The 144,179-nt window shown below is 41.4% G+C and overlaps 3 long non-coding RNA genes across 8 annotated transcripts; all 3 read right to left on the reverse strand.

The window, feature by feature from the left end:
- Positions 1-8,653: 8,653 nt before the first annotated feature.
- Positions 8,654-14,299, reverse strand: LOC106005143. 2 transcript variants are annotated; one of them, XR_001178314.2, is made up of 3 exons: positions 14,146-14,299; positions 12,934-13,068; positions 8,654-10,956 (listed from the first exon to the last, which is right to left on the reverse strand). It is a non-coding gene; the product is annotated as an uncharacterized LOC106005143 (long non-coding RNA). The 2 variants fall into 2 exon arrangements; XR_006602185.1 differs by having other exon boundaries at positions 12,934-13,724.
- Positions 14,300-35,300: 21,001 nt separating this feature from the next.
- LOC106005144 lies at positions 35,301-56,938 on the reverse strand. Of its 4 annotated transcripts, none has more exons than XR_006602139.1 (7): positions 56,834-56,938; positions 55,420-55,557; positions 53,621-54,688; positions 52,318-52,480; positions 45,867-45,947; positions 44,844-44,936; positions 42,603-43,091 (listed from the first exon to the last, which is right to left on the reverse strand). It is a non-coding gene; the product is annotated as an uncharacterized LOC106005144 (long non-coding RNA). The 4 variants fall into 4 exon arrangements; XR_006602140.1 differs by having other exon boundaries at positions 53,621-53,988; positions 54,633-54,688; positions 55,420-56,938; XR_001178315.2 differs by lacking the exon at positions 42,603-43,091 and adding an exon at positions 35,301-36,463 and having other exon boundaries at positions 55,420-56,938.
- Positions 56,939-57,178: 240 nt separating this feature from the next.
- Positions 57,179-93,537, reverse strand: LOC106005145. 2 transcript variants are annotated; one of them, XR_006602142.1, is made up of 7 exons: positions 90,291-93,537; positions 81,396-81,538; positions 66,393-66,489; positions 65,681-65,806; positions 59,133-59,287; positions 57,803-57,896; positions 57,179-57,227 (listed from the first exon to the last, which is right to left on the reverse strand). It is a non-coding gene; the product is annotated as an uncharacterized LOC106005145 (long non-coding RNA). The 2 variants fall into 2 exon arrangements; XR_006602141.1 differs by having other exon boundaries at positions 57,766-57,896.
- Between the last annotated feature and the right edge of the window lie 50,642 nt (positions 93,538-144,179).

The raw sequence follows: 144,179 nt of genomic DNA on the forward strand, positions 1-144,179 counted from the left end.
ACTAGACACAAGCTTAGCCAATCAATCTTCCTGGGAATTTGAATCTAGAACGCAATGAACCAGGTATGAAAAATGGTTGAAGCTGGTTTACCAACATATTTCGTGGTGAAAGTCTTTTCTGAGACCATGAATTGTTGGGGAGATTTTTGTAAACCTGGTACTGCCCAGTTTTCACTTTTTCTTAGAGTCAGTAAGTTCTCCACAATCTTCTAACAAATTATTTTTAATTTTCCTTGCTTGTGTCCACACAAGTCAGTGTCGGTTACTTGCAATTAAAACAAACAAATAAACTTAACTGATAAAATCTTGCCTCTTGACTAACTAGCTTAATTTACTTCAGCTTTAATATTTTGTGCTTCAAAGGCTCTTAGCTCTGTTACTAAATATGACTACCTTCCATTAATTAAGATGTAGATTTTGCTCCTTAACATGGAATACATTTTTCTCTACATGTGTGGGATTTTTTTAAAAGATTTTTTTGTTTATTTGTTTGACAGATAGAGATCACAGGTAGGCAGACAGAGAGAGAGGAGGAAGCAGGCTCCCCACCGAGCAGAAAGCCCGATGTGGGGCTCGATCCCAGGACCCTGGGACCATGACCTGAGCCAAAGGCAGAAGCTTTAACCCACTGAGCCACCCAGGCATCCCGGGACTTTTTTATTTTTAAGTTATAAACTCCAAGGTTGGAATAAAGCAATTTATCCTGCAATTTATCTGATAACTGATCTCTTTCCTTTATTTACCTCCCTCCTCCTTTTAGGAGTAAGTGAGTAGAGATAGGGTCCAAAATTTCAAGCCATGGTCCCTTTCTTATTTGCTTTATACTTTACAGAAAACTTTCTCTAAATTCATCTACATACTTGTATGGTGTCTACATAAAAGTAACATTCTAGAGTGAAGGTAGTCTCTTGAAAATATGAAATTGTACTTAGAATAATTTATTGTATGTTAATACCCTTTAGTATAAACACTTTCATTTGGGTTATTTTGTCACAAATAGTGCTGTAACATAGCCACAAATTTGAAGTTCTGGCCAATGACATATAAGCAGATTTGCTACATACTAGTTCCATTTTCTCCTTCCTGCAGAATGGATTATAGATACGATGGCTGGAGTTCAAGTAACCATTTTGTGCCATAAGATGGAAATCACAGACTGAGAAGATTAAAGCATCCAGAGAGAAGTTGCCTGAGTCCATGATGACTTCATGAGTCTACTCTGCCAACCTTGGACATCCAAGCTTTTTTGTGTAGATAAAAAATAAATAAATAAATTCTTTTGTTTAAACCCATGTTACTTGGATTTTCTGTCCATTGCAAATACCATAGGAACTTAAACCCTAACTGATAGAACTAGCTATATTGCTAAGGAGAATCTACCACCCACCCCAATTCCTTGCCATGTATGCATACTTCCCTTAGCCTCCATGGATGACCTCAAATATGGAACAGGATAAATTGAACTTAAATGCCAAAAAAAAAAAATCATGCAATACACATGTTGAATATCAAACATGCTTGTTGTATCTATATCAATAAATATTCCTAGATAGGCTGGGACTTAACCATCTCCTCACCCACATCCACTGAAGTATATTCTGTTCCTGACCTATAGGGAAAGGTCTCAGGCTGCACTGGCCTTTCTCTTCCTGCCATGCAACTTTATGGATTTCCCAGAACTCTCAGGAAGACTCCAACTTTGGTCTTCTTCAAGGTCATATGGTTTTCACCCTGTCTTCCCCATGTATCTGCTTTTTGGCTTTGGGGAATATATTGAACTCTTTGGTGTCTCTATTTCCTCACTTGCAAAAATGAAAATCATCTTGTAGAGTTATTGTAAGGATTGAACAAAATAATACACATAAAACTCTTAGAGCCTGATATACAGTAACTCCTCAAACAATATCAATTCAAATTATGACTATTATTTCTTCCAAAAGAGAAAATACGGAAGTCATAAAGACCTTGACAAGGGAGAACTCTACCATCTGAGGAGACTAGTAGACAGGAGCCTAGATGGGGTATTGTCTTCTTAACCATCATCGAAAAACCAAGGTCTTATTTCATGATAGGAAGATAGCTTTGGGTGCAAAGATATAGATCATCTCCATTTCTCACCCTTTTAACTTAAAAAAAGCTTTGTATCAAATAGGTCTTTGTCTCTCCTTAGAATCCCAGAGTATAGCAGTGATGTCTTTCTAAAAGGAGAATTTCTGGGGCACCTGGGTGGCTCAGTGGGTTAAGTCGCTGCCTTCGGCTCAGGTCATGATCTCAGAGTCCTGGGATCGAGCCCCACATCAGGCTCTCTGCTCAGCAGGGAGCCTGCTTCCTCCTCTCTCTCTGCCTGCCTCTCTGCCTGCTTGTGATCTCTGTCTGTCAAATAAATAAATAAAATCTTTAAAAAATAAATAAATAAAAATAAAAGGAGAATTTCTCAGAGTTGAAGATGGCTTACTCATTTCAGTTGTCACCACTACATCTTGTCTTACTCTACTTCCCTGACTCACAGGTCTGTCCCAGTGGCTCCCGCAAAGTCAAACATACCATGAGGAGGCCAAAACACCCTCCCTCAACCAACCATGAGAACTGCTCTCTCCTTTTCCTTTAAGGACACCCTTAGACTTTCTGAAATGAGACATTTGCCTACCGTGTTTTGCAAATAGATAATATCTTTTTAATTTTTTTCTTAAATCCTTTTCCCTACCTTATAAAGTCATTTACAGGAATTTATCTTATTCTAGATTTTTTAGGTGTCATTTTTAACAAACAGTCATCCTTGAAACTACATAAAACATTGCAAACAATTCCCAGTGGAACTATTTTCTTTCCAATTAGTATATAAAATTATGATGGCAGAGAATTGAGGATTAAACAGATTTGAGCTTCATGACTTTTTTTTTTCCTTAAGGAAAAAAACAATGTAGCCCTCATTTAACACTGTCTCTTGGTGGCTTTGGACCAGTTCCTTCTCAGTGTTATCTGATTCTGGCAAATTTACCGGGAAGACAAGATTACAGTGCCCACACTCTTCTTTTCAATCTTTCCAGAACCTTATTTGTATCTCTATGTCAACAGAGTAAAGAAAAGATAGTGTTTCATTTGGAGCAACCCACAGCTACTGGCATGCTCCTTAATTAGTGTCTGTGACCAGTTAGCATTGTTTAGATTTCATTCAACACACTTACCCAGAAACGCACTCCTTCTCGGCTGCTGTGGTATGCACCAGCTGTCTTTAATCTCTTAGGACCCAATTCACAGACCAAAAATTCTGTTATGAGCACAAATGTCTGAGAGTGGGCTTTTGTTTATTTTCTGCTTAGGAGACAACTTTCATATATTTCTTCCATTAAAAATAAATGAGTAAACAAATACCCAAACAAACACAACAGGCAAAAAGCAGAATATCTCACTTCCAACTGAACTAAAGTTTGGTCCACATGGAAGTCGCACCTCTTTTTGGTCAAGTAATTACTGCTCTTCTCTTAGCAATAATAAACTCATTCCTAAATGCCATTTTGAAGACTAAACAAATCCATGACAAAGAAGAGGGACAAAGAAGCTTGTGGTTTCAGGCAAAAAGGTCATTATTTCCCTTGGCCAACCCATGCACATTCCAGTTCTTATAAAAGCATGCCACTGAATGCTACCTTAGTTCACATACCTCCTTTCCTAAATATGTGAGCAGGAGTGTCTGCAGACATGCCCATGCACCTGGGTGCATTCTCCTCGTTCCAAACTTGGGGCAATGGGACACACAGATCTCCTTGTCAAGGTTACATGGAATTGGACCCTGGTGGTAAACAGATCTCAGTCCCCATGGAACCATGGTTTTCCCTTCTTCTAGAAATAAAAGTCTTCCATAAAAAATACAAGTATCAGAAGAAACTAGAAAATTGAACATGGTCCCCATTTTTCCAGTATCATTTTAATAGAAAATTAGTTGATAGGTATAAGGATTCTTAGAATTCTGTTCAATGGCTGAACATCACCAAAAATGAACTAATACAGTTTGCCAGGGACTTATGACAGTACAAAGGGCCCTTAATAATATGTGAGAGACCAGAAGGCACAGGCTCAGTCCTGAGCCAGCCACCCAAAAAGGTGTTAGGGAACCATCGAGGGAGAGGAAGAAGTGGAAGCTATAAACATGTGTGCATGTTTTCTTCAAGAAATTAGGCTATGAGGGAAAGGAGAGAGGGTCACTGGCAACAAGAGAAATGGAGATGAAGAGAAATTTGTTGGAAGATTAATAAATATATCTGTAAGTTGCTGAGTAGTAAACTGTTGATAGTAAGAGGTGGAAAATACCAGGGAAGGATAATGTATAAAATGTGAGTCTCGTCCTCCTCAGATAAGAGGGTGTGGAATGGAGAAAAATAATCTTGAAGGAAAGGAAGGGTACCTTTTTCCTTCTACAAAGAAGAAGAACTCATTCCATGTGGTCTCAACTAATCACTTCTAATCTGGAATCTTGAGGTAATGGGCATAAAAAACTGAAAACCATCTTTGAGAGGCCTTACTGACCCCAAAAACAGCTCTTCCAGGAGAAGGAAAGGAAAATCTCATTGCAAAATGTTAGCGACTACTGTTCGGTATATTAAATGAGGTGGCCCATTTTAGAGCTATAAACAGGTATGGAAGTCTGGGGAATGGGACCCCAAACAGCTGATGTTGCTCTCCATCAACCATCTGGGTCCGTAAAGAAAATATGTGTGGAGAAAAGAAAGCAAGGCTTAGTGACACATTCCATGAATGTATATTAAACACTCCCTACGGGTAGGGCACAGGTGCTAGGGATACAGCAGTGGGCAAGATAAAGTACTGTTCTCATGGGATTTACATTCCATCTCCAAATTTATCAAGAAAAGCGTGACCTCAGATTGTCAGCCAAGCTGTCTATTCTGCCTGTTGCCATCCCAGAGACCACCCTGAGATGTGAGAATGGCTGCACCTGCCATTCTTAATAGCAAACAAGAGAAAGTGAAAGAGGCAGAACGTTTGCCCTCACAATGAAAGCAGAACTGGAGAAGGCCACCTGTCTCAACAAAGGAAGAGGGAAGGAAGCTGCCCACATCCTGGCAATGACCTGGAGAGGCAAAGGGGCTGCTGATGGGACTTACCCCTAGACAGTAGCCCAAGATCTGGGGTCCTCTATGGCCTCAGGAACCCAAGAGAGGTTCAATAAGAGTCCACACCCATGCATGGTAGGACACTAATGCCATACAACAAGGGCCCTGAAACCTCTAGGCCGTGACCATTTCAATGTCCTAAAACTGGGCCAATTCATAAAAACTCATCTTTGAGTAATGGAAAGAAGTTCCCCAAATCTTAAATTCACCCTCATTTTCCTGTTCTTTCTCCTGTTAACCCCTGTGCCATACTAATGGCCCAGTTTCTTGCCTAGGGTCTCTTGGGGCAGGAGGGAACCACATCACCCATGACCACTCAGGAAGCCATTTCTCCAATTCTTACTGCCGTTCTTATATTTTCTCCTGCAAACACCAAGATGGGCAGTCTCAACCCACAATGCCTTTTAAATACCCATTTAGAGTCTCCCAATTCTGTTACTCAGCCTTCAAGGTCAGCACTCATCCAAGTATCACAGTCAGTAACATAAAATACTGCAAGTTGGGATAGAAAAGAGAAGATTCCCCATTATTTTCCTTTAGATCCCCAAATCATTATGTGGAAGAAATGAAGTTTGTCTTCAGTACCATTCATGATCTTGACTCAATCTATCTTTTTGATCTTGAGCTACAATTTGTTCAATGCACATTTTGTACTTGCTGTATTCTCTTTCACTCCAGACCCTGGCTCACTCTGTTTCCCTTTGCCTTTGCCTCAAAAGCATAATCTCCCATCTGACCTGTCTTCTCTCTTCCTCACCTAGTTACATAGTTCCTTCTCCCATCCCACCTCTTCCATGAAGATTTCTCCTGCCAACCTCAACCCATGGCATTCTCCCTTCTCTGAACTCATAGAATGTCCATTATTTGTAGCTAAAAAAGGTCTGGATCCAATGCCATTGTGTGGGTATGTAGGTTTCCCCCCACACATCCAACAAGCCAGTCTCCAGCACCAGCTGGGGACCCTACAATTTGACTTAATTCTGACACTACCTACCTGGAGATTTCAGATCCCACAGGTGAAGGTCTCAGGCCCACAAGACTGCCCCATGCCCCACTTCACATGCCCATTGCCAGTCCAGATTGTCACCTGTGCTTCTGACCGACTAGCTACAGCCTGAAGTTTCCCACCACCACCTCTTCAGGTACAGTTCATTTGCTAGAATGGCTCACAGATCTCAGAGAAATATTTTTGTTACTCTATCACCAGTTTATTATAAATGGACATAACTCAGGAATAGCCAGATTGAAGAGATGCTCAAGGCCAAGTATGGGAAAGGGGTGCAGGGCTTGAGAGCCTCTTGGGGGGGCCATTCTCCAGGCATCTCCATGTGTTCCCCAACCCAGAAGCTCTCTGAACCCCATCCTTGTGGGTTTTATGGAGGCTTCATTGTACAGGCATGACTGATTAAGTCATGGGCCATTGGGATTGATTCAACCTTCAGCCACCCCTCCTCTAAGGTTAGGCGAGGGCAGGGTGGGTGATGAACTCATAGTTCCAACCCTCTAATGACTTGATTGGGCCCCCTGGCAACCAGCCCCCATCCTTAAGAAACCTGAGTGCTTTTGAGAAATTACCTCATTAACACAACAAAAGACAGCTTGGTAACTCTCTCACTTAGGAAATTCCAGGGGTTTTAGGAGCTCTGTGCCAGAAATGGGGAGGAAGTCCAAATATATTATTTCTTACTATAACTCACAGTATCACAGTAGCTCTCCCTGAGATTTAGCATTTACAGTCATGTGTATATGACCTGCTTCTCCTGATAAATTACAACTCTGTAAAGAAGTCCTCAGTAATCTGAAAACTCCTAAACGGTATCTTGCATATATTTAGTATGCAATAACCATTTTTATTTTAAAAACTGCATATACCTTGTTTATCTTATAAGAGAATTTAAACAGGTGGCTTCTGTATATTGATTGATTGGATGATTCATTAAAGGATTGCATATATATATGTATATACATATATATATAAAAATTTGGGGTTCATACCAGCATGAAAGGCCCTCAGTAAATGAGGCAGATCACCAGTGCCAACCTGCTCAATCATGGGTTGCAAGTTTGGAGGTAAATTACAGCATAGCATATACCCTTTTGCTGCACAGGTGTAGAATCTGAGGTTAAATTTCCTCCTCCACCTATAACACACATAATGAAACAAATATAGAAACAAATAATAGGGAAGTAAGTTATAGATGGTCCTTTAGAAGTCAATTTCATCTGCGCATCTAACCATAAAAGCAGCATCTGCTCTGCTAAATACAGGTGTTTTATATCCTTGTCATTAATTGGAGGGGACATTATGTCATCATACATCAACAGTTAAGGTTGGTTAAAGTGCCACTTATCTCAGGTGCTGTCATTAATCAGGTTCTTTTCAGCCTGGTGACTTCAGAGGCTTGGCTCAAAGCTGTTCTATGTGAACGGGCTTTTCCTGTGGGTTTAAGGTGCCTTTTTATTATCATTTTGAATGAAAACCCTGGAACCCGGACATAAGTGGCCATTAAGATAACTGTTCTGATTTTTCAGGAAGAGAAACATTTCCCCCATCATCTTCATCTCCCCCATGCCTCCACCGAAGAAACACCCAGGATAGACAGGCACATCAACACAAGCTGTTGTCTCATCACGGTTTAACCCTTCATGCATTGCAACGAACCAACTATCGTCCATCCGGCCCTAAAACAGGCACCTTCTCTTTCTGCCTGACACCAACATCACCCAAATGCCTTCCTGGATACCCCAAGCCCACGGCGTGATGTCCATCCTAGATAGATTTCCAGCGTGCATTCTTCCTTAGTCTCTGCTTTCATTAATAAGACCTGCCCTTTATCGTGTTCCGTCAAGGCCACTGGAAGTGGCATAAGTCGTTCCAGGTTAAGTTGTCAGGGACGATGATGGTGGCATTTAAAAATATTGGCCTTTATACTTTCATCATCTAAACTCTGAAAATTAACATAAAATGTTCAGGTATAGGGTTGATAATTCAAGCCGGGGACCATTGGGTCTATATCCAGTTCTCACTCAGAAAACCCCTATAATGCCCTGAAAATAAAATTCCCTCCATATCCAAAATTGGGGTCACTGATTGTCTCAACCTGTGCAAGAGATTGGAAGAATAAGGGGGGTATTTGTATCATTTATTCATTCATTCAATGGATATTGTATCGTCTATGCGGGGCCGTGTTAGCATCATACAATGATGACCAGAAATAGATACAGCCCTTGCTCTCAAGACTTTACAAGGTGAATAGGAGAGAAATGAACCAAATAGCAACTTAAAAACAAAAAGGAGGGCGCCTGGGTGGCTCAGTGGTTTAAGCCTCTGCCTTCGGCTCAGGTTGTGCTCTCAGTGTCCTGGGATCAAGACCCACATCGGGCTCTCTGCTCAGCAGCGAACCTGCTTTCCCCCTCCCCCCTGCCTGCTGCTTTGCCCTGCTTGTAATCTCTCTCTCTCTCTGTCAAATAAATAAATAAAATCTTTTAAAAAAATAAAAGGATAACTGTGAGTAGTTCTTCGGAAGAAAATGTTATGTATCCACACAAACAAGCAAACATAGTGTGATCTGAATTATGAATTCAAGGTCAGTCACGGGAGGATGGCGTGCAAGCAAGAGTATTCCTAGAGCAGGAACAGCAGGCACAAGGTGCTGTGGGAGAAAGAAGAAAAGAAGGGGGCAAATTCCAGAAATTGGGCCCCAGTTGGCAGAATCCTAAAAGGCGCCAAGGTCGTCATCCCTGCGTTGTATACACACCCTGCATCATGCCTCAGACTGTGAATATGGTGGATTTTGTTCCCATGATTAGGTTATATTATATAATACAGTTAGCTTTTAGAAAGAAAGACTATCTAAGCAGATCTGATCTAATCAATGAGCCTAGAGGTCAGAGACAGAGGCAGTCAGAGATTCAAATAGTGAGCAGGATTCCATGCACCATTTCTGTCTTGAAGTTGGAGGGGGATTATGTAACAAGGGATATGGATGACCTCATGGAGATGAGATCAGACCTGGCTGGCAGCCAGCCAGGAAATGGGGGCTCAGTCCTACACATGTAAGAAACCCACAACTGCCCACAGTAGCAATGAGCGTGCATGTTAATTTCCTAGGGACGCCATAACATAGACATTGAACATTGCCCATTTCAGAAGACAGGAAATACAAGATTATGGCATGGGCAGGCACTGCCCTTCTGGATTGGCTCCTTCTGGAGGCTGTGAAGGACAGTTCTGCTCTAGTTCTCTATTCTTGGCTCATCAATGGCCTTCGTCTCCTCCCTGTGTCTCCACATCTTCCTCCCTCTAACATGTCTCTCTCTGTGAGAACATTTCTTCCTTTTACAAAGGACACCAGCCATATAAGATTAAGATTCACCTTATGACCTTTTTTTTTTTTTTAAACGCAATCACATCTGTAAGGACCCTATGTTCAAATAAGGTCACATTCTGAGTAAATGGGTTTGGGCTTGAGTCTAATTTGCGGTATTGGGTCACATTCTATGATTCTGAATTTGGGGGAGGGGAAGAAGAAACACACAACACAACCCACTGAACTTTGAGAGTGGATTTTCCCTCCGAGCCTCCAGGCAAGGTCTCAGTCTAGCCAACAAGATGACTCTGCCTTGTGCGACCCTGAACAGAGAAGCCAGGCACGCCATACCTGAAGGTGGATCTCCCGAACTGTGAGATCAGAAATGAGTGTGGACTTAAAGCGGCAGAGCTGGTGAAAATTTGTCGTGCAGCCACAGACATAAACAGTGGCAGAGCTTGGTGACAAAAAAAAAAAAAAGGCTGGCATTGTGGGAGGGACGAGACCACACGGGGCCCTGAAGGCAGTGGCTAAAAACTTCATGCTCTTTATCCTGAGAGCGAAAAATGAGAAGCCACGGAAGAGACGAGGATGATAAGGACACAAGCAGAATTTGTTTCTCTTTGGGGCTTTTCTTTATCATCTTTGCTCTTTTCCTCTCCCTCCGGAGGAACTTTCCAAAGGACTACGTGGCTGCAGAGAAAGGCGGGCAGATCTTGGTCCCACGTTGATCATTAGTCAGAGTCTTATTGAAAAAGAGGAAGGGGAAAGATGAGGAGGACAGAGAAAGGATCAACATCGTTTCTCTCGGGCTCCCTCTGAGTCCGGGTACAATTCTAAAGCATTTTCTGACCTCATGTTCACAACAAGCTTATGAGCCTTATTTTATCCACGAGGAACCAAGGGATCCAGAGGTTTCGGAACATTCTCAGGCTGTCGGCTCAGGGGGAACGTCACTGAGATTTGAATCCAGGCTGGACTGGCTCCAAAGTTCATTCTTCAATCTCTTCAAACTCGATGCACTAAAACTGTGCGCCCATCCAGCCTCCGCCGCTGGCGTTCCCGAGTGTGTGGTGTATTTGGTCCGAGGCTTGGGAGCGTCCTAGTGGTCAGCAGGACAGGTGTGAGCACAGAGGGGTCGGGAAGATCGGCTCAATCGGAGAACCGCCACAGACCTTACACAGGAGGCCAGTCACCTACGCGGTGGGTCCCCTTCCTTCTCCTTTTCTCTTGCCCGAATAAATCATCAGTGGCGGAGCACAAGGGCAGTAGAGGTTGGTAACAAATCCTCCCCGGAGATGTAAGGTGAGGTAAAGGGTTTTCCAAGCCCCTCTCAAGACCATCCAAGCTCCAAACTGTCCCCAGCACCACCTGGGAGCACATTCCTCGGGTCTGTGCTGAGGAATGCAGGACTCAGGGCCAGGAATGAATTCAGCCTCTCCGTCCCAGGGCCCTTCTGACGATTTGCAGAAAACATTCAAGTCACCCATCAACATTCCAGCAATCACTGACGATCTCTGGCAGAAGTGTAAATTAAACTGATCAAGTGGCCTTAAGACAATGGTAAATATTCTATGTATTTCCTGCAGTGATTTACAAGAACTCACATCTCCCTATGTTCCCCTAGAGAATTATTACATTCTATATTCTTTACCTTCTTATAAAAAGACGGGTGCACTGCTTCTCTAGCATTCCTTTACACGCCTTTGATAAATTACTGTAACCAGATTAGGGAGATAAAATAACCAGTCTATTAATTACAGTGATTATTATTTAATGGAAAATGGGATTCTAGGCAAAATGTGTAGGAAGAAGAAAGCTTAGCAATGCATTATATAGATGTGGTATTTTATCTTAAAGAGTAAGATAAGTGTCTCGTGTGTTCCACAATCTACCAAATATGTTCATTAACTCTGCAAGATTTATATGTATAATTGACCAGAATATTTTAACACAATTTGCTTGATTTGGCCGTACATGAGGAACAAGGAAAAGCTGTAATTTCAATTAAATTGAGTAAATCCCTCAACGAACACGCAAAAGGCCAAGTCTGCCCCACAATGTGGGAAGGAAGGAGCTGAGCATTAAAAAAAAAAAAGTTTTTTAATTGAAACGAGGTATTACTTTAGTTTTAAATTTATTGGCAATTTATTTTGTAAATGATAGGGCTTGGAAGGAGAGCTTTCCTCACATCACTTATCCTCAGAACTAATCTCAAATGCAACCAAAAATGTAATTTGCAGATAAATGTTGATACTTTCAAGAGAAGGTTAACTTCATGGCCAAACCCTGGCCCGACCACTAGCAGACATCAGATCTCGCCTCACTTTCCTCAACTGTAAAAATTAGAGTAAGAGTTATATCTGCCGCTTTGGAATTATAGAGGTGAAAGCAGGAGCCTGGGGCGCCTGGGTGGCTCAGTCATTTGGCTCAGGTCGTGATCCCAGGGTCCTGGGCTGGAGCCCTGTGTCCCGCTCCCTGCTCAGCCGGGCCCCTGCCCCTCCCCCAAGTTCTGTCTGCAAATAAATATATACAATCTTATTTGATTGCAAATAAATATTTACAATCATAAAAGAAGATAAAGAAGAAAGAAAGGAGTCTGTGAACTATGGCCAAATCCTGCCAGTTGCCTTTTTTTCTGTATGGCCCGAAACCTGTGTTTTCAAATGGTTGAGGGGGGGAAAAACATATTATCTTGTGACATGTGAAAATTTTATGGCATTCAGATTTCAGGGTCCCTAAATAAAATTTTATTGGAGCTCAGCTACCCTTATTCACTTACATATTATCTATGGCTGTGTTAATGCTACAACAGCAAGATTGAGTAACTGCGACAGAGACCATATGGCCATTCAGCCAATTAAAATACTTACTATTGGCCTTTTACAAAGTTTGTCAACCCTGGACAAAAGGAGTAATATGCAGGTTCTCAAAGTTAGCTACACATTAGACTCACCTGAGGAACTTTGAAAACCCTTTTGTCCGTGTCACACTCCAGACCAATTAAATAAGAATCCCTGGGGCTGCATGCCAGGTGTCAATAATGTTAAATTTTCTCGGGGTTCCAATGTGCAGCCACATTTGAGAACCAGTGGACTAATGTGCTATAAGGTGTATAAACTTAACACACAGTAAGATCTTGATCAGTGTCAGCTGAACGGATAAAATACATCCTCCTTTTTAACTCCTCAATATGCATCAGTAAAAAATTATTAATAACCACTGGGTGCAAAATAATTTTATTTCTCTTTCCTCTGTCTTTCTCCCCTGCCTCTGTTCTCACCAGCATGCAAGAATTAAGGCAGAAAGAAAAGCAAAGTTTCCTTCTGTGTTTCAAGTTTCTAAACACTCAGCCATTCAGCATTTTATGTGTTCATTTATTCATTCCACAATTTTTCAGTGTACAATTTCAAGTTCTCAGCAACCCTCACAGCAAGCGAGGGTTACAATAACATGCTTTCAAAGTCCTAGAGAGTGCGCTAGCGTTCTCGTACCTGGTCCCCTGCGTTTGAGCAGAAGCCCCTGAATCTGAATCTTCCGGCGGTTCCTGGCAACAGTCTTGTGCATATAAGCTGACCGGCTCAGCAGCAGCCTTCAAACGAACAAAGGCACGGCAACCCCAACAGCCACTGACGAAAAAGAACACCTCAGTGCATGTGTAGTCACGTGACCAAACAATTGATTAGGTGAAGGCATGTATTCCATGTTAAAATATACAGGAAAAAATGAAGCAGAAGAAAATATATTGGAGTATGGGAGAGGGGGACAATACTTTCAAGAGGTCTGCGATCCAGTCAGTAAAACACAACACACATTAAATACGCTGGAGATTCCAGCCCCGTCTGGAAGAGTTCACTCCTGTCACAAGCAATGAACACCCACTAAATCTCTGGGAGGTGGGTATGGGCACAGGGAGAGAGAACATCGGGACAGACATCGGGACACAGAGATCAAGTACGTCAATTTGATTTCACACAATCAGGCCTCTGATTCCCGCTCCATCCGTCACTAGCTGAATGATCTTGGGCAAAGGACTTCCTTCTCAATGCCTTGATTTCCTCAGCTGTAAAATGGGGTAATAATTCCTATCTCTGGGAGATGAAGTGATTGTTTTCAAAATACATATAAAACCTGGATTTTTTCCCCCCTAGTTCTTAACACTGTGGGCTGGAAGATGGTCTTTATAGCTGAAAACACAGTGAGGACCCCCTCCATGCCAAGAACTGAGTTTTTTAGTACAGAAGTCCTTCCTTGAGCCTCATTCTTCATGGCCAGGTATGAAGTCCTTGAAGGAAAATTTATGAAACTACATCAATGTCCTTTTCCAGAAAGCCTTGCAATGTGTGAATTCAGTATACGTTGAAAATGCATGTGCCTAACTAACTCCTTTACATTACCAGGGGACCTTCTGAGTGAGAAACAGACAACAGGTTCTGTTTGCAATTTCCCACTGCATTAGCCCCAAGCCCAAGTGTATCTTTTGCAGCCTTCACTCCTGGAGTTGGCTTTAACTCTGGAAAATGTATACTCTTGGTGACATGTTTCCTCTAAAGTCAATCTGATTTCGTTCATGGAAAGGCTTCCTGTGCTGTGTAATATCCTTCTCTATTTCTTCTGAATAGCCCTGCATATACTTTTGTTGCTTTGGTGTCTATTCTAACCACGCTTCCGCCATTTTTTGTCATTTAAGTTCGTATGTGACCTACCTGTGAGCAGCTCCATTCTGCAAAAGATCATTGCACTCTCTTTTTTCTTCTTCCAACTTCAAGACTTTGCTTGAATGGTCAGTAGGCTAAGAGACATACTTTTTTTTCATTGTGTTATGTTAGTCACCATACAGCACGTCATTAGTTTTTGATGTAGTGGTCCAGGATTTACTGTGTATAACACCCAGAGCTCCATGCAATATGTGCTCTCCTTAATACCCATCACCGGACAAACCCAAGGAAACTGTAGAAAGAGAAATTAGAGAATTGATTCCATTTACAATAGCACCCAAAACCATAAGATACCTTGGAATAAACCTAACAAAAGAGGTAAAGGATCTATATTCTAGGAACTATAGAACACTCATGAAAGAAATTGAAGAAGACACAAAAGAATGGAAAAGCATTCCATGCTCATGGATCAGAAGAATAAACATTGTTAAAATGTCCTTGCTGCCCAGAGCAATCCAAGCTTTCAATGCCATCCTGATCAAAATACCATAGGCATTTTTCAAAGTGCTGGAACAAATAATCCAAATTTCTGTGGAACCAGGAAAGACCCCAAATCTCCAAGGAAATGTTGAAAAAGAAAAACCAAGCTGGGGGCATCACGTGGCCTGATTTCAAGCTATATTACAAAGTTGTGATCACAAGGCAGCATGGTACTGGCACAAAAACAGACACATAGACCAGTGGAACAGAATAGAGAGCCCAGATATGGACCCTCAACTGCATGATGAACTAGTCTTTGACAAAACAGGAAAAAATATCCAATGGAAAAAGGTAGTCTCTTTGATAAAAGGTTCTGGGAAAATTGGACTGCTATATACAGAAATGACATGCATTTTTAAAGCTCTGGTTCACCATGTGATTGTGAGTAAACCCTCCACCTCCTTGGGTAACTCTTCCTCCCGACTCCTGCTTTGTTAGCCCTGCAGGGTTTTAAAGGTGGGAATCATTTTCATGATTTTTATGCATTCAAACTACTTTTCTCTATAAATAGACCAAATAAGATTCATGGACAATGAAGACTGTAAGTGCCTTTGTGTTTTCATTTTTGATTATATACTCATCTTCTTACACTTTCAAAGTAGTCCTCGATTTTTGCCATAACTTTGTCAATTTTTAGTCCCAAATAAAATAAAGCAAAAGGGAGAATGAATCCAATAAACTGAAATAATGCAAGAAAATGCAATGAAAATCCACATGGTAACAGAAACCCCATGGGACTGAGCAGAAGGGCCTTCCCTCCTGTAAGTGTTTGCCGCCTCCTCTTCTCTGTCTCTGATACTCATCTCTGCCATGAGGTACTTACGTTTCCATGGATCACACTAATATTTTTGCATCTCTATAATTATATTCTGTTCATTTGGAATGACTTATAAAAGGGTGACACTATGCAAATCAAGAGGTGTGTGTGTGTGTGTGTATCTCACCAAGAAGCTCTAACCTCCACTTTGCCCATTTTGTTTACTTAACCAGTTTTCATTGATCGATTTCTCTATAACAACAGAAGTCAGGTGTCTGTCCTACTGCCTGTCCCCACAAACCAAATAGAAAGGGCTAACAAATGTTCAAGAAATATCACCACCTATTACATGACTTATCTATTGCTGCATAACAAAGGACTCCAAAATGTAGCAGCTTACAACAGAAAGCACTTAGGGTCTCCCAGTCTCTGTGGGTTAGGGATTCAGGCATTGCTGAGCAGGGCATCTCTGGTTCAGAGTGGTACAAGGCTGAAATCAAGGTGTGGCTGGCTGGCTGCGTGGTCCCACCTGAAGGCTTGTCTGGGGGAGAATCTGCTTCCAAGCTCACTCAAGCAGTTGCTGGTGGGATGGAGTTCCTCAAACCCTGTGACATGGGGCCCTCTCCACGGCAGCTTCTGTGATGGGGTCGGCTTTCCAAGAGAACAAAAGAGGGCGTACAAGATGGAAGCTACAGTTTCTTTATAATCAAATCCCGTCATTTTTGCCATATTCTATTAAAAACCATCACTTGATTCAGCCTCCACTCTGGGGAAGGAGTTTACACAAGGTGTGAACAAGGACATGGGGGGTCATTGGCATTCATATGTCCAAGGCTGCCTCCCACTTCTGCCTGAAACCTGTTGGCACAAACCTTCTCATCTCAGATTCACCAGCAAAATTTGTGTAACGTGCCACTTTATTTATGCCTATCCTGAAAGTACAGCCATTTGGGGAGAGTCTCAGCAACCATCACATCTACCCATCCAGTAATGCAAATTAATATAACATATTTTTCAGAAAAGTGATGGTCTTTCATAAGAGGTAAATCACTTAAAATAGAGAGTAAAGGCATTAAAAATAAAAACCTTCTCCATGCCATTTGAAGAAAAGACAACTCACAAAAGTTAAAAATAAAAGATTAGATAAAGATAGATCAGTAATACAAGGAAAATACAATTCAGAGGTTGTAATATCAATATCACAGAGGTAGAATTCAAAGTAAGACATTAAGTGGGACAAAGAGGATCATTTTATTTTACACAGTGTAAAATAAAGATATCCTAGTACTGAATTATGGGCCCCAAATGAAAAAGTATCAAAATACATTAAGCAAAACTAATTGAATTAAAGGTAGGAATTGACAGACATAATACAATGCTCCCTTCCCTTCCTGACAGGTGAAGCTAAATAGCACTTACAGATGTAGAAGATTTGAAGAGCAAGCCTAGAAGTGAATGATTTAATAGATATACATTCAACTTAGAGCCCCATAGTTAGAATGGACAGAGAACACAGCATCTATGTCTGTGCTCATGAATTATTTACCAAAAACGTGATCATATATTGGTCGATGACAAAAATAAATTTCCTGAAGCAAAAATCAAATAGAACATGTTCTCTGAATGCAATGCAATAAAAGTATTAAAAAATACATTTAAAAATCAACACTTTTGTTTTTTCTATCATGACCACCTTGAAATAAAATAAAGAAGATGAAAACATCTCCTCCCCAGCTGGAGTACAGCAGTACGATGATCTTGTTAGTCCCCAGGGCCATCGGGCTGGGCATGGGACCGGCTGAGTCCTCCAAGTTCAGTTTGGCCTTGAACAGCCTCTCCCTGTTTTCCCAAAGTTCTATACAAAACTTCTTTTCTTTTTTTTTTAAGATTTTATTTATTTATTTATTTGACAGAGAGATCACAAGTAGGCAGAGAGGCAGGCAGAGAGAGAGAGAGAGAGAGGAGGAAGCAGGCTCCCTGCTGAGCAGAGAGCCCGATGCGGGACTCGATCCCAGGACCCTGAGATCATGACCTGAGCTGAAGGCAGCGGCTTAATCCACTTAGCCACCCAGGCGCCCCAAAACTTATTTTCTATACGTATCATGAAATCCAAGACTCAAATTGAACTTATGGTCTATGTGTAGATTACTGATAACAAGACTACCATCCCCAATGTTAAGCACAGTAGGGAGAGAAAAGTCATAAAGATAAAAATAGAAGTTGAGAAATTGGTTTTCTTAAATAAAATTGATAAATGAAAGGCTAAAAAGGATGCTCTTTCGAGTCAGATAGTTTGGGTTCAGTGTCTGCCCAAAGGATACTAACTATGGTGCCTAAGGTCAGGGGCTACTTAAACTCTCAGAGTCTCAGTGTTCTTAACTGTGCTGTGATGAAAACCAGAAGGTTGTTAGGGGATTAGGTGAGATAATATACAGAAAGTGTGTGTGTGTGTGTGTGTGTGTGTGTGTTAAGAATTTATTTATTTATTTAACAAAGACAGAGTACGTGCACAAGCAGGGAGACAGGCAGGCAGAGGGAGAGGGAGAAGCGGGCTCCCCACTGAGCAGGGAGCCCAATGTGGGACTCGATCCCAGGACCCTGGGATCATGACCTGAGCTGAAGGCAGATGCTCAACCAATGGAGCTACCCAGGCGCCCCATGTAATTGTAAAGTTCTTTTCACGAAATCTCTAACACCCAGTGAATATTAAAAATACGTCTGCTATTACTAACCACATGTGGGCTCTTTGGAAAGATCAATAAAATAAATCAACCTCTGATTTGTTTGAGGATAAAAGAGGGAAAAATGAGAAACATTAATGACAAGAAAGCATATATAACAACAGATATGATTGTTTTTAAAATTATAAAAGAACTATATGTTACTCTATTCTACCATACTGAAAATCTCAATGAAATGGATTACTTTCTAAGAAAATACGAATTCCAAAATCTTATTCAAGAACAGTTAGAAAACGTCAATAGACCAAAACTCTAAAAAAAACTGAAAACAATTTTAAAACATGCTCTCCACAAAAAGCCCATAATGTTTAGGGTTTGTTTTTTTTTTTTATATTTTTCCAAGCATGAAAAGATGGCAACATATCAATTCATGTACAAAATGAAGGCAATCTTTTACCCAAATCTGTCAAAGCACGAGAAAAAAAAATACTGTAACTAATCATGTTTATGGTTATTAGATACAAAAGTACTAAATAAAACATGAATAAATAAAATTCAGATGTATAACACAAGAGTATGCACCATGACTACGGAGGCTCAATTCCAGGAATGCCATGATGGTTCAACTTGGAAATGGATTCATAGAATTCACATTAATAAGACAAAGGAGACAATCCATATAAACATCTTGCTAAAGGGTGGAGGTAGAGGGTGTGATAAATTTCCCTATCAATTTCTAATTTAAAAAAACTATTAATAAAATATAACAGAATAGATTTCTCTTTCATATTATTTACAGAAATATCTATCCCTGACCAACTGTCCTAATAAAATCGGGAATAAGACAAGGATTTCCATCATCACCACTTCTATGTAAGATTCTCCTGCAATTCTAGTTAATACAATTAAATATAAAAATCAAATATTGTAAAGGTGGAAGAAAAACAGCCAGGAATTATAGATGCTATGGTTGCTTACCTATGAAAGGTGTTGGAAAAAGAAGATTTATATGAAAAAGTATTAGAACTGACATCCACGTTGGTATTCAGCTGCGATGCCATGCAAAGCGTGTGCAAGACATTCACACACAGTATCTGTGTTGATTGGTTGTTTCTCATGCTGTACCACTGATCTAGTATTTTGAGTTGTAGCTGGCAATAAAATATATCATTTAGAAGGCTGCCAATCAATCAATAGGTAACTCAGGCTTCCTACTAACCAATTATGATCAGTTAATAAATCTGATGGCAAAATGATCCTATTTACAGTAGTAACAAAAGATATAAAATAAATAAAAAAAAAACTGGACCCCAAACAATATGCAATACATTTTAAGTGAAAACAATTAAGTTTTGCTAAGGGTCACATAGAAGCTTACTGCATAATGAATATGGAAAGGCTTGGTGCTTATTCCCAAAGTTTGTGAATAAGACAAGAATGTCCAGGGGCACATGGGTGGATCAGTGTGTTAAAGCCTCTGCCTTCGGCTCAGGTCATGATCCCGGGATCCTGGGATCGAGTCCCGCATCAAGTTCTCTGCTCAGCAGGGAACCTGCTTCCTCCTCTCTCTGACTGCCACCTACTTGTGATCTCTGTCTGTCAAATAAATAAATAAAATTAAAAAAAAAAAAAAGACAAGAATGTCCATATTTACCACTCTGTTCAACATTGTGCTGGAGATGCTAACTAGATAAACTACACAAGAAAAACAAATGACATCCGCCATGTTGGAAAAGAAGAAACAACAACAACTGAAACAAAACAAAACAAAACAAAACAAAAACCCTGAATTACTGAATACAGAGAGGCTGTATTCTTGTATTGTACAGGTTCTCTGCAAATTAATCTATAAATATAACTTGATCCTTCGGAAAATCCAATGCAATTTCTTTTTGGAGTTTTATAAAATTCTGGTAGAATAGACAGGGAAGAATGCTTTGAAAAACAGGGATGAATTGAGATTTTCCTTAGCAGATAGCCAAATGTGTTATAAAACGACAATAGTTAGGATAATTTGACATTGGTGCCAAAAATAGACATATCAGGTGAAATCAAGTAGGAAGTCCCAAAGCAGTCCTATGTCTATTTAAGACTTTAGTGTATGATAAAGATGGCATTTTAAATCTGTGGAGAAAAGATAAATTGTTCAATTAATAGCTGCAGAAAATATGTTGACTAGCTTTTATAATCTTGAAGTTAGGAAGAGCTTTCTAAACATGGCAAACATGGCACTGCAAGATGAAACCATATAAGAAAATAAGGATATTTTGACTTCCAAAAAAAATTCTTCTGGCAAAAATTGAAGAAACAGAATACATTAGGAAAAAATTTATATATATATATTTTTTTTAAGATTTTATTTATTTATTTGACAGACAGAGATCACAAGTAGGCAGAGAGGCAGGCAGAGAGATGGGGGGAAGCAGGCTTCCTGCTGAGCAGAGAGCCCGATGCGGGGCTCAATCCCAGGACCCTGGGATCATGACCCAAGCCAAAGGCAGAGGCTTAACCCACTGAGCCACACAGGCGCCCCAGGAAAAATTTTTAAAGCCAATATTTTCTTGTTCATCAGTCTATCCCTAGATCCTGCAATGGTGCCTGACACATAGTAGGCCCTTGAATAAATGGCGACATAAAGATGTCTTGCAAGGCACTAAGGGAAAAAAAATGAATGCTTTGGTTTTAAAAATTAGCAAAAGATATGAGCCATAAAAAAGAAATATAAAAAGTCAGTAAAAAGAAATCTGAAAACTATAAATCTCACTAATAATAAGATAAATGCAAATTAAAATAACAGTTTGGGACGTCTGTGTGGCTCAGTCAGTTAAACATCCAACTCTTGATTCGGCCTAGGTCACAGTCCAGGGTTGTGGGATCAACCCCTGTGTCAGGCTCTAGGCTTGGCAAGGAATCTGCTCGAGACTCTCTCCCTCTCTCTTTGCCCCTTCTCCCTGTGTGTACTCTTTTCCTAAAATAAAATGAATCTTTAAAAACAAAATAGCACTTTGCCATTTTACACTATTATGTTTTCTACTGCTCTTCCTACTGGCCAATATGTGGGGAAAAGAGCACTTATCAATTGCTGGTATAGACTGATAAATTTTCTCTCATAAAAATGTGTGCAAGATAATTCAAAGTCTATAAAACTGCAGACTTTCTGACGTAGCAATTCCATTCTCAGAATATTTTCTCTACAGAAATTATTAAAGGAACATGCAATGATGTAGATATAAAATTATTCATCAAGCATTGCTTATAAGAGTGAAAACTAGAAACAAATATTCAAAACAGGGACTGGTCTCATACATTTGGTACACTTTTCAATGGAATATCACCCAACAAGGTACATAAAAATTATGCATAATGTAATTATGCAATTATATCAAAAGATGTTCATGATATGCTGCAAGTTCAGAAATAACAGTTTCAAGGCAACATATGTAAAAGTCCTATCATCATATGCATAGAAAAAAACTGGAAGAAAAATATCAAATTTTAGGAATGGTTTTTATCATAAGTTATCTTTTCTTCTTCATCTTCTGGATGGCCTAATTATTTTCAATTAAATGTGCTACTTCTATAATAAGAGTGATAATCTAAAAAAGAATAGAAAAGTAGTAGTTAGTATTTTCTTTAATGGTTCCATCTCCTGAGTTTACTATTTTATTTGTATGGCTTCTTTTCATGAGGTCTTTATAATCTAAAGACATTTGCCAGAAGTTAACATTCAGTTATTGTTAAATGGAAATCCCTAAATTATTATCTGCTCTCTACCACTATGTTCGTCTATTACTTCCTACCCACCTCATCCATTACTCTTTTATTTTTAAACTTTCTTTATAACCTTCCTTTTGAAATCATTTCATTGACATATTGCCTACTTGTTTGTTATTTTTGTTTCTCTGCCAGAATGTTATCCCCACAAGGACAGGGACTTACACTGCTTATGTTCAAAGCTATTTCCAGTACCCAGGGTGGTAACTGCCATATGGTAGATGCTCAGTAAATACACAGTGAGTAAATGAACAAATGAACAAATGAACGAATGAATGATGAATTAGTCTGTTTTGGAAGGCATGGTTTACTTTGTTTGACTCAGCAAAAGATTCATGGCCTCTTGGGAAAGTTTTAGAATTAGATCAGCTGATTTTCTCTGTGAAACAGTGAGGCTGACCTCCCAGGCAGTGGGACATATAGACATCACTGAAGTCTAGAAGTCAGTAGAGCTGGTCTAAAGTCCTGGTCTCACCATAATCAAGCTTCCTAAACAAGTCTGTTTTGCTATCCTTGCAAGACTGGCCCTAATCAAAAGCTGGAAATGGGCAAGAGAGTAAGCTGCTACTCTTGGTCGCCACCCTTGTGCTGTCTTTCCTCTTTGAAGGGATCACACTCTCTCCTCGGTGCCTGATCACGCTCTCCTGCTCTGATCTCCCAGTTCATGGATGGTAGGGCTGCTGAAGCCTCCGTAGGCTCACTCGGCCCATATCCTTGCCCTCGTGACCTGCCTCACTGGTCTCTCATGGAAACTCACTTTCAGGGAAATACCCAAAAAGCTCATACAAATTGCCCTACTCTACATGTTTACCCATTAAAATCAGAACAATCCTGTCTACAAAGCAGAAACCCTTGGCCAGAATCATTGTCACTTTCTGACTTCTAAACCTTAGATGACAGAAAAGATGCCAAATAATTATGAGGCACATTTACCAGTCATATAGGTGTGATCCAAGAATAAAGTTATTTTAAAAATCACAATGCTCTCTAATACAGAATAATTTAATTAATAATAGATGTTATCACTAGATAGACATGCAAGTCTTTAAATGCCATCAGCCCTGTGGAAGGTATAATAAGTTGGATCCACTCCTAGCTTGGTGGGCTCAAGATCTAAATTGTAAATGTGAGATATTATTATCTGAACCTCCCAGGACCACCTTGGCACTGGGAGGAATTGTATTGCAATCTTCTATTTAATCCTCTCCTATTTTTTCCTAGATATTTATAACACAGCTGTGGAAAGGTGCTCCTGGCAGGAAGCTGGCATGCAATTTCTCAGGCTGGGAACAAATATCTGAATCAAATAGGAAAAAAAAAGTCCAAGTGGATGAATTTGTTCAAGTTTTAGAGCTGGGGGGAAAAAATCACAAAGGAGTTGAAGCTCTGGTCTAAAAAACATTGAATAATGTCAAGGAATAGGTATTTACCTGAATAATCCAAGTTCCAAACCTCCTTTTCTTCAGTTTTTCAAGTAACACAGGCCAAGGCTGATTTCCCTTTATGTATGGAGTTGGTGATCATTCTATCTGAAGACACCGCATATAAGACTCTATTTTCAAGCACAGATAGACTTAACTTTCCAGAATCAGAGTCTAGAAGCCTTTGATATGTAAGTAAAACATCTTCACTTATAATAGACTTTCCTTTTTCTTTCTTTGTGGGGGGGGTGTGGTGAGGTGGGGATAGTGTGCTGTATGGTTTTCATCATTTACTAACTAAAAGACTAGGAAAGTTACTGAAGCTACTTAAGCATCATATGAGACTACTTGAGCTGGAGGGAACATGAATGACTCAAGGCTGGAAGATGTAACCATTCATTGGGCTCAAAGGACACCAGTCATCTTTGTTCTACAAGTGAAATCAGAGACCAGGCTCTACTATGCAGGAAACAGCAATTAATCAAACAGCCTAAAAGGGAAAGCAGACTTTGGAAAGTGCAAAGATCACTGCTACAGACAGTGACAGCCTCCTTCATTCAGGCCACAGAACTGGACAGTGCCCACATCCACTCAGCAGGACTGTACAGCACCCCACAGTTAACCAAACATTTAATAGACACCATCTCATCTGATCTTAACATTTTTTTTTCTTTTGAGAGGGACAGGCAGAAGCTAGCTTCTCTGAAGCATAGAACCAGACTAGCAACTGGCCTATGGATATCTTCAAATAAACGAAATCAGTCACAGATCCTGCCCTAGGTAAAGGTCAAGACCAGAAGATCTCAGAATTTTAGGGCCCTCCTGATTGTGTGAATATTGTATACATGCACCATTACAGCATCAGCCTTCACCATACCCATAGTAGAATTTTATAGAGTAGGTAATTAATTGCTACTGTGCTACTAATAATTGGCAGTATTGAACATTTACAATCTTCCATACAATTTTCCAAGTATATCACACATATTACCTTATTGTATTCTCGTGATAACTCTAAAAGACACTCAACTACCCACCATCAAATGAATGTCCTGACTTTAGTCAATTAAACAGCACTTCACGACACTACACTACTTCCTCTCATCACAACCATAGCATCATGACCTTCGTTGACTCTTACTGGAAGTACCTGGAAAGGGAAGGAATAATAGAGGCTGGGTAAAAGGCAGTCCTTCACCTGATCAGAAGCTCATGTTTCTTTTCCCTGATTCCAGGAAACTGAATTCTACTCAAGTAGTAAAAACAATTTTCTAGAACCAAGAGAGGACCTCATGATTAACCCAGTCTAGAAATTCTTGATCCACTCAGGATGCAATTTTGCTGGTGGAATTTTTCATTCGAAAACTTCAGTGAATATTTGTTAAGTGTTTGTTTAATGTTTGATATAATCTGGCCCTGTAAAAGAAAAAAATATTATCCTCAGGATCATCATCATAGTAACAGATACTATTCATCATAGTAACAGATACAATTCCATCTAGACTCTTACTTAGGCTCTCATTACCATAACCAGGAGGTTGGAATTATTGCTACTGTCTGACAAGTGGAGCTGAGAGAGATGGAAAAACTCACTACCTTGAACTTTAGTTCAAGTGAGTGTCAGTGCCTCTCTGAGCCATGTTCAGCTTGACACAAAAGCCTGTGTTCTTTTCACTATTCTTCATGTGCCCAAGCCCCTGTTCTTGAGGATATTACATTTCAGAAGAGAAAAGACGCATGAAAAAATAGCCAAAGGTCCAGGGCCAAGTGGGTGGTGCTGTTCAAAATCCTGTAATTTGGGGCACCTGGGTGGCTCAGTGGGTTAAAGCCTCTGCCTTCGACTCAGGTCATGATCCCAGGGTCCTGGGATCAAGCCCCTCATCGGGCTCCCTGCTCAGCAGGGAGCCTGCTTCCCTTCCTCTCTCTCTGCCTGCCTCTCTGTCTACTTGTGATCTCTGTCTGTCAAATAAATAAATAAAATCTTTTTAAAAATGCTGTCATTTGTAGAAGACAGTAATGACAGTGGTCAGCAGAGGTCCCGGAGAGGACATGATGTGAACTATGATTTTAGTGGGCCACAGGTGAACTGACTAAAGTCTCCCAATGTTCCATCAGAAAGCTCTCTTCTAAAAAAAAAAAAGAAAGAAAGAAAAGAAAGAAAGAAAAAAGCAAGCAAGCAAGCTCTCTTCTTCCTTTGAAGAGTTTTAGCTGGGTCCTGGTTGCCCAACTGGAGATTATATTTCCCAGACTCCCTTACCATTAGGACCACATGAGCCTGTTATAATCATCTTAATGAGAACAACACCCTAAAGGTAACAGAACACAGATAGAAGGACCTGGTTTTTGGACGTCATGGAGAAGGCACTCTTCCCACCATGATATGATAGAACCTTTAAACTGTCTTGAGGCACGATATTTTGTGATATCCTTTTAACAGTAGCTTAGCTGACTCTCTAACCATGCAATGAGCCAAGTGTGGAGGTCTGTTGTGAAGGATGATTAAATAAGCTGAAATGGAGAGTTTGGGAAGGCAGAGTAGAAAGTCACCTAGCTTGAAAAGCCACTCGCGGTCCCACTGTGGAGTACTTAGTTCACCATTCATCTATCTAATCACATTAGTAGAGAATCATCGGTGATGTGCTAGGTCCTTGCTCACACTGGAGACGCATAAGACAAAAGACCTTGCCACTGTCCACAAGAATCTCAGCATCTAGAAGGGATTATAAGGAGAAAACAACCACTTAACATTGAAATAAGTACCATGACACATTGTCCAGGGGCTGTGGGAGCACAGGCAGAGGAGGCCATCCAAAAAAATGCACATGTCTGAGAGGACCTTGGAAAAGATCACATGGACAGAATCATAAAGGACAAGTAGATATTGGCCAGATAAAGGCAAATAGGCCAGGGAACGTGGGGTCCAAAGAAAATGTTTAGGGGAGAGGTTAAAAAAATGATGGAGAAATGAGGTGGAATGGGGCAAAGCATAAATGTATTCATTTATTTATTTACACAAAAATATTTATAGGGCATCTATTTATTGAGCTGGTATAATTAAATTGCTTACAATAGAGATACATATACAATAGAGTATATGGTAAGAGCTATTATTATCTAAAGATGAAATAATCATGTGCCATACTATGAATCTAGTTATAAAAGCAAGAAAGACACTGCCTCTATCCTCTCAAAATTTTACCTAATGGATAAGACATATTTTTTTTAAAAAATCAAGAACACTAAGATTCCGTCATAACTAATAAGGAAGTAGATAAAGGTATGAGTATAATTTATGTTAATTGATGTAAGCAACAATCCTCAAATTTCAATGGCTTACACCATACCAAATGCTTATTTTTTACCCACATTATAGCTATAGATTGGGCAGTTCTCCTTCTCAAGGATGACTGAGGCTTCAGATTCCATCCTTCTTCTGGCTCCTTCTACCACCCAGGAATTTCCCAAAATATTTTTCTAAATTCTATTCATCCAATTAGTCATCGAGAGGAAAGGAACAGCCTAAAGATGGTAGATAGATCTGATACTTAGCCACTTCTGGATGTGATAAACATCACTTGAGCTCTTATTTCTTGGTAGAAATGAGCCATGTCATTCCACCTAGATGCAAAGGGGTAAGAAATGAAGTTCCTGAGTGGAGAGCCACTTATCAATGGAAACGCTACTTAAAAGAAGGGGAACACCACTTGTAAGTCAGGTGAGACTTCTCTGAGAAGTCTCTGCAGATCAGGGGAGACTTCTCTGAGAAAATACTATTTCAGCTAACACTGGTAAGCCATTCTGGCTAATTTTAAGTAGATCTTAAAACAATGGAGGAAAATTTTAATCAGGGGAGCAAATAATCTACCTTAAATTTCAAAAAGATCACTCTGACTGCAGCATAGGAATTGCACTTATGGAGAACAGAACTCTTGCAAGAGGATGCCATGACCCAGATAAGAAATACCTTAGACCAAAACTAGCAGTGTGATAATGGGGTTGAAGAGAGAGAGAGAGAGTACTCAGGCCAACTGGGCATGGTAAAGGATTGGATCGAGAGATAAGGAAATGTAGGCAGTAAGGATGGTGGTCAGGGATCTGGTTTGAATAACTTAAGGGACTGAAATACAATTAAAGGAAATAAAGGGAAATTGTGGGTGAGTGGGATGAGAATGTTGATTTCTATTTTGGATGGCTTGGATCTGAAGGAATTACTGAGCCTTTAGATGATAATATTCAAGTTTGAAATTCCAGGGTTGAGATGTGGGATGGAATTCATCAGCTTCCATCTGCATGTCTTGAAAATAATCAGCTGAAGTGAAAGTTACATGGAAGCTATGGAAATGCTTGTGACCACCAGGCTACACTGCTTGGACTTTATCTTTCAGTTAGGAAACCCTTCCCATCAGTTTTCTAGGTTTCTCCCACCTGAAGGACTTCATTGCTCTTTGCAATTTCACAGTGGCATCCTGTCTTCCTTCCCCAGCTCTCTCCTTCCTCAGCCACCATCTGGATGATTGCCATCATGCCTTAAACAAACTCTATTCTTACAGTTTTATTCCTCCCTGTCTTCTTTTTATTGTATGACACATAAGTTCCATTGCCTTTACAGATTGTAGATAGATGCTATGCAGGTTTCCACTATAGAAGTACTCTCCTAACCCAGCCAAGCTCACACTCTTACACTGGAGTTGACAGAGACAGTTTTGAACAGCTGTTCCTACCACTATGCCCCAGGTTCAGAAAGCATAGCACCTCCTCGACCAAGCAGAAATGAAGAGTGCCATTTCCCTAGCCTTGTGCGCTCTGTCTCCCACACCCACATTTGCATTAGTTCTCAGCTTGTTTCCACTCGGCCAGTTTTGTTTGCATGTCTGGCACTCGGGGTGGCTCCCAGGACATTTTGCAGCCCTCTTCTTTCACCCAGAAGGAAGGTGGACCACTCTGGCCCCAATGTACTGCCGAATGCCAACTGGCAGGTGGCCGGGGCCAGGGAGGGTGAAGACACTGCAGGGCACTCCCAGCAGGCAGGGAATGGGGGCACCAGATTGGCACCCACAGTTACAGCTTAAAACTGTCAACAACAGCCAGAATCTTGGATGCTGAACCCTCCTGTCATTCTCCACACTCTTGGAATCTTCTCAGAGTGGCTTGAATACTAATGTAAAGGGAGCCTCTCAGAAGCCACCTTCAGTCTAGGAATCAGAGAGCTGAAATAACATCTCATCCTCTTTTAAATTCGAGGAACATAGAGATTTAGAAAGCGTTCTCTCCAGTTCTAGCTCCCATTTTCAGAAACTCACCTTCTCCTTTCTTAAGAGAGGAAGATTTCTCCCCTTCCTATACCCATTACTGCATGACATCCACCTGGATTTTCTCTCTCTCTCTCAATCATAATCCATTTAACCAAATCTCCCCACGTGCTACAGGCAACTTTGTGACCAAATGGCAACAGCTCATTTGCTTTAAGGCATGTTCCAGATATTGCCTGTTAGCCTTGGATCTCTACCCTTTTCTACCCTATTCTATGCTCTGAGATGCTGGCTCTCCAGGACTGCATCAATGAGTTCCTTTGTTTGCTGGCAATGGCAGTTCGGCCTTTAGGAGTTTCCAGGAGGCAGTAGACGGTGGGAAGAGAGTGAGGTCAGTGTTTATTGTCCCAGTTCCCTTCTGGCCAAGCACTGAAAGTTGGATGCTTCCCTCTACAATAGGTTACAGTTTTTGTTAGAAGATCCTCTCCTTATAACTACTCTCTCTGGGTCCCTGTAGCTGCTGCTTGTTGCTTCATATCTGAGGGTGGTAATGGCTCCCTACTATTGGTAGCCCCAGAGTACTGCAGAATCCCTCCTTGGCTTCCCAAAAACCTTCTTATAACTTTGTAAATATTTCCTTAATTAATGCCTCTTCAAATACTCAGTTTGAATGTGCCATCTATTTCTTGTCAGGACCCTGACTGATATAAGAGACTCCTACAACACTACAATGAAAGGTTTTGCTAATTTAATTCAGTTTAATACAACAAGTATCAACTGAGTGTTTACTGTGTGTCAGGTCCCATTCTTTGTACTGGAGCTTTAGCAGTGAACAAAAAAGAAAAATTCCTGTCTTCATAGAGATTACTTTCTAGTGGGGGAGAGATAATTTTTAAAATAAATGAATTGGTGATAAATGCTATGAAAAAGATATAAATCAAGCAGAAGAGATAGGGAGACAGGGTTTGAGAGGCAGGCAATGCAATTTTATATATGGTGGCCAATGATGGCCTCAATGAGAAGAGACTTGGATAAGAATGCAGTGAGGACACAAACAAGTACAGTACATGGAATGTTGCCCCGGGAGAGTCCACACACAGGTTAAGAAGATAAGATGGATACACAGGAAATTACATGTAGCACAAGAAAACAATGGAGAAGATGTCAAAATGGTGGTAGATTATTAACAGCCAGTCAAGAATATGATACTGTCTTGCCATGCCATACGTTGGGTTCTTTGTGAAACAGACTGAAATGAGTCTGTGAATTGCATGTGTGAGTAGAAGTACCTTTGGATAGGAAGGAATCAGGATTGGATCTAAGAAGTCAAACTGTCCCGTAGGCCCAGCAGCCTCAGTCAACCATTCAGAGCACTCTTGAGTTGAAATGGCCCATCAGAGTGGTTTCATGTTGGACTAATGTGGCAGAGCCTCTGTACCCTCACCTTGGATGTGGGCCACCTGGAAGGGCATGGGCTAAGAGCTAATCAGTCTCCGAAAATAAGATATCCCCGCAGGAACTGAGAGCTGAGAAGTGTCTGTTGGTGGTACCATGAGTAGTTGCAATTAAGTAAGTCCTTCTTCCAAGATGGATTAGGACAACATATCTCTATGTTCACTACACCCATGTACCAAAAAGTCTTGAAAATGAGACTGTTAAACCATTATCTGTGTATCAATGAGAATCAGAGTTATTAGGGAGGAGCAAATATTGGTCTTAATTTTGGTTCTGCATAGTATAGATCTATGATCTGGAAGCTGATCCGGGGGAAGATTGTAGAATGGATTGGTAAAGCAATGGCTTGCAGTCTCTTTGAAAATATGATAACATTTAAGAACAGGTTCCCCAAGAACATATCCTGCCACATTACTCTCACTTCCTTCAATAATATTACCAAATTAGTTCATTGGGAAATTTGATAGACAGAGTATGTCTGGATTTTAGAGAAACTATGAAGATGCTCTCATCAGAGTGGCAGGCTAGACTAAATGCCTGCCATCCCACTCTCCCTTTCCAGTTTCATCAGCTTAATCAGCCCTGTAAGACACAGATATTCTGACAAAATAATTCCTCTCCTCACCTCTTCTCTCACAGTTGATTGAACAAGCATGACAAAGGGGAATCCATTTGTCATCATCCAGCGGCCAATCAGATTCTCTCCTTCTAAGACTTAAACTAATAAACAAGAAAAAAGAAAGAAAGGAAAATCAGGCAGGTGATTCTGGGTCCTGGGAAAAGTATGTCCATGTAGAAGTGGTTCCCAGGGTTGGTATCATGAAAGTCAAACTTGAAGGGAGGTGAAACTAGGAATCTCCCAGAAGCAGTTAACCTACAATGAGAAGAAAGCAGGAGATCTGGAGTGTGGGTGGGCTCTCAAGAGAGAAATGGAGAAAGAACATACTGATGATTTTCCAGTTCCATGGGGCCCAGCAATATTTCCTACAATTAAGTTTATGAGATTCCTTGTGTCCTTATGAGTCTATTTTCACTTAAGCCAATTTGAATAAGTCTTTTATTACTGGTAATCTAATAATACCTAAAGTGAGTCTCTAATCATATTCTTATGTATTGGTTAATGTACTGATAATGAGGCAAATGACAATATATCAGGTGAGCTATTAATTGGTTGAAAAAACATATAAAAGAAATACTGCTTACTGATAGATACCTAGAAGGGATTCTAAATGATAGCCATAGGGTTGTGTCTTCATTGCAGAGGCATTCAGAAGTCTCATCAATGATTAGAATGTTCCATGAAAGTTGGTATCATGACCACCTTATGAACCACATTTAATACACAGTTTAGCAGAAAGTAGGTATGCAGTAAGAAAACAGCCAAGAGAATGAAGACACCAGTTTTGCAGGTAACAAGAATCCAAGAAAGATAATGATTTTAAAGAATGAGAGCATTTGGAGTTAGCTTGGTAAAATGATTCTATTTTATAAGCGTAAATGCAAAGTTCTGGAAACGAGTCCTTAACACTAACAATGTGTCTTAGAAACATATTGAATAAAGAAATTTAGGGGTGCTCCTCAGGTGTGGGCTCCAACATCAGCAGCAAGATGACTGTACACAGGAATTGATGAAACTTAGGCAGCTTTAATGAAGGTATCACATTTGAAGAGGACGCTCAACCTTCTCAAGTGTACACCAGTCAGACCACAGGTGGGATATCACACTCAGCTCTGGGTGCCATTTTTAAATAGCAACACACAAACTAGAGTTCATTTAAAGACGGGCCAGAATGGCAAAGGGACTCAAAGAATACTCCAGAAAGGCCCAGGGATGAATAACCTGTAGAACTACAAACTCGTAGCAGAGACGGTAGTGAAGGAAGGCAGTCTTCAAACTTCTGAGTAGTTATCACCAGAAAGTTGACTGTTAAATCTCTCCCAGGAGAGGAAAGACTACGACCCGCTTTCTGCCACTCATTATCTGGGTCTGGTTATACTCCACATAACAAAGTGGACAATCTCTGCCCTTATGGAACCTATGATTTATTTCTTTTAAGATTTCATTTATTTGAAATCTTTCCATTTGCGACGACGTGGATGGAACTAGAGGGTATTATGCTTAGCAAAATAAGTCAATCGGAGAAAGACAATTATCATATGATCTCCCTGATATGAGGAAGTGAAGATGCAGTGTGGAGGGTTTGGGTGTGGGGAGGAAAAGAATAAATGAAACAAGATGGGATCGGGAGGGAGACAAACCATTAGAGACTCTTAATCTCACAAAACAAACTGAGGGAGGCCGGGGGGAGGGGGGAGGGAGGGGGGGTGGGTTATGGACACTGGGGAGGGTATGTGCTATGGTGAGTGCTGTGAAGTGTGTAAACCTGGCGATTCACAGACCAGTACCCCTGGGGCTAATAATATATTATATGTTTATAAAAAAATTAAAAAAATATTTCATTTATTTAAATTTATTTTAGAGAGAGACAGAGTGCCCATATGAGTGCGGGTTAGAGCCAAGGGGGAAAGAATCCCAAGCAAACCCACGCTGACCGTGGAACCGAACAGCGGTGGGGCTTGATCTCATGACCCTGAAACCATGACCTGAGCTGAAACCAAATGTCAGTCACTTGACCAACTAAGCAACCGAGGTGCCCCAGAACTTACTCTTTAATAGCAATACTGGCATTAAACAAGAAATCATGATATACGGTATTGAAAAGGGCTATGAAGGACAAGCAGAAGGTATTGTCAGAGTCCCCTGAGGTTTTAGGAAATTATTTGTTTTGACTTCATCTTTGCTTTATATTATTTTTGTTTTAAAAGTTCAAGGCTGAAAAACAATGTTGCTGAAGCCTCGTGAATAAATGGGAAAATGGTAAATCATTGGGAGGCCAATTAAGGTGCTAGAGAAGAGGACCAGGGAAAAGATATTCAGTACTGGGTTTAACTGGGGGTAGTGGCAAAACAAATAGAAGTCATTGTATTTAACATATCCTTGGGAGGAAACATGTAAATGACCTCAGGATATATTGGGAAGATGTAAGACTTTCCTTAATTTACATTCTTTGATATTTTCTTATCATTCAGACAAAAATTGGTCTAAAATACCATAGTATCTGTAAATAAAGTATTTACTGAGTCAGTGAGACAAATTTGGAGGGAAGGAATTTGAAGGCAATGTTTAACCTCCTTCAGAGAAGAAGTATTTTTAAGGGCTAAGGTAAATGCTGTCATTAAAGCAAACTCCCAGGATCTCTATAATTTGAAATAAATTTCTGAAGCTCGGGCTTCTCACAGATCCAAATGAGTCTTTATCCCCCGGTTGCTTATTCACTCAAAAAACTTTTATTTAACATTTAAAATATTCAAGAAGCTGTGTGGGTTGCAAAGATGAATCAGGAAAGGGCTTGTACAAAAGTAACAGGAACACAGAATGTGTCCTAACTCAGGGTCCCTATGACAAGTACAAACTAAATGATCTAGGGAAACAGTGAGGGTTGTATTTGTTCTGTGGGTTGAAAGAGAGGCATGGGTGGGGGTGTTGAGAAGTCGATAATTAGAGGCAAGTAGTAGACACAGTAGTGAGAGAATTAAGAACGTGGCCTGGGTCCATAAGAATGTTTAAATGCAAGCAGTAATAACCAGAAAAATGTTAGTGAAGCATTTAGTTAATGAAAATGCAAAAAAAAAAAAAAAGAAAAAGAAAAAAAGAAAGAAGAGAAGTTTCTCCCCAAAAGTACCTTATATGTCACATATTCATTCCAATGAGATCTCAGAAGGCAAACTCTCCAAGCCCACTGGTTCTTCTTCTTGCCTTGCTATGATGCGGCCCTCTGGGCCAGAACCTAGGACCCCAAAGGCCTTTCTACCATGGCAAAAATACAAAAAGCTATTGATCTAACATCCAGATTTTCTTATCATCAGATAAAAAATGATGATTTTATCATCAGACCTTGTCTATTTTCTTTTAAACTTTGAGTGATATTGTCCCTTTATAATTAAGCTCTCAGGTCATCTGAATTCTCCACCAAGTACTATTTCCAAGTAGGGTTCCAAGATGTCAAGCAAGTCCACAGGCCTTTACCTGGGACACAAATATCAGAGGTTTCCTGGGTTTTCTCTTGTTTGTTTGTTTGTTGTTGTTGTTGTTGTTTTCTCCTATCAATCCCAAATAAGGCTGCATGCTTCCAAGGAAGATGTGAGCAGAGCCAGCTCTGGGGACGCTGTATCCAAACAGGGTCAAGGAATTGTGGGATCAGTGGTTAGACACAGAGAAAAGCAGCAGCAGAACATCCTTCTCACTGCCGAAAGAGCTATTCTACATTCTTTTGTCCAGAAAAAAAAAATGGATAATTTTTTTGACACTCCCCATACTATGACGTTCTTTGTTTCAAAACATCAATGACTTTCTTTAGTCAACTGTGGATGGGTATTTCTTTTGATCTGTGTTTTTCCAGTAGCGGTCAGAACAGAAATGATCTCTCTATTCTTACCTTCCTGGTTAATCCTACCTACTTAGAAAAAATGTTCAGGATTAAGAATAGGTAGGACTAAACCTTCACAAGACACAACCCATGATCCTGACTTCACTATTGCTCTGTACTAACCTGAGTTTACCAGCCTTGATAATTAGGAAAGAACCATCAAGAGCGTCAAATCACACCCAACAATCAATGCTCTCTGGCAGGTTAGTCTCTGTGCTGAGGCCATCACCATTTGCCTGGTGCTAGGAAACCCACTCCCTGCATTGCCCTCGAGGGCTACCTCAGGAGTTCCCACACTGAAGGGTGATCCAGTTAACCTAGTACTTGCTAGGGCCGGTAAAAGATGGTGAGGTTCACAGAGTAACAACCACCTACCAACTCTCTTTTTTTTTAAGAATCTTTTTTTTATTCATTTGAGACAGAGAGATACAGAGAGAGTGAGAGAGAGAGCAGGAACAGGGGAGAGGCAGAGGGAGAAGTAGACTCCCCTCTGAGCCACGAGCCTGATGCAGAACTCGATCCCAGGACCCTGAGATCATGACCTGAGCCGAAGGCAGATGCTTAACCATCTGAGCCACCCAGGCATTCCCACCTGTCATCTCTTATTAGATATTTCACGTTGGTGGTTTTATATTACTTAATTTCAGATAACTGAATTAGAATGAAAATACCATTGTTCTGGGGCGCCTGGATGGCTCAGTGGGCTAAGCCTCTGCCTTCACCTCAGGTCATGATCTCAGGGTCCTGGGATGGAGCCCCACATCGGGCTCTCTGATCAGCAGGGAGCCTACCTCTCCCTCTCTCTGCCTGCTTCTCTACTTGTGATCTCTCTGTGTCAAATAAATAAATAAAACCTTTTTTTAAAAAAAAGGAAAATACCATTGTCCCTCTTACTGAGAAACATAAATAATAGCGCTAAAACAGACTCATCACTCAAATGAACTTATTTCTAGACACGCTGTGAGGCTGGTGGAGGCCTCGTCAGACCTACCTGCTCCCACAGCTTCTCTTCTGCTTCTGCTGAAAGCCCCATTCCAGGCGGGCAGAAGAGTTCCAGGCTCTCACACCAGCAGGTGGAGAATAGAAGAACCCAGAGCACGGATCTAACTGTTCCTGTAGACACTTCCCTGGACCTACCCCCGGGGTCCAAAAAGAATCCATGCAAAGATAGACTAATAACCCGTGGAACCTCTCTGGAGGTAAAAATAGTAAAAATAACTGTCCTATTATTATATTATATTATATTATATTATATTAAGGTCAGGTCAAAATCCTCTGGGGAAAACCAGAGTGAGAGGAATACAGTCTTCCCTGCAGGCAAGTCTGGCTCTCTCTGCTCCGGCTGCGAGCTGGAGTCTTCCCAGAACGGCCTCGCCCACCATATGAAGCCCTCCTCTGAGTTCCTAGAGCAGATGTGTGCACCGTCCTTCCCTGCTTCGTAGACCTGTCTAGAACCACTCTGTGGAACTACTGCTCACCTCTTCCGCTGGTATTTAATGTTCACATGTATCCATGATTTCTACTCCTGGTAGGAACGTAGGACATGTGAGGTTAGGACCTTGGTTCCTGTGTTTCTGGTTCACCCACAGAACCTATTACAGAATAAGCAGGTATACAATAGCTGCTGCTTGATTAGAAAAAATAGTGTTGGAAAATCGCAGAGTCAAGAGTAACTTCATACAGCACGTGGTGTGCCACACAAATGGAGATCAGTATACTTCAACATGAGACCCCACACAAAGCATAAATCAAAGCACAGTATAACCCATTTTTACTTTTTCAAAAAGTCAGTAAGAATGCTCTTGGGGCCTCAAGAACTCAGGAAAGTCAGTAGAGGAACCCAATGAAGTGCTCATGGACTATATCATCAAAAACATTTACTTGGTGAGCATTTCTGGACGCGGCATTGTGTTTCTCAAGGACACACGGTCCAGGATCTGCTCCCCCTTCTCAGCAATCAGACAGTAAGAGTTCCACATCTGGATTCCTGCGGAAATGAGGCCTGTGTTAGAAACACAGAAGGAGAAAACAAGGTTAATTTTTTTGGACTTTATCTGCTATTTATTTCCAGGATGAGCTTATTAGTATTCACTAGAAAGGAAACTCTTAAATAATAATAGGGACCAATGTGGCAGCTTTTCAATGGATTTCTAGTTCAGAAAGGCAGCGTCCTTTTTAGAAGACTTCTGACTTGATCTTCACTTAGACCCCACTGACATCCATCATTTTGGTTACCTGCACAACATACCTAATTTTGGCCAGTGCATCAGTGACCGTGCAGTAAATGTTCCACCTGCTCGAATGACGTCAGCTCCTTTCTTCCAACAGCCCCACTCCGTGGTAGACACTGAGGACCTGCAGCCTATACCCTCAGCTCCACTGCCTCCCCCCTGTGTAAAACTGCATAATGTAATGCAGTGGAAGAGTCCAGGCTTTTGCACTGGACAGTGCTGGGTTTAAATTCTAGGTTCTTCCTTTGCTAGCTGCGATTACAAAGGTAAGTCAGGTAACTTTGAAGACCCAGCTTTGAAATGGAAATCATAATAAGATCTCATTGGTTTGTTTGTTTGTTGTTTTTTGGGGGGGGTTGTTTGTTTGTTTTTTGAAGGTCCAACAGGTGTTCTGTAAATGTTATTTCTCTTTGGCCATCCTCGCCAGGCCCCTCGCCCCTGGGAGCTCGACCCCTTGTCCTATAGCCTATACCACTAGAAGGATTCCTGCCCTGATTCACTAACCACAGGAACCAAGATCAATTCATTCTCCTGCCTCCAAATGCCACCCCAGCCCGCGTTACCTGCTGGCTTTCTCTAGCCACCAGACTGGACCGGTTTCAATGGACACAAGCCCAGATGAGCTCAAAATCACCATGTTACATTGAGGAAGGACTGTCATTTGGAGTCCTAGCCAACACCACCTTATCCAACCCACATCCAACCTCAGTTCCTCTGCCTCTGGACCATGGGCCATGCCGAAACTCCAGAACAGCTTCCTGGGGAGTCTTCAGTGGGAGATCCATTTCAAGGTTAGCGAAATAAAATAGGGATCTCATTTCCATCACATGACTTAAAGTCTAAAAGTCCTTTATTATATTCTTTTGGTGTGTTAAAAAGCCCCAGATAAAGATATAAATATTATATAAAGAGAGGAAATAGTTACATAAGAAGCCATCCAAGTTCTGTCTAATTAAGAGAGCCTATAAACACCCACGGTTAAGTGTAGAGAGTCAGGAGGCAAAACACGCAGGTTGGAAAACGGAATCCGTTGTGTCCTTTGGGACAATCTGCTGATTCCCTCTATGCCTCAGTTTCCTCATCTGTAAAATGAGGATAATAATAGCACCTACCTCATGATGACATTGTGAGTATTAAATAAATTAATGCACTTAAAACCCTTGGCACCATGCTCGCCACAGGGTAAGTGACTGTGTCAGCTGATGCTCCCAACTGCAGAGGCTGTTTTCACTTAACAGACACCATCAGATTGAGAGAGAATTTATACCAATCCCCAACTGTATGAACTGTTCTCAGGGGCAGAGCACTGCTATGAGTTCAGTTGTGTCCTCCTATGAATTCAGAGGTCTGAGCCCTAACCCAGTACCTTAGAATGTGTCCTCCTTGAAAATGTGGATCCAGTCAGTTAAGATGAAGTCCTACTGAAGTAGGGTGGGGTCCCCATCCAGCAGGACTGGTGTTGTTATAAAAGGGGCATATTTGGACCCAGACCCATACAAAGGGGGAGGACATGATGTGAAGATGAATGTAGAGATCATGGCAAGGCTCATAAAAACCCAAGAACATCCAGGATTGCCCACAAACCACAGGAGCGAGGAAAGGGGCACGGACAGTCCTCAGAAAGCCCCAGCCTGACCAGCAGATACCTTGATCTGAGACTCCTAGCCTCTAGAACCCAGAGACAATAAATTTCTGTTGTTTAAGTCGCCAAGTTTGAGCTACTGTCTTACAGCCACCCTAGAAAACCAATACAGATGTAGATCCCAATGTCCATTGCGGGTGAGGTCCGCCAAGGGAGAGCTGCTTGATGGGCACCTCGGGACAAGTGTGTTGGGTTAGCTGGGGAGGGCTGTCCAAGGCACAGTCCCTGTCTGTGCTCCAGGACCGACACTGTCACCAAGGAGGCATGTGCGCGTGCACACACGCGTGCGCGCACACTGTATAATCAATGTCCAATGAACGACAGGACAATTGGTGTTTCAAGAGTTCAGAACTAGGTAGTCAGGAAAGGCTCTATTTAGAAAGATCCCATATGCATTCCAGTACTGGGTAGAAAGAGTTAAATTCCTACAAATTTCCTTCAAGCCCAAAAAAAAAAAAAAAAAATCATCCTCAAGGATCCTGCATGCCTCTTTCCAGGCTGTCTCTAATTCTAGCCTCGTCTTTCTCAGCCCATCCTTTGGGGTGTATCTGTCCAACCCACAGTCGTTCGCACACACATGTGAAATTCCTCCCCTTTTGTTCCTTCAACTTTCCTTGCAAAAGATGCTTCACAGCCACAATCCCATTAGCTTTACAAATGCTGTTTGGAAACCCAAGCACAGCCGCTGCTTTCTCAGGTGGTTGGGAATTTGGTACCCCAAGTCAATTTTTTTAATCTCAATTTCAGGGTCACGCTGCTCAGATATACAGAGTGGGGAGAGAGAGCGGGGTGGAAAAAAATCTTTCCCCGACAGGACTGTGCACCTTTTCCTGGAAGGCACCAATGCCACAACAAACAAACATATAAATAACAAATACACTTTTACTAAAATGATAAGTCTCACTTCAGTAAGCAACACATTATGCACCATACTGGTGTAATAAGCGCACATCCCCTTGAATCATTCCCACTAATACAATGTATTCAGCGCTCATATGATTACACTTTTACAGCCTGTTAGCAAAAACACATACAATTGCAAAGTGCTGCTAATGCAATGTGACAGAATACTGTTATTACAAGAAGAAGTTGTCAGCACGGAGCAATTGATTTTCCTTCATCTCTTTCCTGCTTCTGCCCGTCCCTCCCCACCTCTCCTGGAGATGTTTATTATGTTCTCTGGGTGCAGTCTTTTCTCTGAATCAATTCCGATATAATACAGGGAAGGAAGACGACAATGGGAAAAATTAACACTAATTTAGGTGTTTCTATGGGGGAAAAAACTTTCTTTGAGGACATTTTCTTCCCAAAGTTTTTACTGACGCTTCAACAACCATGGCTCCCTTCCCCCAGCACAACGTTCTGGTCCTTTTGTTCTTTTATGCCATGCCTATGTATTTTCCCCTTCTGTTTTCTCTCCTCCTTTTCATAAAATAAAATAGAGGTGGCTTTAGAGCATGTGCACTCCTATGTTCTAACTGATTCACTTTCATGCATTTTGAACAACAATGGAAGGAAAAACAAAGAATACAAGAGGACAAGAAGAACAATTATTGGATTATTTCTTGGTTAATATTTTCTTTGTAAGTATTTACCTTCATTCACAAGGTGACAATAGATATATTAAACAATGATGACTTTCTGCAGATGAAAAGAATTTTATGTCTCCCACAAACAATTTAATCCAGAATCAAAATTGAATAGACCTATCCAACAGAGAACATCAAGTTTAGTGCAGTTATTTTATAGGTGAGAAAATCCAAACTCCAAGAGTTAAGGAATTAATCCAGATTCTCAGTACCTAGTTAGTGTTAGAGCTGAATCTAGAAGTTATCTTTTTGTGCTGCACTACTATACTGTGCCTTTAAATGTAACACACATACATCAATATATGTGTTACTGAATTGCCAGATGGCCCCTAACACCTCCATTTTTCTGTGTCTTGATTATGATGGAAGAGAAAAGTTCCACTTGTCAATGTAGGTGTGAGGGAGAATAGACAAGTTCATGAAAATTGCTTGATGGTCTTCTGAAAGAGCAAGTTTCCAGAGGAAACATTAAAATATCCTGATATACAGATTCCATCTTAGGAGGTTGTATCTCCCTAGGGTACAAAAAAGTGTTATTTCTTCCCTACCCTATTTAAAACATAATTCCCACGTCTTCCTCTTCCCACCCAACCTCATTAAGTGGATGCACCCTTTATTGCCTCCTAACATAAATGCTGATGCCTCCTCTTTTGCTCAGCAGGATCTTAGTATAATATACCTTTGAATAACCAAGAGCCACATGGACCATGGGTTACATCAAGGTCCCCAAGCATTATCGCACATTAATATTAAAGTTAAAAACCTCAGCTAGTTGGGTTTTGACTCACTGGGGCAGGTGAGTCCATTATTCTGGTTAGACTTCCCATTTTTAAAAATTGGTGGCAAAGGATCTTTTGTCTTGGAGATAATTTAAGGGATTCCCATGTGTGACTAGAGAGTAGTGGGAGCAGGTACTGTTATTTGATTTGGGTTTTAGCTTATGATGCCAACTAGCAAACATTCATGGGTTAAAAGCATTTAGTGGAGACCCAAAATTATCTGTAATGAGTAAGGGCTTGTAAAAAAGTCTCTACTTGAGAAGAGCTACTCTCTATCATGGCTTCACAGGCTCAAGGTATGCATACCAAGAAACAAATACAGAAAGAAAGCAGGGCTTACCCCATATAATCCACTGTAGCAATCTTCTAGAAGCACTGGTGTCCTGTAATAGCAGTGACCTCAGGAAACTTTATAGGGTTCAGAGGGACTCAGTTTGCAGTGTACCCGCCTACCTCCTCTTTACTGCTCTCGCTCCTCCAATTAACATCACTTCCTGGTGCCTCATCCTAAAAACCCCATTCAACAGTGCTCCTTGCTTTCCTCTTTCCACATCACAACTGCCGTGTCCTTTCTTAAACATCCACAAATCTACTACTTCGTTTTCAGCCATTAGGTAGGAACTACCTAAGGTAAGTCACTACCCCTCTCTGATTGCTTTTTTTCTTTAAGTTCTTTTTGCAAAAATCTTTAAACACTGATGCCTCAAACAATGAAAACGACATGTGTCCAGTGTAGGAGTGCCTTGACCCTCCCAGAGAGCCCACTTTCCATCCAGCTACTCTGCATTCCAACTCTGCAGTCAGTAAAGAAAAGACACGAGAGATTTTCTTTGTCCGTCTTCCAGTTCCGCTCAACTCATTGTACTCACCAATCGTCTAAACAGGAAAGGTACTGAGTGCTCTGAGAAAAGACAGACAAAGAGTGGCAGACAGTCCGGGCCTCCAGGAATTTTTAAGTCTTAGAAGGACAAATTCGTTAAGGGCCAAGGGGTATAGGAGAACCACCAGAAAATGTTTCCAGAGCTAGGATGGAAGAAGTTGATGCCTAATCAAGCACCAGGCAAGGCAATGTCAAACAAGATCGTCAACCTCGGCCGCTGGGGGAGGCTATCACATGTGGAGCTCCGGGGCTGGGGTACAGGCAGGAAGCACAACCAGTATTAAAAACCAAGCTGACTTCCAGTAGAAGCTGGTTATGCTGAGGGTGGTTACGACATCGCTGATGGAAACTGTCATCTCCTGCTGTTAGCACGAGGTCTGCAGGCCAGCTGAAGTGTTGGGAAGGGTCCCCTGCATATGTTTGCTTGTATCCCCACGTGTTCATTCCTTGAGCACCTTAACCAACGCTGATCTTCCTCAGAACAGTAAATAAAATGGCAAATGAAACGTGAGGCGATACTGAGAGGCAAAGGCAAAGTTGCTGGTTTGACTACAGGTCTTTTCATAGGCAGAGAGACTGTAACATGACAATAATGACATATAAATGACCCATGTAAAAAAAAGATAAAAATCAGGCCATTACTGAAGTATCAGCTCTTCATGAAATAACCAGTAATGACCTTTGATAAAGAAATCACACTGTGATTTTGCAGACAGAACAATTTTTCACTAGGGTAGTTGGGAGAAAGACAGTAGAGGTTTCTTTTCTTTCTCTTCTTTTCTTTTTTTTTTTTTTTAGATTTTATTTATTTATTTGACAGACAGAGATCATAAGTAGGCAGAGAGGCAGGCAGAGAGAGAGAGGAGGAAGCAGGCTCCCCATTGAGCAGACATCCCAATGTGGGGCTCGATTTCAGCACCCTGAGATCATGACCTGAGCCGAAGGCAGAGGCTTTAACCTGCTGAGCCACCCAGGTACACCAGGAGAGGTTTCTAAATGCAGGAAAAACCTAAGCTGGGGTAAAAAACACTGCTTATTTATAGATACAAGGCTGAGTGAGTATATGTTGTTCAGTTGCTGAGAATAAGGGAGGCCAGTTAAATGATGCTGCTCTTGGATAATGTGACCGGTCATCACTAGCGCCCTGCCAACATTTCCAGGGGTCACTGGAGCGGCCTGGCACATTCTGACAGCTTGTCCTAAAGGTTTTCCAGCCATTCTGTCTTACAGGCCAGAAGTACAGAGGGTTAACACCCCAGGACCAACCCTCAAGCAAGCTGGTAGAAGATAATCCAGATTCATCCCACCGCAGTTGTCCAACCCTGCTCTGTGTGCTACCATCGGCCAGAGTCCCCAGCAGGCTTGAGCCTGAGCTGGCCACAGATGTGACCACTCCATTAATGTACCTTTTATTGCGTTTCCTCACTCTGCCTCAAGTAGAGGCTCTGTATGGTCTTCCTGGGATCACTTCCCAATAGACGACTTGTACCCAAATTGCTGTCTCAGGAGCTGCTTGGGGGGAACCAAAGCAAGACATATCACTCTTTCACATGTAAATGTGCCAACGAATAAATATTTATTGAGTACCTGCTACCTCGTGACACAGTACTAGATTTAAACAAGCAGGTTTGAGTCCCCGGTCTCAAGGAACTCACAATCTAGGTGCCAAGTAAAACATGGATTTGTCAAATATTAAATAACAAACCAGGCCGTGAGTGATGAGTACCACATATGCCATCTAAGGAAAATCGGATAATGTGTGGCTCTGGGGAGATGGGGTGAGAAGGGAAGACCAATCCCATTGGAAGAACACAAACGCAGGTGTATGTGGCCTCTAGCAAGAGATTCTTCAGTAAGAGACCAACCAAAATGTGATTAACCCAGTATTTCCCAAACCTCTCTGATCCTGGAAACTTTTCTTTACATACTATCTTGTGAGACGCGGTTTCAACAGGACACCGTTCGCGCAGTGCTGTCAAGTTTCAGCTTTGAGCGTTAGAATCTGATGCCTCAATCATTTTAGCCCAGGGCTTCTCCACTGCCAGTTCCATTACAGATAGAAAGTAACTCATTACCTTAAGTCAGTTTGGTAAAATGAACAGACTGAACAGTCTTCCAAGATACTTGAGTTTTTCTACATGACGTCACGGGGGATGTATGGCAATATCCATCTAATATCTACAGTACCACTCAAATCCCTGGGAACAATATGAAAAAACTGACAGATAATGACTCTTTTCTTCAGAACTCCCAACTGCCTTGGAGAGAAAACAAGTAGTTTGTTCTCTATAAGAATATATATATATTGTGCTTATATATATATAAGCACCTGGGTGGCTTAGTGGGTTAAAGCCTCTGCCTTCGGTTCAGGTCATGATCCCAGGGTCCTGGGATCGAGCCCCGCATTGGGCTCTCTGCTCAGCAGGGAACCTGCTTCCCTTCCTCTCTCTGCCTGCCTCTCTGCCTACTTGTGATCTCTGTCTGTCAAATAAATTTTTTAAAAAAATTTAAAAAAGAGAATATATATAATGTGTACACACACACACACTCATATACATATATACATATATATATTTTTTTTTTCAATCTATATCAGACAAAACACAACTTTGCTGCTTGAGATCAAATCCCAGAGAACTTTGGGTGAATCACTTCACTTCTCTGCACCTCTATTCCTCATCTCTCAAATATATGTACTTCATAGGGCTACTGTGATGATACAATGAAACAATACATTTAAAGAGCTTGCCATTGCTCCTGGCCCATAGCAAAAGCTCAACAAGTGGTAGCTCTGATTCGAGCAGCAGATTCGTATTAGGACGATTCTCATACTTGGTTGACCTTCAGCTTGAATGGGTTTCACTCCCCTGAAACCAAAACTGTTTCCACTCAAACATACGCATAACTTGGCTAACTCACAGTGTCCAAACAGTGCTCATATGAGCCAGACACAACACAGATGAGGTCTTAAAAAGAGGTCTTGAATTCTTCTCGAGGGAATTTTCCCCCACGGATAGAACGGTGGGAAATCTGGATTAAAAAGTGAAACTCACTCTCCTGATATTGTCTAGTAGAGAATTAGTTGCAGAAAACAAGATCAATTTGTTTATAAACTTTTTTGGAGTTTTATGAAGTGTTCTTTTTAATCACTTTTCTCCCTTGCCTTCTTTTTTTTTTATTTTTTATTAACGTAGAATGTATTATTAGCCCCAGGGATACAGGTCTGTGAATCGCCAGGTCGACACACTTCACAGCACTCACCCTTGCCTTCTTGCCTTGACGAATACATCTACTCTGAGGACTTGTGAGTCTGCTTTCTTCCTGGACTGGGTTTGGTAGGAAAATCTTGTGCACCTAGAGGTAACATCACAACATCACGGAGGGCTTACGTGAGTGAGACTGGACCTTCATGGAATATTCTTCTCCTCCCCTTTCTCCTCGTTTGTCCTCTTCTTTCCTTCCCCTTCTCCTCAGTCCCCCTGACTATCTCTCCCCCTCCTCCCCCTCGTCTCTCTGACTCTCTCCTTCCCACTGCCCCGCCCTCCCCAATGCTCTGAGCATCTTGTTCTGTCTTTCTCTCTACATATATAATATTCTCTTCTGTCCATCTCCATGTCGGGCTCTGGCTCTCTCCCTCGCTCTCTCTCTCAGTGTGTCTCTGTCTTCTCTGGGTGTTTCTATTTCTCTCTCTGCCCCCTCTTTGTCACTGGCACTTTCTCTCTCCCTTCTCTGTCTCTCACTGACTCTTTCTTACGTCTCTCTGTCTTTTTCCATGTTTCTTTTTCCTTTCCTCATTGACTTTCTTTGTCTCTGCTTCTCCGGCTCCCTAGCATGAACCCCACTGGAACCAGGCTTTGTATCTTGTATTGTTCTTTAAGAGAAAATTTCCTGATGTAAATGGAATGTACAACATTTACTATTGCTGACAGCGTAATGAGTGACACAGTACCAGCAGACTTCACCAAATGTGTTGGAGGGGGGAGAAAACGACCCTCTCAAATCACTGCAAACACTGAAGCAGATGAACAAAGGAAATTAAACCAGTTGCATCCAACAGACTTTGAAACACACCCACAAACCTTCCCTGCCTCCTCCTCCATCAGCAGATCTTCACACTTTTGCTAATACCAGCTGGTTCATACACTCCAGAAGTATCACCCTCGCCAGTTACTGAAAGTGAGACTTCAAATATGGGTTAAACCCACTCTGGTCATTAGCCAGTCTTCTGTCCAATTTTTCCCCTGGATTTTCTTCACCTGGAAACCCTGCACATTTCATACATACCCTAGGAAAAAGATTGCAGCTACTGGGACAAGGAGACAAAGGCGAAACTTGACAAATGCAGGTCAGAAACTCCATTTTTTCCTGTTTTAAAAGCAAGAAAAGAAATCAGAAGGACATTATTAGTCTCAATTCAGTGGTGGCGAGTAAACATGTGCTCCACAGACATAGAGAAATCTCTGATATTTGTGTGAGATCTTTTGGCAAAGATGTCAAAGAATGTGAGGTTAACCAGATGACGCTCACAATCTATGCTGAGAGTTGACGTCCGTCTGATCTTTACTCAACAGCAAGCTGGGCAGCTAGAGGAACTGAAACACAGCTATGTCTTGCCCCTCCATCTTAGAGAAGCTGGAATCATCACCTCGGACATACCTGGGCAAAATCCAGGAGGTGACAGTTGCTGGAGCCACCTTCTTCATTGTCCTCGGAACCTCAGGACAATCTCTCTCTCTCTCTCTCTCTCACACACACACACACGCACACACACACACACACACACACAGCACACACACAGCACTCCATGGCTGCCCAGATCCTGTTCCTCTTGCCGACCCACCACCAGCTCCAGCTGCTGGCCTCCATCCAAATAATATCCCTATGCACGCTTAACATTTCCTTGGGTTCCCACCAGCTCTCCTTTTTGATGATGGATATTTATTGTTGTGATTTCATTTCTTCAGGATCCTATTCTCTCTCCTCTAAGAGGCAGCCTACTCGATCTAGACTAAACCGATCCATTAAACCAATCCATAGAATGGGTTTCATGGGCTAATATGTTTCTACTCTAAAAAGGTATTTTTTTCAATGCAATAATGAAAATCTAAGAGGACTCTAGTAGTAAGCATTTTAGGCCTTATGGTTGGCTGAGAATAAAACCTTTTGAGGGCATAGTAGATTCCTGTGCCCTTTGGAAAGACTAGTTTTGGATAAGCCTCAAGATTCTATGCCCTTCCTGTTGAGTTTCTCTACTTCATCACACATTGATCAAGATAGAATGTCTCTGAATGTGTGCTCCTGGATGCCAGTCTATCAGAGTCACAAATCTTTATGCACCAGAACTTCCCCATGAGGATGTTCCCTATACAACAGAATATGATTTAAAGCAGGCACATAGTAGTATCAATTTAGGAGATTCAAATGCTCCAGCGGTTTTGTGTGAAACTGGTCTTACTCACAAAGCACCCCAGGGCTTAAGAACTTAGACCGTGTCCTATAGGATCCTAGAAATTTTTATTTTATACTTTGTAGACTACAGCTTTAATGTTTTGGACCTGAGGCTATTTGTAACCTCTGGAAAAAAGGAAGTTTAAAACAGAACAAAGTTAAGATAGATGAGCAAGGAGGTAAATTTATTAGTTAAGGTATGTTTTTAAAAAGGAGAAAGTATTAGGCTAATACACAGAAATGCTCATTTAATCTAAGCCTCTAGAATAGAAATTATTGATTCAAATACAGTCCCTTGACTGCCCACTATGTGCCAAGTATTGTGCTGAGTAAAGGACTCCAACAGGGAACGATGCAGACATGGTGATTTCTAATCTCATAGAGATTATTATTGTCTGGCTGGAGAGGCAGACAACCGAGCAAATATAAAAAACATGGTAAATCTAATAATAGAAGTACAAAAACTTACTGAAATCTATACAATGACACAGCTGGGACACCCAACCAAATTCAAAAGATGGGAGTGGGAAGGAAAAGGATGGTGGGAAACGTCAAAGAAGACCTTCAAGAATCTTCTAAGACCTAAAAACATCGGGGCGCCTGGGTGGCTCAGTGGGTTAAGCCTCTGCCTTCGGCTCAGGTCATGGTCTCAGGGTCTTGGGATGGAGCCCCACATCAGGTTCTCTGCTCAGCGGGAAGCCTGCTTCCCTTTTTCTCTCTCTGCCTGCCTCTCTGCCTACTTGTGATCTCTCTCTGCCAAATAAATAAATAAAATCTTTAAGAAAAAAAAAAAGAACTAAAAACATCAGTAAGTGTTAATGTCTAGATCGCAAGTTGGGTATAATCAAGAGAGGATGAAAAAAACAAGATAGTCAGAGAGAAAAGTGTCACATTAGTTCGTTAACAGTTTTGTTCTGATCCTAAGGGCCACAAGGAGCCACTGAAAACTTTTGAGCAAGCTGCTGATGTAATCAGATGTGACTATGAGCAGAAGCAGAGCAAAAGAGACATCTGCATTTTGCAAATACACCTATTAACATACATGGAGTCCTCAAAGTTGTTAACATTTTCTCAAGAAATGTCTGGAAGGCATCAGATGCAAAAGAGCATGATCAAAGGTCATCTTGCTAGACTGCTCTGCAAAACCAGATTCTCTGTTGCAGTTGCGGGGTTTTTGGCACCATCTGCCTTTTGTCTTGGCAAAGAGCATGATTTCGAAGCATAGAGGCTTGTCTAGATTTGAGAAGATCAGATTGGTCAAGCTTAAAATATTCATTGTCCTGTATAACAGAAGCTACCAATCAGACCTATCTTTTTCCATCAAAGATTCAGTCAGCAAGACTTACAGCCACTTAGCCCCTGGAAATGGAGCCACAAGGTAGCAGATTACGGAGTTCTAACACAGTTCTTAGTGATCCCATAGTTGGATGGAGTGCAATATTGACAGAGGGCCCTCATATGACCACGGAACATGGGTTCTGAGGGAAGGACTCACAGACTTTCTAAGGGTCCTTGGTAAAGTCATAGTAAGGGAAATGTGTGGCAAATAAGGCTTATCTCTCTCTCTCTGTCAGTGCCACCCTCTTCTGAACTAGGTCTGTTAACTTCATCTGATACAACCTGTTTCAGAAAAGTGAAGGCCCAGGGTCAGAACACGTCTGTGCTTCCTGACCCCAGGGTCTTCCGCATAACTGACATGGAGTACATGGCAACATTTGATAGAGCCATTGTTAATTGACTCTGTTTTCATTGTTTGTTTGATTTTATAACTAAACTAGTCTCCAAGGAGTAAACTTTCTAGTCCACCATATGTACTATACAGTTAATTATAACACACTCCCTCTCTTACCCATGGACCCTGAACATAAGGATGTTTCTAGTCTACATATGGTGAACAATACTGTTCATGCATTCTACCCTCAACGCATTTCCTAGAGCCCTCACACAGTGGACATTAATGACTTCTTTGGGCCCCTTCTGGTTTCACCAGATGAACAAAAATGAAAATAAGCAGCTGTCATACTTTAACTTTAAAAAAAAAAAAAAAAGAAGGAAAGAAATTCATCAAGCTTAAGCCAGTTTGGAGAAGTATTTGGCTTAGACAGAAGGAATCGGCTGTACCATTGATGGCAAAAAGCTCACTTACGAATGCACCACTTCCTGACATTCAATTTGCACAATTTGTCTCTTATTATCTGGCAACTCTCAGAAGATTTTGGAAGCAGGAAAAGAGAAGGCAGAAACATAACAAGCAGTAAAAATAAGAAGGGAGAATGCGGGAGCACCAAGTTGAGCGTCAGATAACCGACTCCCAGACCATGTCTCCAGGCCCATCGATAACTGTTGACCAACAACTCCAACCAGATAATTGCCGTAAAAGGGAACCAAATGGAAGGTTAGCCAACACACAGTAATAAAACAAAAGCCACTTTGGGCTAGTTACCCGGCACTTTAGACACTGGAGAACTCATTCAAATCTAAACTTAGATGTGATATATCTGAGAATATTACCATACACCTAGACAGGGAAAATTGCATATTTTCCATCATACAAAAAATATCAAAATGTTTTATCTGTGCTTCTGCAATTCAAAAATGACTGAAGCTGTGAACTTCAAATTTGGCAAGATCGTAGTCCTCATTAAGGAAGGGAATGAAAGCCAATTCTGAAGAAAAATGGTTTCCTATTTTTGAGTGTAGAAGGTTGAAACAATGAGTGTTGAACCTAAGATGAAGAACATTCTCTCTGCCGTTTTAACTTCCATTTGGATAAAGATTATTAACCAGAGAATAAAACTAGACATGTCTCTTTTTTTTTTACTTATAAAAAAAAAAATCTTTCCTGATGCCTTTATTTCTACCTTTCTCAGTCGAGTTCTGTGTGTTTACATGAAGCTAAAATGTAAAATGAAAACACTTCAAAGGCAGATAATTCATAAACCTCTTGTATTTTGGCCCACGTAGGCCTGGGGTCTTCTAGCCCCACATATTTTTGGAGTTACGTGACGGGCGTACAACACACAGGAGGTGTTAGCGACTCAAAGGATATTGTTAGAGGAAGTGTAGCTTTGGAATTTCCTGATTTGACTGCAAAGATTTCAGTCTTAACACTGTGTCAATATTGGTTTTAAATATATACATATTTGCTTACTGGCACATACACTCAGGAATCACATCTATAAAATGCACCCACATCTGTAGTTAAACACAGCAGCTGTTTAACCGCCCGGTACAACGATTTAAAAAAAAATTGGGACCTGAATTAAGAATCCCACATCCAGGCTAAGCTGCAGTGGGAACCAGGGCCCTGTGTAAGGAACACTGCCTTGAGATCTCTCCAAGCGTTCCCCCACACAGAAGTCCTTTGCCAAAGTCACAGGATGCTTCCCAAAGTTTGGAAATCATCATGAAAGACCCTGACTTTATTCCTTACTCTAATAATTGTCTTGGAAGAAATACCTGGAAGGTGGGCTCCGGGTCGAACCGGGACAAGTTTAAGTCTGCTAAATATGCAGTCTCTGCTGAGATCCCTGCGACATCAATGAACAAAAGAAACAGAAGTGATTCGAAGGGTCTGTCCATGCGACCACAAAAGAGAAGGCCTGTCCCATGAGCCAACGTGCCAGGCGCTGGCCGAGGGGCCGGTGCACACCTCCTGTGAGCCATCCCAGCCATGGCATTTCCTTCGGCTGCGCTCCACGTGTCTGATGACCTAAGCGAGAATGATCTTGGAAATAACAGAGGAAATGCACAGCCATCTGCACTCAGAGCCATAAATCATCAGGGCACACTAAAGCAGGTAATTTTCAGGGCAAGGCTGCCCCTGCTTAGTGATTCTTTTGCTACTGACTGAGGTTTGCAGAGATCCTGACAAGGGGTGTGCAGAAGAGAGAGAGAATGTCACCTTCCTGTCACCTGTCACTGCCTGATTCTCCAGATGCGGAGATGCGACATTTTTATTACAAAATGAGTTTGCAGATTTTTGTTGCTGTTTTTCTCACCGAATTTCCTTTTCCTCTCTATGCATGTGTTTTTTTCTTTTTTTTTTTTCCTAATTTTGCTTTTTAACATATGAGTTGAATCAGTGCATCCTACCCACACCCTACAACCACGTTTTCCCTCCAACAGCTGCAGAATGAATTCCAATTACCCCAGCCTGGCACTCAAGGCCCTCTGTAATCGGATTTCATTCATTCATTATTCATTTATTCATACGTTCACTTATTCATTGTTTTCATTAAATTTGTATTTATTAAGCATCTATTATGTCTGCAGTATAAAGATAGGAGTGGAAACATAAGAATAAGATATGTTATCTGCGCCAAGGAACTTAGAGTCTAGCATGAAGCACGCAGAGTAACTATTACAGGAGGTAGCAATGGCAGAGGCACCAGGGGACAACTGAGAACAGCGTGCCTAATTTTGCCTTAAAGGAGACGTAAAGCGCGAGCTAAGGTTCAAAGCCCGGGAGTGAGATTTGCCAAAGGATATGCAAAACAGGGTGACAAGGGCTGTTACGAGTAGCAGGAATGTGAGCAAAGTCACTTGGTGTGCGAAGGAAAAGGTAGGCCGAGTGCTGGAACCCAACATAATATTTCCACATATTCTTGCTCCGATAGGCAGATCAGGGGGTGAGAGCTGAGATACAGGAAAAGAGAAAGCTTAGCAACAGTCTGTCCACAGAAGGCCAGGAGGGCTCTGCCAGGAAGTTTGGATTGTTCTTCGGTCTGGTCCACATTGAAAGATTTTAATGAAGATTCTAGATCTAGTTACTCTAGAAAGATTCTAGCTGACTTGCAGTTTTGCACAATCTCTTGAGTATGCACCGTGGCAGCAGGGACTAAGGAATGCCACTTCCCTCGTTGCCTACCTCTTCCCCAAGCTTACTCCACGCAGCTGTGCTGTGCACCAGCGAGGAACACTTCTCCAACCCAGGTGTGCAAGAAACACCAAGTCCAAGTCTCTCCAAATTCCAAGTCCCCTTTTTTCAGGAAATGCAGGAAATCCTCCCCTTTCCCAAGATTCAAAGTTCTTCCAGGGTGAGTGGCTGGAGAATCTGCCAGTTATTGATTGTATGTGCTCTATGCTTTTGTAGGAAACCCATCCTGTACCTTTATGCCCTAAAGCACCAGCCTCATTGTAGACAATGAAACCACTCCCTACTGAGCAAAATGTTACTCTTCCTTCATCAAATCTTCTTTCGCCACTGAAGAAATGCTTTGCACCTAATAGTTTTACAAGTCTTTTTGGCCAGGACTTCGGGTAGATCACCCAGAGATCTCATTACCTTTCAAATTCTGGGTCAAGTCTGTACAAGGTAGGGCTCCGGACTGTCCATCAAGTTCCCAGGTAATTACGAAGCCGCTTGTCCACAGACCACGCTTGGAGTAGCAGGGATCTGCATGTTCATTATATCCTACTTCTCCTGAGACATGTCTTCTATTATTAATCTATTATTTGGGATTTTTGGAAAAAAAAAAAAATGATTCAGTTATTCACATAACTCAAGAATGTTAGAGCTCTGAAAGCCAAGAATATGCCTTCCACATTCTTGTGCCTTCCACATGAAGGTTAGCTACTCGGGAACTGATGATGCTTTATTTCAAGATTTCTGATCTTACACTTCCTGGGGCTCTTGGCCTTCTCTTGGCTGTTGGCTATCCTCAGGATTCAGCTCAGATCATGTTGAAAGAGTGTGACCTGGGTCCTGTTCCCCCATAGCTTGATCAGCGGTGCCCCCACCTCCTGCTCTGTGCCCTGCCATCACATGGAGGTAGTTTTCTTATGCCTCGAGAGCCTCCAGGGGACCACCTGACTAGCACGCAAGAAGCTACCTCCCTTGCGGCCTCTGAGGAATTAAGGAAAGGCTGTTAAGGAAAAGTGTCCCATGTCTTTTGCCCTGGACTCCTAGCCTGGGTACGAGGCTCTGCGCAACTCGGAGGCAAGCCGGGCCTCTCCTGGGATCAGAGGCAACGAGAAGCTGAGCCATGTAGCCAGAAGACGGGGCCGTCGCTCCCTTCATCCCTCAGGGTCTCTATGGTCTTTCTATCCTCTCTTCCCCATTGTGTTTCTATCCATGCACTCACTACATCCAGCTGCGGTGAACGTCTTCCATCCTCTGGTCTAACTTCTTATAACTTTTCTCTCACTACATTTTCTAGTGTGAGAATTTGGGTGTTTTTTTGTTTTTTGGTTTTTTTCCTCAGAATATTCATCTATGGCCTTTGTTTCTCTTCAAGGCCTTCCATCCTAGCTCTCCTTCCTTTTGCCTTCTGGGCTCCACTGTCCTGATGACAGCGTGGTGCCTGGTGACAGCGGACAGCCTTCCCTTCCTGAGTGGTCAAGATGGACACTGTGAGCTTGGCTTTCGAGTTTACCACTCTTGCACCAGCTCTTGGTCTATAAAATTGGATGCTAGGCTTTCGCGGCCTCCCAGATACCATTTAGCATGCCTTTGTCTCTTTCCTCATCTTAATTAGAGCCTGTTACACTCATGTGTACAGATTAAAACAAATTTTACACACATTCCCTTTATGGTTCCTGGCGATTTGCAGGTGAGCACGGAAGCGGGTATGGAAGGGGGTCACTACCTGAGGATACCACCGCCTCCGTCCGCTACCTGCACGGGCCTTGCCACAGGCGGTCTACGGAGTCTCAAGGCAGGAATCCTGACGGGCGCTGCACTGGCCGGGGCAAGAGATCCAATCAGAGCTTGCTGAGACCAAAGCGACATCAGGGAAGACCTCCCTCCCTCACCAGCCTGCGGACCGCTTTCCCCCATGCCACCAGAAAGCCAGACTCATCAGAGACTTAAAGGAGCTCTTCCCCCAGCTGCTTTCTCCCCTCCAGGACTTGCCTGTCATTAGACTGGAGGCTTTGGGCTTGGCGTGAGGGTTTCATCCAGATGTGGTGGGCTTTAGGCTCTGGAACATTCTTCCTTTGAAGTGGTAGCCTGAAACTTGCCACCGGAAGACACAGGCATGGGTGCTTTTAAGCTCATTAGAGGATAGTAGTGCATTGCCAGAATGTCCTCTTGGGCAGATTTCTGTTTTCCTTATGCATTAGGCTACGCTTTCTCATAAATAGTGAGGAAGAGCTGGCCCCTTTGGCAGGAATGACCAGGTTCTGCTAAATCGGGACACTCTGTAGGATAGCCCCGCCTATTACTGTTTCACAATCATAAACCCAAAGAAATGTGATGGAACCCAAAGGGACCCAGCTGTGGTCCACTGAGCATTTTCATCAAAACAGCGAGTTTTACTCTTCAACAACCACAGTATCCTCCAGTCAGACCGTTATGTCCAGGAGCAAGAAAGGTACCATTGCCGCGTACATGTGAACGTGTGGGCAAGAGCCAGGCTCAGCTGGGGAGTCATCCGAGACACAAGGGGGAAGGTCGGTAGACGCCGGTGGAAGGCGGGCACGAAGGAATGTACCACGCCCCCAGAGCTTGGGCACCTGCTCCTGAACTGTCACTTTGGAAAGAATTCTGACCATTCCTTCAACTTTCCGATAACTTCCCCATGCATGAAAACTGCCTCGTAACTCGAGGCCCCACTTTCGTATAAAAATTAAAATGTATTGATCCACTGCCTCCCTTACATTTCAACTCCAGGGTGATAAAAGGAAGGAGCTGTCGTTTTCTTTATATCACTTTCCTGCAAAAGGGGGAGAAAACAAACACAGGTGCTTTAAATTTTCAAGGTGCAAACTAAATTACGCGATGCCCAGGAGTGTGCAGTAGCATTTCTTTGTTTGAGCATGGAATAAAAGACAGATAATTAGGAAATTGGGAGTCTATTAATTTTCCAAATTTACTCATGCAAGAACCACTGAGCTATGGTGATATTTGCTTACCTCGTCATTATGCAAAAATATATTAGCTAATTATTTTGACTAATGCAATTAAGATATGCATATTTAGCATAAACCATACAATAGAAATGTTACAGTCAGCAATTGCTGGGTTGCGCTCATGGGTAGTAGAGAGGCAAAAGTCCCTGCTCAGTCTCCAGTGGTGAGCCACAAGATTGCTACAACTCTGCCTGCTCCGTTATTATTAGTTTGGTTGCAGTAATTAATTTACTTTACAGCATGACTAGGTGGCACAGCTAGCAGTGGTATTAATTTTTGTTATGAGACACCTGAAGATGTCAGCTTTTGAGCAGCGGCGTCTGCACCTTTAATTGCCTTAATCAGTGGAAATGCAGTATCTCTTTCAGAGATCCAATTAAGAGCACTATTGTTATTTTTCTTTTCTCTCTAACCCTTACTAATGAATACAGGAGCTACTGAAAGTTAAGGTGCCGGCTGTAGCCGAGAGAGGCACCCTCTCCTCTTAACCTGGGAAGCCCACCGAGCCCGGAGCTCCTAAATGGAAGAATGATACCTTGGCAGCATCTCCAACGGGGCTTCCGTCCTCCCACAGGCCCTCGCGGCTGAAGGCACGAACGATGCCTGGGCCCACCTTGGACCCTCTGCACCACAAGCTGCATTGTAACAAGATCCCCACGTGATGAGCTCCGGCCTGAAAGGGGGGGGGGAATGCTGCTGGAGAGAAGGGGGCCAGAGCCAGGCTTGCACCTAAAGGAAGGGGGAATGGTTGCATCGGTGGTGTCATCTAGAATGTGCTGGAAGGGCACTCGTGGACAAACCATGACCTCCAGTGCCTATCGCTTATGGAACCATTTCAGCCTATGCACCTGCTGTTGAGAGGCTAAGTTTTTTCTCGGCTCTCTTTTTACCCTGTGTCAGCTTATAGGCTGGAATACTGAAGCAGGGAAGAGGCTGGAGAGAAAAGGCAAAACAAGGAAGAAAACCTGGAAAAAGAGAGTAAAGAAGAGGATCTTTCATCTCATGGCGGTGGCACGGGGCTGGGACCCCACTGCTGTCTTCCTGGGCTGCACCATGATTTTGTCGAAGGATGTCAGCCCGGTCCTTTGAAGGGTGCTGTCTTTCATGACACGTGTCCTACAAACCCCCAGTTAGTGACAGAGCTTTTTCTCCTCTTTGGTTCTTTCTCCCTTTGTCCTCACTCAAGAAGACTTGCAGGATCATGTGACAGGCTTTATGTTACTCAGATTTCAACTTTCCAGAACTTTCCTCTCTGGCTTATCTGGACCAGCTCTCTTCCCTCTCTATTCACTCATCTTACATGGGATCTGATCCTTCTGGAAAACACCATGGAGACCTTTTGTCCCCACTCCTGGCCACAGACTGGCCCTTCATGTTATACAACAAGTGCATCCAAAATCTGGTCCCTATCATCTGTATGCCCATGTTATGTCCAGTTACTACAATTTAGTGTCTATGGAATTAAGCTCATTTATTGTCACCTTTCTAGTTTCTAAAATCATCCAGGCCAGCCTAGTTTAGTAATCAGTGAGGTGGACATTAGCAACAGTGAAAGAACTCATTTACTAGTAAAAGCGGCAAAACCAATAAGCAGAAGAGAAGCATTCAAACTTCCAGAAACAATCACTTTATACGCTCCTGTTATAGGCTGAAATACATTCTCTCCTCACAAAATCTTCATGTTGAAGTCGTAAACCCCATTACCTCAGAATGTGAGCACATCTGGACACAGGGCCTTCACAGAGGTAATCAGGGTCCAAAGAGGTCACTAGGATAGGCCCTGATCCAGTAGACTTGCACCTTTATAAGAGAAAATTTGGACACAGACACACACAGAGGTGAGATGACATGAAGACACAGGAAGGAGACGGCCATCGACAAGCCATGGAGAGAGGCCTGGAACAGAGACCTCCTTCAGAACCCTTAGAAGAAACCAATCCTGCTGATACCTTAATATTGGACATTTGGTCTGCAGAACCGTAAGACAACAAATTTCTGTGGTTTAAGCCACCCATCTCTGGTACTTCATTATGGCGGTCCAAGGAAACAAATGCCGTTCCCTAAAACAAACAAATAACCCAGAATTTTTGTTCTCATATTTATCCCCCTTACAACGTCAAACATCACAGTGTCACATGGCAGGTATCCTATAAACCCTCCCAGGGTAAATGAACAGATAAAGAAATGGCTCTCTGCATGAATGAGTGATTTAAAGAACTATATCCCCTGGCCTCAAAAATAAGACACATCTTCCCTTTTTGGGTCTAATGATTTTGTAAGAATTTGTATGATACTTGCCTTCCATCCTGAGCAGCAACAGAAGCTGACCCCTGAACAAATCCCCTGGAGGAAAAAAAAAAATGTTAGCTTTGGGGTCCCTCTTCTCAGCCACAAGGGGCTTTTTGTTTATTCTTCAAGAGTCTCCCATATCCCAAGAAGCATGAGTCAGGCGGGTGGCAAACATATTTGTTTTCACATATTAGTCATCTATTTGATAGAGTGTATAGCAAATGTATGTGATAACATAAAATATATTTTAAAATTACAAATTTGGACAGCTGTCATGACATTTGAAGGAGTACATTAAAAATGTTTCTAGATCCATTTTTAAATGCCATGCCGAGTGGCTAAATTCGTCAGCCTTTCCACATATTTTATATTTGCTTGTTTGTTTTGATTTTTCACCAAGGAGCTCACTAGGTGATTTCTGGGCAATTGGTCAAGATTAGAGAAAACTCCACTTTGTACAAAGCTACATGCAAAGGGAGTCTAAGCTCGACCTGCCCAACTCCAGCCAGTTTGAGCAAAATACACAAGAAATGATTAGGAATGAAGTGGGAGATGCAGCAAACGGATTGGCAGAACAATAAGAAACTAATACTTGGGGCCCAGGAACAGGCACTTCAAACATTTTGTACTTGGGCTGAACTTGACACCACGTCATGTGTGTCCCATCCAAGGGGAAGAGAGTTGCTCCACTCCTGTCAATTTTTGCCATCAGGGAGCACAAACCTAGAGCAAGAAAATCCAAAAATGCAAATTAAAAAAAAAAAAAAACAACTCCTCGCATTTTCAATTATAACTTTTTAAGAATGCTACCCAAGCCAAATTAAGCATGTCAAGAGGCCAGATGTGGCCTTTGGGCTGCCACTCGGCAAACTTTGCTTTATTCTATGCTCAAAAAAGCTGGAAATCAGGCTAAAGGATTTCCATACCACACGGGGTTCTCATCCACACACCTTTTCTAAGGAATTTGGCTTTGGGACCACCTTTTATATGAACCTTCATTATGTGTTTATTTTATCTATTATACTTATTTTTAATATATTCCAGAAAATGCCCATCATGCAAGAGACAAACTTTGACACAGATAACCCGATGCCTTGTAAGACTTTTTTACTGTTGGGTTTTATTGGCAATTACAAGATTTTATTTAGGGTGAATTAAAATATTAAAATTGGCTTGCTTTGTCTGAATGTCTAAGAGCTGAGAGTAGGGAGTGGAAGCCCATATGCGTGATGGTGGCGGAAGGAAGATTGCCCAGAACCCAAAATTTGCCTCGGATCACCAAGCGTCAACTGTACTGTGACAACGTTAAGTTGTCCTTTGAAATTGAGCTAATCCTTAAACTGTGTGCATATCCAAAACATTAGCTATCTGCTGTCAGGCCTTTATGTGCCACATGCTGAGTTAATTAACACAGAGACGCTTGATACTGGAACCCTCCAGAGGGGAAAACAGAAAGAGGCCCAGGCCTGAGAACAGACAGAGCCCTCAGGGGGATGGAAAACACAGGGGTCTGTTCTGTTGTTATTTCTTCCTGCACTTGTGATACAAGGTCAATGGGTTCGTCAACCCCGTTTCTGTCCCATTGTCTGTTGTAAGTCCCAGGAAGAATTCTCTATGAAAAATGAAACCCCTCTACCTTCCAAAAATTAAACATCTAGATTCTTGACACTTTTTCTATGATGGCCGAAGAGAAAAGTTCCTCAGAAAACTGGCTTGCCCCTACAGACAGCAGCGGTCTCCTTGGAGCCGTCACCACACAACGACACTTATCTCTGCTCATAGTTTCATCCTTGGAGATGAATTTGTATATAAATGCCTTTATATACAGTAACGAAAAACATGACTAAATTTTACATGTTTACACTGTGGTGAATGTCTGTACGCAGAGAGACACACGCTATCCCTTCTTTTGTAGTTTTAGGGGTGAGTTAATAGAGAAAGCCATTCTATCTTGCCTACCTCTAGAAGTAGGATGGAAATGTGTATCTCTGAGGCTCATGCCTAGAAGTCATGGCACACCTTTTGAGGGAAGGCATGTGGCAATCGATGGCAAATATTTTAGTAACACCATGAGGACCAAGGAACTTCTTCTGGACTGGCCAGTAGCGATGGAGCTGAAAAAGAAAGAAACAGGAAGGGAGATACTCTGAAAGAGAAAGAAATAAGACTTGGAACGTAAATACAATTGACCCTTGAACCACATGGGTTTGAACTGTGCAGATCCACTTCTTTATGGATTTTTCACAGTATGGTAATATAAATGTATTTACTCAATAACATTTTCTTTCCTCTAGCTTACTTTATTGTAGAAATATAGTCTATAATACACAAACATACAAAATACATGTTCATCAACAGTTTATGTTATTAGTAAGGCTTCTGGGCAACTGTGGGTTAGTAGTAGTTAAGTTTTGGGGGAGTCAGAAATTATGGGCTGATTTCCAACTGCAGGAGGGATTAGTACCCCCAACCACTGCATTGTTCAAGGGTCAACTGTATGATGTCAATACATCACTAGAGTTCCAAGCATGAATGCTGAGAACGCTGATAAAGGGAAAGAGAGGGAATTAGAGAAGCTGGTGGGGAAGAGGTGGTCTAGATTGGTGGCCGTCACCAGCTAGGGAATAAGACGGACCTGATTCTTTGACCCCTGACCCCAGGGAATGCCTTTAACTCTCTGAGCGGTAGTTTCCTCAGCTGTGCACTGGGGATGACAACATCTTCATACAGTGGTCATAAGGAAGAAAACAGAAAATATCCATGTCAGAGGTAGTAGGGCCCAGCATTTGAAAGCATGGATTTTGGATTAGACACATTCTTTACCCCATTAAGTTTGTTTCCTCAATCATCTTGTAGCCTTGGGCAAGTTATCTAAGGGCGCCAAACCTTCCTTTCCCCATGTGTATAATTAAGATGGTAATAATAGTATTTTCCTCATTAGTTTGTCACAGGGATTAAAGAAGGCACTATATGTAAATCGCTCCAACCAGTGCTAATATATCGTAACCACTCAATATGTACTGACTATTGCTAGGTAGAATGCTTAGTACCGTACTTGGAACAAAACAAAAGCTCAGCTAAGAATATGCACGAGGATGTTGATGGCAACATGTAGAGCTGTGTTCAAATAATGCTGCAATGGAACATCAGTAAGAAAAAGCCACTCAACAGAGATACAGAAATGAGAAAAGAGCCACAAAACAGCAATGACCACCAAAGTTCTTTCCCACCCAGCATGAGAACACAAGAGATGTCCCTGGCTCATGAGACACAGGTCAGGATGGATCATCATGTCTGGGTCCATCACCCTTGGCCTTGGCAAACACAGGCTAGAGACTGAGGTTCACAGAAGCACATCGAAGCCCCACCATGCCATGCTGGAGAAGCATTTCAAACTCTACCGACATCTGCCCCACCAGACATCATGGTGCTGGTCTCCTCTTAGCCTTTCCTACATTTCACCCCACAACACCCCCACTACTGCTGCTGCCATCATTTTGGCTAATTTTGCATTAGCCATGTGGACTGTCGGATGGTTTCTGCTGTATTTTGTTGCCCTTTCAAATATTTCTTAAATAGAAGATTGTACCATCTGGTGGACAATCTGCCTGTGTGCTATCTCACCTATCACAGCATGGATCCCACTCCTATTAGGGAAGGAGTGAGGAAGAGAGAAGCTGCCTGCTAGAATATTGCCTCTGGCTGCCTGCAGCCCCATTGTCACTGGTCTGCTCCCTCTCTCCCAGTGGCCTGGTTCTGCCTGCACAGCAGTCAGTTTCTGTGTACAGAGCAGATGTTTCTCCCACTCACTCCAGGGCCAGGCTATTACTCATGGGGCTTCAGGTAGCAGATGTCTCCATAGATAGACCTCTCAGACCTGTGCTGACATTTTACCTGCATAAGCACCAAATGGTGGTACTGCTACACGTAAAAAGTAGGAGAGAGAGTGGCTAAGGGCTCTGTTGAATCCCACACAAAAAACTCTACCAAGTTAAAAAAAATTATTATTAATAATAATATTAATAAGGGAGGCATTCACAGATATACTGAGAGATATATATATCTCATATCTATCGTCTATATGATAGATTAGCTATGATATGATATGATATACCTACGTATATGAGATATATTTATTTATTTATTTATTTGTATAGTATGTCCATGGACCTTGACAGAGAGGCTCATGGCATCTGTATTTACTTTTGTTTCTGCTCCAGGGAATAGTGGTGCCTAAGGAGAAATGGTGAGTTGGTGTGCTGGGTTTAGAAGATGGCACTATTAATGGTAGCATCAAGACTTGAGAACATTCTCTGGTAAACTTTATTTGATGGGACAACAACAACTTTCCTCATCTGTTTTCCATGTGGGAGTAAGCAGTGTGGTCTCAATGAGTCCTATGGCAGAATCCCAAATGATTGTCAAGTATGGCAGTTGTCCAGTTGTCAAGAATGGGAAATCTAGAACCAAACTGTCCAGGGCTGGAACCAGACTCTACCTTCTACCAGATGTGTGACCTTGGAAAAATTATAGAACCTTAATTTTCTCATCTGTACAATGGGTAGAATAATAGTACTTACCTCATAGAGTTTTTTGATTCAAAAAAAAGCCTTCTAGCACTTCCTCTATGCTAGACACTCTCTTAAACACGTCATAAATCAGCCAAAAATTAGCTCCCCCCTTTCCTAAATGGAATCACGGCATAACATCAGTACCTATTTTGAACTTGTGTTCATATCTGCATCTCATGACCTGTATGGTCAAATGGCCAATGTCATACCCTCCCAAACCAAGTCTCAGCATGGACTCTCTTTTCACTCATGCCACATGGGTAAAGACTGCACTCATGGGTGCTACTGCCTCTCCTTTGTTATGTGAACCAAGGCAGGACAGGAGTAATTTGCAAGACCAATGGGTAAAAACTCTCTACATCATTCCAATTTAAAATGGCATCTCCCCAGTCATCTATTGCAATTTCTCCCAATATCCCACTAAAACACACATGAAAAAACATAATAAAAGGAAAACTCACCACAAAACCAAAAGCTAAGCTCAACAGATGATATGTGGTCAGAATTCTAATTCTACTAATTATAGACTTCTACTAATTACAAGGCTGATGGAACTGGAAGTAAAAAAAAAAAAAAGACAAAAAAAAAAACCCAAACACTGGTGTCTGTCATATTTTGGCTCATGAACTAGATAGAGCAGTCTCATTCAGACAAAAGTAGATCAGAAAATTTTTCATTTCTCCTCCAGGACCTTCTCTCTTATGCCTACCCACCCATACCAAAAAACATGGCACTATTTCTCTCATCACACGGGAGGTGTTTATGAAATAATAATTTGAGCTAACATTTGTTGATTAGTTATTTTGTGGCAAGTATTCTGCCAAGCACTTCATGTATGTTAATGGAATTAATATCCACAACAATCCAAAAGAGTAGATGCTTCATTCTTACCCTCATTACAAAGTCAAGGAAACAAAGGCCTAGAGAAGTTAACTTTATCAGGGTCTTGTAGTTAATAAATGGCAAATCACAATTCAAACCTGGGCAGTCTAGTTCTAGAACTTGGGTTTGAAATCTGTTATTCCAATCATCCCTCATATTTCAATATGAGAATAAACATTTTTAAAAAAAATATGTAAGAAAGCACATGGAACTCATGATACAAATTGCATTGGGAAAAACATGGCTCCTATAAGTAAAGGAATATGGACAATGGAGAGAATACAAATAGCCTTGTTTTCAGCACATATTTGCAAGTCTACATTTTCCTGAACTCTGTGGGTTCAGAGGGCAAGAGAACTAGGTGCCAAGAATAGGGGAAGGTCTCCCTTTGGCCCATCAAAGCCTCTCTCTATGACCAGTTCAACAGTGGAGCCCAAGCTGAGAGGTACAAACATCAACCTGCCCTTCTACTTACATTTCAGCCAGCAGTGGACAACAAATAAAATAGGCAAAACCCTCTGGCTTTTTTGCTTGGCAAATGGTTGGTCTGAGTTGATGTGGTTGATGAGTGATTCTTTGAGAATCAGTAAAAAGAAAACTTACATACAGATGGTAGAAAATACTGAAGATTAAATAAATGGATGTCATCCTAAAGACTAAGAAGAAAATATGAAAATGATTCATGGTATAGACAAGAAAAAATATTCTTGGTTGATATTCTTCAATATTCTTGGTAAAATTAGAAAAGTTATGGTATCTATGAAAGAGCAGCAGAAATCTGGAATAAACTGACATGACAATTGAGCTAGACCCTTAAGGAAGAATTGTTAAGAAATCTAAGTTTGCAATTGCAAAATAAAATCTAATTTAGAGAGAACAGAGAGCAGATCCAACAATGTCAAAAATAAAAGCAGCAATGTGGAGGACAAATTAGGAAATTTGTTTTGGATGCAAAGAAAAAGCGTAGAGATAAAAATTATGAGGAATAATGTGATATACAGGGCAGAACAAATACATAGAATTTAGGAATTTGGTTATTGCAAGAAAACAGGAGGAAAACAAAAAGAACCAATGTCAAAGAAATAAGCAAAGATAAAATTAAAGAAAAATTTTCAAGACTAAGTTTGCATGCTAAAAGGGTTAATCCAGTCAAAAAGAAAGAGAAATTAAGAAGTAGTAGAGCATCAGAGAAAGAGTGATGGAGATGAGGGAGATGGAGAATAAGAGACAGAGAAACTAGGAGAAAGTGAGGTCCAGAGAAAGTGAGAAAGGACACAACGGGAAAATGTGGAATTGTAATCAATCAATCAGTTATTCAAGCATCAGACGTCACCACAGAAGAAAGACTGCTAGCACCCTGTAGTGTGCCTTGTTGTCTTGGCATACGAGCGCTCATCCTCAGCACACTGGGATAGGCAGCCTGACCTCCAGCTATCAAGCCTAGGATTCTCGGCCAGTCTTTCTCTGACCCCGCCCTTTCTCTGCCCTTGCAGATGTCTACAAGTGCTGGGGGAATCTATAACTCCCAGAAGCTGTGTTCAAGCAATAAGAGATAGGATTTGGTGATTACCTACCCGGAGCCTTCACTTCTCTGAGAGGATAACTTTGGGAAATGTGTTTTTCATTGACTTCCACAATTAATCCAGCATGACTCAGCTCCAGGTGAATATGATGGTATCTGGCTTGCTAACCCACTCTAGGACATACGTTTATCTGCTACCTTCCTTTCCTGTCTTGCATCTCCAACCCCCTCTGTCACCTGTCAAATAAACTCCTTGCCCTTGAATCCTTGCCTCTGAGCTTATTGCTAGGGGAACTCAACACACATCTCAATGAAAAACTAAAATCAGGCCAGATTGCTTTCAAATACTGAGTATCAGAAAACCCATGGTACCAAGTTTATCCAGGATTACAACAAGCGATTTTGGACCCATGAATTTAATGCTCAGCCAAGCTGTCATTCACATGACAATTACAGACTTTCCCAAACAGTCAAGAGCTCAGAAAACACTCTTCTTTAAAGTATTACTTGAAGATTACCTCTAGCCTTTAAAATGAGGAATTGAAGAAACTCTAGAATGGGGAATTTGTGATATTTGGTAACCAAATATCTTACCCAGACACCTTTCTTTCTCGCAGGTCACATTTGGACTACTACTTTCTTATCTGGGAGATTTTTTAGAATCAGTTTTCTTGTGCTTCATATGTTTGAAATGGTTAATCAAAGAATGACTTCCATAATGGCATTTCTAATTTGGGCAGGTGGAGATAGTAGGAAAATCAACCAACACATATCAAATGCTCACTAAAAGTTAGGCACTAAGCAGTATCTCATTTAATTTCACAATAATCTAATGAGGTAGGGACTAACATTATCCTAAAAGAGGAAACTGAGTCACAGCCAGGCTAAATTCCTCAAGATGGCATAGCCTGTAAGTGGCTGTAAGTGGATTCAGAAACATAGCCTGACTCCGACGTTCTCTCTCTGGATCACTCTGTTTGTGCTTTGTGGTCTTTCAAGGGAATTCCAAAATATAAGCCCCAGTCTGCTCTCTCTCATTCTATCATAGGCCGTTAAGAAAGAGGACTGTCGTAGGGATCAGAAGATGATGCCAGATGTTTCCCGCCTCATTTTTCATTAAGTAGTTCCAGCAAAAGGGAGGGGATGTTTGCAACGCAAGTCCAAATGTGTCCTATCAATGCATACTTGAAATGTGGCAGGTGAAGCTGAAGAAATCAGTTTTTAACTTTATGTAATTTTAATTGAGGATTTAAATTTAAGCAACCACATGTGGCTGATGACTTCCACACTGCACTATGCAACTCTAGAATCAGGAAGGGCTTCCAGGCTCCCATCTCCAGCATCCTCGGTTGGCATGGCACCAACTAGAGAAACTCTGCCTTTAACAAAACTTGGGGCTGAAAGGTTGCTTTAACAACCCAAAACAGACAACAGACCCCTTTCAGAGCGTTTATGGCTCTTAAGGAGGCACACACACGTGCACATGCACGCGCGCGCGCACACACACACACACACACACACTTCTGTCTCACCAATTTTGGTGATTTCACTCCCAAGATGTTACTGGTGCTGCCGACGATCTCTCTGGAAACGCTCTCATGCCATGGTTTCCAAACCACATTCTTGACTCTCAACTTTGCCATGGTTCTCCTGAAAGTCTACAAGCATTTAATGAGGATCGTATTTGTAAATATGTTTAACCACTCTTAAACAGTAGTTCAAATCACTCAAGTAATGTGAACAAATGTGAGATCACTAACTGCAACCTGGTATGATCAGGGTGACTTGTGTTTCTGCCAACTTTGGAATCCTGTGTCTGTAGTCATCACCTAGGAAATGGGGAATGTTCCAAGGTCACAAAGGAAATGTCATACGAAAATCTTACCATATCCCTCTTTTTAAACATCTGAATCAAAATGGTCTCCCTACTCTGTAACCCAAACAAAAATTCAGAAATAAAGAGGGTCGAATTGGGAAGTGAGGGTATTATAATGGCAACAGTCATCCCTAATCCCAGTTTCAATTTTTTGTGTTCAAGCAAAAGGCATCAGAATCCTCTTTGAGCATCTTTAAAATAAACAAAGTTTAAAAATCACAGTTGCATAAATTTGTAAATTGCAAAATAAATTTAAGGTACTCAAATGTTCCTTTTGCTGCTTTGCATACTTAAATGCCAAGTCATGTTTCATTTGGAAAAGAAGATATTTCACTGCTTCATAAAAAACGTTGACATTCACCACGTACCATGATGAAGGGTCCAGTAAGGTGTAGGATGACCTCGTGCCTCCGTCTAAGTGTTCTTTCCGCTGACCCACCTTGAGATGGGTCTGTGCTTCTTGGACTGGGATAGAGAAATAAGTGACCGATACATTAGATTTGAACACGCCACCAAAAGAGAGGTCAAGTGAGACTACTTAGCATCCTCTTGTCTATGTGCTTGAAACGAAGCACAGAGTTTATTTGACCTTCCAAAGAATCGTACTGTGTGTGGTCATCCAGCACATCCACGAGGACTGCCCCTTGATTACCTGCAGACCATGATGAACCACAAAATCCACCCTGAGGGCACTGAGCCCAAATACTTGGGAGTAGTCACTAAGGCTTTAACCATGTCTCTCTCTCTCTTTCTCTCTCTCTCATCCAGCTTATTTCGATTTCCTTACCTTCAGAACTAATTTTCCTCTCGAGACCATACCCAATTTCAGTGCCTGCCTGCCTTTTTAAATTGATGAATAGCAGCGACAATTGCTGTTGCATTTTTAAACACACACACACAAAGTGAGGCCAACAACATTAAGACTGCAGTTGGATTTCAATATTTTAAAGAACACACATTCCAACCGGGACTTCATTTGGGGAACGTCTGTGGCAATCAAGAACAGTGGGGAAAATGCCTTTGCTAAAGAACTTGAGGGAAAGCATCCAGAATGACGCAAAAGGGACCCCCAGGAGGGGAATGTACTAAACTATGGTTCATCAGTGTGAGTGAACCCTCCAACGGGCTGATTTCTTCTGCTTATTTGATCCTTGTCCACACTTGCTTATTGTGGGATAATTTCTCTAACCACCTTTTCTCCCACAACACCCTGGAAAAAAAAATAAAAGGGGAAAAAAAAGGCTGCTTTATTTTACAGCTAATTTGCTGTAAGCACATAGCCCAGCTGCTCACAATGAAGTAAAGGAAGAAATGAGAACAGAGGGAACCTTCTAATGAAGGAGTGTGGGGGAGCAGTAAGAGATGCAAGAAGAGGCTCGATGCTATTTGTATGATTAAAGACAAGCAAAAGACAGCGGTAAGCAGATATGTTCGTCTTGAGCCCAAGAACAGAGACATAAAAATAAAAGATAAAAAAAAAAAATACTGAAGGGCAAATAATTTGTTTGAGCTGGTATTTTAACTGGCCAAAAAAAAAAAAAAAAAAAAAATCCGTCTCTTCTTTTCATTATACAAAATTGCATTTTGGATTTTGCTGTTGAACACGTGTTATCATTGGCCCATTATTAATAGACAAGGGATCATTCTAAAAACAGAAGTTCAGAAATTTGCAATTCTGTAAAGGAAAGGGTTCAGAGAGGTGGATTTAATGGATTAGCTAGGAAAAGATTTTTGATGAAACAATTCGAGGGTCGTTGGGAAAAGGACATCTTAAAGTGAGTTAGCAGATTGCATGCCTCGTTCTTACAAAATATTTCCTTTTAAAAATAGGGAAGATCAAAAAAAAAATAGGGAAGATCACATTCTTTATTGCGTGCTCTCCTTTCTGACCACTCAGCGCGCGCATGCACACACGCACACACACACACACACACGCACACGCACACACGCACACACACACGCGCACACACACACACGCACACACACGCACGCGCGCCCGTAGCACAAAATCTCCTTGAACTCCTTCTCCTGGGGGCCACATCAAAATGAGGTACATTTTATACTTTTGTACCTTTTCAAACCACAGAATGAGATATTCATATGGAAATGAGGAATTTCCTGAAGTTTCAGCTTTCATAATGTAACCCATTTCGGGCAGGGGCAGGGGGGACAGCTTATGAGCTAGAAGAGAAAATAAATAGGTTTTAATATTCAGCTTTAAATAAATGTACTGAATTGGTGTATGATAATAGTGCCAAAATAATTAATTTGAGCCTGGCCTTCTCATTTGTCAGGGAGAGCAGGTTGCTGTACTCTAAGGCTGCTGAGAAATGGTAAAAGAATCAGCCCAGCATCCCTGAGAAACTCAGGGCTCCTCTGTCTCCCCCCATGGAAGCTGAGGCCTAATTTCCTCTGGCCCAGCTGGGGGCTCTGCTCAGCCTGGCCTCAGAATCCTCATTCTGAGGATTGTTCAGGCACCAAGGGAGCTCCTTGTCCCACCTCATATCCTGTAACATTCTTCTGCCCACTGATCTTCAGAGGAAACCAGCATTTTTGTTGCTATTTGATAGCACTGACTGGGAATTCTAAACTCCTAAATTTAATCCCACTTTGTAATTTGGAATAATTCCTTGATCCTCACAGTTGGTGAGAAAGATTGAGGAACACCATAACAAAGGGAGCACTCTCCTTGGTACAATGAGAGAAAAGTCTAGAAAGTTCTGAAAAGGAAAAATTAGAAAATAAAATGATGTCTTTGGACACCTTAAATGTGCAAATTGCAGATTAACAAACAAAAACATAACTAAAGGAGCGCCTGGGTGGCTCAGTAGGTTAAGCCTCTGCCTTCGGCCTAGGTCATGATCTCAGGTTCCTCGGATAGAGCCCCACATCGGGCTCTCTGCTCAGCAGGGAGCCTGCCTCCCCCTCTCTCTCGGCTTCCCTCTCTGCCTATTTATGATCTCTCTCTCTCTCTCTCTCTCTGTCAAATAAATAAATAAAATCTTTAAAAAAAAAAGAAGGAAACATAACTAGATCCAGGTCCAGAAATGATAAGGCAATGATAATAATTAAGAAAATGCCACAAATGTACTTCCCTTAAATTTGAAAAAGTTTGAACTCTAATAATAGAATATTTTTTAAAAGATTTTATTTATTTCTTTGAGGGGGAATGAGAGAGAGAGTGTGTGAGAGAGAGAGAGAAAAAGAGAGCAAGCGGGGTGGGGGAGAAGCAGGGAGCCAAATACGGGACTTGATCCCAGGACCCAGAGATCAGGACCCACGCTGAAGGCAGATGCTTAACCAACTGAGCCACCCAGGTGCCCCCAGTTCTTTTTTTTTTTTTTCTTTTTCATAGTCGTTGATGGGGAGGGGTGAAACTTGTCTCACTAAACAAAATGCTGATGGGACAAGAGGAAGATAATTTCTCTGTTTTTTAAAATGTGTTGTCCAATTTTTCTCAGCACTTGGACAAAAACTCTCTCTGGGTGCTAGCCCAAATAGTTATGGGCCTATTCTGTATACCTGTGTATAAAAGCTGGACAAAAAATGCTAAAACATAAGAAGAAATAGGACAGTGGAATACTATACAACCAGGAAAAGGAAGGAAAACAATGTCTACATAATACTGGAGTAATGCCCAATACACATTTTGCTGAGCAGAAAAGATCAAATGGATTCCTATTTCAACTTTCATTCTTGTTATTGGTATAAGAAGATTTCCTATTTCTTAAAATCATGATTTCATGATTCAATCTTGGTAACTTACGTGTTTATAGGAATTATCTGGGTTTTTTTCACCTAAGTTATCTGATTTGTTAGTATATAACTGTTCGTAGTAATCTGTTATCACACTCTGTATTTCTGTGGTTAGCTATTGTATTGTTTTCTCTTCCACTTCTCATTTTGGTTTTTGAGACTTTTCTCTTTTTTTTCTTAGTTAATGTAGTTAAAGCATTACCAATTTTGTTTATTCTTTTGGAAAAACTGGTTATTACTTTCAATGTTATGTTACTGTTTATTCTGGTCTCCATTTATTTCTGATTTTTCTTTGTTATTTCCTTCCTTTACTGAATTTTTCAGCTAAGTTTCTTCTTTTTCTAGTTCCTTGTGGTGTAATGTTGCCTATTTGAACTTTTTTTTCTTAATACAAGAATTTATAGCATAAATTTCACTCTAACATCTGCTTCTGCTTCATCCCATAGGTTTTGGAATATTTTGTTTTCTTTTTCTTTTGCTTTGAGAATATTTTGATTTGCTATTTGATTTCTTATTTGTCCCACCACTTATACTGTAGTGTGTTGCTTAGTATTTACATATTAAACATTTAATATTTACGTTGTAGGCTTTCTAACTTTGTTTTGTTATTGATCTTCAGTTTTGTATCATTGTGGTTGGAAAATATATTTGGTATGATTTTAGTCTTCTTAAATCTGTAATATTTGTTATGACTCTTTCTTGAAATTTAACCAAGGGTTTCTATGTATACTTGAGAAAAAAAATGTTTTTGGATGGAATGCTTTCTATATATCATCTAGACCCATGTATTCTGAAGTATGCTTTAAGTAAAAAAATGTTCTTGTTGATTTTGCATGTGGATAATGAAATTTGTAGAAAATTTTTTAAAAATAAAATTTTAAAGTAAGGCAAAGAAAATGGGTATAATTTGCCGCTGTGAATCTAAAGGTTGGAGGTGAAAATGAATATATAAATAAGCATATTTACAAGTGTACATTTATACAGAGCAGTAATTCTCAGTCAGATAGAACTGTGCCCATAGGGACATTTGGCAATGTCTAAAGACATTTTGGAGGTGCCTGGGTGGCTCAGTTGGTTAAGCATCTGACTCTCAATTTCAGCTCAGGTCATGAACTCAGGGTCTTGAGACTGAGCCCTGTATCAGGCTCTGCACTCAGAACAGAGTCTCCTTGGGATTCTCTGATTCTCTCTCTCTCTCTCTCTCTCTCTCTTTCTCGGCCCCACCTTTCTCTGTCTCAAAGAAATAGATAAAAAAAATTTTAAAAAGACATTTTCAATTGTCACAACCGAAGGTATGCTACTGGCATCTAATGGTTAGAGAATAGGGATACTGCTAAACATCCTATAATACACAGAATGACCCTCTACAACAAAAAATTATCTAGTTCAAAACACCAATCCCGTCTAGGTTAAGAAAATCCTGATGTAAATGTGTGTGTATTTGTGTGAGTGTGTACATGAAGACAAACCTTGAAAATACAGAAAATGGACTGACTTTGGTAGATGAAGGGAATAGGGTGGAGAAAATAAGAACAGAAACAAAACTTATGCCTGGTTTTGAAGACTTAACTTTGAAACTATGTAAATATTTACATAACTACCAAAATAATTAAATTGTAAAAAAGAAAATTCTGACATTTACAAGCAAAACTAGACACATGAATGTGTTTTGACGAGGCAATATAACCCTACAAATAGTAGTCAGTGACTTTAAAACATAGACGATGACTCGACAGCCTAATGGAAAACACCCTAAGGACAAAAGAGCTGCAAAAGTAATCTTAAACTCTTTCCAGACATTTTTGAACATTTTCTTGGTATGTTATTCCAAAACTCTCTTGTATATATTGTAGGATAAAACAATTATTTGTCATCATTGAGAATCACCTAGATATTAGGGAAAGAGATATAGAAGAAGGGAAGGAAAAATCCTTTACTCCTGAATATGTACCAAAAATCAGTATAGAATAATGACATACCAAAAAATATTTATTTTCTAGCTCTCTCCACTGAAAAAGCCTAGAATTAATAACCAATATAGAAACAATGGGCACTCTTAGCCCCCAGATTATGGTCACTAAATACCATTTTCTGAGAAAAGTAACTGATTTCAGGTCTGAAGGCAAAATGTACAAAATGAGTCTAAAACATTCTGTCATAACAAGGAAACGTTGACAACAAGGAAACTGAAATCTACTAACATCACATTAGGAGCTCTCAAAGGCCAGTTTGAAGAGGCTCCCGCTGGCCAAGCATAACACAATCAGAATATAAATCATATCCCAATGGATTGAAATACATCAAAACATTTAAATCCATGAGTTTATGTTTTTAAAATCAGGAACTGGAGAACGCTAAAGAAACAACTAATTATTCTGAAAAGTAATTTATATAAAAATAAGGCATTTATACTGATTTTCCTACAGAAATTATATACCTGAATAACCAAATAGTTGATAAAATTTCACTTTGAACATGTACTTTAGATGATTAATAAGATAGGATTAAAAATTATAATATTAATGTCCTTAGTAAATTAATGGATCTAGGCAATGATTATCAGTGGCTGTTCACATCACACACACACACAAACAAAAGACATTCCATGCCTACCTATGTAAGAAATTCTACTATTTATGAAGTATTCTTATGAAATAGTCAAACCTGAATCCAATCAAGTCTGTAGCTCTCACTACTAGTTCTGGAAAAAAACAGACTACAAAGGAGTGACCCCATAGGGATGTGGTCAACGAAATTCAGACTGTGGAAAGCTCATCAACAAGTAAATTGCAAGGCAGCAAAATGAGATGGAGGAGGAGCTTAATTAATGTATTATTTTAAAATTTTTTAAAGGTCTTTTAAGACATCAAGTCAAATAAACATCTGACTCTTGGTTTTGGCTCAGGTCTGATCTCATGGTTATGAAATTGAGTCCCATATCAGGTCTATGCTGAACACAGAATCTGCTTAGATTTCTCTCTCCCTCTCCCTCTGCCCCTCCACTCACCTTCTCAAATAAATAAATAAATCTTCAAAAAAAAGTAAAGATATCAATTAACTGTAATATATGGACCTAAGTTGGATTCTGATACTAGCAAAAAAAGTATAAAAAAATAAAAAGATTATAAATAATTGGAGAAATTTGAACACTGACAGGTATTTGATGATATTAAAGACATCTTTTAATTCTTAGATTAATAATGGTATTATTGTTATTTTTTTAAAACTTTGTCTATTATAGAGTCACATCCTAGAATGTTTATGGATGCAAGGATATGACGTTGAGGATTTGCTCCAAATACTCCATTCAGGGGAGGTGGTGAATGCAATTGAGATTAGCCAGAAGTTGCTAACCACTGAACATTAGTGATGGGCATGGAGAAGTTTGTTATACTCATCTATGGGACAAAATATTTTCAAAAACTTAAAATTGAGTAAAAACAAAAGAAGGAATTGATGTTCCTTTATTTCTTGACATACTAGAAGCATTACAGCCATCATTCTTGTGAAGATGTGCCAGAAATATCCTCTGAGAAACATTCTCTATTGAGTCTTAGGAATGTCATCAAAAAAGTTAGCTCCCACTCTATTCTACACATCTCATTCCCATTCATCTTAGTTCTGTAAAAAATCTTACTAGGAAGTTCTCTTCCTTTCCTTAACAGGTAAGTGCCTATTTAAACTGGGATGACATCGTTCCAATGAGTGCTACCAAAAAGTAATCTTGACTACCACCGATTGAACAACTTCTACATCCAAGTCCTTTACATATGTTAGCTTTAATCTTTACGAGAAGGCAAACATGAGTATCCCCGTTTCACAGACGGAGAAAGAGAAGCTGAGACAGATAACATCACTTGCTGGTGACCATGAAACTAACAAGCATTTCCCTGAGGGTTTCCATGCGAAAACTTCGGACTCTAAAGACTGCTCTGTCCCTTGCACTGCAACAAATCCACACCTGGTTCTGCTGCTTGGGCTAAATTCCCCCCCATCTTCAAGCCCACCGAAGTTATTTTATAACTTTAGCATACATTGGTGTCACCCAGGGAATTTGTCTAAAGTGCGAATTCCTGGGCATACCCAAAGAGCTGTAGGTCCAGGACCAGGGCCAAGGAATATGCATTAAGCAAAAGACTCTGAGGCAAATGGTCTGGGAACAAAGTCTTGAAAAACGCTTCCCAAATCCCTCTCAATCTTAAACTTCAAATGTATTTTAACAGGATCCTCAGTGATTTGGTTCCTGGTAATACAACCCCTTAAATGAATAAGCACTTGTTCAACTCCTTCAGAAAGTCTCTTTGCTCCTGTTGTCCCTGGCCCCAGAAGAATATAATGATAATAATAATAAACACAATCAGAATAACACGTGCACCAGAACCGATGTTCTGAGAAGCACAAAGGCCATGTCAGCACTCACACGCCCTTCTCCCTCAGTGAGTTGGATTTAAAATTATAGAGCCTAAGAGCTATCATTTACCATTGAGACCTCCAGGCTAATCCTTTGAGTTGAGCTCAACTCTTGTCATAACTGAACACTTCCCAAGTGCCAGGTGCTATGATACAGCAGGCTCGGCACAGATGAATGGGAAGCAGGCTTCCTTGGAAAACTTTTAGAAGCAGAGATGTGAACAAATGGACGTGGAACACCATGTCAAACAGAGAACACAGAAGTAGAAGAATGCTCCAGAAGAAGGGCCTCATTTCTCCAGGCATCTCAGCGATCAGGAATGACCTCAGCAGGACACTGAAGTCTTGCTAACAGAGGAGAAGGGCAGGTCAGTAGTGGACACATAAGGAAGCAAAATCCTATAGAGCCTGTGGTCACCCTGCTCTCTTGAGAAGGGTGAAGGAGCTCTCTCCGGGAGAAGGAGCTCAGCTTTTTCGAGATGAACAACATCCAGGCCCGGAGGAATTTTAAAAATTCCCTGTGATTCTTCAAGACTCCCGCAGCCTCCCCCAGGCACTCCAGCTTACGTACACAACTCTCCCCCAAAATCCGATTTATTTTTGCTCAGGATTTATCCGCCACCAAAATGGGTTTAACCTTTTGAGCTTCAGTTTGGCACCTCATGCTTTTCCATCCTCAAATGTTGTCTCCCACCCCATCTGGCTGTGGCAAGACTCCTTCAAGGACCAGACATCTCTAAAATTAGGCATCGGCTGAGATTTATGCTGATTCTCCTGATTCAGTCCAGACTTGTCAACTTCCCTGGAAGCAATAAGATAGTTCCATAAATTCCTACAGCCTTTAACCGACCACACTATTTTTAAAGGGTGGTCTATATCAGATGCAATTAAATCTGAATTGTTGCCTCAATAACTCTGCCTCCTTTCTTTTCTTGCTCGCTTATATCCCCAAGTGTATTTAGCTTGCAAGGCATTTAGCATTCAATTCATCATTTTATTTTTCAGCCTCGGGAGGAAAGCTAAGAGTGGTGCCACTTTTCATTTTGGGAGGTGTGGAAACCAAGTCTCGGCACATCACTTCTTAATATGGACCCTGGTTAAGCGCGCTGCCCTGATCCTGTCTCCAGAAAATGTTCAGCTCTCATTAATGGATGTGCCGGTGGAATTGAGCCCAGGGAAAGTTCTAGCACCCAAGATCTAAAGCAGAATTTATGTCTATCAATTTCAATGATTCTGGCGCAAACAAACCCCAGGAAGTCCTGGGTTACCCAACTACACGAGAGCCACTGGACCTGCCTCCCTGAACTTAGCCAGCCTCCGTTTCCCGCCTTCTGGCCTTCTTCCCTGAACAGGTAGAATGGAGCCATCCAGAAGAAAGGGCCCTAAAAGCCCTGTTTCTCTCCTCCCTGGCCACCATCCCAAATGTCTGAGCATAACCAGGGCTGTGTCTCAGGGAGACAGGAAGTATGTAATGAGGGTCTGAGTCCACTGTTTTGTGTGACTGCTGACAGCTATTAAGTCTCACCCCTCCGTCTTCCAGGAGCGCCCCGCATCTGGGCAAGCTGGCAAGGAAACACTGAGCACTCCAAGCGCTCTCCTTTGGCACTGCAAGAGACTCCAATCCTGCAAGTCTTGTGTCTGGGGACTCTCACCACAGCACGCCCCTTCCCCATGGCATGCGGGGCTGTTAGGGACCTGCCTGAGTGGTCTGCCCTGTTCTCTCCCTGAGACTTGGAAAAGCACAAGGTGCCAAACTGAAGCTCAAAAGGTTAAGCCCATTTTGGTGGTGGGTAAGTCCTGAGCGTAGGTGAACAGGACTCTGGGGAAAATTGTAGATGTAAGCCGGAGTGCTCAGGGCAGTAACAAACCTTCTCATCCCCTTTTGGTGTGCATGTGCTCCAGATTTGGGTGAGCGTCCAGCCGCCTCAGCATGTGGTCAGAACAGTGTGTTTTCTTCCTACCAGAGACCACAATCCAGTTGTTTCCACACTAGTCAGAGAAGAAGAGCAAAGGCCCTGGGCATCTCTCTCACCCTGAGTAGAAACTTAAAACACGATCCCCATCAGTCTGATGCCTCCTGAAGGCCTGTCACTTTGTCGCTCCTACAATGGGTTGACCCTCTGGTCAACGAGAATCCTTCCCTGGCCACTGTCACTACTGTGGTCGGCTGCTAAGTCCCATCGCCCAGTCTTCCATACTAGTTCCCCCCCACATGTCACTCTCTCTTGCCACCCTATAGTCTAGCCCTGCCTCCGGTTCAGTGAGAATTAGCTAAGGGTCCCTTTCTCAAGATAGTTTATTGCCAGCGACCAGGAAAGGGTGGTAATAGCTACATAGATTAATAGTGATTGAAACATGAATGGCTCCCCCTGGAGTTGTGCAAGTCACAATTGACAAAGCGATAAGGGGAGTCCCTCTTTCACCAAAGCTATTCCCAGTTCTTTCCTGACTTTCAGCACAAACATGAGCTTTAGCCAAAGGAAGAAGCCCAGAGGATTCCAGCTTTCTTGTCCTGTGGGTGTCACACTCCTAATGTGGGAAGGAGGAATGGGGCTGGTGTTATAGCTTCCTTCTACTTCCCTCAACTGAAAGATCATCACTCAGTCCCTTAGCTTGTTTCCATGGATTAGTGGTATTTTAAGTGAGTCCATTCTTTGTTGTATGTGACCATCCCATGCATTGTGGGACACTTGACACCCCAACCACAAGGTACCAAATGTCCCGGATATCCCCCAGTTGTTGTGGAAAGCAAAAACATCCCTCCCACATCTCGGAAAGTGGACTCAGATGCTGGTGTCCCCCACCCATCACAGTGGAGTGTCATATGATAGTCTGTTTACATCTGTCTCTACCTCTAAATCTCCCTCTTCAGGAGGGCCAGCACCTTACCTTACACAAAGCTACCTTCCCAATGCCCAGAACATTGTCCAGCAGTTCTCGGCACTAGAATACCTCTCATTTGATCTGAATTGAAAAAGAACCCTGCGAGATTGGGCAGGACAGGTGGCCCCTCAGATGCTCACTTGCACAAAGGGCAACTGGAGAGTGTCCCCACATCTCTTGCTGGGAGACAACCCAGGAAACTGACCTCTGCCAAGATGCACAGCACCTGGTCCTTTAAATGCTCCTCTTCCACGGAGGGCACCTGCTTGCACCCAAATGATGTACCTACCACCTACAGAAGCAATGTTCACAGCCCCATCCCACTCCCTCCATAAGCAGTCATAGGTTGCCTTTCTTTCATGCATGGAGAGCAGCAGGGCCTACCTCCTGCACAGGAAGAGAAGAACAGATCAGCACAGGTGCTGACAAATAGAAATACCGAGTCACTCATTAAAAACAAACAAACAACAACAACAAAAAAAACCCACACAGCAGTTGAGGTAGGGAAGTGCTGGATCAGGGTCTCTACTCCATGTTCTAATGCAGTGTTTTCAAGTTTCTCAATGCATTTCTTTCTCATTCTACCAAAACCTCCACTGAATCGGTGGACTGGCATAACAGTGTTGGTGGTCGGCCCATCGGCTTTGTTCTTTGTTGACTGACTGTTGTTTTGTTCAGGTGTCCACTTGTAAGACAAATGATCCTATTCCCATCACAAGTATCATTTGAAGCCACAGTCTGGCAAAGGATAGCCCAGGACCAAATTCACCATGCCACCTGTGTTTGTACAGCTTTGAGCTAAGAACGTGTGATGGCTAATTTTATTGGCAGTTTGGCTAGGTTGCAGGGCTCAGATATTATTACAGATGTTTCTGTGAGGGTCTTTTTAGATGGGATTTATAAATTGGTAGACTTTGATTATAGCAGATTGTCCTCCATAATGTGGGTGGGTCTCATCCGATCAGTTGAAGACCTGAATAAAATAAAAAAAACTGACCTCCCCTGAACAGGAAGGAATTATGCCAGCAGATGGCCTTTGACCCTGAACTGCAGCATCAGGTCTCCCCTGGTTTGCTGGGCTGCTGGCACACCCTGCAGATTTGGGACTTGCCAATTTCCATAAATATATGAGCTAATCTTTAAAATAAATCTCTCTATAGATAGATACATAGAAAGATACATAGATAAGCACATGTATAAATATACATTTTTATACATATATACATACAAACACCTTCCTATTGATTCTGTTTCTCTGGAAAGCCCTGTCTAATACATAATGGTTTTTAAATTTTAAGTTGTTTATATTTTTAATGGTTATATAATCACCTATGTAATGTCTTTGATTTTGCCTCATGCCCAGCAAAGCCTAAAATATTTACTATCTGGACCATTAAGGAAAAGTTTGCCAATATCTGTTCTACATCAGTCATCTCCCTCTTGTTCACTTTGCCAGCGATTAGTTTCAAGATGGTGTCAGTCAGACCAGTCAGATAAAAGGGAAGTCCTCCTGGTGGCTTATGGGAAAGGTTTATTTGCTTACAAGAAGAAATAACCAGAGACGATGTCTGGAACTGCTGCAGCCATCCTGCAGGCCTGAGGCCAGTCTGCCTAGGCAAAAGGCCACCTCATGAGTATGACAAACAAAAGACAAAAAGAGTCCCTATGACATCATGGAGCTACGGAGTGAACACTCTATCTCAAGGCTTCTCTTTATGTGAGACAAAAAATGACCTTCATGTTTATGATGCCCTGAGTCAGAGTTCCTGTCCCCTGCACCAAAACACATCCTGAGCAATCCTTCAAAGTGAAGAGTTAGAGAGGTTTCATTTCTTCATCAATGTCCCCGGGAAGCTGGTGATGAGGGCTGGAGCTGGAACCCCATCTTAGCTAAACTTAGAAGTCTAAAGTTGCAAGCCATGAGACAATGTCTGGCTTCTCATGAACGGACCATGAGTAGCTAAGTAGATTCAGCTGAATTAATTCTAGTGGGTGCTTTGAGGGAGCTGTTTCATAACCAATAAAGGCTGCACCCACCTTCTTGAAATTATTTTATTTTGTGTTAAATCTCCAAAGGACCAGATCATTGATATTTTCCCAAGAAAAGAGATCTTATAAAAATACAAAGCTGTCCTTGTGAAAACAGAGGAGATCCACATCCCTGGCCCTACCATGCTGTTTTTTTTGTTTTGTTTTGTTTTGTTTTGCTTTGCTTGTTTGGTTTTCTTTCCCCCACCCCCATTATCACGGCAAACAATTCAACTTCACTAGCTACTGCTGGGTGGATAGGCTAACAGGTAAGATATTATTGTTCCCTCACATTACTTCGAAAGCCATTTGCACACCACAAGGTATACAATTACCAAGTGATAAACCATCACTGTTATCCTCCTCATGGTTTTGTAAAAGACTTTGCTGTCCTCATGTCATAGATGGAACAGAAGATGGCAAATGAATTTTTGTAGACTATACAAGGTGCAACTTACCTCATTCAATACCATATGAAGAACAATGATTCGCTCCCTCAAGCTAAATCTACCACTTCTTGGCCTCATTGCTCAAATAATTACCTCCTGCCCTCCTGCCGGTGTGTTTGTAGAGACCTCCCTATGACACTGGCGTGAGTCATCTGTACTCTCAGTCCACGGCCTTTCACATAGAGAACTCTGAGATCTTCAACAGACTCAGCTTGCCTTTGGAGATGGGACTGATTCTTGAACATTTTTCTAGTCCAAGAACTGAAGAAAAATCACAAAACCTTTATAACCAACCCAGCTTACAGTTCTAGTTTTGTTTTCTTTCATACCATCTGAGACTCCTTCCCTTGTGATTTTGGAACTATCTTATAACTGAGTCCAGTCTTTAAAATTAAGGACTCAGGGGCGCCTGAGTGGCTCAGTGGGTTAAACCACTGCCTTTGGCTCAGGTCGTGATCCTGGAGTCCTGGGATCGAGCCCCGCATCGAGCTCCCAGCTCTGCAGGGAGTCTGCTTCCCCCTCTGACCTTCTCCCCTCTCATGCTTTCTCTCTCTCAAGTAAATAAATAAAATCTTTAAAAAATTAAATTAAGGACTCAGGTATAAAGAATCATGATCCCAGGACTAGAAGGAGCTTTGGTGGTCTTCTGACTCCAACCTCCTCTCCTACATTAATCCTGTCCACTGACTTCATCTACGGCTCCGCACATCCAGAGCTCGTTGTTAGAAAGCTCTGGCTAACATTGGAACAAAAATCTTTCTTCTTGCCCGTTTCACCCATAGACTGTAGTTCTGCCAGTGGGTGCTGAATGTTCATTGTAGACAAAATCAGTCCATATCAAAACAACCCATTATTAATGATGTTAGAAAGGAAACCAGGCTTCTTGCAAGGGCAAAGTGAACCCCCTGTGATTGTCATGGGGACACAGAACAAATACATTTCCTCTTTCACAAGATAGGCTCTCAGATATTTTAAGAAGGCTACCTTGTAACCCAGAATTTTCTCTTCCCCATGTGAAATATCCCCAGTTCCCTCAGCCTCAAATCAAGAAGCCTGGGTCCAAATCAGCATATGGGTCTGATCATTCTTCTCCAAATAAGCCCCTGGAAATAAGAGCAATTTCACCGAATACTAATATCCCCAAATCTATGTGCTCTGTAAATTTCCATTGAAGAGCACTACTTTTTATGGCTTATTTTTTATGTACCTTTGGAAAAATACAAATTCCGCTGTGCTCCTGTGATTCCATTTGTCTGGGTCTATACCTCCTAGTAAAACCCTGCGTCCCTGTAACAATCGTGGGGGTTCACTTTGCCATCCCGAGGAGCCGTTTTCCTTCCCAACTTCTTTAACAATGGGTTGTTTTGAAACGGGCTGATGTTATCTACAATTAACCCTCAGTATTTGATTTCAAATGCATTTTAAACCCTGTCCCATCTATTTAGAAATAAGCAAATGCCATTAATACGTGTGACCGTCTTAGAAGTGAGCCTAAACTTTCCATGGCAAAGGGAGGTGCTTGGAAGGCTCAGAGATCAATTTGAATCAACACTGAGGATGAATGATGAGTGTTTGGATCTTGACAGTCCCTATAACCAGGGGTTCACTGAAGGACTGGCCCTTCAAAGAAAAATCACAAACCAAGAATTACTCCATCAGGACCTACTATGTGCTATGCAAAATGGTAACCTGGAGTGGAGTCACACGATAAACAAGTCTGACACGAGCCCCACTTGGAGCTTGCTATCAAGGCGTTAGACGTGCACTGGCAAGGTCCTGCCTGCTAATACATGGAGCAGATAATAATTACACCCATTTTGCAAAAGACAAAGAAACATAACATACGAGTCCTTGCTATGTGTTCACTGCACTGCAGACATCATCTCCTTTACACTAATCAGCAGCTCAATCTTCGTATCACAGGTCCATTCAGAGATGAGAGAAGCGAGTCATGCAAAATGGTGGTGCACACTCTCAGCCAGGTCTTCCTAGAACAGGGGAGGAAAAGGCCATAAAATGAAACTGCAGGATTAAACACTTCCCTGTGAGTACTTCCCAGAGCTACAAAGATGGCACTGAGCAGAGCAGTGATGAAGGCAAAGTAGTAGTGGTGTGGCACAGAACGGGGACGGCCGGCTTGGGAACTGCAGGCAGACAGCACCAGGCTGGCAGTTGCCCTCAGAGAGATGTCCCCTGGGACTATGTCAGGAGAAGACAATGTCCCTTGGTCGAATAGGGAGGTCAGATGCAACAATTTGGGGTTCTGTTCTCCCATTCCAAAAGCTACGGCTAGCACTAGCTCTTGACCTTCCCGGGAGTCCCTAGAATCAGAGTGAGAAGCGACCCTAGCCTTCTCCTAGTCCAGCCCTTCATTTTGGAGCCAAGGACTCAGTGGTTCTGGGAAGTTAAAGAATGCGCCACCATCACCCTGACAGTCCTATATGTGCTGGGATTCATGCCCGCTCCATTCTCTTTCCACTAAATCACACCCTCTGCAAATTGGGTTTCTCAGCAGCCCCATTTTCTCCTGCCATTCTCTCTGTTTTCCACGTAAAGGAGGGGCTCGCAGCACCCTATCTGAACACTGAAGCCCATAGCACTTCATGCAAAAACCTCTTAGATTGCCATGGCACAAAACTCACGGGCTAAGGGAAATAAGCACTGTGCAAAAGTAGCTATAAATAAAAGCCCCAAACTAGTGAAAGTTTCTAGATCTCCTTTTTATTTAAATGTTCCTCATTTATATGCAACCAATTCACAAAAGCCCACACACCAATCTGGAACGCACCTGGTATTGTGAGAAATTGCCAGTTTGGCGGTGTCGTGCTTTTTTCCCCCACAATAAAAACTGCACAGTGTCATGTCCTTAGGGTACATCAGTCCCCTTTCCTCCTTCTTTAATGAATCCCCCAAAGAGATAGGTGTATAAAATACACCCAACAAAATGGGCTCTATTCATTCCCTATCATTGTAGGAACACCTGTCCAGGTACATTTTTAGAGAATGGATTTGTCCAACAGCTCTCGCTGGTGTGACCTTGTACCACACTTGTGCTAAACCAAAAACTGTTTCAGTTGGCCAGGGCTGCTGTAACAAAGTACAACAGACATTTATTGTCTCCGAGTTCCGGAGGCTTCAAGTCCAAGATCAAGGTGTCAGCAGGGCTGGTTTCTTCTGAGGCTTCTCTCTCGGGCTTGCAGATGGCCATGGTCTCCTCCCTGTGTCTTTACACGTCATCTTCCCTCTGCCCATCTTTGTGTCCAAATTGTCCCTTTTTATAAGGACATTGGTCATGTTGGATCCAGACCCCTCCTAATGACCTTCTTTTAACTTAATTATCCGTTTAAAGACCCCATCTCCAAACACAGTCAGATTCTGAGATGCTGGGGGTTAGCTCAAATTCAGCCTATAACACCCTCCTCGCCAAATCCGTGTCTTCTTGCATGCCAAATACATTGTCTCCATCCCAACAGCCCCACATGTCATAACCTTGCCACCATCAACGCTGAGGCCTCTACCTCAAGCAGCTTTTAGGGCTGGGATTTGTAGAGGTGAAAAGGGATTAAAATAACTTGTCCTTTTCCCCTACGACTGGTGTCAAGACCACAGACAGAAGCTTTGGCTATCTGGGCCCCTTCTGCCGGGAGAGGCGTGAGACCCTCCTGTGGGCCTCCCCAGCTCAGAGCAACGCCACTGGGAGAAGGAAGTGTGTTTCTCCCAAGACCACGGCACAAAACTCCAAAGATGAACTGGGAGAGTGTTTGGGCAGAAGGAGAATGCATCTCCACCGGCCTCTTGTTCAGAAGGCGCTGATTTCCTCTGTTCTAGGAAAGGAACACCGAGAGAGAGCTGATTCAGCTCACTGAGGGTAAAAATAGCTAAGTGGACAGCTTGAGTGAGACTTAGCACTTCACCTGTTTGTCCTATTATCAACTGCACACGGGGATGTATCAAGGGCTGCAGAGTTACAGCCATTGTAAAACCAAGGCTCTGTGTAAAAACCATCTACCTGAAATTGAGAAGTGGTTGGAGCTCGTTCAGATTAGAAAGAGGGCCTTCGCATGCTTCTCCTCCAACAGCTGCCAGGGGAATGGCAGCCTGCGGGAAGCCTACGTGACAGGAGGAGCGCCTCGGGGAAGGCACCAGAGAGCGCCCACCATCAACGGCATGCTAAGGGGAAAGGCTTGGGTTTCCCCTGATCTCTTGACTGTCTTCCAAAGTTCATCGTGGTTTCTCGAAGACCAAGGTGCATTTATGGGTCAAGTTCATTTTCAGGGGGACAAGGCCGGGCACCTCTCCCGTGAGGAGCTGCATTAATATCTGGTCACATATCTGCCTGGACCTCTACAATTTCTGAACCATAACACCCTCAGACTGACTCAGTGCTCCCAAGTACAACTTCCCAAAGGAGGTGAATGGAGACACGTGGGCAGTCTTTAGAAGTTCTCCTGTGGCTTTAAGAAATCCTACTTGACCCTCAATTCTAGAGAGGCTGGAAAGTGTCAAGTTAGGGCTTTGGTAAGAGAGTGAGGAAGCAGATCTTCAGAGCTCAGTGAGAAAAAACGCACAGACACACATACTCGTGCCCACACTCACATGCAGACACACACATATACCTATGTTCATTTTTTAAGAGAGAACAAGAGAGGGCTTGAGAATAGCAAACATGCCCCAGTTCGCCCATCCTTAAATATTGTTAGATGAATCCGTCATGTTGACAAATAGCCCCCACGAAGGGCAGACCCAGCAGGCTCCTGCTCCTCACAAATGCAAATTGTGGAATGCAGGGGGCCAGCAGAGTGCACACATGTGGTCTAAAAATATGCTGCCTGTCCCATCTCTCTGGGGATCCACTTCCCAGGCCACTTGCGGGGGGTGGGGGGTGGGGGGGTGCGCGGGGAGCACTGAGGCAGGGGCCCTGCCTAAGGAGGAGCAGGGGCCTCTCTGTTTGCACCGGAGCTAATTACCCGAGGACCTAGACAGGCAGCTGCTGGGCCCCTGCTCTGGGTTTCCAAGTGCCTTGCAAGGCTGCGGTTCTAACTTTAGAATGGCACTCCCAACTTTGATCTTCCAGCACTGCTTGGCTTTAGGCAAAACATAAACTTGAGAGCTGCAACATGTTTTTTAAATTTTATTCCCCTGGCAGTTTCAGAATAAGGACAGGAATTATTTTCAAATGAGAATCTTTGACTGCACAACACAGGCTTCAAAAATTAAGCAGAAACACATGGCAGCTCTTATTATTAAATTTCCCTTGGAAAACAATGGTTTAAATTATGGGGGGGGGGCAGTTTGATAAAACTTTGAAATGTGAAGCCTAAAGTTTAAAATTAAAAAAAAAAATAGCTTTAGAGTCATTGGTTTTTGGTTGTTTTTTTTTTTTAAGATTATTATAGACTTTTTTTAGCCCTGCCATTATTAACCTATATCTGCCAATGTTTAAAATATGGAATGCTTTGGGGTTTAAAATATAAATGACAATTGTTAAAGCTGAAAATCAGGTGCTAAGGGGTTTTCTGAAGTACAGAGAGACATTCGGGCTTCCCGGTTAGAGCATCTCCCCATAAAGCAAGTTTTTAAGAAAATAATGAAGATGGTAGACCTGAACTGTATCCTAATCTTTCCGATTCTCTATGGAGTCCAGCAAGAAATAGAGACCCAGAAAAGTGAGCTGGGCATTCCCTGGCTGGTGAAAGTCTGGTGGGCCACAGTTGGGGCCGCTGGCCTCTTCTATCACCAAAAGCTATCAAAGCACACTTCCCATTTCTCCCCAAGCCATTCCCACAAAGGGATTCGGGCAAGAGGATGTTTTTGGAAGCTGCACCATCTCAGTCGCCCAGGCACTCTTCAATTCCTCCTTCCCCTCCAGGACCCAGTCAATTACTACCTTCTCGATGAAGCCTTTCTGATCACCTCATTTAAAAGTTTCCCCATGCCCTCATCAGCTCACATCCTTATTGTGTGTATCACTCATTTGGAACTTACGATTTCCTGCTGGATGTGGTTAGTGATCTTTCAAATGTGGCTCTTCCCTTCCCAGCTACCTTATAAGATCCTCAGTGGCAAGAAGCAGCTCTTTTCGCTGTCTGCCTCCCCCCTTGGGCCTAGCTCAGTGCCAGGGCCCTGTGGCTGGGCTCCCCGCTGGTACCGCAGGGAATAATCACAGCGCTCCAGTAATGACAAGAACTTATCTTCTAGCATCACCCAGAGGACACCCTAGGCAATAATTGCAGATGGAAAAAAAAGAAACCCGAAGTCCCTCCACCCCTTCGCCCTCCTGCCCTGAAGCAGAGGCATCTGCAGGAGGTGGGGCAGTGCCATGGGGGGAGGGAGGGGGGAGTGGAGAAGGCGGGGGGCGGGGGGGGGGGGAGGCCTCACTGGCCAGGTGGCACATTCCCTTGTGAGCCCTCAGCAGGACCGAGAGATGGAAGAGGAGACAGGAAGCTGGTCAGCCCCACTCTGATTCTGCAAAGGACTTACTTTTTTACATCTGTTGATTCTCCTAACCTGGCTCCCGTGACCCAGCCTGTTCGGAAGCTTTTCTGATTAAAGGGATCGTTCCTGTCCGGCGCATTGTGGGCCTTAATGATCGCCACCCGCCCCCTCTGAGCGCAGGGCGACTTCCCTGGCGCTCTTCGCAGTATTTTGGAAACAGTATTAATACCAGTTGTAGGAAAACAAGAACATCATTCACGGAACTTTGTTTATGTCACTGAATTCCAGTTTGGAATGAGTTCCTTTTCGGTTATAAGAAACTTCCCTTCCTCTATCTAGGAGCCAACCAAAAAAGCTCATTCAACATTTTGAGTAGGGCTGTCATTGCCTGGATGGTGAGAACACGTCGCAGGTGTAGAAGAGTAGCTTTTGCCTGGGTGGTGTCTGTGGCATCAGGCCTTGTTACTCAAAATGTGGCCTCAGAGCATGGCCTGGGAGCTGGTTAGGAGAGGAGAGTCTCAGTTTCCACGCCAGAGCCGCCGAATCAGGATCGCCGTTTCAACAGGATCCCCTGAGATTCACACACACGTGAATGTTGACCAGCTCCCGTGAGAGCTCTCTCCATCCCCAGAAAACCATCTCCCACCCACCTGTCACTCCTGCCTGAAACGCTCATCATAGAGATCCACAGGATCAGGATAGGCTTTATTGCCCTTAAATGGCAAATACACCCTAAAGGAACAATTTATTAAGGCAAATCAGCTACTAGTACGGAGATGCTCAAGTGAACTCGTCTGCTCTTTTGCCAAGTGAAGGAAAGAAGGAGCTGATGCTTTGCGCACTCCGGGACGGGCGCCGACGGGGGTGTCTCCTGGTCTGAGGATGGCAGGCGGGGGCGTGGGGCAGGGTAGGGGGTCGGGGGAGTTTCTTTCCACCTGCCCTGTGCTGTCTGGATCCAGATGTGGGAGACAGAGTCCCTACAGTGGCAGACTTTCAACAGTTAAAAAACGATCTTCCCAAAGAGCTAGCCACATCCAGGAGGGCCCGAGAGCCAGAGAATCGAGTCCAGGAGGCTGTGAGAATGAAAGTGAGACCAGGCAGGCTGACACGGACTAGCGGGGGAGCTGACAGGGCCGGGGCTGGAGACGGAGGCTGTGGTTCCCCCTGGGGCCTGTCCATGGAGGCGTGGGCTTATAGAAGCAGAATCCATCTAAAAGGCCAGAAACAAGAATGTCCTGCCTGTCCACCTGCCTGAGGGGATCCAAAAGGTCACAGTCACACTAATAACGATCTGTACAAACCCTGCTAGTATGGCTCCAGGGTCTCTGAGAGGACTTCTTCATCTGAGACACTTCTGAGAGGCTCCAGGAGCGCTACCTGAAGTCTCTGAGGAATCGGGCGACCTCTTTCTCCACCCTTGGGTCCATCGTTCCACACGCGGATGCCCTTGCCCTTGGAGTCCGATAGCCCCATAACTTACTTCCGAGATACAAAAACAAATAATAACTTCCTTCTGTGTGGGAGTCCATTTGGTCTGCTGTAACAACACCACACAGGCTGGGGGGCTCCTCGACAACACGAATTTACTTCTCACAGTTCGGGAAGCTGAAAGTCCAAGATGAAAGTGCAGGCAAATTTGCTGTCTGGTGAGGGCAAACTTTCTTGTTCATAGATGGCTACCATTCCTTCTCCTGTGTCCTCATAGCAGAAAGATCGAGAGAGTTCCCTCGGGGTCTCTTTTAAGAGAGCACCAATCCTGTTCCGGAGGGGTGCACCCTCATGACCTGATCGCCTCCCAAAGGCTCCACCTCCTAACACCATTACCTTAGAGGCTAGGAATCAACATACGGATTTTTCATGGACACAAACACTCCGTCCCTAACACTCTATTAGATCCCTTCGCAGAGCTGCTGATTTCGACAGAGTTCAGAGAGAAATCGCTAACCCCTCACATCCTTGGATCCCCCTGTGGATATATTCTCTCACAGGGATACATTTTCTCCAGGACTCCCCAGTTTTGATGTATTTTAGTTTCTGTCCCTTCCCATTCCTACCCTGCTGGTTCACCAGACACCCCAGCGTATGTCTGTCTCCTAATCGTGAATATGGCGGAAATTCTTTTTCCATTAGAAACAAGGATTGAGTAGGTTCAGGAAAGATAGATCTAGAAACGGACATTGAGTGCAGTCGTGGGCAGGGGAGCCACTGGACATCCCACCCTGACAGGGGCAATTCTCACCGCTCACCAGTGCCACACCTGCTACAGTCCATTCGTTTATAAATGAACCAAGTGAAGTAACTTTAAAATTAACTTCAAGGGGCACCTGGGTGGCTCAGTGGGTTAAGCCTCTGCCTTCTGCTCAGGTCATGATCCCAGGGTCCTGGGATCGAGCCCCATATCACAGCCTCCTAGACTCAATTCTCTGGCTCTCAGGCCCTCCTGGATGTGGCTAGCTCTTTGGGCTCTCTGTTCAGGAGGGAACCTACTTCCCCTTCTCTCTCTGCCTGCCTCTCTCCCTACTTGTGATCCCTGTCTGTCAAATAAATAAATAAATAAATAAATAAAATCTTTAAAAAAAAATTAACTTCAAGAGGAACACAAAGGGCCAGCAGCCTGAGGAGACAGTGGGAATTCTACCCACTTCTGCTCATTTGTTCATTGATTATACACCTAGAACAGTATCTGTCATAGAACAGGAAAACATATTTACAAATGATTGACCAAATAAATGAGTGAATTTAGCAAATATAGGCAAAGTGTCTGGATGTGCAATTCTTTGTTCTAGACACTAGAAAGCAGCAGGGACTCAGTGAGCCCCAGCCTGACAGAGGGTCCAGGGAAATAGTAGATGATCCCCAGACCCATATATGACAAAGAACGCAAGGGGGGAATAGTGCATGGCTATAGCAATGCACAGAAGGGTCTGCTGAGGACCCTGACCATGGTTCAGTGGAGTTGGCCCAGGGGGGCTGAAGGGGAGATGTATGGCCAAGGACTCAGGTACTGAGTCTCAGGGGCTGGAGGTGCCTGCTGGGGGGACCAACTTCTCTGGCCTCTTAAGGTGTCTCCCTAGAGACAATGACTATAAACTAGTCCCAATCTGGGTCCCCAGCCTCCAGACCAGGGCTGGATTCCCTCCACTCTTGGGATAGCCCAAGTCCACTGCCAAGAGCTGACAACAGCACGGGGTGGACAAAAGAAACGTAGAGCTTGTTGTCTGCATGGCAGGGGGAGCGAGGAGTGGGGGGGACAGAAAAGAGGTTATTATAGTCCAGATACAACAGGCCTTTGCATTTTAAACACGGAGAGGAAGGAACAGGCAGATTAAAAAGCGAAAAACGGCAGTTTGCAGAGAAAGGTTAGCTGTTGGAGAATGAGTAAGAGATGGGGGGTGGGCGGACAGCTTGGATAACAAAACCAGAGGAATTAGTTAGTTATCTGCTGAAATCTACTGCTTCAGAGGGAAGCTCAAGAGTCATCTGAGCTGGTTTACACAGGGAATAAGACTGAGTTGGGATGAGATTTCACTGGGTAATGGGATAAAAATTCAGGCACTGCTCATTCAGATCCAAGGCTCTCTTGCAACCCTGCTCTGAGCTGGAGGGAATTGTGTCGTGGTACATATTTATGTCTGAATGCGAGCCAGTGTGTATTCTACAGGCACAAAGTTCTTTCATGCTCGGGGGGAAAAAGTGTTCCTGTTCTTACATATTCTTTTATCCTAAATCTGAAGTACTTAATAAGAAGTCATTGTTGGCAAAGGCCTGGTATGAAGCAAGGCTGTGTGTGTGTGTGTGTGTGTGTGTGTGTGTGTGTGCGCGCGCACACTCGTGCACACGCGCTCCGGAGCCTGTACGTGTGTGCATGTGTGTATGTGTGTGTACGTATGTGTCCAAGAGAAACATACCTCTTTGTCACAGTGTGGAATGGGCCAGGTTTTCCGTAAGTGGATAAGAGGAATTTGCTGAAGCATTTGCCACACTAAATGTGTTGTGGGTCACACTGGAATATGCGCTGCTCCCCTTTCCCTTTTTTTCTAACCAATTCCCACCTGCCTTGCATGCCGCATCCATCAAGACTTTCAGTAGGTCTGGTTTCAGTTCCCGTAAACTGCATCAGGCTAGTAGTAGCAGAGTCCGTGGTTAGTGGAGTCAGGCATCTCGGCACCCCCGCCCCTTGCCCCTTGCCAGCCGGCTTCCCAAACTCACTCATGTCACCAAATTGCAAATCATGCAAAAGCAAAAGATAAACTCCAGGCCAACTAAAGCCGTTTGGAATGCAGGGACTTGGGTGCAGATAAATACCTCCAAGGTTTCCCATATACGATTGGAGGCTTTGAAGTCAGAAATCAATGGCCGGCTTTTCGAAGGAAAAGGTAACAGGTGTGCTCAGGTGAGCCCCAGACAGCTGGGTCTGTGGAAGCAGGTGCTCACACAGGTGCGGTGGCTGCTCCTGCCATACGTCCTGAGCAGACATGGGATGCAGGAGGAGGAATGAGACTGTGAATCAGAGAAGACAGGCCCATTCAGCCATCCGTGCCTCATTTGTCTCCAGGTACACAGAGCAAATCCACAAGTAGAGAAGTACATAGCAGATGGGACATTCCAGAAGGAAACTGCTTCCTGTTCCAAAGCCTTCAGAAATATAAGAAAAAGACAACCAATGAGTTTTTGGTCAGAGAGCTGATCTCAAAACCAAGACACGGAAACTACCAGGACCCATGAGAGGAACCTTGCAAACATAAGCAGTAATGAGGAGTTGAAGAAGAGTGAGCTGTAAGTATTACCAGCCGGGGCATAGGCCCTCAAAAAGGCTTGCTGGCCTCAATGTTGAAATAACTCAAGTCTCTGTCCTGCCCATCCTTCCCCTGATTCACTCTTTCTTTGGGGGACCACACTCAGCCCCATGCTTGTATGTCTCCCAAATCAAAACCCCCATGCTGACCTCTCTCCTAAGCTCCAGACTCAAAAACCCAATGTCCTATTCATCCTCTTGGATATTTAATGACTTTTCCAAAGTTATTGTATCCAAATTGCACTGATTTCCACTGTACCCCCCCCCCCACGTCCCACTATGTCTTGGTCTTCCCCATCTCAGAAAATAATCCTCACAAGCACGTTCCAAGGCACCACTATCTCTTGCCTCAATGACCAGCATGCCCTCGGGCTCACCAACCTGATCCTACACTTTCCCAGTGTCTAGTCTCTCCATGGCAACCCAAGTGACTTTTGAAAATATAATCAGATTAGCCTGCTTTCATGCTCAGAAACTCCCACTGGTGTTTTATTACCCTTAAAATGAAGCCCAAAGTCTTACACTGGCTACAAATGGCCAGACCAGCATTTACTGTTCCAACCTCATCTCCTCTCATCCCATGCCAATTCCAACCACTCTGGCCTCCTGGCTGTTCTTCAAAACATCACCTGGTTCCTTCCTCAGCATCTTGATATTTGCGGCTCCATCCACCTGGAAAACACTTTTCAAAACATTTCACATTGCTCACTCTTCCACTGCATCCAAAATTGTTGCACATATTACCTCTGCAGAGAAGCCTTCTGACCCAGATGCTACAGGAGACCAACCACCACCCAACCCCTCATACCACCCTCTCTTCCCTTAACTTGTCTATTTATCATGCTTTTTTGGTTGCCCAGCTTATTTTAAACATTCTTGGTGTGTTTGGGAACCTTCAAGATTTTCCAAGTGGAAAATAGTATCATGGCTTTACCAGTGTCCTCCAACCCCCAAATCCATGTCCATCCAGAACCTCAGATTGTGACCTTACTTGGGGATAAGTTCTTTGCAGCTATATACTCAGTTAAGGATCTTAAAAATGAAATCATCCAGTTTTAGAATGGGACGTAAGTCTAATGACTGCAATACTTACAAGAAAGAAGAGAGGGAGTCTTGGACACAGACTTGAAGTGAAGAAGGCCATGTGACAACAGAAGCAAAGATAGTCATGGAGCCACAAGCCAAGGGATGCCAAGATGCAGGGAAGAATTCTTCCCTAGAACCTTCAGAGGGAACATATCTCTGCCAGCACCTTGATTTTGGACTTTCAGCCTTCAGCAACAAAGCCATCAAATTTGTGGTAATTTGTTACAAAGCCCATAGGAAACTAATACAGCCAGAAAACCCATTTCATGTAATTCACTCAGTATCTGAGAAGCAGGCATGATCCTTCCCACTTTACAAATGAAGCCTGAAGGGTAGAGAAACTTCAACACATGCCTTGAAACCTAAAGAAACCAGAACTCCTGCATTCTGACAGTCCACCTCCTAATAACAGCACTGTGTAAAATGAGGAGGCTGGAATGCCAAGTGACTCCGATGATCCCCTTTCAAGATATTCTAAGGCTGCTGCCAAGAACAATGTAGTCCTAGAGGCAGCGTAGGGTAGCTACCAACATGAGAGGAAGCTGTCAGGGTGCCGACAAAGCCCACCATCAGAAGTTCAGAGTGGTAGGTCATAAATTATTTGTATAAGAGAAAAAGCCAAGCAAGGGTCCATTTTAACAGCCATCTGGCATCTCTGTCCTGTAACCTAGGCTGAGTCTGTACTGGGTTTCATGCTTTGGGGCAGAAACTCATACCAGAAAAATATTCTTTAATGCATTTTGTGCAGCTGGATAGAGCCGAGAATTTGTTCAGATTTAAATTAAATTACACCTACGCTGATACTACAAAGGATATTAATCAGGTAGACTTAGTAAATACTGATAGGGCACCCAGAGGGTGCTAAGCACTACCAGTGACTTGTGGATATCACTGGAAGGGAAGAAAATGGTGGAGCTTTTGGCTGGCATGAATCACATCTATAAGCCAGTGAGAAAAGTTGTCATGTCCAGTTCTGCTAACCAGAAAAAAAAAAAAAAAATCTGGTCCTTGTAAGGCTGCTAATACATTTAATCAGTACCACAGCCTTAATTTAGTACCCTCCCAAGAGTACCACAGGGACCTGCCAGCTTTCATGACAATGGAAGCCACCATAGAAGGAACTCAGCGACTCAGAAATCCAGACAGACGTGGAAGCTACATAGAATCATACTGGCTAAACTATAAGCAAAAGATCATCTAGTCCAACTCTGTCACTATACAGAAGGGAAAATCTAGGCTCTTGAATATGGAGGGCCTTTTCAGTGAGAGGTTAACTTATGATTGTGTAGACCTCAGTCTCTAGGGCAGAGAGACCTGGGTCTCTTACCACTTCCTAGTTGGATGGCCATGACCTACGACAAGCTAACTCCACTCCCTGCATCTCCATTTGTTTCCTTAACTCCAAAACGGATATACTGATTTTCACCTCATAATGTTTTGCAAGGAACAACACACATGATACCGAGTACCTGGTGTAGAGTAAGTGTTCGATCCCACCTTCTTCGTCTTTCCCAGGGTCACACTGACCAATTCTGGTTGAGCCAGGATTAAAATCCAGATATCAAGGAGTGTCAGGCTGGTATTCTTCCCATGCCATTTCTCCAAAGAGAAGAGTATTGCCCATTTGTGTTCCTGGGTCTACACTCCAATAATTCAGGATACTGACCAGTACCTCCTAAATTGAACAAGATACAAAGAATGGCAATAAATCTCTTTTTTCCAAGTAAGTTCAGAAAGCCATCCTATAACCCCACACCGAATTCCTAAAACTATAAAGAGCTTCCTTTAGGACCAACATTTTCTGGCTAATTAAAATGAATGTTGTATCGATGAAAGATTATTTTAAAATGGCACTGATAGTGTTTAGACATTGTCATAACATCAGCCGGCAGATCACTAATTTGCAAATTTACTAAAGATCTTGCCAATTAAAACCTCTTCTAGACACTCTGAAACACACTGTCACTGACAGCTGATAGACCACATGGTAAAGACATGATCATATTAAAATCACACAAGACTGTTCTCTCTGGAAGGGGCTGAGGGAGAGAGACGGGGGCATGTCCCCAAAGTGAGTGCCACTAAGTCAACCAAGCCAGACTGGCAGAGGAGAAAAGCAAATCTTTTGGTTTTATTTTACCCTCACTGTTTTCCAAAACAAACAGTGGAACTTCTCAAAAAGTCTGCAGGAAATTATCATCCTGCAAAATCGTTCCTGTGTTTCTCTTGGTGAGACAAGCCAAGAGAAGGGAATCTCTGGACCAAACTTGACATGCACAAAAACACAAACTGACTTACACCTGGAAGTTGGTGGGCATTAGCCCAGGGTCCTATGCGGACAACTTTGCACTTCTCTAGGGGTGTCCCAAGGGGCAACAGTAGTCATCAATCCCTGGAAAGTCACCCCAATTAACAGCACAGTGAGTTCCTGTAAAAGTCCACTTTACAAGCTCTGCCCAGCAGTGGGTCACTGAAGGAAATTTTCCAGATTTGGAAGTCAAGGTAGTATGACAAGGCATGCATTCAAATGGACAGATTTCATACATATAACCCTAGGAGCCAACATTTAACGAACACTTCCCATGTGCATTATATCATTTATTCACTGTTAACAATCCTGTAAGATTGATGCTACTATTATTCCCAAAAATCATGCAAGGAAATTAAGGTGTAGAGATGTAAAGAAGGTGCTGTAGATCTCATTCTTGTACACAACAGCTGCTATGCAATAGAACCGAGATTCAAGCCCAGGCCCATCTCCCTCCAGGACTGGTGTGGGAAAACTCCACAGTGTTATCTGGCCTTATTCCTGAGAGAGGTGATCTGCTCACATACTTGTCCATAGGAGATGGTGGCCTTTTCCGAGATCCATGTATAATATTTCTCAACTCAATAAGATATTCAGAAATGTAGCAAATTATACAAGTATAACCATATAAGCAGTTATTGTATTTACATTCTATGTTGAAACAGTGTATACTAAAACCTTAAGATCCAGACTCAAAATCTGTCATTACTGGGCACCTGGGTGGCTCAGTTGGTTAAGCGACTGCCTTCGGCTCAGGTCATGATCCTGGAGACCTGGGATCGGGTCCGGCATCGGGCTCACAGCTCCACGGGGAGTCTGTTTCTCCCTCTGACCTTCTCCTTGCTCATGCTCTCTCTCACTGTCTCTCTCTCAAATAAATAAAATCTTTTTTAAAAAATTTGTGATGACTTATAAAGAACATGACATTAAAATGGGTTTATTAAACCAACTGGATGGTGGATAAGATGGTCCTGGTGTTCCAGTAACTACAGTTGTGGAGTTTATCCCACTGAAACCTAGTGGAATAAAATAACCACTCATGACCCATGAATTCTTGGATCCAAAATTAGACAGCACAGTGGGAATGTGTTCTTGATCTATGATGTCCAAGTTCTCAGCTGAAGACTGGAGGCTGATGACTGAAATCACCTGGAAGTTCCCTCACCTTCATGTCTGGGGGGGTTAGTGCTGGCTGTGAGCTGGGGCCTTGGGTCCTCTCCACGTGAGAACTCCATGGGGTGGGATCTCTCCACAGATTTCTTTCAGCGTGGTGGTTGGGTTCTAAGAGCAAGCAACCCGAGAGAGAGAAAGTAGGTGGAAATTGTATCACCTTTTTTGACCTAGCCTTGGAGGGCTCCCAGAATTCTTTCCACCCCTATCCATTTAACAGAAGCAAGTCATTTAAAGCCAGTCCATATTTGAGAGGAGGAGAATCAGACTCCACCTCCTGTTGGTAGGAATGTGAAAGTCCTAGAGGAAAATAAATGTCATTGGAAATATCATTGGGGCCATTTTTGAAAAACAGAATACTTATTTCTGTTTATCATATTTAAAATAACAAATTACTTATACTATAAATCTTCATAGACTATATGAACAGATTGGAGGCATCTGTTTACCGTTAAATATTCTTATCTGTCCTCTGAAGCAAACTTATGAACACCATGTCAGTTGTAAAGCATTTTTATATTTTTTTCTCTAAAGCAAATGTAAGAAGATCATACTAATTATAAAGCATTAAAAATATTTTTATATTTATATTTTATATGTTTTTAAAAACAACCTCTCAAAGTGTGCTACCTAAAATGTTTGGCTAAATAACCATATATTAGGTTTGAAGGCAATAAAATTGTATTTGTCTTTATCATATTACAGTGTGTTTTAGAAATTTAAATCAGTTTTTTCCTTTCTAAGAGTTTATGTGATTTTATTGTCTGTGCATAAAGACCTAGGACTACAAAGACCATTGGGGATCAAATTGTTCTTTCCACTGTTCCTGGGAAGGCAAGACTGAATCTAAATCATCCTGATGTCTTTACTGGTTTATCTATTTGAATCCCAAGGAGAAGAATAATGTGACCTAATACTTCCCACTAGACCCAAAGACAGGCTGGGTGCACTATTTCATTTCAAAATATCTGGGGAGTTTCCAGAAATCGTCCTATTATTGATTTCTAACTTAATTCCATCACGGTCAGAGAACACACTTTGAGTGACTTGCAGACTTTGTAAATGTTCAGAAATTTGTTTTACAGCCTAAAATGTGATAAATGTCCCGTGTGCCCCTAAGAACAATTTATAATCTGAATTTGGGGGTAGAGTGTTCTTTAATTGACTAATGTCAATGGGTCACATCAGTTGAGCAAATGTCCAAGTTTTCTATATATCCTCACTGATTTTCAGCTTACTTGCTCCCTCTGTTAGTAAGAGTGCAGTATTAAATATCTCTATCATCATGATTTTATTTCTCCTTGAAACACTATCAGTTTTTGCCTCATGCATTTGAAAGCTCTATGATTAGTAGTGTGAACATTTTGGACTGTTAAGTCCTGTTGAAGAATCAATACTATACCTTTATGATGGAAACTTCTTTATACCTCATACTATTCTTCGCTAGGATGTTAATATAGTTAATATAGTAACTGATATTAATATAGCTATCTCAACCTTTTTTTAAATTTTGCTTTGGCATTTTTTTGTCTGTTTCAATTACCTTTCATTCTACTTGTGTCTTTATCTAAAGGAAGTCTCTTGCAGGTAAGAGACCTGGGATCGGGTAAGGTAAGGTAGTGTGTAGCTGGGTCTTTTTGTAATCCAGTCTGATAATCTCTACCTTATAATTGGTGTGTTTGGGCCTTAAATTTAAAATCACTATTTATATGATTGGGTTAAATCTATCATGTTAGGGGCACCTGGGTGCCTCAATGGGTTAAGCCTCTGCCTTCAGCTCAGGTCATGATCCCAGGGTCCTGGGATCGAGCCCTGCATCGGGCTCTCCGCTCAACAAGGAGCCTGCTTCCTCCTCTCTCTCTGCCTGCCTCTCTGCCTACTTGTGATCTCTATCTGTCAAATAAATAAATAAAATATTTTTTTAAAAATCTATCATGTTATATGTTTCGTTTTTTTTACTTTTCTCCTCTGTTCTTTGTCATCCGCCCCCCACCCTTTCTTTCTTGCTTTCTTTTGGATTAATTGATTATTTTTTGTGATTCATGTTCTCTCCTTCAGTAGCTTACTAGCTATCTCTTTTCTTTTTTTGTTATGTTAGTGGCTACTCTAGAGTTTATAGTTACACATTTAACTTTTTTTTTAAAAGACTTTATTTACTTGTTAGAGACAGAGAACACAAGCAGGGGGAGCTGTAGGCAGAGCAGGGAGAGGGAGAAGCAGACTCCCCAATGAGCAGGGGCTCGATCCCAGGACTCTGGGATCATGACCTGAGCCAAAGGCAGATGTTTAACCGACTGAGCCACTCAGGCATCCCTATGGTTACACATTTAACTTACCCCGGTCTACCTCCAAAGGATGGCAGACCACTTCCCACAGAGTATAAGACACATAATATGCATTAGGACACCTGATTTTCCCAGCCGTCAGCCTCTGTGCTCTGGCACATATTTTACTTATACATTTGTTATAAAACCCACATTATATTGTTACTACTTTTGCTTAAATGTCTAATAATCTTTTAAAGAGATTTAAATAATAAGAAAAATAGTCACATGTACCCATGTAATGCCATTGTTTAGAGGAGGGGTTTTTTTTTCCAACCTCTTTAGAGCTGATATTCTTTGCTGGGGTCAGAGACGGGGGTGGGAGCAGCTTCGTGCACTGTGAAATGCTTAGTAGAATGCCTTGCCTCTACTCTCTGGATGCGAGTCTTCTTCCACCCTCCTTTCCCTTATGTTGTGACAACCAAAAATGTCTCCAGATTTGTCCATCAGCCCTGACTGGGGGAGGGGCCAAACCACCTCCAGGTGAGAACCATTGGTGCAGATCCACATTTCCATCTGGTGTCATTTCTAGCCTCTCAAGAGACTCCCTTTAACATTTTGTATACTGTGGATTTTCAGCTGATAAATTCTTTCAGCTTTTGTATTTCTAAGGGGGAGAAAAAGCTTTATTTTGCCTTCATTGTGGAGAGAGATTTTTTCCCCCAGGGTGAAAATCGTGGGCTGACAGTTTTGTTCTTCCAGCACCTCAACGATGTGATTCCGCTGCCTTCTCACTTGCATGGTTTCCGACAAGAAATCTACAGTCATCCTTATCTTTTTCCTGTGCCGAATGCTTGGGGTTTTTTTCCTCTGACTGCTTTTAAGATTTTCCCTTTATCACTGGTTTTGAACAAATTGATTACAATGTGCCTCGGTGTAGTTTTCTTCATGTTTCTTGTGCTGAGGGCTCATTCATACTGGTATGAACTTAGTCTACAAATAGATGTACAAGAAATGTCAAATTCGCTTTGTTTTTATCTTTTTTTTTTTCAGTGTTCCAAGATTCATTGTTTTTGTACAACACCTAGTTTGTTTTCTTTAACTTTAAATATAAAGTTAAATTTAACTCAGGGTCAATCCTTCCCCCAACACACTGTGGAAAATTCAATCACAGTCATTATTTTCCCTTGCCCCAGTAGAGAGGGGATGTTCTCTGGGCAGTACACAGATGGGGATGCCTCTCCAGTCTTGGGTCATTGGTATGCCCTGGTTGCCATGGTGATACCTAACATTCCCGTTCATAGCCAATGCTACTTTCAATCCGTGCCTGGCACATGGGACAGTTTAGCCAGTCAGAGCCCTGTGCCTAACCTCCTATCTCTAAGATAGGACCTACCTGCCCAGGTCTATTATTTTCTCCTACTTCCCAAAATCTGTTCCTCTCCCCTGGAGCACCACAATAGAGTCATGCCTCTCTCTACTCCAAGGAACCCTCCCCTTCAGTACTTCAGAGGCACTCCTCCCTCTTCCAATATCCAGTACAATCTAGTCAACACATTTGGCTTTGAAGAAAAACAAACAGAAATATCACAAAACTTCAAAGATCTTCTCTCCACCTTGCAAAAAATCTCCAAAGCAAGTAAATACCAATCCCATATCTACCTATTTGAAAAGAGAATGAAGGGTAAAGTTTGGAAAGCAAAATCCAAATTCACATAAAAGACCACCCTGTCACCTCTATAAACTGCCATGTAAGGTGGTAAGTGATATCATGACATTAATGAAGTGTTAGGTTTTTAAATGTCCTAAAGAGAAGACACAGTAATCTAAATAGGAGACAATCAGTAAGCCGGATCTTAAAAGATAAGGAAGGGTATGTTAAAGGAAGGCATCCTAGGGAGAAGCAGAAGCTTGTGCAGAGGCCCTGCATTGTGGAGTGTCCTGGAAACAAGGAGAAGGAAGGAGAAGTTGTGTAGAGGTATGTGCAGAGAGAGCAGAGAAAGGATAAGATCATAACAGAAGAAACTGGAAAAATTAGTCAATAACTAATGGTGAAGGGCTTTATATGCTGAACTAAGAAGCTTTGATATGATATTATAGGGATCTGGCAGTCCCAAAGGTCCTTTATGTGTGTGAAAGACTTAAATTGTTCTAATTATTATTATTATGTGGTTAAAAAAATTAGGATATAGCAATTATAGCCAAAAGAAAAGAAAACCATATTCCTTTTCTTTGTAGCATATAATATTCCTACAAATTTAGCTGTTAAAGCAGCACACAGTAACCTCATGGCTTCCGTGAGCCAGGAGTCCTGCACAGGTTACCGGTCTTCTCTGCTCCAGAGTATCTCACAAGCTAGCATTCAAGATGTCAGCTAGGGCTGGAGTCCCATCTGAAAGCTCAAAGGGAGAAGAATCTGCTCCAAGCCCATGTGACTCAGTTACTTGCTGGCTGTTGACCAGAGGCCCCCCACAGTTCCTTGCCACTAGGATTCTCCATAGGTTAGTAGCATGTTTCATCCAAGCCAGCAAGAGAAAGAATCTTCTGGCAAGGTGGGAGTTACAAACTCATGTAATATGTTCATGGAAATGAAATCCCATCACCTTTGCTATAATCTTCTAGTTAGAAGCAAGTTATAGGCCCCACCCACACGCAAGCAAAGGGATACACAAGAACATGAATACCAGGAAGAGGGGATTATCAGGGGCCATCATAGAGTCTGTCTACTACAAAAAGAAAAAAATAAGCAATTAGTCGCAGCAGATGCCTTCTCCATTTGAAGCAGAAGGTCTTAACTGCTGGTGTAGTAGAAACTAACCGTCATGACACTACCCATGTGTCTCCAAATAGATGATCACTTGTTCAATATGGCCTCACCCACAAGGAGAATCAATTACCAATTTCATGAATTAAGGGCAATTCTTTTACACTGTGAAGGAAAATATCCCTGAGCTTACATAAAAATTCCTGCATTTACTGGGGGAAAAAATGGAGATACTTACCAAGCCTGATTCCTTCTTTTAAATGCAAGGTGTAGATGCATGAAGACCACATTTTCATACAACTCATGTACATCCCCGTTGGTGATAACTAAAGACACAGGACAGTACCCTTCAAGGTAATGAGTAACTATAACTGAATGTAGATATTAAATAGACCTGATTTAATAAATTTTCTCAGACCTTATTTGCTTTTTTTTTCTTTGTTACACACCAGATTCCAGACTTTAGCCATATTTCTTGAACTGAAGCCTGAATCTCTTCCTGTGAGCACTTATGAAAATGTGTCCAAAGGTTAGCAAGGGTAGCAGGCAATGCTAGTGTATACTCGCATTCTGGATTTATCAATCATTTTAAATTATCAATTGTTTTAGCCCAAATTTGAAAAGCATCTGGGGGCTTGTAATTTGCAATCAGTCACTTCAGGATGAATGTCAAGAGAAAGTTCCAGCTATGAGATATAAACTGATTGCAAAATGGGTCTGTGGGAGCTACAAAGGATGAAATACTGAGTGCAGAGTCAGGGGGGTGGGAGGAGTTCAGCCGCAATGGAGTTACCGGCCCCTCAGTGTCCCATTTCTCATACAAATTTAACTGCTGCATTCTCTCAGAAGAAGACAATTGACTTTTTCTGTGTAACTTCCAACCTTATGCTAAGAGTAGGACTTGGCTCCTTCCTGTCCTAAACTACAGAGGCCAGGCTGTGCTTTCTCTTGTCTTCCACTTCCCTCACTACACACATAGTTTGCTAAGCATGTTTTAATACTCTTTATTTAATAGATATTAATTGAACAGCTTCTCTGGAGAAGAGACATTTATTAATAAGCATGCAAACATATACATCATTACCAACTGCAACAATTCCCTTAAAGGAAACATAGAATGGGAGATAGACTCTAGTATAGGGAAGACACCATTGAGGAAGTGATATTTGAGCAATGATGTAAAGGATGTCTAGGCGTTGAACAGAAAACCATAGAAGAATGCAACATGCTTGATGGGCAAAGAGTAAGGGAAAGATGGTGGAAAAGGAGACTGGGGAAATGTCAAGATGAGATTAGGAAGGTTCTCCCAACTAGCCAGTGAAGAGTTTTAAGCTATAATCCAGTTTGTATTCTAAAAATTTCACTCTGGCTAGGGTTTAGCAGGAGAGCTGGTAGGAGGATATCGGGTAAGAAATCACAATAGTGGGGCACCTGGGTGGCTCAGTGGGTTAAAGCCTCTGCCTTTGGCTCAGGTCATGATCCCGGGGTCCTGGGATCGAGCCCCGTGTCGGGCTCTCTGCTCAGCAGGGACCCTGCTTCCTCTCTCTCTCTCTCTCTCTCTCTCTCTCTCTCTGCATGCCTCTCTGCCTACTCTGTCTGTCAAAATAAAATAAAATAAAATAAAGAAATCACAGTAGTTTTGGTGAGGGTGGAGAAAATGGAGATGGAGAGGCTGGACAGATTTTAGAGATCCCTCAAAGTTCTGACAGTATTTGATGGCAGATTCAGCAGGGGAAGTCAGGAAGAAGGAGAGCTCCTAGGTGTCTAGCTTGGAAAACCTAGTAGATGACAGTGACTTTCATTGAACAGGGAAACACTAGGGGAGAGTCAGGCTTTAACGGTGGGATTATGAGCATAGGCTTAGCCTTCGTGAGGCTGAGATGCCTTTGGAACCTCCCATTGGAGGTGACAAGATAGCAATTGTATATATACTTTGGAGGTCAGAAGAGATTTTTGAACATCTGGAAGTTTTTGACCCATAAGTGGTAACTGAAGACTCATATGTGATAGACACCATCTAGGGAAAGAATGTAGAATGTGAAGAGCAGAACCAAATCTTGAGGGACCTCAATATCCAATGGGCAGGTAAAAGAGGATGACCCAATAAGGGAGGTTGGCAAAGACTAGTCAAAGGTGCAAAATGGGAAATAAAAAGGGAAGAGATAGGCAAATGTTTCAAAGTGATAATAGTCAACATTTATGAAGATACAGTATGATGAAATTTTAAGAATGTTCATTATATTTAGTGACATGACAGGCATGAGTGACCTTAAATGAGTCACTTCAATAAATTTAGGGAATTAAACATAGATTGGAATGGGTTGAGAAATAAGTGAGTTATGAGAAATTTAACTATAAGAGAATAGGCAACATTGAACAAGAGCTAAAAGATAAGGTATAGTAGAGGGAGGGTGATTTTAAGATGGATGAGACTTTACTGTAGTGAAATGCTGATGGAAAGGTAAATCATGATGACAGAGAAGAGATTATATAAGTAAAGTTGCTGAAAAGGCAAGAGTGGATGGGATCTAGAACACAAGAAGAGGAGGAAGCTTTACATAAGAGAGAGGAGAGCCTCTTATTCCAACAGGGGGTTGAGAGGAAAGGATGGATTCAGATGCCAGCAGATAGTAGGTCTAATAGGAAGAAGTTGGTGTGTGCCATGTGTGTAGGAGAACTCCTTTAAAAATGGCTTCTCTTTTCTTTTGGAATGGAAGGTGAGTTCACTTGCAAATATGGAGAGTGGAAATAACAGAGGTAGATTCTTACTTAAGGGTATCTTTCTTATAAGCACAGAAACTCAAGCTTGTATTCTCATGATCTTATCAAGAAACGTGAAAAAACTTAGTCAATCTGTACATTAAATATCACATACGTTTTTAATGGCTTGCTTCACTGAATTCAATCATCTTGCCTTGGGTCTGGGTAGCATTTGTTTTTCGTTTACTAAAATAATCTCATTTAGCCACACAGACATAATTTCAAATCACATTTGCAGAAGGACTGGGTTTAACTATGCTATCAATAACTTTCTTCCCTGACAACATTACTCAAGATACAGATTCCTGGGTCTTGTTGAGAGGTTTGGCAATGTTATGCTACATTTCGATTATTACTAGAACATTTCACTGCCCGTGTAATTTCAAGCAATCACTCAGATTCTAAACATGGCAAGGAGGTAGACTCTCAAAGTTTTCTGCTTTTCCAGAAGTGTCTAAATCTAAATATAGTAAAAATATTCCAGGTAGTCTAGGTTAACCTTCAAATTTATACAAATCTCCCAAATTCCAAATTTTCATGGGATTAGAAGTTCCAAAACATGGAGGTCACCACTAATCTAATATCTCCTGAGGATTACTGACCCCTCCCTGTTCCCCTAATCAATCCTTTTCTAGTTCCCATTCATGGCATATCACACACCCTGTCACTTAAGGCTCATTTTTATGCTCGTCTCTGAAATTATGTTTACTTTTCAGTTATTCTTTGATTCTGAAGACTTATTAAGGCATTAATGAAGAGAATGACTTGATGGGTGTCAAAGAATTTCCAGTGAAGAGTTGCCAAGGATTGGCTTGATTACAGGGGCCAGTTTATAAAAATAACAGAGAAGGGTTGAGCTCCGTAATTAAATCTCTAGGTGCCTGAGCTTACATGAGCCTCCAAAAAGATAAGATGAATCCAATATAGGTGATTATTTAGGGCTATTAGCAATCCAAGAAGGAAAAAGAACCATAATAATAACTGAGAAGATTTTAATTAAAAAGCAAATGTTGAGAGACTATCTCTGACAATGTCCATGGTGAACCCCTATTAAGGAAAAATAAAAGCACTTTTGCCCATACTACCAGAAAATTTTCCTCCTCCACTTGACATATACCTTTTTTTTTTTTTTGCTCCCTTTGACTCAAACCGCTCTGTCCCATAAGCAATGACAAACTTTTTCAAGACGTTGCCAGTTCCTTTACCACCAACACCATTATCCCAGCATCAAAGTCATTATCGCACCATCATGACCGACCTGTCACTCCAGTTATCCTCCTTCCGGAAACAATTAACACCATCTCATGTAAGACAGGGGGTCTGCAGAACAATAGACCAGTGAGAGGGCTGCCCAGAGAAGCAGCATAGGAGAAAGGAAGTTCCCAGGAACCAGTCAAGACAGGAGGGGTGTTGTGTATGAGCAATTAAGTGGGTCCCGAGCCAAGGAGATGTAAAGGTAAGAATCCAAAGTAGCAAGAAGAAACTGGATCATGCATGTAGTTGCCTGGGTGAGACCAGGACACAATGATAAGAAACAATGATGTCTCAGTGAAGAAGCCAAGAGTGGATGGGGTTAGGGGGAACATCAGGCATGTGTTGGGATGCACGCTCTCTGTTGCTATTCTCACTACACATAGATGGCATGCCAGAAGGAAAATTGCATTATTGAAAATAATGCTTTTATTTCTTCCCATAAAAGGCTTAGTGTGACATTATAATATACATGTGTAAATGGCATGATGAGAGACAATAAAATAAATTCCATCTTTTCTCCCTAAAAATTTTGTGTGTGAGCTGAACAGGTTTTGTGCCTTCATTTTGCACGATCTTAGCCAGTACACCAGAATGGAACATGGGCCATGCAACGTGCTCCCACGCTCAACTCCCTTCTGTTTTACCGAGCACCTCTCATACATGTATTTAGTTAAAATAACTCTTTATAGGTTATCACATTATATGACATTTGAACCACATGAAAGCCTTGACACTAAGTATTGTGGAATTTTTTTTAAATAATCTTGATTAAAGATTGTGTATAAAGAAGCCAAGAGTCTTTCACAAGGAAACATCTTACTTGTCATCCCTTTGGTTCAAATTCCTCCTCCCCAAGGCAGTATCTCTTCTTCTTCCCACGTCTGTCCCAGAGCAGATCAGTTCTCCCTTGGTCTCCTACTGCAGACTCCCTCAAGTCCACTTGTCCAAACCCAGACATGACATCTAGGTTCTGAAGTTCATGTGCCTCACCAAGAAGTTTCATCAGAGCATACCCCCAACAAATGGTCATCTTTGAGGGGTGGGGGAAGGGGGTTGGGAGGAAGGGGTTGTGTATAACTTCACTCATGACAACTGTTAGGCTCCTAACTTGACCTTTAGACTGTAAGTACACACACTGACATCTGCGTTTGCCTACATAAAAGCACAGACCCTGAACAGGAGACCAGCATGGATCATACAGGTCAAGCACAACCTTTGGGAGAACCTGGGAAGCTGGGCCTGTATTTATGAAGAAATGGGAACAAGGACGATTCAAGGAGGCAAACCAAAGAGAGGAGTCTGTATTGGGAGGGGAGAGGGAGTCGAAACGAAGAGAAGTGCAGGAATTAGCATGGATTCTTCTACAATCTGATTAGCACAGAAAATAGGTCAAAAGTAATTGCAAGTTAGGTTTGCTGTCCCCACCCTGGAGGCTCTTGTGCCAAAGAGATTGGACAAGTTCAGCTGGATGGCTACTGTGGGATGGCTTGGATAGTGTCCACTGTGAAATGTTGGTTTTGGGGCCTCAGAGGGTTAAGCCTCTGCCCTTGGCTCAGGTCATGATCTCAGGGTCCTGGGATCGAGCCCCGCATCGGGTCCTCTGCTCGGTGGGGAGCCTGCTTCCCCCTCTCTCTCTCTACCTGCCTGCTTGTGATCTCTCTCTCTCTCTCTCTCTCTGTCAAATAAATAAAATCTTCTAAAAAAATAAAAATTTAAAAACTTTTTTTGGGGCGCCTGGGTGGCTCAGTGGGTTAAGCCGCTGCCTTCTGCTCAGGTCGTGATCTCAGGGTCCTGGGATCGAGTCCCGCATCGGGCTCTCTGCTCAGCGGGGAGCCTGCTTCCTCCTCTCTCTCTCTGCCTGCCTCTCTGCCTACTTGTGATCTCTCTCTGTCAAATAAATAAATAAATAAATAAATAAATAAATAAATAAATAAAAACTTTTTTTAAAAAGAGAGAGAAAGAAATCTTGGTTTTAAAAACAACACAGAGCCTTAGTCAGAGGGCAGCTGATGTCCAAACCCAGAGACAGGGATGGGCACTAAGCCAAGGGGTAGGACAAGATGATCATTTAAGATGAAACCTGAAGTCAGCTTGATAGCCCCAGGAACATGAATAAACTCTGGAATGTGTCAGTGGTTCTATATGATGCACCTGAGGTCAGGTGAGATTCCCCTTGACAAAGAAATGACAAACTGCCCCATGGACGAAGCTCTTAAAGGATTATTCTGGGCTTGGTGCCTCACAAACCAGGAGCAGTAATTTCATGCATTAATTTTTCCAATAAAATGAGGTCATCGGAGTTTTTCAGCAGAGAAGCCATGTAAGGCATATGATGGCTTGCAAAAATTGTGACCATTGTATTAAGTATGGATTACAACACCCACAATAAATCAATAAATAGCCAAAAACATAATTAAAAGTTATGTAGAGAGTTTATCCATTTATTTCCTCCATAAATAGTTGTCGGACACTTAGTACTTGTCCAGCAAATAGTGAGCAAAGCAGGTCTCGTCTTGACATCATTGGGCTCATGATCTCATATGGACAGAAACATTTAGCAATTAATGCCATACACTGTAAGTCATGGCATATCATGGCTCTGAAGAAAAGGTCCAAGGTATTACGAGAGGCTCTAGCAGGGGAGATCTCAGGTCAGGGACTTCATAAGGTGGATCTCATTGGGCCCTTGGCAAGATCAGCTCAGATGCAATTAAGGATGGCATGGATTAGACTGGGCTAGAAAAGACAGAACAGAAGAGGAAGAGAGGAAAGAAAAGAAGGAGCTGGGCATCCACCAGTAAATAAAGCAGATAAAATCTCGACCTTGTGGACCTGGTTCCAAGAAGAGATGCCCTGTGGGCAGGCGGAGCACTCCAAAAAGAGATCAGATCTGGAACTGCCAGCGTAGGACCAATGGGCAGAGATGCCATGTTCACCCAGGGAAAGAGTGTCAAGGGAGACACACAGACAATCAAGGATGAGCCCGAGCAAACATCCCCTGTTGGGACGTGTGGGAAAAGAAAAGGAATTCAGAAGAATTCAGAAAAAGAGACAGAAAAATGTCTGCACTGGAGATAAGGATATTTTAGGTTTACAAGATAACTAGAAAAGATTGTGATCCAGCACTGGTACCTCCCAGAGGAGAAGAATCTTGTAACTGCTTTTAATCAAAGAACGTCTCTAGAGAAAAGGGTCATGAGGCCCCACAAAACAAGCTAAAAGAGTGTGAGGCAGCCTACCTTGAGCCTGTGCCCGGGTATAGGTGGAGACAAAACCCAGCAGGCCCAACCCACGGGGCACCCCAGCCAAAGACTGTTGAAAGACTGAATAAGCAAATACACAGAGCCCTAAAGCCCAGTAGATAAGAGAACAAAGAAGAGAATAATGAAGTTTCTCTATCACATATGCCACCATTTCTGGTTTGAAAGGAAAGGATGCACCATATTTGATGTCTATTGGCATCTTTCTACTTTCAGCTTCTCAAATGACTTCTCATTTAAAAACAAAACAAAACAAAACAAAAAACCACACAACTTCTAAGTCCCCTCTCTAGCACCCTACTCCTTTAGTTTCTGCTTCAGAATCTTTTTTAGTGGATAGCTCTTCAACAGTACTGATGTAGATTTTTTTTTTTTTTAGATTTTATCTATTTATTTGACAGAGAGAGAGCACAAAGTTGGGGGGCTGCCAAGAGAGGGAGAAGCAGACTCCCCACTGAGCAGGGGCTCTGTGCCAGGACCCTGAGATCACGACCTGAGCTGAAGACAGACACTTCACCAACTGAGCCAGCCAGGTGTTCCTGAGGTAGATTTAGAAATAAAACAAAATTAATAACAACTCCCAAACTTTGACCACCAAACCAAAAAAAAGGACCAGTATTTCAAAGATAAGCTGAGCAGAAAAAGTGGGCTGGGCTGACTTATATTACTAATGCGGACTTCAAAATTATGTAGAAAGATAGCTGGGTTTTTCTTTTTTTAATAATCTAAAGACTTTGCAACACCTGGGTGGCTCAGTAGGTTAAGCCTCTGCCTTCAGCTCAGGTCATGATCTCAGGGTCCTGGGACCGAGCTCTGCATTGGGCTGTCTGCTCAGTGGGGAGCCTATTTCCCCCTCTCTCTCTGCCTGCTTGTGATATCTATGCCAAATAAATAAATAAAATCTTTAAAAAAAAGAATCTAAAGACTTCATTAGGGTTTATCATATAATTTTGCTTAATTAGGCCCCAATAATTAATGCTGTGACTATAATAGAGAACAGCACAAAATGCTGGTGTACAAAGCCCCATGAAAGTAATACATCTTCTGCCAGTAATGATGCTGTTCCTTTTTATTATTAAAAATACAATAAGGGGTGCCTGGGGGGCTCAGTGGGTTACAGATCAGGTCATGATTGCAGGGTCCTGGGATCGAGCCCTGCATCAGGCTCTCTGCTCAGAGGGGAGACTTCTTCCCCCTCTCTCTCTGCTTGCCTCTCTGCCTACTTGTGATCTCTGTCTGTGAAATAAATAAATAAAATCTTTAAAAAAATAAAAATAAAAAAATACAATAAAAAGCATTTGAGTTTTTCCCTTTTGTATGAAGAAATAATAAACATTATATTTGATATTCTGATTTTCCTCATGTAGTGATGCTGGAAATTAGCAGAATTTTCTTTAACACACTGACTTCAGTTCTTGTAATGACAGTCTAAAAATTCTAAACTGGAAAGTGACTCCTTGTTTGAGTGGGGCTATACATCATATCCCATTCATTTAAGTTGTTAAAAACATAATATCCACTATGTATCAAGCACGACTGGAGGTCAGGCATTACTAAAGCGTTAAGGAAATGTGCTTCAAACAAAATAACAGCCAGCAACAACACTAGGAATGGAGTGATTCTTAGTGATTTTTTAAAAAGAGAGAGAGAAAGGGAAGTGTGGGGAGGGAAGGTTGACTATTTTCTAGGTGACTCTGTGTTTATGCCTCATACAAGCATCAGTAACCGATAGAGATTAATAAGTTTTGTTGCTGTTTCTGACCATCATGATGCTGATGATGGCAACGAGAAAAAGAACCTCTTCCCCAGTCCCCAAATGGTACCTCAACAGGAAATATTATTATCTCTAACGTGTGGGCAAGGGACAAAAGGGACAGTTTAAATTTCTTTCTTTTCTTTTTTTTTTTAATTCCAGTTCCTAATATAACATACGGTGTTATATGAGTTTCAGGTATACAATATAGTGATCCAACAATTCTATGCATTACTCAGTGCTCATCATCAGTGAACTCGTAACCCCCTTCACCTACTTCACCCATCCCCGTGCCCCTGGCCCCGCACCTCCCCTCTGGTAACCATCAGTTTGTTCTCTAGCGTTGAGAGACTGTATGGTGACTAACATAACACAATAAGCAATTTTTTTTAAATCCCAAAACAAAACTTTTTAAAAGTCTGCTTTTTGGCTTGTCTCTTTTTTTCTTTGCTTCTTAAATTCCACATCTCAGTGAAAGCATATGGTATTTGTCCTTCCCTGAGGAGTTATGTTATCAAGCATTACACACTTTAGATCCACCCACATTGCTGCAAATGTCAAGATTCCATCCTTTTTATGGCTAACTAATATTCCACTGTTCATATAAACCACATCTTCATTATCCATTCATCTGTTGATGGTGGACCGTTGGGTTGCTTCCATAATTTAGCTATTGTAAGCAATGCTGCAATACACAGCATTGGCCTGTATACCTTTTTTGAGTTAGCATTTTCATATTCTTTGCATAAATACCCAGTAGTGAAATTACTGGATCATATGATAATTCAACTTTTAACTTTTAGAGGAACCGCCATACACTGTTTTCCGGAGTGACTCCACCAGTTTGCATTCCTGCCAACAGTGCAAGAGGGTTCCTTTTCCCCCACATTCTCACCAACATTTGTTGTTTCTTGTGTTTTTTTTATTTTAGCCATTCGGATAGGTGTGAAGTGGTATCTCATTGTGGTTTTTTATTTGCATTCCCCTGATGATGAGTGATGTTCAGCATCTTTTTATGTGTCTGTTGGCCATCTGGATGTTGTCTTTGGAGAAATGTCTGTTCATGTCTTCTGCCCATTTTTTATTTAGGTTATTTGTTTTTTGGGTGTTGAGTTGTACAAATTCTTTTTATATTTTGGATACTAACCCTTTATCAGATATGTCATTTGCAAATGTCTTCTCCCATTCAGTAGGTTCACTTTTAGTTTTGTTTATTATTTCCTTTGCTGTGTAGAAACTTTTTATTTTGATGAGTCCCTATACATTATTCTTGCTTTTGTTTCCCTTGCCTTGGAAAAAATATCTAGAAAAATATTGCTATGGCCTATACCAGAGAAATTATTACTACCTGTGCTCCCTTCTAGGATTTTTATGTTTTCAGGACTCACATTTAGGTCTTTAACCCATTTGGGGTTTATTTTTTGTATGATGTAAGAAAGTTGTCCAGTTTTCCCAGCACTATTTATCTAAGAGACTTATCTTTTCCTCAGTGTATATTCTCCCTTCTTTTGTTATGTATTAATTGACCATATAATCATGGTTTTATTTCTGGGCTCTGTCTATTCTGTTCCATTGATCTCTGTCTATTTTTGTGTCAGACCATACTATTTTGATTACTGTGGCTTTATAGTGTATCTCAAAACCTTGGATTGTGATATCCCCAGTTTTGTTCTTCTCTTTTAAGTTTGCTTTGGCTATTCAGGGTCTTTTGTGGTTCCATACAAATTTTAGGATTATCTGTTTTGGTTCTGTGAAAAAGGTTTTTTTCCTTATTTTCCTTATTCTTTATTTCCTTATTTCCTTTTTCCTTATTTTTTCTTATTTTTTTCTTTTCCTTATTTTCTTTATTTTCATAAGGATCGCATTAAATCTGTAGATTGCTTTGGGCCATATCAACGTTTTAACAATATTTGTTCTCCCAGTCAATGAACATGGAATATTTTTCCATTTATTTGTGTCATCTTCATTTTCTTTCATCTGGTCCTGGACTTTTCTTTGTTGGGAGTTTTGGTTTTTGTTTTTTATTACTGATTGAATTTCATTGCTGGTATCAGTCTGTTCAAATTTTCCATTTCTTCCTGATTCAGTTTCAGAAGATTATATGTTTCTAAGAGTTTATTCATTTCTTCTATGTTGTCCCATTTGTTGGCATGTAAGTTTTCATAATATTTTCTTATAATCCTTTGCATTCCTATAGTGTCAGCAGTTATTTCTACTCTTTCATTTCTAATATTGTCTACTTGAATCCTCACTCTCTCTCTCTTTTGATGAATCTGGCTAAAGGTTCATCAGTTTTCTTGCTGTTTTTGAAGAACCATCTCTTGGTTTCATTGATTCATTCTATTGGGGTGTTTTTTTTTTCTATTTCATTTATTCCTTCTCTAATCTTTATTATTATCTTTCTTCTACTGATTTGGGGTTTTATGTGTCCTTTTTCTAACTCCTTTTAATGCAAGGGCAAAAGGGACAGATTAAATTTTGATAACAATCTTTTTTTGTCTAAGACATTATTTGTAATCTGAAGGAAGGGGGGGGGGGAGTAGAAGCCACAAATCTATGGAAAATCTCCAATAACATCACTTTAAAACCTGGGAATTACCTTTGTAAAATAAATACTCCCCCAACTTTTTTTTTTTTTTTTTTAGATTTTCTTGAGAAGATTTTTTTTATTTATTTGACAGGGGGAAACACATCAAGAGAGGGAACACAGCAGGCAGAGTGAGAGGGAAAAGCAGGCTTCCTGGCAAGCAGGGAGCCTGATTAGGGGCTCGATCTCAGGGCCCTGGGATCATGACCTGAGCTGAAGGCAGATGCTCAATTGACGTGCCACTTGGTGTCCCTAAATACTCCCTTTTGTCTCCCTTCTCACCATTTGGCTCAACCAATACTGTGCCTAATTGGTACTCATTTTAGTTATATTTTGGCATCAGTCTTTCAGCTGAACATAGATATCTCTTGATTTTCCACATTTGATTGCAATGCCCCCATGAAACCATCACATTTTCATAGTCACCAAAATGAAACCGGTATGTGCTAAGGATGTCTTAAAAGATATCAATTACAGTCCCTCTTAAGTTGGAAAGAAAGAGAGAAAGTAAAGCAGACATTAAAAGATAACTTTTCCAAAAGAAGAAAAAGATTTTTACACTACACAGAATTGTATAACTTTTTCTGCAAAGGGCCACTTAGGAAATATTTTGGACTCTGAGAGCTACACTGTCTTTACCATTGTAACTTTGTAGCTAGCTCAAAAGCAATCCTTGTCCTTCATGGGTATTCTAAAGCTATGTAGGGCTTGTAAGTTTTCACAAATACAACCCTGATTTAACCGCCCATTTATCTTGATTTTTTCTCACAGAACACTGTTTTTCAGCAGATTTATTTTCTTAATAATTTCCTCTGTCTTCATATTAATATTGGTTTACATTGTTGAATACATTGCTCATTGTAACATCAGCATCTTGTCCATGAGTTCCCATGGGGGATACATCTTCAACTTTGATACCAAGAAAAGATATGCATTACCTGCACATTAGCTTCAGCCTTACTCTTTGCACCACTATGAATTGTATGGTTGTTTTGCCTGTCTTTTCGTGGAAGAGGATTTTTTAATCTTAAATCTTGCACAGAACCCACACCATATAAAACCAACCCAGAAATTCTCTGTCTAAGCAGAGCTTAGCTTCCCTGTTGCCTTGGTCTCCCCTCTTCACTGGAGGGACCTTCACTGTTGCCTTGGTCTCATGGGTTTTACCTGCCACTGGTTACTCCTGGGAAGCCAAGGGCTGTGTGAAACAGGGGTTGATGATTCTGCCTGTCTCCCTTTCTCTCTTCATTGGCCACTAGAAATTTGGCCCACTTTTTAGAAAACACAGAGGACTCATGACTTAGTAAATTCACTCTTGGTTTTATTTAATCTTTCTTACTTCTCTGCCTTTGTCATTTTTCCTTAACCATTAATTCTTAATTTTGTTTTATGTTTTATAAGACATCTGAAATTGTCTCTGTAACAAGACATAAGAAAGGTGGGTGGGTAGATGGATGGATGGAAGAATCTCTACAAAACTAGCTCCAGGGCTCTATTAGTAGACAAACACAGCATACAGCAATAGGGAAAACTTCTCAAAAGTCAACAGTTACGGGGCGCCTCGGTGACTCAGTGGGTTAAGCCACTGCCTTCGGCTCAGGTCATGATCTCAGGGTCCTGGGATCGAGGCCCGCATCGGGCTCTCTGCTCAGCAGGGAGCCTGCTTCCCTCTCTCTCTCTCTGCCTGCCTCTCCGTCTACTTGTGATTTCTGTCTGTCAAATAAATAAATAAAATCTTAAAAAAAAAAAAAAGTCAACAGTTACACATAAAACCAACAGAAACACTTGATAGAGTGTATCACCATTCCCTCACAGCAGAGCTCCAATAATAGCTCTATGGATGGATAATTTTTACACTTTGATGAACAGGATAGAGCCAATGAAATCCATAGCACAAGCCACCCTCCTATAAATGTTAATGACATAGGAAAAAAGTATTGAAAGAATTCCTCTTACTTATTATTGCTAAATAGCTCAATGTTCACACTGCTATGTGGAGTGTTGGTCAAAAACTTTCAAAATGGGAAATTAGTGTTCTTTTTTTTTTTAAGATTTTATTTATTTATTTGACAGACAGAGATCACAAGTAGGCAGAGAGTCAGACATGGGCGGGGGGAAGCATACTCCCCATTGAGCAGACTGTCTGATGTGGGGCTCGATCCCAGGACCCTGAGATCAAGACCTGAGCCAAAGGCAGAGGCTTAACCACTGAGCCATCCAGGTTTCCCAGAAGTTAGTGTTCTTGATGATAAAATCAACTCTCAAGTATCATTCCAATAGAAGGAGAAACACAATGATAGTCCAAATCAGTAGTAGTTATTCCCATTTATCTTAATTTGTTCTCCTAGAGCATTGTTTTTCAGCAAACTTATTTCCTTAATAATTTCCTCTGTCTTCATATTAATATTGGTTTACATTGGCTTTAGCTGCCTAATGCTATTATAGTTGCTTATCCTGTTAGTTTGCTGACGTCTTGGCACCTCAACTTTCCCAGATTCACTTGCTGATGATTGTATAAAGTTCAGGATCAACGGCTTTTAATGGTTCTTACATGAGCAAATACAAATACTGATTAAAGACCGGTAATGGAATTTTATAGTCTTGCCTGTGGATCTCACTGCAATTTACCAAGCATCATTATATAATCTTATAATGTTGAGGACAAGTGATTGTGTCTACATTTGCACATGGAGCTGTGAAACCCAAGGCCCATTTCTCTTATTGCGTTATGCCCCACCAAGCTGATGATAACCTTGGAAACTCTTGAGAAATCAGTGGGGGGGGGGGCTGTGGAAGCTCTTCACTGTAGGGGGTTAGGGGTTAAATGATTTTCTGGAGGTGGAGCCTGCCTTTCAGTTGTCCCACCAGGAATCACACAGCAGATGGATTACTTCCAGAGATTAGCTCCTTGTGGTTGAATAAATTAGATATTATTTTAGGTCCAACCAATATTTCACATTTTGGAGCTGTTGACCAACATCCTACCATTCTAAGACTCGACTCTACTGTTGGTCATGTAGAGACTTAAGGAGAACAGGATTGATTTCACCCACTGATTCAGTAAAAAAAACTTGAGATTTGGCCTCTCTCACACAATACCTAAGGCAGAACTCTGCCTTTAACCTTTCAGTTGCTTTCGCTTTAATATCACGAAGTTTTCTCAGTATAGAAATCTTGAAAATTGGAAAAAGGACAAAGATAAGAACACTTAAATCATACATGATCCCAGCCCCCAAAAGTAAGCAGTTAACATTCTTTCAGTATTTTCTTCCAGTCTTTTTTCTATGTAGCTTACGTATAAACAATATAACACATGCAATGGAACAGAAGCTAAACCATATGTGTGATATATATTGTTTTGGCTTTTACATTTAACAATACATCATGAATAATGTTGCAGGTAAGTAAATATTCTTTACCACATGATTTCCAAAAGTTTCACGGTAGTTACGAATCACAACTTAATTTATTAAATCATTTCACCATTGAAATTTTAGTCAAGTCCAAGTTTTCACTATTATAAATAATGCAGCTCAATACTTCTGCATGAAAGTTGTTATACATATAGATCTATGATTGTTTTCTTAGGATCCTATCGAATTAATGGATTAAAGGCCATGAACATTTTTAAAGTCTTTGCTAACATTACTTGGTGTGTCACCTTCCTTTTTAAAAGACTGTACCCCATTATGCTCTGATTAGCAAAGCTTAAGTGTTCCAAAATGTCCTCCCCACACCCTGTCAAGTTTGCACTTAAATTCATTTTAATGCGATTTTTTTGTGGATCAAAATATTGCCAGGGGTGGTATGAGATATTTAGAACAGGGTGCAAATTCCACCAAAGCCTCAACCCCTTTAAGGCAAGTGACACTGAATTTGAGTCTTTATTTAGGGAACTTCAGGAAAATCAATAGCATCGGAGGGAGAATCCACTCATGATTTTGCTCCTCTCCCAAACAAAAGGGGCTCCAAGCCCAGGTCTTGCCCCATGGTTCTCCTACATTCAAGAAACAACCAAACACAATTTTGTTCTACTTTACGTAAAGAATCGAGTCAAATAAATCATCACTCTACAACTAACTTGAAATGCATTTTCCCCTGCTCCTAAAGAGGACAGCTTTCTTATCCTTCAACCTAGGTAAATGCCTCAAAGTTTCTATTTTCCCCCAACTGTCATGAAAGGGATTCATTATTCCTCACACATATACTTCTACAATTTGCTGTGAAAGTCAATATTTATTGCACTTTTTTTTCTGCATTTCTTAATGGAACATGTGTGTGATTATTGAATAAACATGAATGTGTATTGAGTTTTGCAACACTTCTTCTCCAGTAATTTGTTGGGATTTTTTTCACTCTTCTAACTCAAAACAGATTTATTTTTCTAATAAGATTTTGCAAGTTCTTCGTCCACAGTATCCACTAGATTTATTTCATTTCCAAAATATAAACTGCTGCACCTGGGCAGCAATTTTTTTTGATCACTCCAAATGGTTTGTAATGGTTTCTAGCATAGAGCGACGGTATGCATACTCACCAGATGTAGCTCAGCTCATGCATTACTTCTTGGTTCAATATTTTTTGGTCTGTTTATCCCATCTCAGTCTCCCTGACCACATTCTCAGGCTTTATTTCATCCTCATTTGCCCATCATGCAAGAGAGCATTGAAGCTGAATAAAGAATCCTTTGAAAGATTTCACATGGAGAGGGAAGATCTAATAAATTTCTGTTGAAAAAGTTTATTATTGTTGATGTAATTATTATTTAGCATAGACAAAGCATTCCTATGATACCCTCATCACTAAAGAATCTCTATGTGGTATCATCTTCTCTCCTAAGGCACCTTGGGTGTATTCTTCAGTCATTTTCTCTACATGAATCTGGTGGCCTAACAGGTCTCAGTGACTGTTAAGAACAAACTTCAATTCTAAATTTTTTAAACAGTGTCATGATGAGGCTAGGATGTTTATAATGTGGTTTTTTCGAATGAGCTTAAAATACTTCATGAATAAGCAACAAGATTTTCTTCAATAAGACAAGATTTTAGTGATCCAAAAAATACTCACCAGATACCTTCCTACATTTCATTGTAATAAAGGGAATCCATAGCAGCAAATGCAGACATTTGTACTACATAAGACCTAAAAATTTTATAAATTAGTCAATATGTTCATTTTTATTAATGTCTTTCTTACTGACATAATGGTGTTTTTAAGCCTGGAAACTTGGTTGAGGGTTAGTCTTTTCTCAGTTATAGCAGTATTTTAGAACCTCTGACATTATTAGTAAGCCACCTAAAAGTCACAGCTTCTTAGAAGTCAACCCACATTATGTATGCTCTATGCTAAGCCTGTGCCTAAGTTTATTATTTCCAACCAAGCTTTGCCCTGAAACCAGAATAACAATTCTCATGATAGTCACCTACTTGACATCACCATTTGGACGATCGATAAGTAACTCAATCTTACTAATCTATCCAAAAACTACCTAGGGTGTTAACCCTCAAATCAATCAATCTCTTCTCTAATCTTTCCTCTCAGCAAATGACACAACCACCTGCTCCAACTACAATGCTCAGGGCCATTTTGATTGTTCTCCTCCTTTCTTCAACATCTAATGCAACACCAAGTCCTGTTGGAAGTAATTTAAAATACATGCCAAGTTGGTAGCTGCCTCTTCTCCACTGGCACCAATCTCATCCCACTCACCATCATACCTCACCCAAAATTTAGGAGCTTCTCCGTGCATTTCCACCCCTGATCCACTACAATCAGTTCACTACAGAGCAAATCACAAGCCAGCATATGGTATTCCCCTGTCTCAAACCTACACAGGCTTCCCGTTCCACTCAGAATAGAGCCCACATTCTACCATGGCCTGCAAGGCCCTAGATGAACAAGCTCTTCCCCCATCTCTAACCCATCTCGTGCCACAACCCCTAGCCTTCTAGGATCTCAGCCCCCTCATCTTGTGTTCATACCAAGCATATTCCTCTCTTGGATCTTGTTCTTTTCTGCTTCTCTGCATGGAACTCTCTCCTCTCCCTCATCTTTGCAAGACTGATGTCTTCTCCTCAGTTAGGCCTCAGCACAAAAGTCATGTCCTTAAAGAGGTTACCCTGGACCACCACTATTCTGTCTCTCTCTCTCTCATAACCCAGGCTTATTTCCTTCCTTGCAATTACATCTCTTTAAAATTATCTTCTTGATTTGTCTACTTTTCAATAGCCTAGCTCCCCACTAGAATAGGAGCCCCCCCCCCCCAGGAGAAGAGAGCTTCTCTCTAATATACCACTGTATCAACAATGTAGATGTTCAACAAATAATCATTGAAGGAGTGAATTTATCAGTCAGTCAGAAAGTCAAACTCATCGCATGCCATCCAAAGTGCCTCACAATTGGCTCTAACCTGTTATGGTAACCTATCTCCCAATACACTACATACAAGCCATGTCAGATTAGTCACTGTTTCTTAAACACACAATGAACTTCATGGCCCAATGCTTGTTATCAGACTGTTAAGTCATTCCCAGGCACTTTTCCTTCCCATGCCCCCACACCTCCTCCCACAACCTTACACTGGGTTAAATTCTACTCAGGGCTCAAGCCCCAATTCAATTGTCTCCTCCACTGAGGCACTACAGTTTTCTCCGCTGGACCCATGACACTTTGTCTCTCCATCAGAGGGCCTATAACAGAGCCCTTCTTTCCTAATTAGATGTTTCTATCTCTTGTTTCCCTAAGATATGCTAAGTTCTTTGAAAGCAGAACTTTAATCATCTCTACTTTCTTCATAATACATAGTCTAGTCCCTGGTTGGGGTTCCATAAATGCCACCAGGTTTTGTTGTTGCTGTTGTTGTTTTTAAATTGAACTGAACTGAGTTGAACCAAACCAGACTAAGATAAAGATATGACAGTCCCAATTAAACTATGTGCCACTAGTCGAGAACTTTTAACTCTCAGCTGACTGTGAAGTACATAGCTCTCTAATTTAATGGAGGAAGTGGTAGAGTTCTGTGAGATGAGGAATTGTCTCTGAGTTCGCTCTGCCTATTGCAAGGAGAGGCATGGTCAGGAATCATCAAACTTGTGTTTTCTATATCTCTGTTTTAAATCACCAGCTGCTTGTTTAGCCTTTATCCCAATGTTTGGCAGAAACTGGGTTGCTTCTCTAACACATGTTTTTTTTCTTCAAAGTGTTGATATTGGGCAGGATCCTATATGATAACAAAATCCCAGACTTCTTGGGTCATTAGTTTAAGGCAGCAGTGGTTGGTTGAAGTTCATGAAAGCCACCACTTGTCATTTGTTTGTATCACTGCACTAGTGAACTTAGGGCTTTTCCTTGCTAGAGTTAGAAACAATATTCCTGGACCCATAACATTCCTTCAGTTCTTGTTAGCTGATATAAGAATGGGAATAATGCAGGCAAGGCATTCCATGGGTGTTCAGAAAAGACTCTGTAGCAACTTAGTAGACTGCTCAGGTAAGAGACTTGTAGTTCCTTCCCGAATTAATCCACTCTTGTTGTATTTGAGTCTGAGAATAATCCATAGTGTAGCAGGCTGGGATACTGTCTTCTTAAACATAGCTGGCAGGAGAAAATATGTCCCTGGAGAACACAAAAGAATCTGAAGTATACCAGAAGGAAAGTGGCTATATTCAGGCATTTCTGCAGCTCTAAAAAGCAGGGTCGAGGCCTGGCTGAAGAAGGTAACAATACAGCACAAGTGAGAAAAATGCAATAGGTCTGGATAGCCCAACACCAGCTAAGGAACCTCTTCTTGACTTTTGTCCATAAGTCTCCAGCTACACTAGGGGCATCTATTCCTGAGATGCCCTCCAAAAACAGAGAATTCACTATTTTAGAGGAAATACAAGGCCTAAGCAATGACTGAGGGTAGACCAAAAAAGCTCTGGTTCCATATGGCCCACTGAACTTACAGCACGAGGAAACAAAGGAAGACTAGTTCAAGACTAGCTGACAGTGTCTTCAACTCTTCTTGATTTGGTTCAGTTTGATTCCATTTTTAAGGTTACAGAAGAATGTGAAGAGAAAAGTAAGAACATTCAAGGCTGAACAGATAGTTCCTTGCTCTATAGGGTGGCATGGCTACTAAAAGCTTTGCTAAAGCTTTGCCACATCATGGGGTCTCCCTTATCTGATCCTGATTCGAAGGTCAATATGGCTGTACTCAGTCCCCCTGCTTCCTTGCTATGTCCTGACAGGTCAGGATACATAATCACAGTTGATCATTTTAAATATCCTCTATAAATGAAGCACTGGAAGGGATTGCAGAGGTCACCACCCACCGCTGCACAACTACTCAGCTACTGACTTTTTTCTATTTTTCTCCAATGCAATGGACTCTGAAATGCGTTTCCATGACTTCATGTCAATGAAGACCTATTGTTTGAGAAATTACCTCACTTCAATCAAAACAAAGCAGCTCCACTGAGATGTTATTCCAGGGGTCCTTATAAGAAACTCCTCCACCTCAGAATCTACCTTAGTGTCTGCGAAGGAAGAGCCAAGAGGGCATACCTTCTTTTAAAACACATTAGCTGGGGCACCTGGGTGGCTCAGTGGGTTAAAGCCTCTGCCTTCGGCTCCAGTTGTGGTCCCAATGTCCTGAGATCGAGCCCCACATTGGCTCTCTGCTCAGCAGGGAGTCTGCTCCTTCCTCTCTCTCTCTCTCTCTCTGCCTGCCTCTGTGTCTACTTGTGATCTCTATCTGTCAAATAAATAAATAAAATCTTTAAACAAAAAAAAAAACTTTTTTAAATTAAAAAATAAATAAAACACATTAGCTTAGGGGTGCCTGGGTGGTGCAGTTGGCTTAGCATCTAGCTCTTGGTTTTGGCTCAGGTTTGATCTCATGGTACTGAGATGGAGTCCAGCATCAGGCTCAGCAGGGAGTCTGCTTGAGATTCTCTCTCCCTCTGCCCCTCCCACTCATGCTCTCTCTCTCTAACATAAATAAATAAATCTTTTTTTAAAAGACACATTAGCTTACATTAATGTATAAGAGGTCCTTCTCTGTGTGTGTATAGTACATATGCATATGCACGTATATGCACATGTGTGTTTGAGTATACATGGGAAGATATGTGGGGGTCATTTATTTAAAGGACTACCTACCAGGTTGCAAGCTCCATAGAGAAAATAGTAAATAGGAAATAATGAATAGTAATGAAATATGTGGAAATAGGACCTTATCATCTATCCTGCCAAGCTTTGAGAAAAATTTGAAAGCATGGTTTGCTGAGAATAATTTACAGAGGAGATATTCAGTCCTTCAGACACTGTATTATTGGGACAAATGCTAGATGCTAATCTCTTATAATTATTTTCTATCAGAAGGATTTAATATCGGTTTCTCATTACATGGAGTAAAACAATTATATGTAACTCCCCCAGACTTCATCAAGTTTCCCTAAAAACAGCAGGATGATCATTTACATGAATGCAAATATCTCTGAGTAATTCCCACCGCAGTAAAGGCCTTCTTCATCCCAAAAAGACAAAACAGCTTATTTTAAATGAAAGAAGAAATATATACTTAGACCCAGGCTGGATTGCATAACAAGAAATATTAAGATGAACAAGACTCCTTGGGTTTTTGAATCAAATGTTATGAAAGTGGCATAGAGTTTGCTGCCAGGTTTAGTTCCACCAAAACACCAAAATTATATTTGGAGAAAGCAGGTGTAGGTAAGTGGGTCACATGCACTTGGATCCTATAATTACAATGTGAAGACCAAGAGAGCAATATGTACCTGCATTTCGGTTGTTTAGTCACACCTGGAACTGGGTTCAGTTCTGGAGACTATATTTTGTGGGAGGATGAACACATAAACCAGAAGGGCTCTGGAGTGGTGGGTCAGGAATTCTTTCATAAGAAGCAGAGTTAGGGGGAATGGGACTATAAATCTGGGGTGAAAGTGTAGGGGAAGGAGAAAATATGAGGACCAAATTTTCAAATTTTGGAAGTTTTTCATATGACATTTCTTCTATTTTCTGAAATACACTATGATCTATCTACATATTTTCTACTTAAAATGCTCTTACTCCTTCTCCAACTACTGATTCCTCCAGACTCATCTCAACATCACCTTCTCCAGATAACCTTCCTGGAGTCCATTTTCCCTGCTGCAAACAGAGGACAAAAAGTCTTCCTTTCTGCACCCTACCATTATCCAGAAAAACACTTTCATGTTATAGTAAAATTTTGCATGCCAATGTCTATCTCTCTTCTTTCAACCATTAAACCATGGGCAGGAAGTGGATCCTACTTTTCTTTCATTAATTGTTAATCACCCTTTGCTAAATATCTGCTATGTCCTGAATATTGAACTTAGAACTAGGAATATAAAGACAAAAGACTTGGATTAACCTGGTAAAACATAAAACAAGAAAGACAGCTGCAAATATTAGAAGGAAGACAAGGACATCTTCTTTCACATATTCTCTTCAGTGTTGAACTAGAGATGCTAGCCAGTGCAATCAGGCAAGGAAAAGAAATAAAAAGAATTAAGATCAGAAGGATAAAATTAAAATTATATTATTTACTGATGGCATGATAGTTTATGTTGAAAATCCAAGAGAATTTAGACCTAATAAATAAGTTTAGTAAGGTTGTATCTTACAAAATTCACATATAAATCTCATTGTATTTTTACATAGTAGAATGATGGCAAATTGACATTTTAAAATTTTTTTAAAATGGCATCAACAATGTAAAATAAATGGGAAAAATCTTCACAAAAGTATGAATGACTTGTACACTGAAAAATAAAAAATACTTCTGAGGGAAATTAAAGATTTTCAAAAAGAAAAAATAAAACTAAAAAGACTATATCAAATGCTGGCAAGGATGTAGAACAGCTGGAACACCGACACACTGGTGCTAAGAATGCAAAATGGTAACATTGCTTTGGAAGACAACAGTATTGATAGTATTGACAGATTGACAGTATTTTCAAAAGTCAAACATACATCTACCATATAATTTAACAATTCTATTCCTATGTATGTATCAAAGGGTCATGAAAGCATATGTCCATCCCAAGACTGGAACATTAATGTTCATAGAACTTTATTCATAATAGGAAAAAAACTGGAAACAACCCAAATATCCATAAATAAGTTATGATCTACCCATACATTGAATTACTACTCCTCAATAAAAAGGAATGAGCTATCAATACTCTCTACAATACAGATAAATCTCAAAACAGTTCACGGTGGAGAAAGTAATTATAAGGAGAACAAGAAAGCTTTGAGGGGTGGTAGGTATGTTCATTATCTTGATTTGAGTGATGATTTTACAGGTAAACACAAAATTATTGTATACTTCAAATATGTACAGTTTGTTATTTGTCTGCTATCCCTCAAAAAAACTCTTAGGGGCATCTGGGTGGCTCAATTGTTAAATGTCTGCCTTTGGCTCAGGTCATGATCCCAGAGTCCTGGGATTGAGCCCCACATTGGGCTCCTTGCTCAGTGGAGAGTTGGCTTACCCTCTCCCTCTGCTGCTTGGCCTCTCTCTCTCTCTAATAAATAAATTAAATATTTTTTTTAAAAAAACTGTTTTAAAAGCATAATGAATAACAATAGTTCTAGGAAGTTAAATTTTCAGTGGGCCCAAAACATAGCAGAGGCCCAAGATATGATGTCGAAGCACTGAAAGCATGGGAATGGTCATAATCCTCTGTTAGAGTATCAGCTTAATTCTGTTACTTTAGGTACAGAACAAGGCAAAGAAGGAAGATTTCACTTAATATTCTCATTTGAGTTGCCTAATTATGGAATAATCATCTCAAACAGGAAAATGAAGATGAAAATGGCTATCAGAGAGATTGTAAGTCTGGCTGCAGAGTAAAGAAGACTTGAGTTCAAATTCTGGTATTGCTTCTTACTGTGTGACCTTGAGTAAGTGACCTAAATTTTCTAGGCCTTGGTTTTCTCATCTAGAAATCAGAGACCATAATAGCATAAATATCATTTAATATAGATGTGTTATAAATAGTCATGAGACAAAGCAGGTACAATACATTATTGAACTGACTGTTGGACTAGGTAGAAGGTTGAGACTGTTGATTATAAGTTGCTAAATAATTTCTAGAAATGGGGTTAACCCTGGCACTTCATTCAGGGCATACAGACACTTACTCAGAAGGATTGATCAGAATACCTCTGATGGAGATGATGGGATGAGAGGGAAGCTCAAGTAAACTCAAGGCGAAGTCTTCTTACACTCAACCTGTAATCACCCTTAAATCCCATGAAAACTAGCAACACCTGCCTCTTCCTTGCTCTAACATCTGTAGCTCATGCTACAAACTCAGGTCCCCACGTTTCTCACACATCCCTGATCCCAGGTATAATGATAAAATCTAGAAAGCCCAGTGACTTTGTTGTAAGGATCTGAATGGTAAGATGTGCCGAACAGACAAGTATCTCCCAAATCCACATGTGCAGAAACTTTTTCTCCACAAAAAAGATTATTTTCATTTTACCGCTGTAACTCACTATGGCAACAAACAGACCAAAAGGGATTTTTAAGGCACCTATTTTGATGGCACTCTTTATTAATGGATGTCTCTTTGTTGAGGTTCCAGTTATCAATGTTTATATAAAATCTTGATTCATGAAAATAAATTCAGCAACTCGAGAACTGCCTCCTTGAAGGCTCTAGTTGACCATACTAGCTGTGAAAAAATGTGTAATAGGCATAGTTGCTTAGTGTTTCCTCCACTTTGTAAGCCAGAAAAAGGAATAATTTCCCTGTTGCAGTCCATATAGAGAGTGCTGGAAGAGTCAAAGGAGCTCCAGAGCTCCTGATTGCCAGTCTCGTGTGTGATTTCCCAGGGCCCAGTGGTCCTCATGCGTGTGGCCAGTTAGCTCTTTGCTAACCTGATGTGCTGGGCTAAAATTGAGGACTGCCTCATTCCAGACCCAGGCTTTTCCTTCTTTAGACCGATGATCTTATGACTACAGACACATGACACTTACTTATCAGGTGGACATGAGTTTATTTTTCTATTTTTGAATCAGCAGGTCCTCTCCGACCGTGTGCCATCACAAATCCGGCAGACTGTTTCATTCCACACACCGCAAGAAGGCTACAGGAAGTATTTCCATTCTGAATTGCATAGAATTTGTGATTTGCATGCACCTTTTGAGTCAAAATCAAACATTTGCCCTGGATTGGCCCGAGTTTAATTAAAATGATGAGACTGTGTGATAGGCATTTGGTCTAAGGCAAAAAGGATACACAGTATTGAAATTTGGAACAAACATTTTTTAAAAATGAGAAATGCATGGTTGGCAGTGATAAGAAATGCCAAGACTGTGTATTACACGGGATCACGGGTTGAAAATAGAAAATATCCTAAAAATTCTGGCACACTGTGAAACTGTCATAGGAAGGTTTGGATAGGATTACATGCTTTATGGATAATGTCCCTGTAACTAATACTATAGATGTTTATAATCTTTTCTATAGTCTTTTTATGGCTCACCATGTATAGTTGATGGGCTGTTCATCAGTCCTGGCAGATTTTCCCATTTAACCACGCAGGGGAGAGGCAAGAGGATTTTTATCTTGAAGGGTCAACCTCTGCAAAATTGATGATCATCCAAACACACTGATGACAGCAAAGTCAGCATGAAATGAGGTGTAAATAGCCAGCACAGAAAGAGAATAACTGATCACTTGAATTGAGGATTATGAAAATTGACCACTGTTTCCATTGCAAAAATTCTAATGGGAGTGTGATATTGAAGAGTGTTTGCTATTATAATCTAAGTTCTATTTACATAAATACACCTATATCTTGTTTGTTAAGCAGATTTGTAAGTGCATGTTTCTTGGGTTCTTAAAGCAGTTGAATTAAGAAAAATCAGCTATGGATACTCTCTCCTTTTACAGGACAACTTTAAGTTTCATAGTTTGCTAATTAAATACTACAGTTCCTCAATAAATTATTTAGAATAATTTACAGGGAGAATTATCACATGATGAAGACACAGTATCTTAATAAGTTAAATCAGCCTCACAGAATAGATCTCAAACCATTCTATAGACACTGAATAGAGCTGTTCCTGTAGCTGAGTAATCCAAAGTTTGGGCTAATTAGGATCAATCATTCTGTTAATCTATGCCAATGTCCATGAAGACATGCCCAATTTCCATACCAAAAATGGGTTTTGAAATGGCCGCCCATACCATCTCCATGGGACTCAACTCCCCAACTTGAATGTTATCTTAAAAGTTCATAAGTCTGGCCTTGAGCCCTATATACCTCAACCCAAAGAGGAGTACAGAAAAAGGGGTTAGGGGCGAAGGCAGATGGGTTGTACACTCCTCCCTGAGAAATATACAGCTCCTAAAAAAATGGAACTAGTTGAATTTCCACTTAAACTGTAAAGAGAGATTCATGCTCTGCCTTGCTCTTTTTAATAATGATGTTTGTCTTCCAAATAACATGTACCCAAGTTTCAGTGTTTAGTTTTAAAATAGGACCAGATACTGTTTCAGCATCCTTGGGGAGCTCAATAACAATGAGAAAAAGCTTTTCATTTAAGCCTGACCTCTTTCTTCTATTTACTCCATACACTTAAAAAACAAAATCTTGGATTTTAGTAGCTGTCGATTTAATAGTTCTATTTTGCTAACATGGTTGTATCTTACATAACAATATCAAAGAAGAAGTAGACAACAGAAGATCACTAAATACCCTACACATGAAATTGGGGTACAAGTCAACAATTTGCTCCAAACTCCACATCAGTTCAAGGTACCTAAAGGGACGGGTGACTGCCTTAAGTTCAGCAGAGCAAACATCTGTTCCAAACATCCTCTCCTGGGAGGGTTGGATTCTTCTAACAACTTTATATGCTAGACAAATACATTTCATGAGAAGAATGCATGGCTGAAGACCTCACGAAATTAAAACTCACACTTGTCAAGATTGAGATTTCGTATGAATAAGTATAAATGGGAGAAGATACAAAAATCTACAATCCTTGCAGCTTCTTTTTGCTTTGAGACCAAATTTTTAAAACAGCCTCTCTCTCCCTCCCTCCCTCTCTCTCCCCCTCATACATATGTAATCAAAATCATAGATACACAATAATAGTATTATCACATCTAAAAATTCACCACCATATTATTTTTTTTCGGTACTTTTTGAGACTAGCACTGAGCACCACCATTTAATGAACGCTCAGATGGTGCTCCTACAAGAGTTAGAGAAAAATGCTAACTTATTCATTCATTTACAAGTATTTATTGAGCACCAGCAATGAATCAGACATGTTCTAGGCAGGAGATTTTAAATTATAATAATGATAAATGTTAAAATCCTAGTACGGCCGTCATCAGAATCACAGAAGTGATTACCAAGGAGGTAAAGAATATAAGAGGACCAGGAAGAGTACATGACTCTGTATCCTACCCTCAAGCGAGGTTACCAGGGGGCAATCGCATCACCCAGTTTATAAATCACTCACCTCCCCCAGCTTTGAAATTATAGAATCATTTCTTAAGGCTTTTAACTTTTTTGAAATTCACATTATTTTTATTTCTGTGCCTAAAGTCTTTCATATTTTATATAATGCTACTGCAAATTTGGATGATTAAAATTTGCATACTACGCAATCATGTCGGTTTGCCCGGTCTGCTAGTTGGTTGAGTTATCTCCCAAATGTCACTGGATAACCATATTAATTCATTAATTAGAGAATCTAATCTCATATTTGTGTTTCTATTTTGACATAAAATCAAAGAACTATAAATGCTGGAGCAGTATACAGCCAAAAATCTTCATGAAAATGACCTATGAGGGTAGAGAAACTCACATATTCCTTTTTAATTATGTTTTATTCTATGGACACTGTGTCTTTAAAGTTACAGGATTCCAAAAAATTCTTAAGCAAGGGACATCTGGGTAGCTCAGTCAATTAAGCGGCTGCCTTCAGCTTGGGTCTTGATCCCAACGTCCTGGGATCGAGTCCCGCATCCAGCCTCCTTGCTCAGCGGGGAGCCTGCTTCTCCCTCCATGTGCCACACCTTGCTTGTGCTCTTTCCCTCTCTCTCTAACAAATAAATAAATAAAGTCTTTTTAAAAAATTATTCAGCAAAAATTTAACTTGTTTTCCAACATTTTAGGTATTACAGGCCCAGAAAACCATCAATAAGAACTAGATCAGATCACAATAACAAGGTCACTACACTGAAGGTATGTATATAACTTTCTTTCAATCTCATGTTTGCTAAGCATACATTATCCATTAGGCTCTTTGACTTACACTAACAGGCACTCAAACTCCTGTACTCCATTTGGGTGTCCCCAGGATAACCAGCACAGTTTCATTTAAAAAAAAGAAGAAGAAAGAAAGAAAAAGAAATCTCTACATGGGACTGTGGTTGAGCAATCTTTTTTTTTTTTTTTTTTTTTTTTTTCCCACTAAGGAGCATTCAACCTTGCAGAAAAAATTGATGATGTTTGCAATAACTACCATCCCACAATTTAAGTAGGTGATTTCATGCACCATGCTGTTTTATGTTCTCACCTGTTTCATACAATTTCTGTGGTTTTCTCTTGTGAAATATCACCTTATGACATGGAAGGTCTCGTTGTAACAGGAGGAGGTGAGCTTGGGATTAAAGACAGAAATGCCCCACATCACGTCTGAGGATCCTGCCAACAACCTGTAACAAAACAGGTTCATCAATATGAAAGTAAAAAAGAAAGACTGTTGTGACTTTTGATTACAAATTCTTTTGTGACTATTTTTTTATTATAAACTCTTTGGGTTTTTTTTAATTAAGATATAATGTATCATTTATTTCAGGGGTACGGATATGTACTCCTTTCCTTAGCCTGTGTAAAGCCTGAAGTCTTTATTAATTCATTCCAATGATTCAGCTTGAACTAGCAAGCCCATTAATGACCCTGCACTGTCTTTTAAGAAAAATAGATTAGAGAGTCTAAGGTAGGCATAAAAGACACTGCTAGATGCTGATCCTAGGCATCTCAACACAAGTTCAATGGAAGGAGAAATATAAGCAGAAATGTATTTAAATTGCAAAGTTTGCACATCGCAAGCCTTGAGGCTAAACATCACTCCAAAATGAGTGCTAATACAATCCGAGAAGAGAAACCCCAAAACATAGAAGAATTGCCTTTTCCCCACAGAACAAGTTTGGTGGAACTTCTGAAACACCTACTCACACCCAGACCTCTGGTTTCGGAAGTTTCATACTCTCCGCGCAGAGCTGGCTGCCACCAGGAAAACTTTAGTAACAAAGTCCTGCCCTCCTCCTGACCCTCCTCTTCCCCTGAGCATCATTTTTGCTATTTCTGAAGGCTTCAGAGTCAGAAATGGTGCGAGAATGCTCAGGGTAACTGTCTAATGCTGCTGGCACACTCCCAGTCTGCCTTAGGTCACAGTGAATCAGGTCCTGGAACTCTGACTTTTAAACGAAGACACTATTTCAATGCGGGATTTTGTAGATCTCAGTTCCTGCTTCAAATTGGTACTTTCTCCGTCTAAATAAAGCTCTTCTGCCCTCCCATTCTCGGTGGGTCGTGTGTCTGCTCTACCCTTTATCCAAATCTTCTCTTCCTCCTCTTCGCCTTCTCCAACCAGACCCGAATTCAGATTCTTGCCTGAATTAAAGCTACGGTCTAGGAATTTCCACTAAGAACACCCAAGTTTCTTCTTGAAAAAGGTAGGGCAAGGCCACCCCATGACGTTCTAGGCAGATGGCAAAGTTGCTATGGAAACTACCCAACTCCTTATTTTTTCAATTTCCAAATTCTGAGTTTTCTCTGAAATTATTTGACTCTAAAGCCTTTCCCAGGGGCACCTGGGTGGCTCAGTGGGTTAAGCCTCTGCCTTCAGCTCACTTCATGATTTCAGGGTCCTGGGATCAAGCCCCACATCGGGCTCTCTGCTCAGCAGGGGGCCTGCTTTCCCCCTTCCCCCTCTGCCTGCCTCTCTGCCTACTTGTGATGTCTCTCTGTATCAAATAAATAAATAAAATCTAAAAAAAAATTAAAATTAAAAAATTAAAGCCTTTCCCAAGCATGAGCAGGGATGTGGCTCTCAATGACAGCGCTACCTCCTTTGAATTGCTTAGGGAGCCTTTTCAGGTTTAGAGAGCAGAGCAAAGGCACGGTGTCATAACCCATGTCAACCCCGTGTCATACCCCAGCTTGCTGGGGAGGAAACTCTGGGTTTTTCATCTGTTTTGTAGAATACCAAGTGTGCCCTTGGCTCTTTGTAAATAAGACCAATTTTGCCTTCCAAACTACAAGCTGGGCAGATGCGTTAACCAGGCCGTGAGGTGCGTTTGTCAACAGGTTTAAAACTCTGAGCACCAGGTTTTTCTGTAGGAAACCCCAAAGGGTGTGGCCATGCAAACCTGGAAAGGCTGTTCAACTCCTTGGACTCAAACTTCACCTGTTCTCCATTATCGAGTTGTAAATTCCTTCATTGGAAGCAACAACCACACAAGATAACTTAAACATTAGGGCTTTCTAGGCATATGAGGACATTTTCTTGAGTCTGGTTTTTTGGTTTTCTACTTTCCTTTGATGCTGCCTTTCCTCCTGGGCCATTGGAAGTATCACCCAGGTTGGAGCGATGCACAACAGAAGTTTAACATCCTAAGGTCTCATGGGGAGGCCGTTGCCCCCTGGACAATTCTTCGACCCTAGAATACACCTCCCACACCTGTTACTTCTGATGCCTCAAATTCTAAGGCTGCATTTCTTTTTTGTTTTTTTTGAACTTTTGATTTCTCTCTCTTTTTAAAAATATTTTATTTATTTGACAGAGAGAGAGAGAGGTCACAGTAGGCAGAGAGGCAGACAGAGGGGGAGGGGGAAGCAAGCTCCCCACTGAGCAGAGAGCCCGATGCGGGGGCTCGATCCCAGGACTCTGGGATCATGACCTGAGCCGAAGGCAGAGGCTTTAACCCACTGAGCCACCCAGGCGCCCTTGATTTCTCTGTAAATAACTCAAACATATTTATTTCAAGGAGGGGTAACATTTCTTTTATGTGTGAAATTTTCTCAGACCCTTATCAAGAAGCAGGTTTTGAAAAGAAGACAGAGAATGTGTGTGAGAAAGAGATCAAGGGCAGGAAGAAGGAAGAAAAGAAGAGTAGCTGGAAGGAGTAGCTGGAAGGAGAGAGGTGAGTCTCAGCTACTTCCCAGAGGAGATGAGGATAACATCTTTGACCTCCTCTTCCCAAACATTTATTACTGAGAGAAATTTTCCAGACCCAGAGATCTTGAGTCCAGTCTGAGCAATTAGATTCAGAAGTCAAATTTGCCTGAATTGTTCAAAATGAGTCAGGTCCTCAGTGATCTCCAGGCAGAAAGTAAAGATTCTATTGGCTCCTTTTTAAATATAATTGCAGTGAAGCGCCCTGAGTCATTTCTCTCTTGTCTTAGTGTTTTATTTTTAAGGTTGTATAAATATTTTCTTTGAAAACATTTGCCATCAAGAAGCCCAGGCTGACTGCTGAAGGCTGATGCAGAGCAAGAGGGACCATGCTCTGTTCTCTCCCCTTCCCTCTGATTCCACCCTGAGGGTCCTGCTCTGGAGTTGGGAATCGGGCAGCTTCTCCAACGATGCTCAGCATGGAAGAGTGATACAAACTGAGGTAAAAATACCTGATTTAAACCCTTATTCTGAGAGTCATTCAGAAGACTACTCATAGAAGTTCTTCTCATCAGATCCTTCCAGAATATTCCTTCTCAGAAAAGAAAATAGATTGTAGCTGGCTTCAGTTTGGCACCAAACAGCAAAGACTTCCAAGGATATAGGCTGGTCCCTGAGGTCCTACAGAAACAGTAACATATGCCTGAATGTGGGGTGAAGGTCCCTTATGCTGTCATCACAACAGAGTTATTACAAATATGCAAATTTATGTTTTCAAATCTTTCCTCAGACATGATGCAAAAATATCCAGATACTCACCAAAGTATTACAAGTCACAGTTTGAAGTATCAATCTGTCCACTATGACAACACAGGTTTGGTATTTTCAAGGGCTGTAAGAACATTAGCATGTTTCCCAGAGAACCGCTCAGCTTCCAAAGCAGCAGGAATTACTATGCCATTGAGACAATAATAATATTCCTCATTCCTGCTAATGCAAAGCAGCAAGGCCTGAGCCCTTCTGTTTTACGCTGCACACTGATTTGGAAGCAAATATTTTTCCAACAACATCACCAAATTGAAAGCATTTTGAAAAATCTGAAGGCTTCACAGAATACTGTTTTAGAAAAACCAACTCTCATGGATCTGTCAGTGACATAAGCCATCCCCTTCAGTTTAGCTTGAAAATGAGAAACTTGCTGTGTCAAGCATCTCTAAATTATATATATTTGCTGATGTAAACCAAGCACAGGGCATTCCAAGAGACAATAAGAGGGTGGGGGAGTGAGGGTTGCAAAAAAAAAAGATATATTTTTCCATGGGTCTCTTCTTACTTATCAATAAAAACAATGATGTATGTTCCAGCTTTTCCCATTGTTTGGGTACTTTGGTTTGTTAAAAAGACATCCAGGCACACTTGTGAATCTGAAGTGTTCAAGCAGGTAAACAGTTTAAAGTTATAATTCGCCCATATGCAGGCAGTCACTAAGGCTGTTTGTAGACAATATTCTATACCTGATCCTGGGACAGGTTTAAAGTTGTTCATGAAATGAGGTTACCCCTCTATTAGGAGGGAAAAACCAATCATTCAAATATCTGAATGACAAGAGCTCGTTCTTTTTTAAAAATTGCTTGCTGCATCTTTCTCTTTTCTTCCTGAGTTTGTCGATCTCCGTCCGGCATCAGAATCACTCATGGTCGGGGCGCCTGGGTGGCTCAGTGGGTTGAGCCGCTGCCTTTGGCTCAGGTCATGATCTCAGGGTCCTGGGATCGAGTCCCACATCGGGCTCTCTGCTCAGCGGGGAGCCTGCTTCCTCCTCTCTCTCTCTCTGCCTGCCTCTCTGCCTGCTTGTGATTTCTCTCTGTCAAATAAATAAATAAAAATCTTAAAAAAAAAAAAAAAAAAAAAGAATCACTCATGGTCATCCTGAATGTCCCGACCTTGTCATTTATCAATATCTAAGGGAAGGTTGTAAAATAAATTATGACTGCCTACACACTATGCTTTTCTACCTCAAGCTCTCTGATGAAATACTCCCATACCTAAGAACCCCTCAATTTGTCATATTGATTTCTTCACCACCTTTATGATTTATTTTCTTCTGGAACATTCCAAATATATACAAAAGTAGGGTGAGTATATACTATATACTATATTCCCATGTACCTTTCACCCATTCCAATGACTAGTCATGCTTAGTCCATCTTCTTTATTCTGAATCCTCTCCAGCCCCTCCCCAACACACAGGCTAGATTATTTGGGGGCTAATCCCAATCATTGTATCATTTCTTCAGTAGATATTTCGCCGTTGCCACATTAATTTTTACATTTCATTTACATTTTAATGAATCCCTGATATTTTTAAGTATTAATCAGGGGACTTCACATCTTACAACGTATGCTAATTTTCATTCTATCAACACATGTAAGTGGTAGAGTTGGCCCATCTATTTTAAACAAATTATCACTGAAATGGACTATAAGCATCATCATTTTTAATCATCATGGAGCTTTAGCACCGCTATGTATCCGAGTTTACAAGCTCGCACTTTGTCAGTCACTTCCACACTATTATTTTGAGCATGTTAGTACTTGCCATTTATTTATTTAGAATATTTTTATATTATAATGAGTTTCTCACATTCCTGTTGTCTTTCCTGCTCTGAGACTCTTACTGATCTATGAAAGCTCCTCTATTCCAGGGAATAATTATTCTGTCTTATAGGAGGGAGCGATGCCCAGTTCGTGGGTCTTCTTTCCAGGTGGCATTTAAGGAACAAAAACATCGAGTTTAAAAGAAATGATCAAGAAAAGCATCCCAATACCTTGGGGATTCTTATGGAGGAGAGCAAGCTCCTTGTGGCAGAATCACTGAGAAGTAAAAATTACATCATGAGGTTAAGGGCACAAGATGAATTGTAAAGCCAAGCTTCTTCCTTCTAACTGAAGAACAGCATCCTCCATTCGCCTCGAAGCAAGGTGAAGGTTCACCTCTATTGGAAGATCAAGTCTCGAGTTCAGAGGGCTCAGTCAGAGTATAAAAGGGAAAAACAGATTCCCTGGGGCCAATAAAAAGTCACTCTGCATTAGTGTCTCCTTGCCGCCCCAAAGGAAAAGAAAAAGTTTTGAGACATTCCACAATAGGTCAAAATAACGTTCTGTGCTCTGCACACCATATTCCAACTCAGGCAAAATGTCTATGGGATTTTTTTTCCCCCTAATTTCAAAGCCTTTTGATTAAAGTATACCAGAAGGGCACTGACAGCGCAGGCTGCTTCTGTTCTTCTGTGGAGGGTTTCAATGGCCGCCGTATACTCTCAATCTATTTACTTCAAGGCTGGAATGAAACAAACATGACAGATGGTTTTTAAAAAAAATCAAAGGGGAAGTTCTTGGAACACATCCTTCAAAATAAAATTTTGTTTCTTTTTTTTTTTTTTTCCGAGCAGCTGAAATGATTTTTCAGAACATCTGATGAGCGATTTTAATACTTCGACTTTCTCCTCCATGAAGCAAACTCATTCATTTGGAGACTTCTGTTCTTTTGTTTTATTTCTGTGAGTGTCTTTCTCTGACAGGACATAAAGTCTGAAAACGACAATATGCTAAATGAATGGACCCAGAGTATATTTGGCTACACAGGGGCTGCTGGAGCATACTTCGAATTTTGACAGGAGAACAGAATGCTTAATAAGAGAAATCTTCAGGAAATAAAGAGGAAAGGTAATGAGCCACCATGTCTTTTATTGCTCATGTACAATGGGCCAAACAAATTGCCTTCACCCATTGCAAGGACGGTAACTAGAAGGCTGATCCATTCTCCCAAAAGTCAGCAAGCTTGGTGGTTAGGAAAATACCAGACAGGTTGGGAGAGGGCTGGGGGCTTGAGAGAGGGTGGGGAGGGGGCCTGTGCACAGCCTGCTTCCTCCCACCCATGATCAGAAGAGGACCGACTTCACCCTCTTGGTTGGTCTCACTTACAAAGCCAAAATTTAACTTTAGGAAGCATGGGAAGCCAACCATCCAACATTAGCCCAGTCTGTCAAAGTCAATGCTAGCCTTTGCTTGGTTTTGGTATGGACTGGATATGAGGAGAGAGCGGAGTCAAATAGGACGCCCAGGTCTCTGGGGCAGGTGGTCGCTGGGGGTGGTGCCTTGAATCAGTGACTTTCAAAGGCACATCTCAAGACATGAAGAAGGAATGAATGATGAATGATGAATGATGAATTTAGAAACCATGCATGTCTTTTCCTTGTAGCTAAAAACTGGAGGACTCAGGCCTCCACAGAAAAACAGCGGGAGAATTTTGTTTCAAAACACAGACTTCAGGGGTGCCTGGGTAGCTCAATCAGTTGAGTGTCCAACTCGTGATTTTGGCTTGGTCCTGAGATAGAGCCCCGCATCAGCCTCCAGCGCCTGTGAGGAGTCTGCTTGAGAAGCTCTCCCTCTCCCTCTGCCCCTCCTCCTGCTTGTGTGCTCTCTCTCTAATATAAATAAATAATTCTCTAAAAATATATTTTTTAAAGATTTTATTTATTTATTTGACAGAGAGATTACAAGTAGGCAGAGAGGCAGGCAGAGAGAGTAGGAGGAAGCAGGCTTGCTGCTGAGCAGAGAGCCCGATGCGGGACTCGATCCCAGGACCCTGAGATCATGACCTGAGCCAAGGCAGCAGCTTAACCCACTGAGCCACCCAGGCGCCCTCTAAAAATATTTTTTAATTAAAAAATTAAAACACAGGTTGTGGAGTAAAAGAAACCTATAAAAGATTTGCTTACCACCTCCTGGCCATGACCTGCAATGAGACAACACAGCCTTTCTGGGTTCTGTTTCTTCCTTATCCTCAAATACCGATCATTGGGATCAAAATCCTGGGATTTTAAGAAACTCAAAAGAGGTAATGTGTAGAAAGCCTCTGTCACAGAAACAGGCCCTTAGTACAGCTTTCCCTCTACTCAGGCCCTGTAGTAGCAGCCAAAGAGAGGGATCCTATGGGGTCATAAGGACCTGCCCTGACCATACCCCTACCTGAGAAAACTTAGCATTTGGCTAAGTGAAGTGAGCCAGCCACAGAAGGACACACACTGAATGAATGATTCCACTTACCCAAAGTAGTTAGCATGGTCAAATTCAAAGAAGCAGAAAGGAGAATTATGGTTGCCAGGGCCTGAGGGAGGGGAACATGGAAGGTTGCCATCAATGGGTACAGAGCTTTGGTCATGCAAGATGAAAAAGCTCTAGAGATCTACAATATAACAATATGCATTAAGCTAACAATACTGTACTATGCAATTAAAAATTTGTTGAGGGTAGGTTTCACATTTCTGTTTTTTATCACAATGAATGAATGAAAGAATGAATGAATGAATTAATGAATGAAAGAGGAAGGAAGGAAGTAGGAAACACTGCTGTCAAACCCCTGCCAACACCCCGCACAGCCCCAGCCTTCAATAGCCTCCTACAAGCTGCCCCAGAAATCTCACTAGGAGCTAGTCCAGTTACAAGCATACAAAGATAATAAAAATGCAAAGGTAAAGTGGTAAGTACTAAATGCTAAACAAATAACAGTAACACAAGATAGTTTTGAGTTCCAAGAGAGTAATCACTTCCATTGTCATGACAATGGCTGAATAAATTGTGGTACACTTATACTGTGAAATAGTACACAGCACTGGAAAGGAGGGAGCTGGCTCTTTTAGAAAACAGGAAGGATCACCTTTGGATCCATAATTCTGAGCTGACAGTGCCACTTCTTCAGAAGAGTCTCTCCTAAGGCCTCTGGACTAAGTATGATCTAGATAGACAGCCCCTTATCTTCCCTGTGGTTCTCCTCACGATCATACCTGGTCAATCCATTGTGAATGGCCAGCACCCTGCACAGACCCTGGTTCATAATAAGTGCTAAGTCATCCTTTGTTTAAGCCCTGAATGAATAATAATGACACAGCAATGGTATATAACATTCATTGAGAGCTTACTGTGAGCCGTTGTTTTTTTTTTTTAATTTTTAAATTTTTTATAAACATATAATGTATTATTAACCCCAGGGGTACAGGTCTGTGAATCACCAGATTTACACTCTTCACAGCACTCACCATATCACATACCCGCCCCAATGTCCATAACCCCACCACTCTCTCCCTAACCCCTCCCCCAAGCCCCCCTCAGTTTGTTTTGTGACATTAAGAGTCTCTTAATGGTTTTTCTCCCCCCATCCCATCTTGTTTCATTTATTTTTTTCCTACCCCCACCCCCCCATGTTGCTTCTCCACTTCCTCATATCAGGGAGATCATATGATAGTTCTTTCTCTGATTGACTTATTTCACTAAGCATAATACCCTCTAGTTCCATACACATTGTTGCAAATGGCAAGATTTCATTTCTTTTGATGGCTGCATAGTATCCCATTGTATATATATACCACATCTTCTTTATCCATTCATCTGTTGATGGACATCTAGGTTCTTTCCATAGTTTGGCTGTTGTGGACATTGCTGATTATGAGCCAATTTTAAGAATTCTAAAAGCATTAACTCATTTCATGTTCGCAACTCCCTCATGAAGTATAAAACACTATTTGCACATCTTATAATGGAGAAGATAGAGAGGTTAAGAAAATGCTTGAAAAAATAGAACAAAGTCTACTAATCCATGCATCTGGGATGAGACCCAGTAAAACTGGCCTTTCTTTTTTTTTTTTTTTTTTTTTTTTTTTTTTTTTTTTTTTTTTTTTTTTTTTTTTTAACACTGGGCCTTAACCAACTGAGATCATCAGACCTCTACCCTCCTAGAATATATCACCTCTCAACAAACTGAAACACAAGGAAATATTCATTCCCCCTGAGCAAGCTGGTGTCCTCTATAATTACAATTTTCTAGTAAAAAATGATAATGTCATCTATCCAGAAAGCCAGTTGAAAAGCAAAAAAAAAAAAAAAAAAAAAAAATAGTCTGGCAATATTGTAAAATTTCCTAACAAACCATACCACCACACCTCGAGACCCACCACGCGCCCTGCCACCCTGGAGGTGGATGAACCTGAAAGACCACCCTGAAGAAGAAGGCAGATAAAGTCCAGCCCTCTGCTGAAAATGATGTAGGTCTGGCCATGACCATCAGGCACAGCCTTGTCCTTGGGAAAGCCCCAGCTTCAAAGAACACATCTTCCTTCCACCCCTGGGATAAAAAGGATTCTTCTCCAGCTGAGAGAAAACAATCTGGTCACCTTGGCAAAGCTGATTTAAACAAGGTTTCTACTCCAAGAAGCATGTGACATTAGGGCAAGGTCAAAAAATAACAGAAATAGAAGGGAAGTTGAAGTGTCATTGGAGGACATGGTAGAGGAAGCCAGACACTCAGAACACATCAACTGGAAGCATCACTAAGGAAATCTTAGTACAGAATGAGGTTAAATGTGAAATGTGGCCAGAAGGACCCGGAAATAGCAAGATCATGCCTCCCTCCCACAAGTTTTGTAACCTGGGTTAGTAGCCATGTGTTCTTAAAATCATAGTAGACACTACCGCTTTCTGCCAGAAACTGACGTGCCAAACAATTTCTCCTTAAGGAGTGATTAGGTCATTAGGCTTTTCATTCTAGTAATTACTGTAAAACTGAGAAAATCATCAAGATAACTCAGGGATTTCTTTAATCACTTTGGCTACTAGCTATAGAGCAAACGAAAATTGTTTTAGAGAGAAGTTTCTAAGTATTTTATGTCTTAATTGTTATTTGGCATCACATATACACACAACACAGAGGGAACTGGATAGTAAGAGTTAGATTATGAAATCTGGGATCTTTTGCTCTCTTCCTCCCATAATTTTTTTCAGCTTTACTGGGGTATACCTGATGAATAGAAATTGTCTCCCACAAATCATGTCCAAGGAAACAGGGTTTGGTTACTAATGACTTTTTAAATTTTGTCGGGCTGTGAAGTAATAGTAATTCTCAATTTTCGTGTCAGTCACCCTGCTAAGATGTCAAATATTTCAAGAGCTATCTCGAAATTCCGAAACCCATATTGTTTTTCCTTCCTTTTGGGTACTTTTCTTCCATCTTTTTAATACTTCAGTAAAGAGGGTTGAGGGTTACAGCAAGAAGTGTCAGGAAAAAATGGACAGTTTTAGAGTGTGATCAGTTAAGACTGGTGATCGTAATGTCAAGGACCCATTATAGCTGACTCGTCGATTTAAATTAATTGAAAGCAAGGTCTTTGATATGTTATTCCTTCCACAGCACGCTTAGCACTGCATTTCATGGATTCTTTCCACAAATATTTATTGAGTAACTTCAATGTGTAAGACTTCTACTTGACACTTTGGGGACGGGAGGGTAAGGAGGAGGCAGAAAACAAAATTAAATAAGACACAGAGCTGACCTTTTGGAATTTACACTCTAATAAGAGACATAAGCCCAACATATAAATGCAATGAAGACAAAACGTGCGAGAGAGCTGTATGCCTCCTCTGCTGTGGACGAACGACAACCTTCAATGAGGCTGGGGTTGGGCGTCAACGCTGAGATTTCTTAAAAGATAGAGGTTCGAGGGGCACCTGGGTGGCTCAGTGGGTTAAAGCCTCTGCCTTCAGCTCAGGTCATGATCCTAGAATCCTGGGATCGAGCCCCGCATCGGGCTCTCTGCTCTGCTGGGAGCCTGCTTCCCTTCCTCTCTCTGCCTCCCTCTCTGCAAACTTGTGATCTCTGCCTGTCAAATAAATAAATAAATAAAATCTTTAAAAAAAAAAAAAAAAGAAGAAGAAGAAGATAGAGGTTCAGATGAAGCTTTAAAGTGTAGCTGAAACGTTGGTAAACAGAGTTAGGAATAGAAGGGAATTCATTCCAGAAAGAAGCTCCTTTGAGGGAAAACAGGATCATGTCAAGCATTACAGAAATTTTCAACTCAAATGTCTCTTATGAACTACCCATCTTATTAACTACCCATCTCTTTGAAAATCACAGGTCTCCTAGCAGACCCAAAATTGTTATCTTGCACATTAGTTGTGAGGTGATCCACTTACTGATTCCTTCTGGGTGACTAAAATGAAATTTCAAGGCTCCAGATCCACACCCCTCCCCCTGCAGACAGTGCTCCCCTGGTCAGTGTTCCTTCAGGCTTTCCTTCACAAAATAGAGCTAAGTGCATTTGAGATTCTAGGATCTTCTTCATATCACTTTAAAAATGCAGAGTAAACATTATGTTGGCTCCTTTCTGCAGTCAATTAATGTATCCTTCTTGCCAATGTCATAAACATAACTTTTTTCAGCTGATGCTTCTCTTATTGCATACACATGCTATTGATAATTGCTTGTTTTTAAGTTTTTAACCACTTGTGCATGGAAATACATCTGAGGTTTAAATGTTAGGACTATTACATTACTAAATGTCTTACTTTATAAGCGAATAGGCCATCACAAACCCTATTCTATGCACTAAAATTGTACTCACCAAAAGAATCCTTTTACCATACTGAAACCCTGAAACAGGCATTCTGGTAAGAAAGCGAATACAACAGCTTCCGCGCCCTCTCTGTAATCAATTTCCATCAGCTTCTGTATGACGGCAGCTTGGGAACTTCTCTGGTTTTATTTTCTAAGCTTAGATAAAACAACAATGATTCAGTTAAAGATGCTCGACCTTGAAAATGAATGTGCGGAAGGTCCTGTTTGGGTCTAGAGTAAATCATTATGGCATTCTTCGATGGAACTCTGGAGGTCACAGGAGTAAGGAGGTCCAGAACGAGCAGCGGAATAAATCAGGGCAGAGACATAAGGTCCCCATATTAAAACACTTATGCCTGTCTCTTCTCCTGCTTATTGCAATGAGTGGTGGCCTGTTGGTCTCAGTAAAGCTCAATCATGAATTTTCTGCTAGACCCCCAAGGAAAGAGGAAAATACAGTTGGTTTCTGAAGTGTGAATATTGCATCTTTTTAAAAGCACACTTGAGGTTTTGAGCTTAACAGGCTGTTATTCCATAAATTTGGGGGTGATGTTTGAGAACATCTCTGCCGAAATCAGCACCTAGAGCCCTTGACTTTAAAACACGGTGGAGTGTGTTTCTGTGAGCTCTCCTCCTGGAGGGAATGTTCCAGTTGGCATGCATGCCTGATTGTTTTTATGAAATGCGTTGCAGTGACAGCTAAAGCAAATTGCCCATAATAAAAATTAAAACAGTAATAATAGTTTTTCCCCGTTCCAGGATTCTGACTCCTGGCACTTTCAATGAGCTCGTGTGCCCATTTCTTAAAACCTGAACTGTGTCAGTTACTTTCAGACTCACATGGCTTTGCAGGTCTTCACTGGGAAGCAGTTTTGTCTGTTTATCTGGCCTCGTCTTTACAACCGCAGTACCCAGCTTTATGAATAAGGAGAGGCCGATGGACTAACCCACAAGAAATAAGCTCAAATTCAGACTTAGATTTAGATTTATTGAGAGGGCTTGAATGTGTTTTTTAAAGTGTGAATTCTACACTTTTAAAGGAATTGACTACTAATTATATTATTTTTAGCTGTAATACGTTATTACAAAGTAAATATTCTCTGACAATAAATGCACATTTGTATTTTGCCTAACTTTTCCATTAGTTATTCAAATGTAAGGATGCTCCTAGATAATTGCTACATTATTACTCTCAAATAGACTCGAGCCTGTGGTCACTCGCTTAGTAAACTCGTTGCGCAGTGATCAGGCAAAGTTGACTACCAGCCTTTGTCTAGATTATTGACCTTAATTTAACAACAATGATGCTGTCTTAATAGCAAATTTGCTTTGGCTTGGGAAGACACTTCAGTGAAGTACTTAACCATGCATAACTTGCCTTACTCTTAAAAACAGCATCACAGCTATTTTAACACAACCCAGTCCCATAGAAATAGAATGTGAGTCACGTATGCCATTTCAAATTTTTCCCAACATCCACATCGAGAAAAGTATAAAGAAACAGGTAAAACTGATTTTAATAATATATTCTCGTTAACCCCGTGCATCCAAAATATTATCATTTCAACATATAATCTATATAAATATTATTGAGTTGTTTCATGTCATCTTCACCGGACTCCAGCTTCGAAGTCCACTCAGTATTTGCCACCTATAGCCTATATTAGTCCAGATGAACCCCCTGTCCAATGCCCAGGGGGTTACCAGCAGCCAGTGGCTACCGTACAGGACAGCACAGTTCTAAGTAATTACAGTACTTATCACAGCCATCTCCTAATACTACTTCTATTTGTATTTCTAGCTTGGAAAACTCTAAAATTACTGTCCAAAGAAATAAAAGAGAAGGGAAATAAGAAGGGAAGAAATATGACTTGGCTCCAATTTCCTAACCTGATTGCCAGGGGCGTCATGGCCTGGCCCCTGGCCTCACACCTACCCCTCTGCCTTTAGGAGAGCTTGGTGGTCCAGCCAAAGAGCAATCCATCCAGAGCTTCCCAACACCAGAACCCCCTGGATTGTGTGCTGCTGGAGCCATCCATGGCCCATCACTTCCCTTTCCACAATACACTGATCCCCCTGACAGTCTGTACCCTTACAGCTTTTTAAACTGTCTTCCCTTCTAAACTTTAAGCTCCACCATGGCAAGAACAATGCCCTTTTTTCTTTCTTTCTTTCTTTTTCTTTCTTTCTTCTTAAATCATTGCCTTTCAGTTTCTAGCACACTGCTTGGTTCATTAAAAATTCGTACTAAGTTTTATTCAATGAATAATTAATGAATGGATGGTGGAAAAAGGAAAAAACACCGGAACTCAAGATAACAGTATCTTCTCCTGTTTCCAGCCTCCGATCAGAGGGTTAAAGAGTCAATTGCTGTGTCATGCCGGACACAGTGCATGGATCCTAACATCTAATGTACACAGGTGCCATGAACTGCTTGGCTTAACCTGTGACCTGCTGTTAAGGGGTCTCATTGGATTCTGCGGGCTTCTAGTTCTACCCTGGCTAAAAGATTGATTCCTTCTAGAACTCATCAAGAGGACCAGCACATTTGAACTTACAGGCTATCAAATGGCTTAGAATTCTTTGGAAGGAAGTGATCTGTAACTGTTCAACTCACTGCTTCCTAGGGATATTTAAATGTAATACAGTAGAAAACAGCACATCAAATTGGGGTCTTATTTTTGTGGTCAAAGACCTTTACCTTCTATGCCATACTTATCTCAAATCCACCAATTACCAAAATTTCTATTCTGTTAATCAAATCACCAAGTTTGCTATTCCCCAAATGCATCCCAAGCTTCCCTGCTTCTGTGCCTTTGCTCCTCATGTAGCCCCCTTCCAGAAGGATTTTCCCAACATCCATCTGTCCAGTCCTTCTTATTCAATGCCAGCCAGAGTTCACATCTTTTTAAGAAAGTTTTCTCTGATTTCCCCCCTTTAAAAGCTACTATTTCTCTCCCATTCTCCCTATAGTACTGTATGTCATTATAGAGGTCACAATCACATCCTGATTTGATTTATATAATGACTCACTTCTGTTATTTCTCCCAGGAATTTATTAAAAGATAAACCAAGGCATTTGGGGGGCACCTGCGTGGCTTAGTTGGTTAAGTGTTGGACTCTTGATTTTAGCATAGGTCGTGATCTCAGGGTGGACAGATGGAGCCCAAGACGGGTTTCACTTGGGGCAAAGAGCCTGAGAGTCTCTCTTTCTCTCCTTCCCTCCCCTTCTTAAAAAAAAAAAAAAGAAGAAAGAAAGAAAGAAAAAAAGATAAACTAAAGTTTTTTAAAAATCCTACAAGTTTAGGGACGCCTGGGTGGCTCAGTTGGTTAAGCAGCTGCCTTCGGCTCAGGTCATGATCCCAGCGTCCTGGGATCGAGTCCCACATCAGGCTCCTTGCTCTGCAGGGAGCCTGCTTCTCCCTCTGACTCTTCCTTCCACTCTGTCTACCTGTGCTCGCTCTCACTCACTCTCTCTCTGACAAATAAATAAATAAAATCTTTAAAAAAAAAATCCTACAAGTTTATTTGAGCAAAAATTGATTCAAATCAGGCAGCACAAA

The sequence above is a fragment of the Mustela putorius genome, unplaced genomic scaffold (genome assembly GCF_011764305.1).
Source record: "Mustela putorius furo isolate JIRA1106 unplaced genomic scaffold, ASM1176430v1.1 tig00003858_pilon_pilon_pilon, whole genome shotgun sequence".
Classification (NCBI taxonomy): domain Eukaryota; kingdom Metazoa; phylum Chordata; class Mammalia; order Carnivora; family Mustelidae; genus Mustela; species Mustela putorius.